Source organism: Eurosta solidaginis, chromosome 3, assembly GCF_040869045.1.
Source record: "Eurosta solidaginis isolate ZX-2024a chromosome 3, ASM4086904v1, whole genome shotgun sequence".
Classification (NCBI taxonomy): Eukaryota; Metazoa; Arthropoda; class Insecta; order Diptera; family Tephritidae; genus Eurosta; species Eurosta solidaginis.
In genome coordinates, this window is record NC_090321.1 from 13,756,839 (window position 1) to 13,901,017 (window position 144,179).

The 144,179-nt window shown below is 36.9% G+C and overlaps 6 protein-coding genes across 25 annotated transcripts; 3 read left to right on the forward strand and 3 right to left on the reverse strand.

Moving 5' to 3' along the window:
• Nucleotides 1-30,245: 30,245 nt before the first annotated feature.
• Jhbp10 (Juvenile hormone binding protein 10) lies at nt 30,246-39,806 on the reverse strand. Its single transcript, XM_067777341.1, has 4 exons — nt 39,543-39,806; nt 31,741-31,978; nt 30,776-30,909; nt 30,246-30,692 (listed from the first exon to the last, which is right to left on the reverse strand). The coding sequence occupies exons 1-4, from the start codon at nt 39,601-39,603 to the stop codon at nt 30,388-30,390; spliced, it is 738 nt and encodes a 245-aa protein (XP_067633442.1). The 5' UTR covers nt 39,604-39,806; the 3' UTR covers nt 30,246-30,387.
• Nucleotides 39,807-43,202: 3,396 nt separating this feature from the next.
• Nucleotides 43,203-50,937, reverse strand: FANCI (Fanconi anemia complementation group I). Of its 2 annotated transcripts, none has more exons than XM_067770910.1 (15): nt 50,705-50,937; nt 50,357-50,649; nt 50,124-50,291; nt 49,828-50,063; nt 49,657-49,766; nt 49,146-49,599; nt 48,990-49,078; nt 48,803-48,915; nt 48,473-48,738; nt 47,914-48,410; nt 47,679-47,854; nt 47,282-47,616; nt 46,834-47,222; nt 46,379-46,767; nt 43,203-46,314 (listed from the first exon to the last, which is right to left on the reverse strand). In XM_067770910.1, exons 1-15 carry the CDS (start codon nt 50,861-50,863, stop codon nt 45,336-45,338), a joined length of 4,653 nt encoding a protein of 1,550 aa, XP_067627011.1. In that variant the 5' UTR covers nt 50,864-50,937; the 3' UTR covers nt 43,203-45,335. The 2 variants fall into 2 exon arrangements, with proteins under 2 accessions (XP_067627011.1, XP_067627010.1); XM_067770909.1 differs by having other exon boundaries at nt 49,146-49,602.
• Nucleotides 50,938-52,409: 1,472 nt separating this feature from the next.
• Prosbeta5 (Proteasome beta5 subunit) lies at nt 52,410-53,463 on the forward strand. The gene is made up of 2 exons (XM_067777342.1): nt 52,410-52,643; nt 52,703-53,463. The coding sequence occupies exons 1-2, from the start codon at nt 52,512-52,514 to the stop codon at nt 53,387-53,389; spliced, it is 819 nt and encodes a 272-aa protein (XP_067633443.1). The 5' UTR covers nt 52,410-52,511; the 3' UTR covers nt 53,390-53,463.
• Nucleotides 53,464-54,947: 1,484 nt separating this feature from the next.
• botv (exostosin like glycosyltransferase 3) lies at nt 54,948-60,328 on the forward strand. Of its 2 annotated transcripts, none has more exons than XM_067770911.1 (5): nt 54,948-55,320; nt 55,399-55,524; nt 55,582-57,204; nt 57,268-58,104; nt 58,177-60,328. In XM_067770911.1, the coding sequence occupies exons 1-5, from the start codon at nt 55,087-55,089 to the stop codon at nt 58,279-58,281; spliced, it is 2,925 nt and encodes a 974-aa protein (XP_067627012.1). In that variant the 5' UTR covers nt 54,948-55,086; the 3' UTR covers nt 58,282-60,328. The 2 variants fall into 2 exon arrangements, with proteins under 2 accessions (XP_067627012.1, XP_067627013.1); XM_067770912.1 differs by having other exon boundaries at nt 55,070-55,201.
• Nucleotides 60,195-65,734, reverse strand: LOC137243318 (ankyrin repeat domain-containing protein 13D). Of its 2 annotated transcripts, none has more exons than XM_067770915.1 (10): nt 65,474-65,733; nt 64,125-64,257; nt 63,865-64,035; nt 63,660-63,803; nt 63,273-63,589; nt 63,115-63,216; nt 62,844-63,032; nt 62,436-62,766; nt 62,178-62,376; nt 60,195-61,524 (listed from the first exon to the last, which is right to left on the reverse strand). In XM_067770915.1, exons 1-10 carry the CDS (start codon nt 65,570-65,572, stop codon nt 61,311-61,313), a joined length of 1,899 nt encoding a protein of 632 aa, XP_067627016.1. In that variant the 5' UTR covers nt 65,573-65,733; the 3' UTR covers nt 60,195-61,310. The 2 variants fall into 2 exon arrangements, with proteins under 2 accessions (XP_067627016.1, XP_067627014.1); XM_067770913.1 differs by lacking the exon at nt 60,195-61,524 and adding an exon at nt 61,534-62,042 and having other exon boundaries at nt 65,474-65,734.
• Nucleotides 65,735-69,664: 3,930 nt separating this feature from the next.
• On the forward strand, nt 69,665-104,829 carry LOC137243319 (lysophosphatidylserine lipase ABHD12). 17 transcript variants are annotated; one of them, XM_067770916.1, is made up of 8 exons: nt 69,665-69,820; nt 71,574-71,674; nt 79,438-79,474; nt 87,131-87,739; nt 102,084-102,202; nt 102,284-102,471; nt 102,528-103,040; nt 104,187-104,829. In XM_067770916.1, the coding sequence occupies exons 4-8, from the start codon at nt 87,564-87,566 to the stop codon at nt 104,511-104,513; spliced, it is 1,323 nt and encodes a 440-aa protein (XP_067627017.1). In that variant the 5' UTR covers nt 69,665-69,820; nt 71,574-71,674; nt 79,438-79,474; nt 87,131-87,563; the 3' UTR covers nt 104,514-104,829. The 17 variants fall into 17 exon arrangements, with proteins under 17 accessions (XP_067627017.1, XP_067627029.1, XP_067627018.1 ...); XM_067770919.1 differs by having other exon boundaries at nt 69,779-69,796; XM_067770928.1 differs by lacking the exon at nt 87,131-87,739.
• The last annotated feature ends 39,350 nt before the right edge of the window (nt 104,830-144,179 follow it).

The window sequence follows — 144,179 nt, forward strand, 5'->3', positions numbered from 1 at the left end:
GACTTGAATATAGAACTTGATTCACTGTTTTGTTTATGAGTTTTTTGTTTTTCTTTTTACTGAAATTCAGAATACTTGCGGCTGCAAAATCTCTAGCGCTTTATGAATTTTTGTTTTTACTTTTTTTATTTTTTGTTTATTATGGGCACATTTTTCACTTTTTATACTCAGCTGAGCAGAGCTCACAGAGTATATTAATTTTGTTCGCATAAAGATACCCCGCAACGGCATAAACTAATGGAGACTTTGATATAGACTTCTCTATATCAAAATGATCTGGGCGAAAAAAGAAATTCATTTAGCCATGTCCGTCCGTCCGTCCGTCCATCCGTAAACACGATAACTTGAATATATTTTAAGGTATCTTGATGAAATTTGATATGTAAATTCCTGGACGCTCACCTCAGATCGTTATTTAAAATGAACGAAATCGGACTACAACCACGCCCACTTTTTCAATATCGAAAATTTCAAAAACCGGAAAAGTGCGATAATTCATTACCAAAGACGGATAAAGCAATGAAACTTGGTAGGTGGGTTGACCTTATGACGCAGAATAGAAAATTAGCAAAATTTTGGGCAATGGGCGTGGCAACGCCCACTTTTAAAAGAAGGTAAGTTAAAAGTTTTGCAAGCTGTAATTTGGCAGTCGTTGAAGATATCGTGATGAAGTAAAAATTAGCAAAATCGGATGACGAACACGCCCACTTTAAAAAAAATGTTTTTTAAGTCAAATTTTTACAAAAAATTTAATATCTTTACAGCATATAAGTAAATCATATCAACATTCAATTACAGTGGTGCAACAAAATACAAAAATAAAAGAAAATTTCAAAAGGGGCGTGGCTCCGCCATTTTTCATTTAAATCCTATAGAATACTTTTAATGCCATAAGTCGAACAAAAATTCACCAATCCTTGTGAAATTTGGTAGGGGCATAGATTCTATGACGATAACTGTTTTCTGTGAAAAAGGACGAAATCAGTTGAAGCTACGCCCAGTTTTTATACACAGTCGACCGTCTGTCCTTCCGCTCGGCCGTTAACACGATAACTTGATCAAAAACCGATATATCTTTACTAAACTCAGTTCACGTACTTATCTGAACTCACTTTATCTTGGAATCAAAATTGGCCGAAATCCGACTATGACACGCCCACATTTTCGATATCGAAAATTACGAAAAATGAAAAAAATGTCATAATTCTATACCAAATATGAAAAAAGAGATGAAACATGGTATTTGGATTAGTTTATTGACGCAAAATATAACTTTAGAAACAACTTTGTAAAATGGGTGTGACACTTACCATATTAAGTAGAAGGAAATGAAAAAGTTCTGCAGGGCGAAATCAAAACCCCTTGGAATCTTGTCAGGAATACTGTTCGTGGTATTACATATATAAATAAATTAGCGGTACCCGACGAATGATGTTCTGGGTAACCGTGGACCACATTTTGTTCGATATCTCGAAAACGCCTTCGCATATACAACTAAGGGCCACTCCCTTTTAAAACCCTCCTTAATACCTTTAATTTTATACCCATTTCGTACACACATTCTAGAGTTATCCCTGGTCCACCTTTATGGCGATATCTCGAAAAGGCGTCCACCTATAGAACTACGCCCCACGCCCTTTTAAAATACTCATTAACACCTTTCATTTGATACCCATATCGTACAAACACATTCTAGACTCACCCCTGGTCCACCTTTATGGCGATATCCCGAAATGGCGTCCACCTATAGAACTATGGCCCACTCCCTTTTAAAATTCTCTTTAATACCTTCAATTTGAAACCCATGTCATACAAACACATTCCAAGGTTACCCTAGGTTCATTTTCCTACTTGGTGATTTTCCCTTATTTTGTCTCCAAAGCTCTCAGCTGAGTATGTAATGTTCGGTTACACCCGAACTTAGCCTTCCTTACTTGTTTTTTGCCGTTAATTTTTTTAAGTTTCTTGAACTGGAAATTTAAAGGCAAAACAGTTAACACTCGAATGATTTTAGTCAAAAGCAAAAGAAATAAACCAAAGTAGTCCTTGACGATAGAAATACAATATTTTCTATTTTTAAAATTAGTAAGAAGTTGAAAAATTTCAATGCATTTTCTTGCAACTTTGTTTAACTACTTTTTTTTAAATTTTGAAAAAAAGCAATTTTGTGAATATTAATTTATCTTCGCTTACTCTTATCATCATGTCGTTGTAACTTATAATTATGTTTTTCATCAACAAACTCAATCTAACGCTCAGACGCACAGAGCTTTAATAGAGAGGGCCACGGATTTAAAAAAAAAATTTTTTATCTGCCTCTTTTTTACTGAACTTGCTTATTTGAAATCTGTTTTTTAAACTTGATGTGTCATCATTTTGGTCTTGAGAAGCTCTATATTTCCTGCTAAAATCCTTTTGAGCTCTGAAGTCTTTCCCCCACCGTTTTACCTGATAAACGAGTTGTAATCCCTAGAAGTATGCTTCTCGGTTTCCCAGACTATTAAAAACCGTTTATGTGAAAACGACTTCGGAGCTAGCATGAACATAAGAAATAATTATTAAACTTCTCACGTCCAAAACAATGATGTATCTATTCTAAATACAGGACGTCATATAACAAAAAAACAATATTTGCAGAGCCTCTCAACATAACCTTCAAATTTATGTACGATGTTTTGAGTTTTTTTTTTTTTGTTTTTTGTTTTTTTTTTTATTTATTTATAAGGACCAAACCAGTATAATATACCGTAGAGTTGGCAAATATTTGTGAACCTGTGGTTTTGTCAGAGCGACTCAAAAATGACAGTAAATTGCTGCAACAGCTTCGAGGAATACGCGATGCGCACTGTAACCGCACATTCACAATTACCAACACCAATAATGATATTCGCAGTTCGAGTCACAGCTCTAGTCACTGCGGAAAATAGCTACTATAATATATATCAAAGAACCTGTGATTTGTGCTGTCAGTTAGAAAATTTTCAATCCTCGCTTGCGTCTTAGTGCATCATAGACTGATACTTAGCAGCAGCATAAATTACAGTTTCATTGTTTCATATTGTCCCATAATCACTGTTCTACTGTCACGAGACATGTGATTGGAACTGTGATTGCAATTACATATTTGGTATTGATTCATAGAATCATAATTCACTGCCAACTTTAGGACTTCAAACCTCATAATGTAATTTTCAGCGGAACAGAAGCAAGGACCCACATTTCGAAATCTCGTTTATGTTTAGAGATATCGTTTTGAATGTAGGTCTGATTGAACCCAACAAGGTTACTAATTATGATGTACCACATTCTTTCCAAGGGGATGGCAGCGCATTGCGCTAATCATCAACCCACTTTTATGGTCGGACTCAAACCTTATTGGTACCAGATCAATATCCTCCAAAGGACCACCAACATGGATAAATGTGGAGTGCAAAACCTTTGGGGAGTTTCTTTACCGCTATAAGAAGAAGACGAAGAATAGAAAAAAGGAAGTAGCGAGGTAATTGAAGAAAAAGGTGACGATGGATTTGAAAAAAGAAAGGGAGGGGAAAGGAAAATACAGAGGAAAACTAAAAGGCAACGGGAAAGGAAAAATTTAGTTAGAAAAAAGAGAAGATAAATAGTAACAGGGAATTTAATGGTCAGCAAAAGGGATAGTGAGAAAGTAGAAAAAGAAATGTGAAAGGGGAAGACGAAGATCAAAAAGTGGAGGAAGATAAAAGGAAGGGAAAGAATGTGGGAAATTAGTGCGAAGGATTCCAGCATTCCTGGGCGGAGGGAAAACGGAAGCAGAAATAGACTAGGCTGCGGAAAACGAAAAGCAAAAAGTAAAAGGCGGATAGCAAGAAAAAGGGTAGTGAAAAGTTGATTAAAAAGGAAAAAAATTAAGGAGTAGAAAAGCAAGCGAAAATGGTAGAGGATGAGGTACTGGGAATGTTAGTGGCAGTGGAAGGGAGAGCTGGAGAGCGAATGAGAGTGAGATCGAAAGACCGAGATCAGAAGAATGGTAAAAAGAACAGTAAAGGGGAAGGAAATGTAAAAAAAGGAGGGAAAAAGAGAAGTGTAAAACGAAGAGCGAACTGCCTCTATAGCGAAAAGGAAAAATAGAAGGAGTGGATAAATAGTAAAGTTGTTAAGGAAAGAGCGAAAGGGAGCCCAGTGGAAGCAATAGTGATGACAGGGAGAGGGAATAAGTAGAAAGTTTAAAGGAAAATTGAGAGTAAGAGCGAGTGCAAAGCCGGTGTGTTCGAGAGAAAAGTTCTGCAAACGATTAACGGATCTCTAATCGTTGGCGACGGCGAGTACCGAAGTAGATCCAACGGTGAATGAAAGATGATGCTCCGGCCAAGAAGCTATTCCTAACGGAACCCAGCTATGGAAGCAGAAGAAGGATGACGGCCCCTATTCTGCTAGGGGTACTAGGTGGAAGATGACTTCAATTCCCTTGCTGTTACCAATTGCCAAATTGGTGTTACCTCCATGGCCCAGCTAAGAAGCGACGAGTGTGACTTGTTCGACAGCCAAGGGCCAATTATGTAAGTAAAACTGTAAAAAAGGTGAAAGGCAGATCGATACAGATTGTTAGATTGGAATGGCTTAGCTCACTATCGAACTTCCCTTATATTATATAAAGCCACTTTAATTTTTACTCGCGTTATAATTTGGAATATCGATAGCTGAGGGGAATATCAAACTATCTGGGCTGCCAACCCTGAGATATAGTGTTTTTGAGAAAAACAATTCTTCAAACAAATTCCGAAAGGGGAATTTTTCTGAGCTAGAGCGAGCTCGGCCTATTTAGGGTGATTTTCTTCATCACCTTTTTGTAGCGATAAATACTGTAACGAATTTAGGGAAATCCTGGTTATTATACACTTACGCTAACTTTCGAAACGCTGAACTCTCGAATAAATAACTCCAATATTCAATATTGCAAAATGGTCTTTATTTAGACTACTTTGGGAGTAGTACAATTATACTTCAGAATTATAGGTCACTTCACAACTAATAGCGTCTTTAATCCAAACCGATTAGTCATTCCTCAGCTTTCGCTGCTTTTATACTCGCTGTTGCCCCGTCTTCATATATCTCCTAAGGGCTAGACGTTGCACCTCTTAAGACTGTTGTATCTCCTGCTTGGTTATTTAGTTATATATGTGTGTATGTGTGATTAACACCCCTTAGCTGATGACTACATGTGTTTATGTGAGATATCTCTTCACTTCGAGCTGCTGGTTATGTGTGTGCATCATGGCGGAACCATGCAAGGTAGCAGCATGGTGACATTCCTACAAATATAGATAAAAGTTCCATGTACTTTGTTTTTGTATATTCGATGGACTAATGTCAACATCGTACTGCCGCGGAAGTTGATGTCTCAAATCAAATAAAAAAATTCCAAATCAGCTGTCCCGTGCTGCCACCTTGTATATTTTCGTCATGGTGTGCATGTACATAAATTTGACTGCTTAATGTATTTGTTGTTGTGATTATTTACCAACAGCATAGTGATGATAATATTCGCCTATTCGCCACAATACAATCCCCGATAGTTTTGGGGGAGTATTATCGATTATTATAGTCCTTGGACAGGCTGCAGCATGATGTTCTTACCAGGCGTCGATATGTTCTATCTATTATTACGATACATTTGTTTTGATTATGTGTTGTCCGGATTCCGATAGTCGAGATTATGATCTGCGCTCCTAAAAGATTTTATTTTATACGAACGAAAGTTTTTCACTTAAAAACAGCTTTGCTAATTGCTAATTAAATACAGGTAATAATAAGTATTGATAAAATATTGAACAGCGGAAGTACTGGTTATAAAAGCAATGCTGTAAACCCAATGTTACTCTTGGAGCTCTTGGAGCGCGCCTATAAGTATTCCACACAATTAGGATTAAAAACATATATAATTGGTTAGTATGTACCTGAATAGTGAATAAAGGAGGAATAGCAACAAAAAGGCAACACTTAGAGACCAATTGCAAAGCCAACAGCGGGGCATTCATATGAATGTTGGAGATTTCGAGTTCAATACCCTGCTCCCGAGAAACTAGCTGATGAAGAAGTGAAATTCAGAAACATGTCCTAGTAACCATCGCTGTTTTTAAACTTTGTAATTTTACTCTAACATCAAAAAAAAGACCACGCACAGGGGGCATGCGATCAAAAATGTTCCAAAAATCGATAATCGTATCGTAGAATCAAATTGAAGCGCAACGAAAGAGTTAAAATGCGACGCGTGAATAAAATTTACTTCAAAGGAAATGCACCAAATGTAGTTATATCTTTATAGGCAAATATAAATTATTGTTTGAAATATTAAACCCTTTACGATTTTGTTCGGTAATATTTTATGGCAGTGACAGACGTTAGGCTGCACTATAAAAGCATACACACACGTACATATATACACACTTCTTCACTATTTTGCATATAAAAAATGAGGGTGCCTGCATCCACCCAGCCAACGGTTTGACACTCACAAATGAATCAAAGAAAAAAATAATTTGAATAAAAAAAAATGTTAGGCTGAGAATAAAAAGAAAATATGCAGCAAAGGGTGCTTGTGGCGCGTGGATCTCGTGAGACCGACGCACATACCATAATTGCCACTGATACCCGTTGAAAGTAATTTGCATACCGACGTTTTTTTTTTTAATTATATTTTTTTTTTTTTTTTGTAAAGGCACTTTTGTTACTGATTTGAATTTTTAACTCTTCCGCATATTTTAAAACTTTGTTGTTGTTTTTGTTAGCGTCACTATGCAGCTTACGGTACGGCGGTAAAATAAATATTTAATAGAACGCAATATACGAGAGCATATCACAAAGCAACGCGTACTTTCACTTTAGACCTTTTTTTGTAACGCACTTTTTAGTCTTCTTTGTTTTAGAGGCCGCATTTTTTATTTCAGTCGCGTGCGCCCAAAAGCCGTTTAAGGGTTAACCTTCAATTTCAACTGAAAAAAACGACACCCCACAAACCGGGTGCACTTTTTTTCCGTCAGTCGCCAGCTTTCATAAAACCAGCTGCATTTACTCAAATTTTCTCATTTCAATGATATGCAAATATTTGAGCGTACAATGCGCACTCGGTGCTTCAAAAAAAAGTGTCAAGCGGCGCAAGTCGTCAAAAAAATTGGGACAAAAGTTGTTGACGAGTGTTTTACTTTTTCTCGAAAAAGCCAAGACTTTTTTTATAAAAAACTGTCGGGCCATATGCTGGTCTACAAGTTTTTTTGTGCTTAATTTTGGTTTCTCTAATATTTTAATTATTTTGAATTGGTTAAAAAAGGGTTTTGATAAAAAAAAGTGTAAAACGCACTCCGCGGCTTCATTAATTTTCGTCAGCAAGTCAAAAGGTTTTTTTCTACCCTCTAGTGTGTGTTTTTGATAATTCTTTCAACATTTTTTTTTTTCGAACTGGCTTTTTAGTACTATCTTTATATTAGGTGAGTTTTCTGCGCGCAAGAGACTTGGAAACTTGGCATATGGAAACTAGATTCCGATAGGTGACGCACGGATAAAGGCATTTAGGAAGCTCCTGAGAAATTGGGAATCTTACACTCGAGTTTTGCTACCTCACCGAAGAACTAAACAACAGAAATTAAGACACTGGCTCTCAGCTGGTGACATAATGCCAACGTCTATAGGGTCAATTGAACTTATGACCACTTCAAATTGATATAAAGTCAATTATCCAGTTTGAGTGGCTATAAGTTCAATTGACTTTATGATATTTTTAAATTTGACTTAGTGGCAATTTAGTAAATTTCCACTTGACATAGTAATAAATAAAATATGAGTTGACTTTATTACCAATTCAAAAAAAACAGAAAGTTATAATTTCAATATTGTTGATATGGCCATAACTTCGATTGACCTTGCGGCCTTTTGAATTGGTCATAAGGTCAATTGACGCTGTGGCCGTTGACCTTATGTTACCCCCAGCGGGTTAGGGGGTTTAGAATATACACTTTCAAGGTACTCCCAGCGCAATATATAGCTTCTCCAAGCCAATTGTCAACCTTACCTACCCGCGGCGAATCCTTTCTTTAACAGCCGAGACACTGGCGAACCCAAGTACCCCATGGATCTATGGGGTGGGAAGGCGTTATGGCCTAGAAGGTTTCATGTGGTCATACCAAATCGCCCCGAGATGGTGGGACAAGTACCTAAATGGTGCTTCTTACCGGAACGTACCGGATTTGCATCCGGCAAAGGACCTTCAACATCGATAACACTCCCCAGGGCATTCGTGGAGTTTCCCTATCGCTACAACAACAACAACAACCTTATGTTACCCTCCATACAACTCTGTAGGAAGAATATAGTTTATAAAAAAACTTGGCAAGACTTACCTCTGAGGAATTTTGTTCCAAAATTGTTGTTGTTGTGCTACACCTCATCCAATAACTGCGACCACTCACAGATTGTTGTCAATATCCTTTAACGGGAGTCCAAGGAAACTTGCAGTTTCAACAGAGGTGGACCAGAGAGAGTGGGGTGTTAGAAGCGTTGGTTGCACTTTGAAATTTAAAAGATGGTTGTTGTCGTGTGCTGACACGCTGCAAGCAGAACATGCGTTATGTATGTCGGGGTTGATTCTGGATAGGCAAGAGTTTAATCTGTTACAGTATCCAGATCTAAGTTGAGCTAGAGCTTCTCTTCCAATTTGCTTCGTGCTACTTTTTTATATTTCCTACAAATTAGCGGGACGAGAGCTACAAATCGTGTGCCGTGGCCAGCTAGTACACGGCGATGTCCGTCGATCTGCCCGTTCTATGGGCGAGTTCGATCTTATCGCAATGCCAATGACTTTAAAAACTTAAAAACTTTTAGACCAAAGATGTTACCTACCTTGGTCTAAAGCCTTCGTTAGAGAGTGTACTCCTTTCACTCCTCGCATGTAAGTCGAAGGAATCGGTTTCCCTTTATTTAAGACAACATATTCGCAGCTCCTGCCTGGCTGAGTGGAATGCTATTATGTCACGTATCAAATCGCTTGTGAAAGAAGCAGTCTGCAAGCTTTTAGTTTTTCTTGCATGACGTAAAAGTTAACTGGAGATGTGCTTGCTCTCTTATAACCATTCTACACCTTGCCCTCAGCTTTGGATTCTGCTACGAACCGGTGGATGGGGAGTGCCCTTTTGGTACGGCACCAAACACGGGATGGGGGCTGGCTACCGACTGAATCAGTACCATCTTCCCCATAACTTTCTGTGTGGAAGAGACGCTGTCATAGCACGCATCGCTTTTGCTTCGCGAGCTGATGGACTGCTACTTTTTAGGCTATCCGTTTATTGTGGGGTTAAGTGAGGGGGCTCGCTCGTAGCTTATGGCTACCCACGAAATCCGCTCAGCATTGGTTCCGGTCTTAAACTGTAGGGTGATTCGAAAAGGCTCTCACTGTGTTTTTGTAGCGTACTTCCCTTTTAATATAATGAGCAGCTATTGAGGCGAAGGTTTATAGCTAGTGAGTCACACAAACCTAAGCTCTCACGGCTCTAAAATCCCGAGTTGAAATTTTATTCTTTAAGACCTTCAATGCTTATTACGAACAACTGAGACGCCCAAAGGTTATAGTGAGCAAAAGGGTGTCTCGCGACGACAACAACTGGGATATGATAGTGGGCAGCTTATTGAAGATCGGTTTTTGTTTTAACTTTTGCAGTGGGAAGTATCTTGACGGCAACAACTGGGAGTATATATGAAAGTGGACGGTTAGCAGGAAGGATGGGAACGTCGGTGATATCGGCTTAAGCTTTACCTTTTCAGCGGTTACTTCACCAGATGAAGGCGTTGGCGGTAGATGCCATTTTTAGCGGGGTGGTGACCTACACAGAGAGGCTGAAGCTATCGGATCCTTTTCCCAGGGACTGATTCGACTGGTGGTGTGCCAAATATGAAAAACTTTAAAATATTGAAAGCGTTAAATACATTCCTAATTACTTTTATGATGATGCCGAGGTTTATAAAAAATAAGCAGACAGTTTTGCAAATTCGTGTAAGAAAAAGTCAAATTGCTAATCCCTTCTGAGTACCATTCAAGTGCTGACCGGAAAAAAAGATATCATAAATCGAAAATAGTTATTTACATATGTAAAAATGTTTAAAAATGAGACTGCAAACACATACACACACAAATATATATGTAAAAGTATTTAAAAGACTCACTTTCAAAGCAGCGATGGGGTCAATATTATAGGTCAATCTTTGCTTCTACCACCCCAATTTCATGTCGTCCTTTCCATTCAATGCAAATTTTCTCAACGACAGGATAATAATTGCAAACCCAACAACGGCTCGTTGACACCCAACAACAAACAATTGTCATGTGTGTAAGTCCTAAAAAAAGTTATTGTGTATGTGTGTGTGCGGCTGAGATGGGCTCAAGATGTGTGTTGTGTGATTACACTGCTCTACAAAATTAAACTTTTTGCATTACCCTCGATCACCACTATTTTTTTTTTTTTTTTATTTGATATAGTCCCCTAATTATAAAAATGATCGAAATTTAAAATTCTATGGATACGTTTTTTTTTTTTTTTTTTTTTTTTTGTTTTCTAAAATTTGCCTTTTTTGAAAAGGGAGATCCATTGATTTTATCATATCTCTGGAACGGGTTATCCGATTTTATTGGAGAAAACAGCATATAATAGCAAATGAAATTACCTTAAAATTATTTAAATACCATTTTTTTAAATACTTATTGGTTTCAGAGTTATTTGCATCCCATTATAAAAAAATCGATTTTTTTATTAAAAATTTCCATTTTTTTCTTCTTTAATTCGTAGAAAATTGAAAGAGACAAAAACTTACAACTTTTATTAGATGATCGTAAAACTGTGAACATTCTAAATAAGGCAAGCTTTATTTCATGAAAATCCATGGATAAACGATAATGTTATTAACAATTAAGCGAATGAGGGGAAAATACGTATTTTTAATATTTTTGTGTATTTAGCTATTTAAGATACCTTTATTAAAGAAATTCTACAAAATTTAGAACTTGAAATATTTAAAAATAGTTTTTACTTTTTGCTTGTCTACTGTAATTTTCTGAATTTGATTCTCGTATAAGAAACCAATTATAATCCCCCATCATATTTTCGTTCCAGAATCTTTGATAACGCTACTCCATTGACTTAAGTTGTTAGTGAAATCGTTCTCCAAACTCGTCACTGACTTCACCAAGATTTGAAGGGAAAAAATCCAAATGGGAGTGTAAGAAATGCATTTTTAGAGACATGTTTGCACCTGAAATTATATGCAAATGTAATTTAGAGTTTACAATTATGATGAATATACAAAAATCATATCATATTCCTACTTACCGATTTTCGAATAGTTGGTTAGTAAATTAGAAATGATTTCCTTATAATTTGGACCCCGATTGTTTCCTAAACATTTTGAAACAATCAGCCTAAATGAGTTCCAAGCAGCCTTTTCATCGGGTGATAGTAACGTCTCGAATGTTGAGCTCTGTAGTAGTTTTCGTATTTGTGGGCCATCAAAAACACCTTCAGTAATTTTTTAAGCGAATAATTTTGGAAATATTGTTTGATTTTAATCGAATGCTTTTTCATTTTTGTTTAGCGCCTTAACAAAAATCTTGACTAATCCAAGCTTAATGTGTAATGGCGGAAAAATCACATTCTCTTTTTCATTAGAGCAGCATATTTTATATTGTGTGTGCCTACTTCGTGATTGGTTCTTGCTGGCCAGTCCTTCCTTACATAATGTGCGCTTCGATCTCGACTATCCCAAAGGCAAAGAAAACAAGAATGTTTTGTGTAACCACCTTGTAGTCCAGTTAGTAAAGCTACCACTTTCAATTCGCAACATATTTTCCAATCGTGTTTTTCATAATGAATATATTTTAAAAGTTTGGACATGGTTTCATAAGTCTCCTTCATATTTACGGCGTGTGCGAAAGTTCATATGCTATGGGAAATGGCCTGTGCAGGCTGCGATGTTTAGTAGGTAGGTATAACAGTTTCTATGACGGAGTGATAATTTGATTTTTTTGTTTTTATGATTTAAGCATTCTAAGAATATCGCAAGAAATGCCTCAAGTAAAAAGTTGTATTTATTTGATAACAAATATATATGACCATACTTCTTTCTTACGAAAACCCGCGTTGGCAACTTAAATTTTCTATACAGTATGAGACATTTTTTCTTACGATCTGCGTTTTGCCTTAAGAAAAATTGACGGAGAAAAAATTCTTGAGTGTCATTATGGAGTTTTCTCATTTCTGGCAATGCCCGTAGTAAGCTTTAAAAAGACAAAGTTGCGCAAAATTTCATACCTAAATAATTTGTTTGTCAAAAACAATAATAGGCTTGACATGCAAAATTTTCGCTAAATTGGGTATTTTCACTTTATTGTCAATAAAACCAACATTTATTCATGTATTTTCACGAAATAAGGTTTCAATTATTTATAATGTTTACAGTTTTAAGACCGTGAAATAAAAATGGTAAGTTTTTTAAACTTTCGATTTTTTATGAATTTTTGAAAAATAAAAAAATGTTCGATATTGCAAAAAAAAAAAATTTATATTTTTATGTCAATAACTCCACAACTGTCGTTTCAATTATTTATAATGTTTACAGTTTTAAGACCGTGAAATAAAAATGGTAAGTTTTTAAAACTTTCGAATTTTTACGAATTTTTGAAAAATAAAAAAATGTCCGATTTGGCAAAACAAAAAAAATTTTATATTTTTATGTCAATAACTCTACAATCGTCGATCATATAAAAAATTTTCTTATCAAGACTTGAAGAAAATTTTGCGGTGAATTCATTGGTGTTTCTCTCAACGAATTTAGATAAGTAATTTCCAAGATATGATAAAATAAATGGAAAGACCTCTGTGAAAATTCGTGATTTTAGAAAAAGAAAAAAATCGTATCCATAGAATTTTAAATTTTGGGTGTTTTTGTACTTAGGGGGCCATAATACATCGAAATTAAATAGTTAGACTTGAAAGTAATTTCTCGTGTTGACTAGTGTTATATGGAGTTTTGATTGATTTTAAATTTGCTGCATAAAAGTTTTATTCAATTTTTCGCTTCGCACTTTTTTCCATAACAATGCGTAAGATTTGTAGGTATTTGTGTGTTGTGGAATACTTCGAAACCCTGCCACAAAAAAAGTGGAAAAATCTGTTACGCTTTATTCAAAGAAGTTAAGGATTTGTTTGGTATTGTTGTTGATATGTTGGTAAGAGGACAACGGCGCAACACTTTATGGCAGAATGATTTAAATCATTTACACTTATCCATTTTTGTCTTCTCAAATATTCGTAAACATGTCCAGTCCATTGAAGAAAGGTGTCCCACTTATATTTTCTCCCTTGGGATTCGCTTCGATTTTCTTAGCAATAACTTCGGTGTGTTGATTTTTCTTTTTTTTTTGCATAAACGAAATATAATTATAATTTACACGCTTCCTGATTTTTGCATATCTCAGTTTGATTTCTGTTGACAAAATAATCCGTCACAACAATACATAACCGTTACTTAGGGTCAAGTGGGATTTGAGTTATTTTGAATTTGGTTTAACATTTTTTTTTACCTCAAAGGTATATTTTATTTTTTTTTCTAATCCAATCTAGGAGTTTATCAATTGAAACCGTTTATTTTAGTCGTTTCCTATTGTGAAACTAGATAACAATCTGTAGATTTAAATGTGTGAGAAATAATATGAAAAAAAAATTGGTTTGCCAAGGAAAATCGACTGGCTAGAGAGTCATTCCAAGAAAAACTAGCACGAGTAAAAAATTTGAATATGTATATCTGGAAACCAGTTTTTCCTTGATAAGGCTGTTGAGAATGCACGTAGTTCCGTTGTTGTTGCTGCTCTTGCGATAAGGACACTCCCCGAAGGTCTTGGGGAGTATTAACGATGTTGATGGTCATTTGCCGGTTGTAGATCCCGGACGTTCCGGTAACAAGCAACATTAATGAACTAGCCCGACCTTCTCGGGAACGATTTGATATAACCACATGAAACCTTCTAGGCCATACCGCCGTTCCACCCCCTAGATCCATGAGGAACTTTGTTTCGCCAGAGCCTCGGCTATTAAAGTAACAGGATTCCCCACGGGTAGATGAGTTTCGTAATTGGGTTTGAGATGCTATATATTGTGCTGGCAACCACGTGCGCTACACAAGCTCTTGAATCAATTCGGTATTTTAGTCGCCTCTCACGACAGCTGGTTAAACTGGCCGATCAATAAGACCTCATGTAGACTGAATGTTCACAAAGTGTTGCCTGAATTTGTTTGACGACTAAACGTTAGGTGCCGGGGCTTATGTTATAGAATAACTCCGTCCTCTTGGCAAATACTAGAAGTTTTCTAGGACCTAGCTCAATTGCTATCTCGAGAACTGGCAACTGCAGGACACGAACACAGAACGTGCTCAACTGTTTCTTCCTGCAGCTCACACTTCTTAGACTTGCTGTAACTGACGAGGCACACCTTAGAAGCATGCGACGACAGAAGGTAGTGTTCAGTTTGTATGCCCATCGTGAGCCTTAAGTATTCTCACTTCAAAGATATGTAAAAGCCACTTTGTGAGTCTAATATCGTAGGATTTGCACTTGATCTTAGAAATTTTGCAGCCCGGGGTTTCTGTTCACGCCTTTCCTGCTTGAAGAATTATATGCAAAACCTGTCTCCTTTTGATTTCTCCAAAACGAATTGTTAGGTTTAGCGTCGATTCAGCGGGTGCTGCACCCTTCTTTGTCAATTTCCATTTACCTACCTTCTATCCCTTTATGACCGAGAACCCAATATAGATGTATCTTCCAGCCTGAGCGAAGTTTTTCCAATGCTTCATTGCATTCCAGCACAATTCTTGGATGAAGTACTCTGTGAGATTATTGCCTTAATGGTCGCCTGACTATCAATATATATATATATATATATATATATATATATATATATATATATATATGTATATATTAACCTGGCTCGATTTGTATGGACGAAAGTTAACCGATATCGCGCCATGGATTTGTCGATAGGATTTGGGCTCAGGAAAAAAAGTTCCATCGCCATGGTTTTTACAAGAGTTTTTTGGAAAAAAAAATATTTTTTGGGTATTGGGGAGTGTTTTGATCGAAAAATTTACCCTTTCTCCATTTTTTTTCGCAGGCTCGAAAATTATTTTTTTGGGTATGCGTAGTGGAACTTTTTTTTCCTGAGCCCAAATCCTATCGAAAAATCGATGGCGCGATATCGGTTAACTTTCTTTTATACAAATCGACTCACCCTAATATATATATTGACGCAACTGCAGCTAAAGCATACTTCCTTCAGACACAGTAAACAGCAGACCCGACCCTTTCCATTTATTTGGAGCCATCGGTATACACGCGTTTTGTAAGTTCTGCCATTTCTGCACCCTGGCGCCTACCCTCCGGCGCAATTGTGACCCTCCCCCCCCCCCCCCCCCCCCAGTATTCCAGGCTCAAGCACGGAACAAAAAAGTTGTCCGATATAACCCCGATGAAACAGTCTGGATTGATTTTGGAGACTTACCGATTTGTTATCGACGTGTTATTGGTGTTCTGTTGATTTCTTAACGGGTTATGACCGAAGATTATCGCCGTACATATACATATACATAAGTTACCACATCGAACTACGCCGACACAGGAAGAACGTGTTATCGATTTGTTATAGAAATACTAACGGTTTATTGTAGTAACCGTTATCGAGGAGTTATCGGTTTGTTATCGAACTGTATTGAATTTTTATCCAAAAGTTATCGAAAATTATAAAGCTTTTATCGAAAATATATCGATTTGTTATCGAAAATTTTCGACTGCTTCTCGAACCTTGCGGATTCCTTTTCGGAGTGCTGCCGGTTTCGTATCGACGAGTAAAAGACTTGTATTCGAATTTTTAACGACTAGTTATCGGTTTGTTATCGAACTGTATTGAATTGTTTTCCAAAAGTTATCGAAAGTTATAGAGCTTTTATCGAAAACATATCGATTTGTTATCGAAAAAATTTCGAATGCTTATCGAACCTTACTGATTTCTTTTCGTAGTGTTGCCGGTTTCTTATCGGCGAGCAAAAGACGTGTATTCGTATTGTTAACGACTAGTTATCGGGGTGCTATTGAAGTGTTAGTGACGTACGTCTGTAGGTTTAAACATCGAACTTCACGAGTGCCTTTATTTTCAAACTAGTTCGAATCCAGTCAGAAACTTCTTTTTGGAAACTAGGGTTTTTTCTGAACTATTTTTTTATCGTCAAATATGTCAAAAGTAGGATATTAAATTTGTGCTGAGAAGCTTAAAAAACTAGAAAATTCAAAGCTTAAATATTCTAAAATCTTTTGTAACTTCAAATCTTAATGGTGTTGTTGTTGTAGCGATAAGGACACTCCCCGAAGACCTTGGGGAGTGTTATCGATGCTGATGGTCCTTTGCCGGATGCAGATCCGATACGTTCCGGCAACAAGCACCATAAGGTGCTAGCCTAACCATTTAGGGAACTATTTGGCGTGACCCCAGGAAACCTTCTAGGTCATAACGCCCTCCCATCCCCTAGATCCATAAGGAACTTGGGGTCGCCAGAGCCTCGGCTGTTAAAGAAACAGGATTCGCCACGGGTAGGTGAGGTTGACAATTGGGTTGGAGAAGCTATTTATTGCGCTAACAACCCCTTGAAAGGGTTACGCTACACAACCCCTAGAATGAATTTGGTATTTTAGTCGCCTCTTATGACAGGCATACCTGCCGCGGGTATATTCCAAGCCCCCTTACCCGCTGATGTTCAAATCTTAATGTCCTTCTACTTGATTGTGTTTTATATTTATTACATTTACGAATGCATACGAATACTCACATACATAATACAACTAGTTTACAAACATAAATAGAAATTAAAAACCTCAACAAATTTCGTCCTGCTACCACCCGTATATACCTCTTAAGTTCGCGCATACCAAATAGTCCATTTTACAATGTTAATGTCCATATTAAACTTGAATAATTAATACTACGCTACAAAGCATCCCCTCAATGCTAGCTCTTGAAGCTTTGGCGTCCACTTAAAACAGCTGCGAGCCACTTCACTACGCATGCTGCGCTCCAGTTACCTGCCTGGCGTAGTAACATTGACCGAAACACCCTTTGAAAAGTAAAACGCGTAAGGCACGATTGTCTTGTCTTCTGTTCCTTGTAAGCAACCCACACCAACAGGGCGCACTTTGACCTCCAAACAAATTCCGTGGCAGTTTCCTGCGCCAATTCTCCAGCTTCCAGCTCAGTTTATATTTGAAATTTCAATGGTCGCTACTGCAAAGCTCCTTCTCCGTTAATGCGTACCGAAACTTACGCACGTTTTGCTATTTTTTTTTTTATATTTTATTCAAAAGAGTAAGCCACTTCACGCTGCCATTGACTGCCTACTACTTATTGTAGCTAAGCGAAATTATTTTAATGGCCACTTCGCGTTTTCCCCCCTTTCACCTCGTCTACATAAATTATGTTTTATGCTCTACTTTTACTTTTTTACATGCTTCATTGTTTCATGCACACACACATACTTACAAAAATATTAACGTCCTTTTTAATTCTTTTGCCTCGCCCCTTTCTAGTACAAAAAGACAAAACCCCAACGAACTAAGAATTCACAATTTTTTAATGACCGCCCTTTCCACAGTCTTGGTTAGCTGATCTGAGAAAATTGTATTCAAACAAAGCGTGGATCTCTTAAATACTGGTGATTCCAGCACAATTTTTAATTTTCATTTAAATTTCTGATACCAGCTGCAAACGCCTTTTCTGTCTTAAGGTGGCCCTTCAAAATACTTTTCTTTAGTTTTACGGATAAGGCAGACATCGATTATGATTTATTTCTCTATAGAGCAGAGCATAAAGTGACTAGACAGTCCAGTCCTCGTCGTTCTACATACAGCTAACGGAGCTACGGCTTTCCAAGATTTTATGGCGCAACGTACTCGAATTACCGTGGATAGCTGATAGTAAGACCCGATGATCCGTACAACGTTTGGAGTCAACAGCTGCCCATAAAGACTCCTGGTAAGTAGCGCTTGCTTGGTCGACTCGAAGACCAACTGTCCAGTAGCAGGGAGCAACTGGCCAAAGAAACTCCTTTAGCAGCAGCCTACTCTGTTCTTAATATCAGCGTGACCGTTGCCAGGAATATACTTTTGCCCTAGCACACAGTTGCTTTTTTTCAAAAAGTATTTCAATGTGACTCTGAGTGAAGTCAAGCAATACCTGACAGTCATCGACCTTACTGTGACAGAGCTTGGTCTTTTGATAGCCGCACAACTATATCAGTAGATATGAAATTCCCTAACAGTTGACACGGTATATAATATTCCATCCACCATTTCCTTTATAGCGGCGACCTTCGCCTGAAAAACGATGCAATGGTCGGGCAACCCAAATTTACGGTTAACGCCGAGCTCTTAACAGAAAAATTTACCACCAACGCTCGCGCCTAGCCTGGATATTTCCGTAAATTAGTTCAACAGAAACGCGTCCAATATTTGTTATCCACACTAGCCCCTATTAAAGGTTTACCATTGCTGAATCATACAACCAGACCAGGAACCGACGCTCAGTAGTCTGTCCTGCCATTGATGTAGCCGAAGTCGGTCAGAATGCTGGAGTGATTTACACGTTTACAATCTACCTCTCGAAACCTTATTGCCGACCGTGCTTCAGCCATTTGAGCAGGAATATCAATCAGGCAAAGTTTTAGCATTAGCTTGAATGTTATACGAATGACAACCTCCGCTCCCCCTCCTATTTCTACCAGCCAGTCGCTATAATCCTCTTGAACGTGTAAGAAGTTTGTGATCTTGAAAGCTAATCTGCTTGATTCGGGCTCTGAGATCATGACATCGCCGTAAAACGTTCTCAATGCATTAGGAAATTTCCCCGAGCAAATATTGCCAAGCCATCAGCATCGCTCATCAATTGCCAACTCTCACCTTCTAGGCTCTGAAGCAGATTGTTAATAACCACGACCCAAAGCTGGGAAGGATGAACCCCCTTAACTTTTCTGAGCCGTCGCTTCCCCTTTCCACTTTGTCACTCAGCAGTCCGCTGTAAAATATTACCTGGTCCGATTTGACTCTTATAGCATTTCATGGCCATTGGTAGGGCTTCGTTAAAATGCTCTTTCGATATCAAGAAAGATTCCCAACACAAAAAGGCTTTATTCTCGAGTAACCCCTATATCAGTTGGACAACTGATTGATTAACCATATTCCAACACTTGGCCACACAGCCTAACCAAAGACAGCTGGCTTGAATGGAATGGCAGGAATACCCCTTCAGTTTTCAGAAGTTGAGTAGAAAGAATTCCATCCATCATCCGGAAACTTAAAGGGCTTAAAAGAGATGAAGGCATCTGCAAAATGGTTTTTCGCATAGGGATGGTGTTATCCCTAAGCTAGCAGTGAAGCAACTTCCTGCGCAACCTGAACATCCGGAAAATAAGTGCGTATAAACCTAAAACACTCCTCCCCGCTCATTTTTCAGCTCACAAATCTTTTAGATGGCCCAATGGAGCATAACCCCTCGAACGGTACAAGGACTAAGACTCGTACGAGTTACAAAAATGTTAAACCTTTCGGTCAAAATTAAAAAAAAAAACGTGATTCTTCTTGGCTCATAGAGTTAAAGTAGAAATATCTAAATAAAAGTCTCAAGCTGGAGCGGCACACTTAGGCCTTTATAGGCCCATTGTGAAACCACACGGATTTGTTCCTACTCTCCTAATCAAACCACTTCGTTGAGTTTATGAAGCTAACTAAGCGTCGGGTATTGACCTCAGCTATATCAGTCAGATCTACGAGAAACATCTTGCCAATAAAACGTTGCCTTCTTCTACCGAGCGCTGGACATTCACAGAGTAGATACCTAACAGTTTCAGGCTCTTCTTCGTTGCCTCAGCTTCTACAATAATCATTAAATGGAGCGCCAGCCCTTTCCGCATGCGGTCTGCGATACGATACCAATACTCAATTCAACTTGGAGCCAGGACAGATATTAATGGACGGATTACAAGAGAGATTAAAGAATGGCGGCCTACGGCTACCTACCGAGTTTCCGGTGTAATCGTAATAATTACTGATACTTTTTCAAAAGTTGAAATTTCGTAAGGGTCTGTCTGTCCCTAAAGCATTTGCTTGCGTGTTAGTGTGCTTTTGGATGGCTCAATGAAATGAGAAAGAGGAAGAAGGGCGTTTTGAAAAATTGCCTCCATTTTTTTAATGTCCACTCCACCCTCACACTCTATTAGGAATTATTTTTAATTTTTTATTTAAGAAGTTTAACATTACCACGGCTACCACTCATTTACACGCACACTAACACAAAAGCAAACACGTGCACCCATACACACACACATACGGAAGTGTATAGTAGGTACTTAGTATTAATTCTAAAAAATAAAAGAATTTTAAAAGAATAAACAAATTTTTCATTGAATTTCAGCCTTTGTAGTATTTTCCCTATCTCCTCCTCAAAAGGGAAAATTTTTAGAAACTTGTTGGCTATTGCGGAGCTTTTGGTAACGTTACTTGTCATTGCTCCTAATTTTTGTAGTTGTTGTTGAATGTTTTTATATGATGTTTTTAAAGGAAAATTAGTTATTACAGAACATTGGGAGTTTGGCAGGCGATTCATGTTACGTTTCTGCGTTTTAGAAATTCTTGGTGAAAAATCTGGTTTGGAAGGACAGATTCTAAGCAAAAATGCTTGAACAACAACTATTGACACTTCTGCCGCCGATGCTGAGCTTGGCTCGACTTCATGTTTTGGTAAAGCAGCCAACTTAAGATCCAGCGAGTGTAGGTTTTACGTGAGTACCTGCTGATGTCGGCCTAACCTCACGGATGCACCATAGTACACGAGTCAAAGCAGGTTAGGGGGTCAGAATATTCCCGCGGTAGGTATGCCTGTCGTAAGAGGCGACTAAAATACCAGATTCAAGGGGCTATGTAGCGCAACCCTTCAGGTTGCCAGCGCAATATATAGCTTCTCCAAACCCAATTGTCAACCTCGCCTATCGCGGCGAATCCTGTTTCACTAACAGACGAGGCTCTGGCGACCCCAAGCTCCTCATGTAACTTGGCGGTGGGGAGAGAGGGGATGGCCTGAAGGTTTAATGTGGCCACATAAATCGTTCCCGAGATGGCCGGGCTAGCAACTTAATGGTGCTGTGGTACCGGAGCGTACCGGATCTGTATCCGGCAAAGGACAATTACATCGATAACACTCCCCAAAGCCTTCGGGGAGCAACCTTATCGCTACAACAACAACAACAACAGTCAAAGCAGGTTTGACCAGCCCCCAAACGCTCGCCCACCTTGGTCCCAATCGATAATGTGAGTGAAAACACCATTCGCATTCGGATATCAACGACAGCCACCACGATGCTGCACGGGGCCTACCGCAAATGAGCAGAAACGGAGCATGCTCCGCAGGCTATCTGCTCCCAGAGGTACCACTTTAAATTTTTAATATGACGTTCGCAGCCGAAGCTTTTACCGGTTGAGTATCCACCTACTCCACACGGTGCCTGGAAAAAATAAAAACAAAAATAATAAAAAGAAAAACGAGATGGAGTAGGAGCCCCACCTCATATACACAGACACACAACCAATCACTCTAACCACCACTGCATACTCATTCAATAAACTAACAGACTTACATCTAAACCATTATCACAAATTACAACCTCATAATTATTTAAATCTCTAATGTCCGAGTACTCCGGACATCCACACAAAATATGCACCCACCTTTCACACAAAGCCCCACACACACAACCCTCCGTTTCGCTCAGGCCTCTCTTATGAAAAAATTCATTAAGAGAACCATGACCTGTTAGCATAAAACCCAGACTCAGATTAAATCTGAAATCTGGATTTTGTGCTACAAACGAAACATACCGAATGTACTCGAACGTTACCCTTCCATTACAACTGCAAGACCAACGTTCTTGCCATTTAGATATCTTGCCACATAGAACATCACGGTCAGTACACCATTAACGCAACCAAAACGGTATGCTTAACTGCCTTCTCAATCTGAAGCATGTTGCTCTCCGCATAACCTCCAAGTCAAGAGGAGGTGCCCCCATCAAAACCTGAATTTAAGATCCAGCAAGATGTGACTTTCGCTAATTCCAAATGTTAACTGAAAACTAAGCGACTTACCGGTGCCTCTTTGATCTCAGTAGCCATTTATTCCGTCCACTAGTAAATCGCCGATTTGCGATATTTATTTATTAGGGTTGGAACAGCTTTATCATAGACCTCTTTGGCACCGAACTGGGTAGATTTAGCATTCTTTGAAGCGTGAGCTTGTTTTGAGTATTTTCAGGCTGCTGCTATGAGAGCTCCAGTGCTTATTTTCATTTTGGGTGCTACCGCTTGTGTCCGCGCTAGGCGCTTCTCCGGGGCCTGTTTTAAATGAGATATAAGTATTTATGGTCGCTGTATTAGGCATCCAACTCTACTGCTCGTCTAAAAGTATGGGCCTCTGCACTTTTATTGACATTTCCGGGACTTTCGATAACACAGCACATCAAGCTATCGAACATGCTATGATTGGCAAGGATATCAGCCCACTAATTATTCGCTGTGTACAATTTATGCCAGAGAAAAGAAAAATCAATCTGGAGCTGGGAGCGAAAACTGAGTCAATTGTGACCGCTGGGGGATTCTCTCAAGAGGGTGTACTCTCTCCTCTGTTGTAGACCCAAGTCATAGATCACCTCATTCAGTTACTGAAAACGAAAGGATTTGACACACAAGGGTATGCAGATGACTTAGTAATTGAGAGCCAAAATTTGCTCCCTTCAATTCTACCCTATTTTACATTTCCCATTGCTTAGATGATAGCCATAAATTTCATAAACTGTCAGCTTTGTTCACAATGAGTACTAAAGATGATGAGTGGACTGAGTGAGAATTTATGAAGGGATCAAGGAGTAAAAGTCAAATGAAGTGCGGCCACTTCAAAAATCGATGTAGTGGTAGACTTTAAAAAATAGATCTCTAAAAAGCGAGATAGCATTTCTAAATAACATTTTGTTCCAATCAAGTAGCTTGATTTTCATTGTAACCGGCAAGTACCTAGCTCGGGTGCCAACTTGTGTTTACTGTGTGATTTTCTATGTAAAAATATTAACCTGAAAAAACTTTCGGGTGACTGATCGACTTATGGCGGCTGCCGCGGTATGATGGTAGCGTGCTCAGCGTACCACATCAAATATCCTGGGTTCGCGACCCAGGCAAAGAGACGTCAAAATTTTAGAAGCAAGTTTTTTCAATTAGAAGAAAATTTTTCTAAGCGAGGTCGCCTTTCGGCAGTGTTTGGTCAGCGCTCCGAGTGTATTTCTGACATGAAAAGCTCTCAGTGAAAACTCATCTGCCTTGCAGATGCCGTTCGGGGTCGGCATAAAACGTGTGGGTTCCATCCAGTCAATTTGTAGGAAAAATTAAAAAGGACACGACGAAAATTGAAAGAGAAGCTGGGCCTAAAATCTCTTCGGAAGTTATGGCGCCATAAATTTTTTTTTGGACTGATCCATTTCACCCGTGGTCGAAACATGGTCATATCCAGTATAAGGTTCATGCACGATCCAAGAGCCTAACATCTACTCGGACCATTATCAAGCAACAAAAAACAGACGGAAAACTAGACGTCGATAGGCTGCAATCGCAACAGACCTGCGCAACTCGACTGTCACACCTGCAGTTGAAGCATATCTCTAAAGCACTTCGTACTGCCACAGAGGAAAAAATTGGTTACAGGCGACCACGGAAAAATAACTGGTACGATGAAGAATGCCACTTTGCAACCGCAATAAAAGACGCTGCCTACAGGACTACGTTAAAAATGAGCGCAACAAGAACAGTGTGTGAACGCTACCACGAGTTGAAAAGGGAAGCGAGACACCTTTTCAGGAAGAAAAAAGCAGAGGCAAAAAGTCGTGAGTGTGAGGAGCTTGGGCTGCTAGCCAACAGGAATAACACCTGCAAATTTTACCAAACAATTTGGTGAAAGGCGGAAGGTTCTAAGTCCGGGTTGGCGACGGCGAGTACCACAAAAAAGATTTAATTATGAGCTGTACTAGCTTAAAGCAGACATCATTATAGTCCAGCGAATTAAAACGCAGCGGCTATGAGATTGAAAGATGACGCTCCGGCTAAGAAAGTATATTTATCGGAACCCGTCTATTGAAGCAGAGGAGTGAGTGGCTCCACTCCGCTGAAAGGACCAGGTGGAATATGATTTAAATTCCATTGGTGTGACCTATTAACGCCAGATAGCAGAGTGCAGAAGCGCCTTGCTTGACGGCCTTAGCCGCTTAAACTATTAAGCGACAATTAAGTAAGTAAGTAAGACTAAAAAATTGTCTCTGCTGAAAGTTTCTGTTGTTATTGTTGTTGTAGCGATAAGGACACTCCCCGAAGGCCTTGGGTAGTGCTATCGATGTTGACGGTCCTTTGCCAGATGCAGATCTGGTACGTCCCACTTACAACCACCATTGAGGCACCAGCCCGACCATCTCGGGAACGATTTAGTATGACCACATGAAACCTTCAAGGCCATAACCGCCCTCCCCACTCCCCAGTTCCATGAGAAACTTGGGGTCGCCTGAGCTCCGGCTGTTAAAGTAACAGGATTCGCCAACATGTTGCCAAATAGAGGTAGATGGAATTGAAAATAAATGTGTTAGATCTACCACAATAGTAATAAAGTGGCCACACTGGACGCAACGCTTAAGTATTTCTATGGAGTGTTGCTGGCAGAAGAGAGAGTGAAATGTCTTATTTCTTCGGGTGGTGATCACACCTAACAACTCATTTTTGTAAGCAACAAAAGCAGTAACAAAAGAAACAAGGGCCATAATGCGTTGTTTCCGTGCATGAAAAATGCTCTTGAGTAACAACGAAAACACGCAAGATGATAAAGAATAGCTTGAGTTACTGAAACTGCTCTGCTTACAATCATTTTTAATTCTTGCATTCATTTACGCTTTGAAGAAATTGAAATTAAGAAAAAAAAACACTATTTTCTTCACTCGCATAACCCCGCCCATTCTTCTTCTTAAAATTTCTACTTATTTTTATTTTTGAAATTTTTTAATACCTCAACCAACAAAAACATTCAACAACGTTTTTTTTTTCAACTTTTTTCAGAGTTTTACAAAGCGCATGTGTATACCTCCTTGCCGCCCCTTCACTTCATTGCCACGTTGTGACACTTTTTGTAGGCAAATTAATAAATGAAATTAAAAGCGTTTCACATTTTTTCGCCATCTTAATATTACACCAGTTGTTTTTATTTTATGTACAGTTACTTTGACGTAAATACATAAGACGATACTTTCACTTTTAAGCGAATTAATGGACACCTTCAAATGAATGTATGAATGTATGTGTGAGTATTTATAATGAAAGTCCTTTTGCCATCACTTAAAATTTCAATTCAGTGTTTTTTCTTTTTTGTTGCAACGTTGCTGGGGTTTCCTTTTTGAACTTTTTTGCACCTTCTCTTCATATATACAGATTTTGTTGCCAGTAGCACCCATTAATTTTGCGCCTACACAATACTATACATATGCACACACATACAAACATGCATAGATACCCCATCACAACAATTTGTTTGGACTTTTATGTTTCTGAGACCACAACAGGCGGTGGAGGAGCTTTGTATCCGCTTTCCTATAAACCATACATACATATATGTATGTGAGGTTGAATGTGCATGTAATATGAGGTGTATAAATATGTATGAATGGAGACTACCAAGTTTTTCTTTTGCCTCTATTTATGGCATACTTTTAAGTAGGATTAATTTTGTTTTTAATTTTTTCACCTTCTTTAGTAATTTTCTTAACGAAGCAGACAAGCACACGAGCAGATATAGCATCCCAGCATTAGATAGTTTATGTATGTTAGACAATAAGGGGATGGGTACGCGCAGCTCGGTGTCGGTCTTGGTTCGAGAGTGGAGATCTCCGAGAGAGCGACAGCCTACCAACATTTTCCTTATATCGGGTCCATCTTGTGAAAAGCTCGTTAGTGCATGTGTATATAGTTAAATCGAATGAGGGCTTATCTCCCACAAAACTTCTTTACATTGTTCCCATCAGCAATGTTCCCTCAGTTTACTTGAGGGTTTCCACTTTGGTAAATTTCTACAAAAACTTCTTGCTTTTGCATTCGATTGCGTAAAGTGTAATTTTTTCATTATAGTGGTTATATTCTCCTTGGAACCGCACCCACCGTGTGGGAGAAGTTCACTCTCGGCAAGGTATGCCTGTCGTAAGACGAGTCCGAGTCTCGTACTCGCTGGGCTTCGAATCCATCACATAAAAACTATAACTAAGAAAAAAGAGGATACCGAACGTCGGATGAGATCCCTTTTACTGATAACTACCACGTTTTAATAACTACAATATGAGGGCATGTACCTAAAATATCTGAACGAATTCTTGAAGGGGGTAGATGCCGGGCAGAGTGATATCCTCGTGAGGCAACGGGGAACGAGACAAGTTGGGACGACACACGCAAGGTCATACGTCGTTTGCCGCAGTGACCATTAGGGGAAGAGCGCAATTCGGTGCCACGGTGTTGATTTTGTGGGAGGAAAGCGACTTCGCCGCCGTTCACGGCTCTGCAGGAGCTTCTCGCAGCTATTTGCATCAATGCGAGGTTCACGGCTCTGCAGCAACTTCTAGTCGCTATTTGCATTAATGCGAGGTTTTCCAACACTAAGTTTATTTACGCGTGCGTACTAAGAACTGATGCGGACAACGCCGATAAGAGCTCCTTGGACTTGCGCACTAAGTACTCATCACTATGCGCGGTGCTAGAAGATATACCATTAATGGCCCTAGGACATGAAAATCATATTTAGCGATTTTAATACCAGGGTAAGCAAGGAAGGGGTCTTCGGTCATATAATCGATATATGTAACTGCTCCCAACTGGTTGAGGTTGATTGATTACACTGCAGCTCGAAAATTGTTGTCTGCAATACTAAGTTTCAGCATGAAAAGATAGTACATCAGACTACTTGGCTCTCTCCTGATCGAAAAACATGAAACCAAACGATCACATCGTGATCGATGGCCTACATGTTCGCACTCTACGAGGTCTAAATACTTCAATGGACATTACCTTTTGGCAGCCAAGGTAAGCATACGCCTCTGTACAGCAAAAAAAAAAAATGCACGCAATGACCCAAGAAATGTTTTCTGTCGGGAAGCTGCTCACGAAATAGACAGCTGGTAACTATTGCCTTCGACATACACCATATGTAGTTTTCGATCGAGCTCGCAAAAATAACTGCTACCACGCGGAAAGCCGTGCTGCCTCAGAAAAAGTACGCTACGGGCGCGGGAGCGCATGGTAAATGCGAAGAGTTTTAGATGCGGCCTGACTGAAATAATGCCCACAATTCTACCAGAAGATCGATAAACGTTTTCTAGACCGTCACTGATTTCTGCAGAAATCAAAATAGCGACTTAGTATATAACGTACTAAGCGTTCTTCAGATATGGAACACTTTTCCTCCTGGCTAGTTAGCCAGAGAGATGACGACCTGATACCCTAATTCCTGACATCCTGAATATATAACCACACAACAGTCACGAAGTGAGGATGGCAATATCACGGCTAAGAAATAAAATATCCACCAGAAACTGCAGACTATTCTTCGGAGGCACAGATATGATAAAAAACATTAATAACTCCTGTACAAAATGTGAGCGGCCGAGCGCATGCCTGCAGATTGGAATTTATGGGTGCTCTTTCTGCTCAATCCACAAAAAAGGTGGTCGCACAAATCGCTTCAGTTACAGGCGTAGCAGCGCGTTTAATATGGCGTAAATAATCTAGCGTCAGCGAACTGATTGGGCCTTATCAATGTGACTTGAGACCTAGGAAACCTACTTTAGATCAGGCTAACACGGTACTGTAAACCCTTAAGAAGCCAAGAGAACCGACACGTACCATCTATTTGTCGACTTAGAAACAGCTTTTGATAGCTGAAAGTTTTTGACTGCATTCTGCAATGTCGGAATTTGTGTTCTGTGCAAATTTTTAACCAACACAGCAGCTGAATAAGTATTTGGAAACACCTCCCCAAGCCTTTCAAAACCAAAACGAGGTAGAGGCAAATAATTTCAGCAACATAATTTTTTAAAAGTCTTCTACCAGCAAAGCTTTTAGATATTCCCTCCCCCTTTCAGCGGTAATTAATCAAACAAGCATAAGATAAAATATGTTTTAAAGCGAATTTATATGTAAAAAAGTATATATTCATGAGTATATCTGTCCCGTACCCCCATCCCATAATCAAGTTTGATTAAATGCAAAGAAGAGCTGCCTTTAGCTTTTGTAGCTTTCTTTAATCTTCTCACGCATCGTACTGGACCTTAAAAAAAAGTGATCCAACACTCGCAAAAGCCGCCAAACTCAAAGTTTTTAATGTAAATAAACAAAACAAGGGTAAAACAAAAACAAAACTAAAAAATGCACGTAAATCCTTGATAAGTAAAAATGTGTGACAGAATGACATCAACTGTGGCCCCAGCCTTTTTCTATTTGGTCAAAATAGGCTTTATCAACCTGCGCGAAATTCATACGCAGTCTTCCTCGTTACTAATGGTCCTTTTCCTTAATTTTTCATTGTGTACATACTAGTTACATACAAACATAAACTTTAAAAGCAAGAACAGGTATTTACTAGGCTCATTCAGTTTCCTTTTTTTGTTCTTGTGGTTAATATTCAAAGTGAGCTGCCGTGTACCAAGCAACTGGCTTTGTCAGAGATTAAAAAGTTTCTGCTTAAATGGAGTTAGAGACGTTAAGAAAAATTGATGTCATTACAAGTCCATATACATTAGGGTGGGTCAAATTTATTGTTGAAAAGGCCCATCCACTTTCTGAATCTATGGGTCATACTGAGCAATAATGTCCATGGGACCATAGGTGTGAAATGAATTTCGAGCCTCCTTAATTTTGTTAGAAATTTGTATATCCCAATCCGAATCCGAATTTTATTTATTTTCATGTATTTTATTTGTGAGAGCCGCTATTCGGATTGGGTTTGCATGGTTTGCACCGCCTCACAAGCAACTCCCTTATATACTTTGAAGTTGTGAAAGGGGTAGGATCTGCGGTATACTGTACTGATCCGGAAATAAACAAATCCTACAAGCTTGCAGATCACTGTAGCGTTTTTCAAGCGGAAGTATTAGCCGTTACCAAAGCAGTAAAAACACTGAAAGAGAGTAGCTGAAACTGCATATGTGTTAACTTTTATATTGAAAGCCAAGCAGTAATTAAGGAATAATCTCGCATACCACAGCATCTAAAAATGTGTAAGCAATCCATGGAAAGAATCGGGACGGGGAAAAGCATACATCTAAATTGGTTCTCAGGGCATATGGGAAGAGATGGGAATGAAAAAGCGGAAGAGCTAGCTTAACAGGGCGCATACCTTGAAGTTTGCTCTGTAGACGTCCCAATTAGATTGGGCGAGATTAAGAGAAGGTGAGAGGTGCTCATGATCGACCAAGCGGGAGAGGTGTTGGTCCAAGCGCCGTACTGTGAAATGTCGAAGATACTTACACTTTAGACTAACAAAGTTGCTTCTATCATTAAAAAGAGAGTACTGTAGACTCATGACGGGTATTTTGACTGGACACTGTCTTCATCAAAAACCAGAACCTACTTTATAAAATAACTTCGTGCTCTTAGCAAATACTAGAAGTTCTTCAGGACCTTTGTCACTTGCTGCTTCTAGATCACTCTCAGCCTGGTCTGCTCGATCATTTCCTGCTGCAACCCGCGCTTCATACAGCTGCTATCACTAACGAGACCTTATTTAAGAGCATGTGACGCGATAAGGCGCATACAGTTAGAATACTCATCATAAGCCTGCAGTCCTGTCTTTTTAGTGATGAGAGTAACTTTGTTAGTCTAAGGTAGTAAAACACTTCCCTGCTTTTCCGGCCATGGGAAACTCTCGGCTTCACATGGCGAGCCCAGCGCACAACACTGGTACCGAATTTGAATTTCAGTCACAGGGCGGGTATATTCTAAACTCTCAACTAACTGGAGAGTACGTATGTGACGAATCTAGCCCTGGTTTGCATTCAAAATTTCATTAAATTTGTGAGTTCAAAGATGCTTTTAATTCTTCGGGTCTTACCTTTCTTTAATTTCGTGTTAAAAGCACGAAAACCATTAAAACTCAAATATACTAGACTAGACGAAATATGTATACTTAAGATTACTAATGAATTATATTGACCCCGCATACATCGCCATCATCAATCCGTTGGAAACATTTCATCAAATGTTGTTGTTTCTAAAATTTCATTTGCTATCATCAAAAATTTCTGTGATAATTCGCGCTCCAATCCGGGAATTATTTCCTTCAAATAGAGTTCTTGATTTTCATTTATAATTCGATTGCCAACTTCGCCAAGTACTTTATCGCCATTAAATAAATTATTTAGACGTAATTTGAATTGACGTGCATTAATACGAATGGGCATTTTGGTGAATTTCACATATTCAACACCGTCTCTGAGATATCTCGTGCCACGCATCTTCACATTAGCTTTCGCATTCTCTGCAAGTGAAAGTAAATACAGTCAGACAAATTGGTAAAAATAAAAGAAAAATTGCTAACTGGGCGCTCATCTGTTGACTTACCGAAATTGCCCTCCATAGTGCCCTTGCCCTGAATGTCCAACAACAATATGTTAAGACGCATCATATATTTGCCGGTGAACTCGATTTTTGGCAAAGTCAGCGAAACGTCATATGAAATGTCACTGGCATTGGCACTGAAAATAAGACGGCGCACATTAATAGTTGAAACACTTCAGTTTAGTTAAAAAAATTATTACTAAATGCCGTTGCAACTACTATCTACACACTGAACGAAATGGTGCTAGTAAAATCAACAAATCGGTTCTGTTGTTCTTGACTTAACGGAGATTCGGTGAAATTTATCGAATTATGGTTAATTCGACCGAGTTCTTTGTCAAGCGAACAACTTAGTTTAGTCATTTCAACAGAAGAGAAATTGTCGCTCTTAAGTTAACAAAATTCTGTAAAATTGACAGATTCCTAATCAATCTAACTGATTTTTTTGTTAACACAACTGATCTCACTGGTCATTTCAACAGCGATCAACAGTCAATACATGAGCAAATTTCAAAGAGAATTTTACGCTCACTGCGCTCTCTACTTTGTACTTATGTATGCTGTGTACTATATGTATGCACATATTTACATATGTATATGGCGGACGCCGTGGTGTGATGGTAGCGTGCTCCGCCTACCACACCGAAGACCCTGGGTTCACACCCCGGGCAAAGCAACATACAAATTTTAGAAATAAGGTTTTTCAATTAGAAGAAAATTTTCCTAAGCGGGGTCTATTTCTGCCATGAAAAGATCTCAGTGTAAACTCATCTGCCTTGCAAATGCCGCAACATAGGTACTTTCGTACAAAGCTGTCGCAACAACATTTTTTTGTTCATTTGACTACCAAAAAGGGTCAATTACGAATCAACGTTTGTGCGCAGTTGATTCAACATCTTGTTGCGATGGATAAAAATTGACAGAAATTTGGGTTGAATTTACCAGTATTTTTCTTTCAGTGCACTTACCTCAGTTTATCGATGCGAAAGTTGCTACCTCCGTAGGCCATTATCTCGGAGAATACAGCTTGAAACTGTCTACTATTGCCAATTTCAATGTTATCCAAATAGAGTGGCTCCAAGGCGGGCGTTTGGTAGCCTTCGCCCAGGTCTCCAGTAGCTAGTTTTGGCTTTAATTTGTACACGGCATCAATGATGCATTTCTCAAGTTGTGGATCATTGCGACGACATGGTGTAATTGTGGAAGCTACGAAAAAAGAGGATAAATATTAGTTACATTACATTGACTTGCTTGAGAAGACCTGCGACTCCGGCCTGCTCGTTCTTAACGCACTCTGTGTTTCAATGTGTGGGTAAAAATATTTTCTATGTGAGAAGAGTAAAAGCTTACTGGTACAGAATTTCTGGTCGAAACTCCGCTATCTTAGTATATGTAAGTTCAATACACTCTCAGCTGAAATCGTTTTTATACTCAACAAGTAAAGAAGGCTAAGTTCGGGTGTAACCGAACATTACATACTCAGCTGAGAGCTTAGCGCGTTGGTTTCGTAGATGGTTCATAAGTGGTTTTTAATTCCATATCACATAGGTTTGGGAAATATCGACCTAATTGTAGACCAATGGTGACGTTTTTTGGAACAATTTTCCTTCATCCTTTGTCAAATAAGGGAAAATCACCATGTCGGAAAATGAACATAGGGTAACCCTGGAATGTGTTTGTATGACATGGATATCAAATGAAAAGTATTAAAAAAAAGAGTATTTTAAAAGGGAGTGGGTCTTAGTTCTATGGGTGGACGCCTTTTCGAGATATCGCCATAAAGGTGGACCAGTGGCGACTCTAGAATTTGTTTGTACGATATGGGTATCAAATGAAAGGTGTTAATGAGTATTTTAAAAGGGCGCGGGCTTTAGTTCCATTGGATGTACGCCTTTTCGATATATCGCCATAAAAGTGGACCAGGGGTGACTCTAGAATGTGTTTGTACAATATGGGTATCAAACGAAAGGTGTTAATGAGTATTTTAAAAGGGAGTGGGCCTTAGTTCTATGGGTGGACGCCTTTTCGAGATATCGCCATAAAGGTGGACCAGTGGCGACTCTAGAATTTGTTTGTACGATATGGGTATCAAATTAAAGGTATTAATGAGGGTTTTAAAAGGGAGTGGCTCTTGTTGTATATGTGGAAGCCGTTTTCGAGATATCGGCCAAAATGTGGACCAGGGTGACCCAGAATATCATCTGTAGGGTATCACTAATTTATTTATATATGTAATACAACGAACAGTATTCCTGCCATGATTCCAAGGGCTTTTGATTTCGCTCTGCAGAACTTTTTCATTTTCTTCTACTTAATATGGTAGGTGTCACACCCATTTTACAAAGTTGTTTCTAAAGTTATATTTTGCGTCAAAAAACAAATCCAATCACCATGTTTCATCCCTTTTTTCGTATTTGGTATAGAATAATGGCATTTTTTTATTTTTTGATTTTTTCGATATCGAAAAAGTGGGCGTAGTCATAGTCGGACTTCGCACATTTTCAATACCAAGATAAAGTGGGTGCAGATAATTACGTCAACTAAGTTTAGTAAAGATATATCGATTTTTCCTCAAGTCATCGTGTTAACGGCCGAGCGGAAGGACAGACGGTCGATTGTTTATAAAAACTGGGCGTTGCTTCAACCGATTTCGCCCATTTTTACAGAAAACAGTTATCGTTATAGAAGCGATACGCTTACCAAATTTCACAAGGATTGGTAAATTTTTGTTCGACTTATGGCATTAAAAGTATTCTAGATAAATTAAATGAAAAGGGCGGAGCCACGCCTATTTTGAAATTTTCTTTTATTTTTGTATTTTGTTGCACCATATTATTACTGGAGTCGAATGTTGACATAATTTACTTTTATTCTGTAAAGATATTAAATTTTTTGTTAAAATTTTACTTTCATTTTTATTTTTAAGTGGGCGTGTTCGTCATCCGATTTTGCTAATTGTTGTTTAGAACACATATAGTAACAGGAGTAACATTTCTACCAAATTGCATAATGATATCTTCAAATTACAGCTTGCAAAACTTTTAAATTACCTTCTTTTAAAAGTGGGCGGTGCCACGCCCATTGTCCAAAAATTTACTAATTTTCTATTCTGCGTCATAAGGTCAACCCACCTACCAAGTTTTATCGCTTTATCCGTCTTTGGTAATGAATTATCGCACTTTTTCGGTTTTTCGAAACTGTTCGATATCGAAAAAGTGGGCGTGGTTATAGTCCGATTTCGTTCATTTTAATGAGATGAGTGCCTAGAAACTTACATACCAAATTTCATTAACAATTGTTTTTGTTTTTATCGGCCTATTGATAAATGATTCAAGGTTCGATTCGAGCTAAAGGCCAGAACAATAATTTTTTTCTAATGATAATTATCGTTATTTTTTAATTTTTCTAAATTTGAAAAATTGTATTTTGTTTTTGGAATATTAAGTAGAAAATTTTTCAGACAACCTGCCATAGCTGCCCAGATAGAACCATTTCGAAGGGTGCTAAGCCTTCATCATCAGTACGCTTTAGGCACGATGCGCTAACCATTTAGCTATACAGCGGTGGTTTGTTTGACTGGCAAATTTGCTACTTCTATTCCTTTTACCAACTATATTAAATAACAATAATTATCATTAGAAAAAAATTATTGTTCTGGCCTTGAGCTCGAACCGAACCTTGAATCAAATTTCATTAAGATACCTCAAAATTTACTCAAATTATCGTGTTTACGGACGGACGGACGGACAGACAGACGGACGGCTAAATGAATTTCTTTTTTCGCCCAGATCATTTTGATATATAGAAGTCTATATCTATCTCGATTAGTTTATGCCGTTACGAGGTACCGTTATGCGAACAAAATTAATATACTCTGGGAGCTCTGCTCAGCTGAGTATAAACAAAAAACGAGATCTCTAAGCCATGTTCGCTCATCCGTCTGTCTTTTAACACATAACTTTGAAGTAAGTTTATGAAATATGTGGTTTCCTTGGCATTCATCGCAAATTTAAAATTAGCCAAAGTTTGGAAAATTTTGTGAAAAGTGGCGGGGCACCACCCACTATTGAGAAAATCTCTTTCACCAATATAATTGGCGATAAATCAATGTGCCTTAGAAAAATTTATGAATTCCATTAATAACCATCATCATAATCATTAATTGGCGCTTAGCCTCGTAGGCGACTCGGTCGAAGCCTAACAAGCCATAACAGCCATTCCTGTTTCCCCGATAACTTACGCCAACTGGGAGGCACCAACGGAGATCATGCCCTCCTGCAACTGCCTCTTCTTACTCAGTGAAGAACTTCTCTTACTCCGTTGCGGTACCATAGAAATATTTTGTGAGCGAGAGCGTGTTCATCTACTCGCATAGTATGACCTAGCAAGCGTTGCCTCTGGGCTTTTGTTCATTGCACTTTGTTCATATCTCAGTAGAACTCATACAGCCTATCTTTATTCCTCCTTCGGCACTAGCCGTCGGCATCATGGACCGAAACATAAATCGTTCAGAGAACTATTCTCTCAGTTTATTAAAAGGCCATTCCATTGTCTCCCGACACCATCTATGAATCCTAGCCATGCATCAGTATAAGTATATATAATGAGCGGCTTTTATATATCGTGAGTTTTGTTCGTCGGTAGAAGACTTTAATTTTCAATTTCCTACACAATCAAAAGTCCAATTGTTGGAAGTAGCTATTGATTTCTAGGTGGACATTGTTTTAGCTGTTAATGCTGGCTCACAGATAAACGAATTCCTGCGTAGTTTCAAGTTTTCATTCGTCAACAGTGACGTAGCTGCCACGGCGCGAATGTACCCGACAGTGAGTACTTCGTCTTGTCCTCGTTTACCGCGAAGAGTACTACGTCCAGTAAGGGCAATGAACGGAAACCTTGATAGGAAAAAATGTTTCAAGTTCAAGGTTCAAAATACACCACTGTGCAGCTCCTAAAGTTATGCTACTCACATCACGGCTACTTTTTGCAAATCAAGTTCCGCCTAACCAAGAATGGAGTTTGTTTTGGTTACAAAGTGTAGAACACTTAAGTAGTTTTTTATTAGTTTTAAGGTGTGGATTCTATGTATGTAACTTCTTATTTAAATAAGCATAAAGATGTATGTACGTTTGTAAATTTGTTATTACCTATCAGTATTTGCCACTAAATATTTAATTTTAATTTATTTTTTGGACTTGCCAATTATTGTTTGTCGATGACATTCTCTATTTGGCCATCATTAAATATATGTACGAATGTACTGTATGTAAATATGTGCTGACTATTCTATGGTAGCTCATTAATATTCTGTAGACCCCATTCGATTTTTACGAATTGCGATTTTAAATTTGTTTATGAAAAAACCGCAAGTGATTTTGAAATTGTCCGAAGTAAAAACTATAAATAACAAGTAAGGAAGTCTAAGCTCGGATTGCATACAAAAATAAATGCCTATCGCGATTCGTTTTAGCGAAGATTTAGGCATAGCTTCTGTTAGAATTCACTCGGTGTTCCTCTTTAATTTTCCCTACAAATTGGCGGGACTTTACCTACATATTTTATTTCGACTCCGGTAAATGCAAGGCAGATGAATTTTCACTGAGAAGCTCTTCATGGATGAAAAACAGAAGAACTTTTGATGTATATTGGAACGATTTTCCGTCATCCCTTGTCAAATTTGGTTTCGAGACAAACCGGTTTCGGCGTTGTATGCCATCATCAAGAACTTTTATCTAATTGGTTTTTCTAAATATTTGAATTTGCTTTGCCTGGGACTTGAATCCAGAACCTTCGTTGTGGTTAGGCAGAGCACGCGGCGGCCAGCAATGCTTGGGTGGAACCGAACATGATATACCCTGCTGCGGGGTCGCTATAGAAAAATTTTTAGACAATTACGCAAAGCGACAGTTTCGCCGTACAGGTCTTAGTCTGAGTTATATGTATTTGAAGTAATCAATCAAATGCAGCGACTGCCTCAGAACAACCTACGACTGAACCAATTAAGAACTCGTTATAAAGGTCTGCAAATGGAGGTAATTGCCATTTCGGAGGACAGCACAATGTTAAGCGTATTAGGTGAAAGCACTTCAAGGGGACAAAATTGGGACTAGTACCGTTTTTTAATGCGATAGTTTTGCACCAGTTCACTGCGGGGTCTCGCATATTAAGTAGAAATTGAACCACAGCGGGTTGGGGGGCTAGAATATACCCGCGGTAGGTATGCCTGTCGTAAGAGGAAACTAAAATACCAAACACATTCAGGGCGTGGTGTAGCGCAATCCTTTCAAGGAGTTGCCAGCGCAATATCTAGCTTCTCCTTCACCCAATTGTCCACCTCACCTATCCGTGGCAAATCCTGTTTCATCAACAGCCGAGGCTCGGGCGACCCCGAACTCCTCATTAATCTAGGGGGTGGGACGGCGGGATGGCCTAGAAGGTCACATGTGGTCATAGCAAATCGTTCCCGAGATGGTCGGGCTTGGTACCGGAACGTACCGAATCTGAATCCGGCAAAGGACAATCAACATCGATAACACTCCCCAAGGCCTTCGGGGAGTGTCCTTATCGCTACAACAACAAGAACAAGTAGAAATTGAGCTTATTTACGCTATCACTATGGATGGGGATACTACAAATTTTATTGAAGTTAGATCCCATCAGAAGATTTGCCTATATTTTCGGCAGACCGCCGGCTATCCAATACCGGCTTACCGTGCAATAGGTAGTGTTTGGGCAGCGTTTTCTAGCTCGTCTATCTGTACAGGAGCAGGTGGTCAGCGGAACTACAAATTTCAAAAGAGCGCAAAGCGAGTTGCCAAGCAAAACGAACTCGGTAGACGTCCCTTTTCTCCGTCACCCCTTCTTCGTCAAGTAGCGAGTTTCAGCAAGACAACTTTTTGTGTCTAAACGCAGTCGTAACCTATTATATTGATTTAAGCGTTCTGTAAGGAAGATTCAATGGTTTCGCAAATATTTGACTTCATTGAAAAATTTGATATCGAAATGTAGACGTGGTTATCATCCAATTTCAGCAAATATATTCTGTTTTAGTAGTACGCATACAAGATTTCAATAAAATATCTCTGCAGCCTTAGTAGAAATCGCCCCTCACTATAGCAGGCAACTTGTCGTTGATATGAGAGCTTAGCGCCCAACTATGAGGCTGTGCGACATTCCAGTGACCAAACGTTGCCAAACTCCTAATACAGGGTGTTATGCGGACCGTGTCTATTGAAAGATTTGCAGCTAAGAAGTAGTCTCGGTGTATTTGAACAGAACCTTCCCCCTACTGGGAAGTCTCAAGAAGTAACGATGGCCTTACCACAGCAAGGGACGCTGCTCTGATGGACGATTTTTCATCCACATTTTTAACATTAGACCACTGAGCCCAGATTATTCGGAATGTGGTCGTACGACCAATACGAACTCTAAAAGCTTCAAAATAAAGGACTCATTCCAAGGAAAAGGTGATGATGCCGAAGGCTGGAGAAGGAATAATTAGATCCTAAAGGCTTCCAGATCACTGCAGTGTCTTTCAGGCGGAAACGGTAGCGGTGAAGAGAGCAGCAGAAACTCTGTCGCACGCGTGCCTAAGCTGCAATCGCGACAATATATATAAGCTCATGATGGGCACCAACTTGACACTGTCTTCTGGAGTCACATGAATATTAATTAGGCCTCGTCAGCAACAGCAGATTCAGGAAGTGTGGGCTGCATGAAGTAACGGTTGAGCATGTGTTGTGTTTGTGTCCTGCGTCTGCGAGGTCAAAGCTACGCTACTAAAGGCGGCAGAGTTGCCAGATCTCGAAGCAGCTATGAAGCTAGGTCCTGCAAAGATTCTAGTAATTGCCAAGAGAACGGTACCTACTTGGGAGTTTTACGTCTGGTCGTCAAACAAAGTTTTCTAACACTATGGGTAGATGCAGTCCATGTGAGGTCTTTATTGATCCACCAGTTCAATCTAACCTAATTGTTCGAACCAACTGCGCCCATTTTCACATGAAACAGTTATCGTCATGAATACTTATAAACTATGTAGTACCAAATTGTATTGGGATTAATCGATCTTTGTACGATTTATGTCATTAAAAGTATTATAGATAGATTCACTAAAAAAAATCATCATTGTATATTATTTCTAATTGCTGTTTTTTATGTACGGGCCCCTTTTTCGCTCTTATTTGGAAACCAAATCTATAAACAAAGTTTTGGTTGTAAAGATGGAAATTCGCGCTATTAGCGAGCTTTGGGCAATTTTGGTCATAGAGCTTTTGTTTAGCTATATTTTATTAAAATAATTGTTAAAAATAAACGATTGTGAGCACACAAAGAAATCTATTTGTACTATGGCACTATTGTGAATATTTGCACTGCATTACCGGCAGTTGCTACTATACGCTAGATGGCAGCGCATCTGTATGTTTTAATTGATTTATAGAACAGCTGATTTCTGTTGATATTTGATAAGAGACTTTTATATTGGTTGCGCAAGATGCGCACGGGTCCGGCTCGTTGTTTTAATTCACGTACTTTGCTCTACAGTAAAATATGCATAATTTTGTCATTAAAACTTCTTGTTAAGGTTAGACTTAAAAAAAATTCAAAAAAAAGGTCAGTCCAAGATTTTATCACTTTATCGGTCTTTGTTAATAAACTATCACATTTTTTTAATATTTCGTAATCTCCGATAGGAAGAAGGCTGTTCCTGTTCGTATGGAAAATTTCGTTCAAGTACAACTGGGTATACAAATACTTATAGTGGTACACTCACGTAATTTTCCGAAGCACGTTTGGCCGCTTAACACCAGAAGTAAAAAACAATATTTAAACATTTTGATTTTTTTTTTCTCTTCGAATTTCCCACAGCTCAGCTTCCGCTTCGAGTAAATTTTCAATAATGCACTAATTGCGTACACACCCCCAATAAAAATTTCACTTCACTTTACACAACATTCACTACAGCCGAGTGCTTCTGCTCTTCTAGACTACGTTTCTTCGAATTTGGTTTCACTCTGATGATCGTTCAGCAATAACTAAGAATCGGCTCTAAATGTAAGTCAGTTTTTATTCAAATTTAGCTTCAAAAAGTGATGACACTTGTAGGCACTTAAGTATGCATAGCTGTTGCGTTAAGAGCCACCACCACCAACAACAACAACAAAAGCTATGTAAGAAGTCTCAAAACTGCGCTCCAACCCAGACCCCGAAATTTCTTAAAACTTATTATTATTTAACAGTAAATTTTTGATCGTCGCATTATTTCCCAACAAACACTGAAAACAAAAATCTCAAATGTTTGAGAAGAACATTGATTCTCAGTTTGATATTCAACATTATTTATCATTTGAAATAAAATATTTTCTCGACTTTTTCTCAAACGTCGATATTCGACTTGAGAATAATTTGAGACATACTTGAAAATATTTTTCTCTCAAATGTTTGAGAAAACATTAGTTCTCAGTTTGATATTCAGCATGATTATTCATTTGAAGCTAAATATTCTCTCAACTTTTTCTCAAACGTTGTTCTTCAACTTGAGAATGGTTTGATATATACTTGCATTTCGTTCCATTCTGGTTGAAAACCATCGATATCATGGAATGTCTAAATTTTAAAGTACATAATAGGTGTTAATGAAACCCAAAAATAAAATAAAACAGTACAACATGCTTATTTTACATCAATACTATCGACACTGTCGTCGATAGTGCCGTTGATAATTCGTCGATCTCTAATTGGGATACTTTAGCTAGAATTGTAAGCAAACGATTTTATTGAGTGAAGTTGGACATAAAGTGAAAAAATAAGGAAGTATTTATACATTTTATAAAAATTAGTGATATTGTATTACATTATGCATAAATCTAAACGAATTAAAAGTGAAGTGAGGCAAATAATAAATTTGCTTACCGAAAGTGGTACAACAGTGGATTCCATTTCGTTCCACTTTATTCTCGTTTGAGAAAAAGTTAAGAATCCAAAATTTCTCAATTTGAAAATAAAGAAAAATTCCATATTAAAAATGTGCCTTTTAGCTTAGAATGCTATCAACGGTTATTTGAAATGCATTAGAAAACTAACGTTTGAAATGTGAGAAATGAGAATTGACAAAAATGTTTATTGGGTTGTTTGCTTACATTTGTCTGTGTGTGTGCATACTCGGTGTAGCATATACATATATGCAATGGTAACACTTAAGTTTAGTAAATTTTGAAAGCTCAGCAGCTTAAATGTAAAGCTTATATTCGATTTTTCACCAACAATGTGTTGCACTCACATTCTGATAATGAATTCAGCAGATCTGTGGCGCTTAAAGTCGTATTGATTCATGAATTAAATATTTTCAAACAATCTTCTTAGCAATATAGGTAATTCAATATTTAGTTTCTTACAAATGATTGCTTTCCAAAAGGTAATACCAAAAGATTTCTGAGCCTACCAATTAAGGATTTGATGTGAAAATGTGCACTTTTCAAATTATAAACGTGAGTTGTATACAATATTAAAAACCAATTCCATAGTTATTACCTGCCACCAACTGTTGAGGTAAGAGTAGTACTTATGTGAATAAAGGCAATAAAAATGTAACACGTAATCATCAAAAAATCCGTGAAAAGCCACACAAAACTTTGTAAATTGCTATCATTCAAAACCTTGACTGCGAACTCATTACAGAGAGATACCTAGAAGAACACGGCCGAAGGTGGTCTTCAAATTGTGTGTTAACTTTGTTGCTGATCAACATGCATTTATTTCTAACCAAATAATCTTCTTGCAACAAGTACAAAAAAACTCTAAGGAGATTTAATATTTAGGCAAGTTCATCAAATTTACACAAATTACTTTAGCCAAAACGCATAAAACAAAGTGCAAGTGGTGAAAGTCAGAACAGTAGGCAGTCATTCATCTAATTAAGTTTTTGAACAACCATAAAATTTGAACATTTTCTCTGTACGTATGTATGTGCTAAAAGTCCAAGGCATAAATGAAACATGAAAACATAGAATGTATATACATATGTATATTAACCTGGGTCGATTTGTATGGAGGAAAGCTAACCGATATCGCGCCATCGATTTTTCGATAGGATTTGGGTTCAGGAAAAAAAGTTCAACTACGCATACCAAAAAAAATAATTTTCGTGTCTACGAAAAAAAATGACGAAAGGGTCAATTTTTCGACCAAAGCACTCCCCAAAACCAAAAAAAAAAAATTTTTTCAAGAAACTGTTATCGCCAACGCTTTTACAACAAAACCCAAAAAAAATTCTTTTTTTCAAAAAACTGTTATCGCCAACATTTTTACAACAAAACCCAAAAAAAATTTTTTTTTTTTTCAAAAAACTGTTATCGCCAACGGTTTTACAACAAAACCTAAAAATATTTTTTTTTTTTTCAAAAAACTGTTATCGCCAACGTTTTTACAACAAAACCCAAAAATATTTTTTTTTTTAAAAAAACTGTTATCGCCAACGTTTTTACAACAAAACCCAAAAAAATTTTTTTTTATTTTTTCAAAAAACTGTTATCGCCAACCTTTTTACAACAAAACCCAAAAAAAAATTATTTTTTTTTTTTTTTCAAAAAACTGTTATCGCCAACATTTTTACAACAAAACCCAAAAAAAAAATATCTTTTTCAAAAAAATGATATCGCCAACGCTTTTACAACAAAACCCAAAAATATTTTTTTTTTTTTCAAAAAACTGTTATCGCCAACGTTTTTACAACAAAACCCAAAAAATATTTTTTTTTTTTTCAAAAAACTTATCGCCAACGTTTTTACAACAAAGCCCAAAAATATTTTTTTTCAAAAAACTGTTATCGCCAACGTTTTTACAACAAAACTCAAAAAATATTTTTTTTTTCAAAAAACTGTTATTGCCAACGTTTTTACCACAAAACCCAAAAAATATACATATATATATTTATTTTTTTTTCAAAAAACTGTTATCGCCAACGTTTTTACATCAAAACCCAAAAAATATTTTATTTTTTTTTTTTCAAAAAACTGTTATCGCCAACGTTTTTACAACAAAACTCAAAAAAAATATATATATATTTTTTTTTTTTTTGCAAAGAACTGTTATCGCCAACGTTTTTACAACAGTTTTTTGAAAAAAAAAAAATATTTTTTGGGTTTTGGGAGTGTTTTGGTCGAAAAATTTATCCTTTCGCCTTTTTTTTCGCAGGCTCGAATATCATTTTTTTGGGTATGCATAGTGGAACTTTTTTTCCTGAGCCCAAATCCTATCGAAAAATCGATGGCGCGATATCGGTTAAAAAAGCGATCCACCCTAATGTATATAAAGCAGATACTGCGTAGAGCTTAAGGGGGATGATTTGCGTTAAGGTCAGCTTATCAAATCAAATTTTATTACATGTTGCGATTTGGCTCAATCTGAAATTTAAAGATGTACACCTTGTCATGTATAGAGTTTAAAATAAATTTCAGTTTTATTACAGCAGCAATAACATTAACGGTTATAGTATGTACATAAGTAAATATATCTTTTACATGCTTATATTATAAAGCATATACATCCCTTGGAAAAAAAATAGTTTAAAAGAAGTTGACACTAATAAAAACAAAGAAAGAAAACATACAGACATCTATTTAGTATACTAGATTTAGATACGAGGGTTGCTATTTATATTTTGAGCCTTGCCAACAATAATTGTTTGCCGGCGTCATCTGACGTTTTCAATTGAAAGTTTGACGTTTTTAAGCATAACCTTCTTCAGAAAATTTTGACATTTGAGCACAAATTGTGTTGTTAACAGTAACTTAAAAATTGTATCTCAGCGAAAAAGTGGAATTAACTCGTGAAAATTTTCGCGCGATGATTTTTTTCGACTTTCGAAGTGGATTATCAAGACGGGAGTTCTTTGAACAACTTACTTCCACTTTTGGTGATGAAGCGCCATCCTTTGCCACTGGTATAACGAATTCCATCGTGGCGGCCGTTCGCTCAGGGACGAAAGTCGTGAAGGTCGCCTAAATCAGTTGTTGTACACAAAACATTGACGCTGTGCGCGAACTTATATTGCAAGATTGTCATACGACTTATCGTGAGATTGTGGCATCCCTGGGCATTAGTATGACGAGCATCAATAAGATATGGCATGAACATTTAGCTGTGAAAGAAATTTGTTCGCGTTGGATCCCAAAGAAAGAAATGCTCAAGAAATACAATCGCGGTGCATCAAAAGATGTATATAACATCTACACTGGTGACGAATCTTGGATATATGCGTATGATGCCGAAACAAAACAGCAATCCTCTGTATGGGTCTTCCAAGATGAGCCAAATTCTACAAAAGTGATTCGTGCGCGAAGCACTTCGAAGCAAATGATCGCCTGTTTCTTCGGAATTACTGAACATGGCTACCGTGTTGTTGTAGTGCTTAGTGAAATACGGAAGAAGCGGCAACGAAGGATCATTCTTCATCATGACAATTCCAGCTTTCACACATCGGCTGAAACAAGCGTCTATTTGACTGGCCAAAACGTCGAATGAATAAGTCACCCTCCGTACAGCCCTGATTTGGCGCCAAATGACTTCTTTTTTATTTCCGCAAATCAAGAATAAATAGCGCGGCTAACGTTTTTCGGCGCCTGAAGAAGCCTTGATGCATTCAAAACCCATGTTTTGGAGATACCTCAATCGGAGTGGAAAAAGTGCCACGAAAATTGGTTTGAACGCATGCAAAAGTGTATTCATTACCATGGAGAATACTTCGAAAAACAATAAAGCCATTTTCGATAATAAATTACTGTCTTTTCATTATTAGGCTCAAAATATAAATAGCAACCCTCGTAATAACTTAGATCTATACATTTATAAGATTTGACAATCAATGGCATCAATTTTTAAAGCCTGAACTTTTCTATACCTTATTTTTTTTTTTTTTTGGAAGGGGGGATCGAATCTTCCAATTACAGTACTAGAAATAAATCTCAAATCGCCAAGTTAAAAAAAGTATAAGGGTATTATTATACTTGCAACATTTAGACATATCAAAGCTGATGTTGAATATTTGTAATATGCACTTGTTAATATTGTAAAGTAAAAAATATAAATACTATTGTTAAGCAGTAAAATAAAATGACTGCTTTTTTATTCACTTTTTCATAGCATAGCTTGACTTACACTGCTTTTATGCTTTGAAATCATTCTTACAGTAGAATTTTATTATAATGCTATTTCAGTGTTAAAATATAACATTTCTATGTTTAACCAATTTTCAGAGAATAAAAGCAGTATTATTTATTTTATGCTGTTTCTTGCCTGCCAAAAATGATTTAGTGCTTTTTTGGTTGGGGAAAATCAGGATATTCGAAATATAAAACAAATTTACATCTTGTTTTATCTTTAAATTTTTAAATTGGCATAAAAAAATTCCTAAAAGGCAGTAACTGTTTTTTTGCTATGGACGGCAGTATAGTATTTTGAAATGCCAGCTGATTATTTCTTCAAAATAAGCGATACCATTTGCATGACGATGATATGTTTGTGTGAATTCGAAATGTTTGTATAACATGAGCGCAAATCATGAAATGATTTATTTTTTATTTGACGAACGCCCGCGTCGTTTTTTACTTGGTGCCATGCCTGTGGCTTTGGCCTCATCATTATCATCTATTTCTTTAAGTGTACGCTTTTTGGCTTTCTTATTAATTTTTGCTAAATTTTTAAATAATTGTGATGCCGATTCCTGATTGCTTTCATGTTCTAAGAATTCAACGTTTTCGGGTGTTGGAGACGAGCGCCCTTCGCTATCGACCTCATCATCATTTAGCTGCTGATGCCTTAACTTTTTACTTGCACGACGGCTGGTTGTAGCAATTGTTGGTGAATCTCTGTTTTCAGCATGATCGCCGTCATCATCATTATCACAACTGCGTAGTTTGCGTTTCGTACTTTTCTGTGTATTTTTTGCCTTTTTCGAACTTTTTTTTGTCACCGATTTAGTACTTGCCTCGGATTTTGTTTCTTCGCCTTCGTTTTCATCATCATACTCTTCAATATTTGTCTCGTCACTGTCAGCTTCTTGCTGCTCATCCTCATCATGACTTCGAACGTTACGTTTGCGTATCTTATTTTTTTTACCACTTGGCTCAGCAGCCGTTTCTTCTTCCATGCGTTCGAGTAGTTCATTTTCAGTTGTTTCTTGCTGTACACTTCCTATGCTGGGGTCTACCGAAATTTCACTACTATGCGAAAATGTGCGCTCTACAGCCGCTTTCAATGCTTGTGTACGAAAACGGAAATCATGTACTGTACCGTGATGTAGAAAATTTGCTATGCGACTACTACTTTTCTTAGATAAAACAATTACAAACCGATTGAAAGTTTCCAAATGTAATATCACTTTTGGTATTAATTTGGTTTCACGCAAAATTTTTGCACGTTCAGCTTCAGGGTTTGAACGCTTACCATTTGGCTGATCTTTATCTATGACATTAGCTTCAATGTAAGAAACAAGCGCATAAATGTTTGTGGGAAGTGATTTACCAATGGCGCGCAATAGAAATTCGAATCTAAAATAATAAAATAAACTGTCACATTATCTAAATAAAAACACTAATTGATAAATCTACTGACTTCGTGGATTGTATGCAAATTTGTGATGATCCTGCACAGCTCAAAAAATGTTTTGTGAGATTCTTAAGACAAACATAGTGTTGTATCAGTAGCTTTAGCAACTGGTCCATGCTTGCGCCCAGCGGAATGCAAATATTCGTTAGATTTATCAAAGCATTTGATACATGAACCAACTGTGAACATATAGAACGCTCCATAGAACGTAACTGACTTAGGCAAACATCGCGTTCATCTTCGGTAACGATGCGATATTTAAAATTCAAGTTGTTTGCTTTTATAATAAAGTAATCGATGTATTCAATTTGTTTCCGTAGAGCTTGGCATAAATGACTAAAGTAAGATTCCGCACTCTCCACAGTTACAGACCTTAGAGTAAAGGGCGTCGGGATCTATTTAGTTTGTAAAGCAAATAATACATTAAATCAAAACTCATAGACATGGTTAATTGGTCCTACCTCTTTTTCGTACATCTCATCATTTACGGCTCCCCAGATGTCACACAACAGCAATGCTATTGTGTTGAAAAATGCGCCGGAGTGCGTTTTCTGACGTTGTGTGAACAGCAGTTTATGCACAATGCTTAAATGTTTAGATTTTATCTCGTAGCATTTGCAGAATTGTAATAACCAGGAATAAGATTCGGTGGTCAGACGATCTTCATATGAGAGATTGTCGTAAAGCACCTCAAGACAGTGCATTAATGCACCGATAGTTCGTTGGCGCTCAGCGTTTTCAAAATCTTGTGAGTCAGAAGGTTCGCGCGGCTGTTCCTCTACCATAAATTCGTCAATTATGTCATGCAAGATTTCCGTAGATTGTTTACAACGATTAATTGTATGAAAGTCTAAGAAAAATAACAAAATAGTTACAAACATTATTTGTGTACTTAAAAACTAAACACACCGAATCCTTTAAGAAAAACATCTACGAATTTCTTTTTGTACAGAGAATTAGCAGTTTGAAGACATTGTTGAAAGCATTCAGCAGCCAAAGCGGCTGTCTTTTCATCAAAATTAGTCCACATTTCTGGCAAACGTCGTATACAGCGTTCATAAATCACCTTTGTTATATTAGTCAAATATCTCAAGGTACGTCGACTGTGCGATAATTGTTTATATTCCGGCTCATTGCGGAGAGCTTCTATCTTTTGTGCGACTATTTCCAACACAAAGCGCACAAGCTCGACGTTTGAGCGTAACGGCACGGTATTTTGACTAGCAGCAAACGGTACAATATCTCTATAATTAGAAATTTAGACAATTGCAGCGTCTAATTAACAGATTGGTGATTTACAACTTACTCATGTAGAAGGCGTAAGAGTTTTTCCAGAACCGACAAATCCCAAATATTTTCAAGGCAGTTGATATTGAATTTCTTAACAACACCATTAACTGTTATATTTTTTAACGTCGATGCACTATCTTTATCGATCTTACTCTTTTTTTGCAATTGCTTTTTTGAAAAGCTAACATATGACTATTAAAATATGGTTGATAGTAATAATTTTTGTTTTTTAAATGTTACAGATACCTTACCTTGTATGTCTCGCTGACTTTGCAGTGTGCTTTAAACAAAGGTAGTATATGCTTAACGGTATCATTACTCTGTTGTGACATAAGTAGAGAGTATGATATTAAACCTTCCAAAAAATTCATTTGTTGTTCCAGTAATGCACTTTTTAATGGCGCCCAGTTGTCGTTCTTTTCTTCAAACTGCAACTCTTTAGTTATCACTTTGTTTATAGCTAAGCGCAACAGTCGATGCATTTCTCGTACATCGTATTCCCCTTCAAATTGTTGGAATATGGCCAAACAATGACTAACAAATTGTATTAAAAGTCCCAGATTATCTTGTATTTGTAATTCATAGGCATTTTCTGTCACAGAGCAAACTGTTTTGTCAAACAATACGCAAAACTGTTCCGCTTCAGCAATTGTTGTTGAAGCTTGGAAGAAAGAGCGAAAATGCCAATCAACAAATTGCAGCACATGCGGCACCAGTTTTGGATTCAGCTCCACGGCACGTTGTAAGTCTAACACAAAATAACATTTAATATAATACAATGGAATTTATATACACAATTGTTTTAATTACTTTCATAAAGCACGCGTTTCATTGTTAAATTATTATTGAAGCAGCTCCGTAGCAGTCCAATTATTTCTAAAGTAAGCATATCAAAATGACGATATGGATTTTGACGATTGCCCAAAGTTGCCTGAGACATCAATGAAAAGCCGGAGATACTATGTTGTGTACAGAAGCTGGAAGAATTTAGTTGGGAACGCTGGGAGTTGCTGTTATTCAACTGTTTAAGTATCATACAAAAGCCATACACAGCCATTGAACGAATGCGTTGTTCGCTACAAATTACAAATTAATGTTGGTCTCAATAAGATATATAAAGCAGTGTAAAAATTTTACTACCTTGAGGTAATCGCTTTCCGCAAGACTTCAATAAAAGCATCACGCACAGTTGCCGAGAGCTTAAGGATTGGTAAAATGAAAGACATCATGCGCATGGATTGTTCGCCTGGTAACTGTGATTTAAAATGAAACTCATATTACAAGTAAGGGGAGAATAAAAAGTCGAAAAAAACTCAAGATCACTTACCCATAAAAAGAATTCCATTACATATTTGATTGTTTTCACACACTCCGAAACTGTGAATGTATCAGCGACACTCAGCATCATTAAACACTCTATATTGGGTTAAAAAAAAATTTAACTAAAACAATATCTTAAAACTCTGAAGCCAAATAAAAATACCGCCAAATTGGTACTGGTCTTGTTCCACAACCATCCATTCCGCTAACTTTTTCACAATTCCTCTTCCGAACACGAAACGTTTGCGTATAAATTTTGTAAGAAAATTCATAGCTAAGTTATTTAATGGTGCATTATTTTTTGCTTTAAGCAAAGTAAATACCAAGCTAACAAGACCTGGTGTTATAACATCTTGTCCCTGCTTATTTTGATCAATAAGTACGGTAAAGACATAATCCAATTGTACTTGTTTGCGTTGTAAAGTGTCTCGACACCAAACTGAATAATCTGCCATCAATCGTTCATGCTCATTATTGTGTATAACGCTGCGCAAAAAGTGTAGAAGTACAGACGTAGTTAAACGCTCTGACTCGGGCTCGCGATTAGCAGAAGTCATAGATATAATAGCGCTAAGCATGAAAGGAGTCAATATTATGTCTGGCATGGAATTAAAATTCTGCTAAATAAACGGAGTTAATAACAATGCAATATCGCCAACTATAGTTGAACTTACTCTCAGTACAACGCACATTTGTGTTTCGCTTATCTTATACTGTGTGCAATAATTCAAATGATGTAAAATCGTTTCCTCAGCCTCTCGCAATTCTTTATCCGAATATGCATCTAATAAGAATACAAACAACAAATAAATAATTATTCTAAAATTTTAATTGGTAGAACAAACCAATGCTATCAAAGTCAGTCGAATTGCTCTGCATATCGGCAAACAATTTTTTATAGTAAAAACGATGAAAATATTTTTCCAAAGCTAGAACAAGTATCATAATATCCGAACATGTTGAGCACATAGAAAATAACTGATAAGCCAAAGCGGGCAACTCCGTGGGTGATAAAGTCTGCAATATTCCACCAAATTTATTGAGTACAACCGTTAATTCGGCGCTTTTTAAACAAATTTCTCTGCAATTAAATATATTATGACTGATGCACTCAATGATCAACAAAATCGAAGTTGTTTACTTAAACATATCGGCTATAGGTGTAACGATCTCTATTGGCCAACGCATTGTTGTTAAACTGCGTACAATGCTAGCACGAAACTCACTTCCTTTCATTGCCACTCCATTCACGAGTATTTGTTGTTGCTGCGCCAAGACATTTAATACATCTGGTAAAAGGTCCTTCCAACTACAAATCAAAAAGATTATACTCTGGTAGGGAAACCATCCAAGGCAAGAAGATTATCGCCATACCATATATATTTACGATCGCCCATGCGTATACCCTCAATGCATGTTTCTAATATTTCGATTAGTTGCTCCGCAGGGAATGTTGAAAGATGTTGACATAATCGGATTATTAAGTCGTATGTTTGCTTATAACTTAATTCCACTCTTTGTAAGCCCTCCAACAAACATTTAACGCAAGCATAACGTTTCTCAATACTATCCCGACTGCTATAACCAAAGCTGAGTCCCTCAAGTAGGTAGCTCCAAAATGACACACAGTCATTCCGCCCGAACTTAGTCTTCAAAGTAGCCACTAACTATAGTATAATGAAATAAGGATTGGTTTGCAAATTTTGTTCATAATCTACTTACTGTGGTTGTGCTAGTTTTCTCAATTAGTTTCTGCAACTCCGGCAAATTCTTCTTCTCGCCCAATTCGTTTATCAAGCCTTCAACAGATTTGCCTTTAGGCCGATGGGCATCTGCACGCAATACACTAGACAATTCAAGGTTTTTGTCAACAGCGAACATTTTACAAGACAAATAAACAAATTAATACACAACAAACAAATTAAAAGTCGCGCGCCAACAAATGAAATATCACAACTGACAATGAATTTATTGTGAATGGTTTTTAGTTCGCAATAAAATAAGACTGCAGGCCGGAAATCAGCTGATTGGCACCTTTGGTAATTCCGCCCATGAAAGAATGTGTTCTATATCTGTATGAAGGACCAATTAAACTTCCTTCAGGTCCAATTAATGGTGACTTATAACCATAAAACCATAACCAGAGAAGACAGCTGGTCGAACCTACCTTATGGAAATCAATGTAATCGATTAATAGTGCCATACCATAACACTAACGCCATAACCATACCATAGCCAACCATTTGGTTTTTGGTTTCTCGCCATATCCATAACCTAAAAATATTTGAGTTGTTGAATTTAAGAACTTTTTGTTGATTTTATTTATTGTTTTGGATACGTTTTGACTAAGAGGCTTATTTTTTTTTTTTTTTTTTTTGTGGAATATGTTTGTAATTTTTTGCGTTTTCTTCATTTTATGAAATTTTCAAATTTTCACGATTTTTGGGTTAAGGCACCATTAATCGATCACATTGGAGATGGTTACGGATGTGGGTAAGATTACGACTATGGCGTTAGGGTTAAACCCGGAGTCATTGGTGCCGTATGTCGTATCGCTGTATCCGTATCCCTAACATAATCAGCTGTTTATCGTTACGACGGTTAACCAAAACCCAATTGGTTGGCTATGATACGGTTACGACCTTAGCGGCACCAATAATCGATTGCATTGATTCTCATAAGATTGGTCGAATCAGATATTATAAGGTTACCGATACGGTTACCGATAAAGCACCAATGTCTGCAGCTTAGGGAATTTTAATTGTCACCATTAATCGATTAAATTTACTGCCCTTAAAGGTGGTTCGATCAGCTGTTTTACCTGGTTATGGTTTTGTGGTTATAAAGGGCGAATTAATGGTGACTTATAACCATAAAGCCATAACCAGATAAAACATCGCTGTATCCTTATCCCTAACGTAATCAGCTGTTTATCGTTACGACGGTAAACCAAAACCCAATTGGTTGGCTACGATACGGTTACGACCTTAGCGGCACCAATAATCGATTGTATTGATTCTCATAAGGTTGGTCGAATCAGCTGTTATAAGGTTACCGATACGGTTACCGATAAAGCACCATTGTCTCCAGCTTTAAGCTGGAGTCATTGGTGACGTTTGTCGTATCGCTGTAGTCGTATCCCTAACGTAATCAGCTGTTTAACGTTACGACGGTAAACCAAAACCCAATTGGTTGGCTACGATACGGTTACGACCTTAGCGGCACCAATAATCGATTGCATTGATTCTCATAAGGTTGGTCGAATCAGTTGTTAAAAGTTTACCGATACGGTTACCGATAAAGCACCAATGTCTCCAGCTTAAGGCGTTATAAGTACATTCCTAAGGTCCGATTGCTAAAGGAAATAATTACTACTATCTGGCTTCACTAATAACATTTATTGTGACCTTAGCATGAAGAAGCAAGAAGAAAAACTTTTTTCTGTCATTTTTATTGCAAATTGAAATTGTGCTTGTCATCTGCTACTTTGTTTAATAAAACGAAACTAATTTTCCAACGTCCAACAGAAATGGCTTTAGCTGAAATCGCTGGCATTGCAAATGCCCCATTTATGAACACAAATAAGAACTCAATGGGCTTATTAGAGCAAAGCTACAATCTTACAAATCCGTATTGTCTACTAGCGCCACCAACTGATGGGGTAAGTACTTTGTGTATTGCATTTCTAATATGCCTGATTTGATAATGAATTTCTTTTAGCCGGTCGATATAAAAGGTATGCATGCTGCAGCTGACAAAACTGGCATTAAAATTGATTACGATCACGGCACTACAACATTAGGCTTCAAATTTAAGAATGGTGTCATATTGGCAGTCGATTCTCGTGCAACCGGTGGTCAGTTCATTGGTTCACAAGAAATGAAGAAAATTGTGGAAATCAATAAATATTTACTGGGTACTTTAGCTGGTGGTGCTGCCGATTGTGTATATTGGGATCGTGTACTTGCTAAGGAATGCCGCTTACATGAGTTGCGTAATAAAAAACACATTTCTGTAGCAGCTGCAAGCAAAATTATGGCAAACATTGCGCACGAATATAAAGGCATGGGTTTAAGTATGGGCATGATGTTGGCTGGATATGATGACAAAGGCGCCGGTCTCTATTATGTCGATTCAGAAGGCTCACGTTCTCCTGGAAACGTCTTTTCAGTTGGAAGTGGTTCGATATTTGCATATGGTGTACTAGATTCTGGCTACAAATATGATCTAGAAGATCAAGAAGCTTATGATTTGGGACGCCGCGCAATCTATCATGCTACTTTCCGGGATGCATATTCAGGTGGTATTATACGTGTTTATCATCTTAAGAAGGATGGATGGGTTAAAATTTCTGAAGATGATTGCAAAGAGCTTCATTATAAATATGAAGAAGAAAAAATGCAATAAATAAGTTTGCTTATAAAAATTACAACTTAATTAACAACATACTGAAATAAATAATTTTTTATGTTTAAAATTAATTTTTACATGCCAATTAGACTTCCGGAAATTCCAAGAATCAAAAAGACAAGTTTAAATCATGTTAAAGGTGACATTTAAATGAAACGTTTTAGCAAGAGCTTCGCCTTTGACAGATAAACGTATGGTATCAAAATACATACCATCAAGCTATGCAGCAAGTCTGCACCAAAAACATACATTGAACTCTATGTTGTCAAGGAGAAGTACAGCTAATTTATGTAAATCCGCCAAAAGAAGGTTGCGTTCCCTTTGCAACACCAAGATTACATATATCTTTGACTTAAAGTTTAAGTTAAGTTATTTTATTATCGATTAGGTGTTAACAGACGAGGCTCTGGCGACCCCAAGCTCCTCATGGAACTTGGGGGTGGGGAGGGAGGGATGGCTTGAAGGTTTAATGTGGCCATATAAATCGTTCCCGAGATGGTCGGGCCAGCACCTTAATGGTTCTTTGGTACCGGAGCGTTTGGGATCTGTATCCGACAAAGGACCATCACATCGATAACACTCCCCAAAGCCTTCGGGGAGTAACCTAATCGCTACAACAACAACAACCACATGTGACCTTCTTGGCCATACCGCTCTCCCACCCCCTACATCCATGAGGAGGTTGGGGTCGCCAGATGCTCGGCTGTTAATGAAACAGGATTCGTCGCGGATAGGTGAGGTTGACAATTGGGTTTGGAGAAGCCATATATTGCGCTGGCATCCTGAAAGGTTGCGCTACACAAACCCTTGAATCTGGTCTTTTAGTCGCCTGTTACGCGACAGACATACCTACCGCGGGTATATTCTGACCCCCTAACCTGCTGGGGGAGTTATTTGGCTCTCTGACAGTTCTATGACATGTGTTTGTTATGAATACGACTTTTCCTCTATATTATAGTGAAGTTGGAAAAAAAATTAAGAAGTATTTTCCTTAAAATTTAGGAATAATTATTTCTTTTGGCAATTGCTTCAACTCGCCGTTCAGAGAAAAGATTTTCTATCACTCAACTGACGGTAACATGTTTGCAACGTATCAAAAAATTAGTGTTTGCTAAACCCAAAGATAATCTTGCCATATCCAAACTCCGGATTTTCGGAGTAGGCATCATTCTGAATACAGACAACAAAAAGAAGAAGAGCATTTGCATTTGACAATTTAGCACAAACCATGATAGGCTCATCTCATCAGCTGATTTTTTTTATTTTTGTTGTACTGGCGTAGGGACTGGCATAATGTGAAGTTTAAGCTATGTCTGCCGTGGAATTTTTTTTTAAGTAAATGCATCTAGCTTGGCGCGTAATTTTTCAACAACACACAAGAATTGCAAAGTATTATGATTTCTTTCCATTCTATTCGCCCAACACCAAAATAAACTTTGACAATCTGAACACTGATATGTTCTTGCTATAAATATGAGCCAACCATATAGTTGGACGATGGCACAGCACCAAACACACCTTACCATATGGGATTTCACCATACCATATGTTAATTATCATCTGGGCATTTTAGTTTATTAATTTTTGTATTTTTTACAAGAAATTTAGAGAATCCGCAGCGATGTGTATTGTTAGGTGAAAACAAAATAAAGGATTCGAATATAGTTACGAATTCAAAAACCCAAAGCGAAAGAATGTCCAACAACGATTTGGAATTGAACTATACACTGCTCGTTGACAATCAGCACAGTGCTGGACGTACTTGCCCAGGTGGTAGTGCTTGTAGTGGACTAGGTGGTGGCGGAAGTGGTAATAGTAATACGATGACCTTCACTTGGTTTCGATTTCAGCGCATATACAAACTGATGTTGTTAATACTAGCAATGCTTGTGCTCTGGCCTCTATTTGCCCATCGCAGTTTGCTGAATGTGACTATTTACTTATTGGGATACTGCTTCCTAAAAAATTATATATGTACATGTCCTTAATATTGAAATCCTTTACAGCCTGTAAACGAAGTGCCATCTACTGATGTACATCGCAGCCGACCCCTATTGGATGCTTACGAAGATTTTAGTTCCATGCGTGCCAGTGACTTGAAAATGCGCATTGAGGAAATGTTACGTATTAAAGTATGTGTATTTTTTAAATTATTTGCGTATATGATTAAATTTTTAATTTTCTTAAAGAGCACAGTTTCGGTGGAACTGCGGGAGCTAGAGTCACGCCGGCAGAAACTCCAAATGGATATTGGCAGATACAATCAAAAAATTGAAGATTTGAAGCAAGATTTATTACGTGAACAAACCGAACTGGAACGTTTGAAAATATCTGTAGAACAAGCGCAAGTAGCTCAACGTGAAGCCGTCCAGCGTAACACACCCGATTTAGCTTTACCACGTACTTTATACCCAAACGTTTTGCCACGTAATATGCCAGCTATAACAGCGGCCGCAGCAATGCCATGTGAAATGCACAACTGTTTTGATCACTCACGTTGTAGTCTTACTTCTGGCTTCCCAGTATATTTGTATGATCCGGATGCGTATAATGTTTTACGTAATGGTTATGACATAGACGGATTCCTAAAGACTACTATAAAACAAACACTGGGCTATAATACCCACATCGTACGAGATCCCAAGTTAGCGTGTATATTTCTGGTGTTGGTTGGTGAAGCTATGTTAGAAAATGACCTGTTAAAAAATAATCGGTATGCAGCCGAAGAGGAAGAACACAAGGCCGCGGTGCAAATTTCCACAGCTGATTTACCAATTGATATGGAGAAACTTTATAGTTTACCATATTGGGGTGGTGATGGTCGTAATCATATACTGTTAAATTTGGCACGTAGAGATTTACATTCCAGGCGCACAAATGCTTTTCTCCATCAAAATACCATGCGTGCTATTGTGGTACAGTCAGCATTCGAACGTCAACAATTTCGCACTAATTATGATTTGGTTGTGCCACCCATACTTGGTCCGCCTGGCGGTGATGTTTGGCAAGAATGTGCTTTGATGGTACCAGCACGTCGTACCTACCTATTAACCTTTCAAGGCGAGTTACGTCCTCTGGAAAAAACCGTTAAGCCTCACCCATTAGATGATTTCATATTGGACCATTTGGATGAAATGTCCAAAGGGGCTACTCAAGATCAATTTTTATTGCAATTTCAATGTATTCCGGCTACTGAACAATCGGATGAGGATGCATTTATGGATTGGGCGCTTTGTGGTACTGATTCTTCGCGCAAAACGATACTAAAAGAGTCTACATTTGTACTCATACTTCCGCCATTAGACAAACGTATAACTTCAACACTAATGCTAGCACGGCTCTACGAAGCTCTTAGATCTGGGGCCATACCAGTCATACTCGGGGCAGACGAAGTACGCCTACCTTATGCTGAAACCATAGATTGGCGGCGACTAGCTGTTTTGCTGCCTAAGGCGCGTATTACTGAGCTACATTTCCTTTTGCGGGCAGTGCAAGATGCCGATCTCTTGCAAATGCGACGCCAAGGTCGACTTATTTGGGAGCGCTATCTTAGCTCCGTTCAAGCAACTGTTGACACGGTAATAGCCAGCTTACGTGATCGTCTTGGCATACCGCCACGCCCCGTGCCGCCTGTGGTTGCGCAGAGCGTTTTCAATAATACATTTATACCACTAAAATCTGATCCGCCTGTGGGACTAGATACCGAGCAGGAAGAATCTTTGGGACCAATTGAACCACCTTACCCTAGCCCTGCATACAGACGCAACTACACTATTTTGCGTATGCAATCAGGTGAAGCATGGAATGATTGGGTAAGGGGTTTAACAATAACTAAAACTTAGTTGGATATCTCAATATATTTTTTTATTATTTAGGCTGATCCTTTTTACATGTATCCACAATTACCTTTTGATCCTGTGCTGCCGGCAGAAGCGAAATTTCTTGGTTCACACATGGGTTTTCGACCCATAGGAAAGGGCAGTGGCGGAGCAGGTAAAGAGTTCAGCGAAGCACTTGGTGGTAACTATCCACGCGAACAATTTACCATTGTTATACTAACCTATGAGCGTGAACAAGTACTTATGGATTCACTTGGACGTCTTTATGGATTGCCATATCTACACAAAGTTGTTGTTGTGTGGAATTCCCCCAAGCCACCACTTGATGACTTGCGTTGGCCTGATATTGGTGTACCGGTAGCAGTGGTTCGTGCGCCGCGAAATTCTTTAAATAATCGTTTTTTGCCCTTCGATGTCATCGAAACCGAGGCCGTGCTCTCCGTAGACGATGATGCACATTTACGCCACGATGAAATATTATTTGGTTTTAGAGTTTGGCGTGAACATCGCGACCGTGTTGTTGGATTTCCCGGTCGCTTTCTTGCTTGGGACTTAAACTCGAATCGTAACTGGAATTACAATTCAAATTACAGTTGCGAGTTGAGCATGGTGCTGACTGGCGCCGCATTCATACATAAATATTACATGTATTTATACACATACCATTTGCCGCAAGCAATACGTGACAAAGTCGATGAGTATATGAATTGTGAAGATATTGCTATGAATTTCTTGATATCGCATATAACGCGTAAGCCACCTGTAAAAGTAACATCACGTTGGACATTCCGTTGTCCAGGCTGTCCAGTGTCGCTAAGCGAAGATGATACGCATTTTCAGGAGCGCCATAAATGCATAAACTTCTTTGTGCAGGTAATATATTCGTCAATGATGTTATGATATATGTAAAATCAAATTAAATTATTTCTTTATCTTTTTGTTAAGGTTTTTGGCTACACACCATTATTAAATACACAATATCGCGCTGATTCGATACTTTTTAAAACGCGTATACCGCACGATAAGCAAAAGTGCTTTAAATATATATAAAAAATAATTATTAGATATAAGTTATAATACAATTAGACGCTATTTTATTAGCACTTAATTTTAGTTAACTTTTAACTTTTTTATCAAGAGTTATTTATATGTATTTATGTGCATAGCGTTCTTATGTATATGTGGCCCGGCCTATGAAAAGGTGGCTTATGACTCAAAAAAGAAATTGCGAGAAACAGCTGTTAAAGATGAACAATGCATTTCTTCAGTTTCTTAGTAGTTTTTCTTTTGCATTATGAAAAGTCATGCCCAAAAGGCAACCAAAAAAGGCAAAAGAGCAAAAAATGAGATAAGTTCGTATGTGTATATAAAGAGCGATGCTTTTTTCAATGCAAAGCACAAACCAGTTTCTGACCGAAAAAAATCGTGTGAGTGCTCAGATTTAAAAGCAATGCTGAACGAGTAGGACGTGTGTCGCTTGTGAATAATGTCTGTCGAAGAAGAATTTAGCAAGGCTTTTCAAACATATTTCTGTGAAAGGGAAGAGAATGATGATGATTCCTTCGATGATGTTGGTATCAATTACGAGGACGAAGTACAAGCATTGCTTCAAGCTGAAGTGGATGAAAATATCATCTCCAGAACACTTCTAAGCAAGTTAGGACATTCTAGTTTTCACCACGTGAAAGAGCGTCGCAAAAACTATCGAAACCAGAAAAAAAGTGGAAACATTTTTTTTTTAGTCATAAGCCACCTTTTCATAGGTCACATATATGCACTGACTGTTATAAAACAAATTGTAAATTAAATGCTACATGATTATACATATCTTTTAGTGATTATATACTTCTATATTTAAGATATACTTACATACTTTTTATTTGCAAATACCTGTTCTAAATTATTGTGTCATAATATTATTAGTTTAGTACCTAAGGAAAAGGTAGTACTTTATTTATATATGTACTTCATTTCGACGGGCTATATAAAAACTACCATTTTCAAAATTTTTTGCGTTGAATTCCTTTGTAGAAAATGTTTAAAATGTTAGTTTTCGTATGGCATGCCGATTTTTATTATCATGAATTTGTATATCCTTACCTTAATTCACAAAAGCTCTAACCCACAAATTTAAAATTAGAATGCCGCCGGTATGTTAGTCCTTATTCGTATACACATCCAGTACGTACTTTTGTACTTGAGCCTTTGTGAATTGACGGAACGTAACCTTTTATCTGCTTGAAATTAGCATAGTATTTTACCAAAGCAACTTACTATTAAGCCTGTGACTATTTACAACTAAAGTCGAAATGTAAATTTATAATAAGTCTGACTAATTGCACGAACAAAAATAATCTTTAAAGCACTTAGAAGTAATACAAAAACACTCTTAAAATTTCGATGTACGATTTTCGAAATTCATGCATAAGCCCTTACTCCATTAAATAGAAAACGCTTCAAATATTGTGTGAACGTATTTTATTAAATATTTCATTTGCCACATTTTCATATTTTCTAAATATTTTTTTTTTTTATTTCGCATTCGTTTTAAACGTGTTTGCTTTAATTTTATTAATTTCATTAAATTTATCATTTTCTGTTTGGTTTACAATTGTGACTGATTTTGTGAAGGATTTTTTTAGCTTAAACTTAGGCTATACTGCTTACACATCACGCTTCACAATTCTGTGCATTTTTAAATTTTCATATATAATATAATTTCACTACGATAATCATAGAATCGTACATAATTTGCTTATTTGACAATTTTACTCATATAATATAATGTTTATTATAAAGTCTAATTTAGATTCATTGCCATAAGCGACTAGGTTTGCATATGTATGCGTGTGTGTATATGTTTTGTGTACGTTGAATACAATGGAATATCTTAATTAGTTAATGATCATTATTAATTATATATTTATTAGGTTTGTACACTGTATAAGTTATAAATAAAAATATTTGTTTAATCAAATTTAAGCACAAAGTAAAAAAAATAAACACTTGTAATTGAGAAAACTATAACTGCAATTTTCACACAAATGCAAATAAAGAATGAAACTTGAAATCACTTTTGATTTTCTCAAACAAAGAAGGTGCATTTATTATTGAATTAAAACCAATTTTAAAACTGTTTTTATTGTTTATTGTTTATTTATTTTTTTTTTTTTTGTTTTGTTTAATAAAACATCTAAACATGTTTCTACTATTTGAAATATGCGTATTACGTATGCTTATTTTGCTCTTTTTACTCTTTTTAAATGCATTTTTTGATTGTTGTATGTTTTTTATATGAAAACCACATTTGCAATATTTGTTGACATTGTTACAAAAATATACATATGAATGCATATTCATATTTACATACGTACATTTTTATGTTACATTAGTATTTATAGTGTTGAGGAATCTCAAATAAAAAATATGTTCAAACAAAAGTTAGCCAGCCACTAAAATTGAAGATGTGTTTAACACTACTTCAGAAAATTTAGTTCGAAGGCATGCAAAACGCAAAATATATATATTTTCATGAAAGTCTTTTTATAACTTTACTTTGTAAAGCTTAATAAGAGCTTTGCTAAACTCTATAGCTGCTTATAAATATTTTAAACTACAATTTAGTTATTTTTTTTATAAATACTGGCAAAAATATATCATTATGCTGCCTTTCTTAGAATATTCGTCTACGCATGTATGTAGTAATGATGATTGATAGTTGATTGCATTCGAAAATATTTCGAAATAAGTTTGCATTGGGTGATGTATGAATACATATGGTTGTATGTACGTATGTATACGCATTCAGTAATAATTAACGTGGCTATCGGAAAACCCATCATAGTTAAAATTTTTATGAAGTGCGAACGTAGCATATACTTTGAATATGTTAATTGTTGTTGTAGCAGTGCTTCGCCCCATCCAAAAGGTGCGACCGATCACAAATTGTCATCAATATCCTATAAAGGGAGTCCAAGGAAACTTGCTGTTTCAACAACAAATATGTTAATTCGTAGCAAAACGCAACAAGAATCACGGAAATTTGGCCTATGATGGCTGCTAAATACTACTTGACCGACTTAATTTTCCTGCAAACTTAATTTTAATGCCTGTTCAATCATTTCTTGTTCGCGTTGTAATTCCAACTCATATTGTTGTTGATCCTGTCGACTAAGTCGCAATGCCATTGCCAGTTCTGGATCCATGTAACGGAAACCGCCATCGTCATCATCATTCTCGTTTGCCGGAGATCCAGTGGCACGTACTGCGCCGCACAACGACTCTTGCAATATTCTGTTGTTAAAAAGAAATAAAAGCGAAGGGGATATACAAGCAAATAGCGTTAACTACAACACTCGCTTACACTAAGCAAATATGAAATTTTTAAATGAAAAAAAAATTAAAAGCAGAAAATCAGCAAACTACTTTGCAAAAAGTTGCAGTTTTTTTCGAAATTCGAAAGTATTTTCAGGTCATGATTTATTTGGATTATTGTTTAAAAAGAGTGAAAGTGACTAGAATATTGGAAAGTAGATTTAAAATGTTTTCTCAACTATTTAAATATTTTTTTCATATAAGTAATATCGTTTTTGAACTGATTTGCCGGCGCTGATGTCGAGCGACCACGTTGTGTTCCTGGCGACATTGGCGTTGGCGATGGCGATTGACAATCGCGCGTTTGATCGCTATTTAATGTACTATTGATAGGCACTTGTAAATGATTTGTATTATTCTTGGTGAAGTTAGCATTATTAGTCATACGACGATTGGGAGATGAACGATTACTATATGATCTTGGGGGCACATTTAGTCTTAACATTAGCAATACAAGCAGAAAGAGCATAAGCAAAGGATTTGGAAACAAAAACGGTAAGAAAATAATAAGCAGACCATATTAAAATACATGAGCTTTTATAAAAATATATGAAATCATGCGTCAAATTTACCTCTGCAACTGCTCATCTTCCTCTGGTATACCATCAGAACCTTGTCCACGCAACGCCTCCCATATATCTACTTTGTCTGTATCTTCAACAATATTAGGAACAGCGCTGCCTCCAGCTGTTGTGTCTACAAGACTTTGCTCAATGGCATATTGCAACATATCATCTTCGTCCAAAGGTATTTGTCGACGCGGATCTGCATCTAAAAGTGCTACAAGTTAAAAACTATTGCAAACGAATAAATCAATTCATTATACAAACCTCTATTCACATAGTGGGTAGGTATATCGAAACAGCGATCATCCACAATACAAGTTATGCGATCATCTTCATTTATTGTGGTTACATGTTCAACGGGCGTGGTCATGCCAAAAACATTTCCGAACGTAATACATGCATTTAGGACGTGGAAGAGTGGGATTTCAACTTTCACTGGAAAACCAGAAGGCAGCTGCATAGTAATAAAGTCTTTCAATTTTGACACATGTGGACTAGCCATTGTTGACATTAAATCTAATATAGGAAGAACTTGTTCCTGCAGTCGCATAGGATAATCTTCGGATAACCATAGGTTAGCTTTAAAGCGTTGAATCTATATACAGTAAAAAAGTAGATGTAGTAGATGTAATACACAAAATCATGCTGCTATTAATGTTTTACAAGTTTTACCTTTGTGGTGACTTTTTTTGGTCGGCCAATATCACGCCCATTTAAATCGAAATCGGCAGAAAAATACTCTTCTGGCGTAATAACGTGTTTTGGTGTAGTAGTGCCCGAACTGCCGCTGGCATTCTCCTCAGCCGTACTATTTTCAGGACTTTGCTCCAACAAAGGAGTCCCAGTGGATGGAGAAGGTGTCTAAAAAGAGATAAATTAATATATTTTTAAACGTGTTTTTTATCATGCGCATATATGCATGAGTCTATATATAGTATTGTACCCGATCTTTGGCATTCATAATACCCTCATTAGGGCGGGTCGTGGGAAATTCTTCATCGGCGATACCCAAAAAACTGTGTAGCGGTGTGCGCGCGCATTTACTCTATAAATAAATATTGAAGAGGTATTTTTGATGCATAGCAAAATGAAAATGTATACCTTTATCTGTTCTTCATTTAAATGATCCATGCGTGTGCGCGTTATAAATTCAACATTACTGGCGCCATAAACTTTGCAATTGTATCCGTTTATTATTTCTGACTTTTCGCTACGCCAACCCCATATTCCCGATTTGTTGCGCTCAAAACTAATTTTTTCCATTTCAATATTATTAGTAATGACAGGTGCATTGAGGCGGGAACGTACAGCGCCAATTGGTGGTGGTATTGCTACAATATCACCTATTTCACTATTCATTTGCTCTTCCATAACTTCATGGGTATCGTGATCGATTTCAATCATGGTGGCCGAATCCTCTACAAAACAAAAGAAATCAAAGGTTAAATTTACAATATATTTGCTAATTATATAAAAAAAAAAACATACTTGCGCCTTTGAAAATGTATGAGCGGTTCCCTCGTTGCCAGGTATTGTTATCAAATCCAAGTAGGGTCGTATCGATACGCACATTGGCACCACGTTTATAAACTTTGTATGTGTCGCTGGGACAAAGACGTGACATAAGAGGTACTGTAATATGGAATAAAACAAGAGCTTAAATTATTTTTACTCAAAATATAAGCTGCCATACCCCAGGAAGTAAACTCCCATTTCATTTCAATGTAAAAGTCAGGCGCATCCAATAGGTGTTGCAATAACTTTGGTACATGAGTTACCCGCTGCATGTGACGCTGTAAGTCACGCACCTCAATGATGGCAGTCAGTATTTCTTCATCGCCAGAGCAAACAGCTTCTTGCACAACTGTAAATTATGGAAGATAACATAGGCATGTATGCGCATACATATCAAACGGGTAGATATATATATATATATATATATATGCGTCTTACTTGACCATCCTTCGTGTTCATATGTGGCATTACATTTCGCTGCTAAAAGGCACTTGACACATTGTAAGTGTGATAATTTGACGGCCAACATCAACGGCGTCCGGCCACGTGCATCGATTTTCTCTTTATCCACCTATTTTAAACATTTTTTTAAGATAAAATTTGTGTTTTAAACTAAGTAAGAGATTTTGTTTTTCAGATGTAACCCCATCAATACTGTTGTTGTTGTAGCGATAAGGTTGCTTCCCGAAGGTTTTGGGGAGTGTTATCGATGTGATGGTCCTTTGCCGGATACAGATCCGGTACCACAGCACCATTAAGGTGCTAGCCCGACCATCTCGGGAACGATTTATGTGGCCACATTAAGCCTTCAGGCCATCACCTCCCTCCCCCCTCGCCGCGGATAGGTGAGGTTGACAATTGGGTTTGGAGAAGCTATATATTGCGCTGGCAACCTGAAGGGTTGCGCTACACACCCCTTGAATCTGGTATTTTAGTCGCCTCTTACGACAGGTATACATACCGCGGGTATATTCTGACCCTCTTACCCGCTCAATACTCATACACGCCTTTTATTTTAGGGGGTTGTTAATATAACCACAAACCTTAAATGGATGCCAATGACTTGTTGCCAGAGTACAAGGCAATATGTCATCTTTGATAATGGTGCACATGCAAAATCGACATACTAAAGGAACGCATGTCATTTACCATTGGATGCCGCAGTATTTACAATAATCATAGCTTGGTGCCTTTCATTTTACGAAAGTGAAAAGAAGTACCTGGGGTCACGTTCCTATATGCCGGTAAATTCTATAGATAAATACATGTACATATAAGCATCCGTATGTCACGCATACAAAACTTTGTACATACATATAAAATAAACATTTCATAGAACTTCTCCCAAAAGCTCCCACTAAATGGGGCTTATCAATGTCTACACATAATACACAAATTATTAAATAGAAAAAAAAATTTACTGCCACTTGATTAACGTGTGAGTCATCTGTCCACAATATAGGTATCTACGTCTGTTTCTAATATGAACCCAAAGACAGTTGAAACTTTTATAACTTCGCCGAACCTACAACACCCAATCTTCTCTCATATTTGACATAAAAACAAAACATTAGCAAGATGACATTCATAGCTTGAGCTTAATTGAATTAGCATGTTTTTGTGATACGACACTTTAACTATGAGCACATCTATTCTACCTAATCCGTATGGCGCAAGTCCTTAAGCATGAGCCAGGAAGTCATCGTACATTATGTATCATCATGCCACAGATCGCTATTTCCTTATTTTGAGGCAAATTCATCATTCATCACCAATTACTTCCTTACCGTCTCCGATTGTAATAATTGTTTCAGCTCATCGACACTGTTGCTCCACACCAGCCAATGCAATGGAAATTCATTTTTTATTTCCTCCAATGTTTTCATGGCTTCAAGTGGAATTCGTGCACTTACGGCTCCTGTTTGATCCAATGTTGATTTGTGGTAAATTATTCAACGAGCAGTAAAATTTTACACTAATTTGCTATTTTTCAATGGATGAACTGCATTCTTCAATGCGCTGGCCGTCTGTCAAATGATTCAAGCCATAGACAACAAGAGTGATAATGGGTGCTTTTTGTAATCACAACCGTTGCTAAAAATTTTTCCGTCAGGTGATTGATAAAAATTTAAGGGCTAATTAAACTTCCTTAACCCTTACGCCATAGTCATAACCATACCCACGTCCAAAACCATTTACAATGTGATCGATTAATGGTGTCTTAACCTAAAAAACGTGAAAATTTCATAAAAATGAACAAAGCGCAAAAACTTACAAACATATTCCACAAAAAACAAGTCTCTTGGTCATAACGTATCCAAAACAATGAATAAAATCTACAAAGAGTTATTGGCGCATAGTCATAGTCAAAATAAAATATACTTTAAATTTACTAAAATTGAAAAATGTGTGTTTTGAGTTTGTTTAGAAAAATAAAAAATGCTTAAATACAAAGGTTTAAAAATAATCGAAATTGTATTTTATTTTTGTTACATTTTTTACTAAATTATTGTTTTTTTATCTAAATTTTTTCTTATATTTTTCTTTCTATATTAAGCGCAGCGCTAGCGGTGAAAAATTTATATTTGTGTCTATTTAGTAAAGTAAAAAATGCTGAAAAAAATAATCGCACTTTTTTTTACTTTTTTTTTTGATAAATTTTTTATTTTGATAATACTTAAAATTTATTTTTAATTTTATTTTTTCAATTTTTAATTATCTTTTTTTATTAAATATTAAAAAAAAAATTATCAAATTCTGAGCTAGTGAGCACAAGATTTACTTGTCCCATTTACGCTGCAATGTTCATTGTGAACTCCTACAATTGAATAACCTTTTCGCATGTCCGTATCCTCAGAGAATAGCAAAATCATTCTCAGATGGTTTGCTACTCCTCGTTGCCTTGAATTTTCCTTTTTCTGTTTCTTTTGATAAATGTTTTACTTTGATAATATTTAAAATTAATTTTTAATTTTTTTTTCAATTCTTAATTTTTTTTTCAATTTTTAATTTTTTTTTTTATTAAATATTTAAAAAAAAATTATCAAATTCTGAGCTAGTCCGCGCACGATTTACTTGTCCCATTTGCGCTGTAATGTTCATTGTAAACTCCTACAAGTGAATAAATAAATAGCAAAATCATGCTAAGATGGTTTGCTACTCCTCGTTGCCTTGAATTTTCCTTTTTCTGTTTCTCTTAGTGATTGGTTCTCTTTGAAATAAGTCGATTGAAAACCAATCTCAGGTGTTTACTATTGTGAACGTGTTGACTCAATTCGTTTTGTTGTGTTGGGTTGGTAATTGATGTATATTTGAACGGTTTTCCATCATCCGTCACAGAAAATCGAATTCGCATTTGTCATATCTTTAGTCATCACAATTTTTTAAATCTTTTATATATATATATATTTTTTTATAATTTCTTAATACATTTTTTTTTATTTTTTTTTTTATTTATTTAATTTTATTTTAACTAAAATTTTTTTCAAACTTCTAGTCATCACAATTTTTTAAATTTTTTTATTTTTTTTTTATAGTTTTTTAATCAAAAAAAAATTTTATTTTATTTATTTATTTTTATTTTAATTTAAAAAAACATTTTTTTTTCAAATTTTTTTCACACAATGTTTCCAACTGCCCGAATCCAAATAAAATCTGAAAACAGGAAATTACTATAAAACTAAATACCTCCATTACCTCTACATTTTGTAAACACTAACAAATATTACAAAAGCCGCAAAAATTTAGTGGCGCAAATTGCTTGAAAGAAATGAATTTATATTTGAAAACAATTTAATGAACACAAAATTTTGTAAAGTTTAGATGTAACTAAATGAATGCACAGTCAAAATTTACGAGCTCCCCAAAATTTAAGCAATAGTAACAAAAAAATATACAAATATTATTTTGTTCTCGATAAAGAAAAGATTTTTTCCTAACATATGAAATACCTCAAGTTAAAGAAAAACTAGAAAAAAAATTTGTAAATAAAAAAGAAGTAAATTAAGGTCATTTTCATAAAGCTATATAAAATAAGCGAAATATGGCAGGAGTATAAAGCATAAAAAAAAAAATTTTTGTAAATAGAAAAAAATTTAAATATATAAAAAAATTGCTTAAGAGCTGAAACGCAGGAAGATGTAAACAAAATCAAATCGCCGAACGAACATTGTAGAAAAAAAGTTTTGCTGTCAAACCTAAGGCTGATGATAGCAGAGTGCTCGCTTTAAGCTATGCTAGGCGAGAAGCGATTTTGTTTTTCATATATTTTACAAACGTTTCTGGCACTCTGACAACTTTTAGTATTTTACATAAGAAGTAATTTGCGGAGCTTTCTATCTTTATATTATTGTAAGGCTTCTCGCTTCCACTCTGTCGCTTTTTTGACAGATATCTCATAGAAAATTATGTCAAAATGCTGCACTTAAATTTAAAACCTATTTTATTTTGATTATGAATATACGCCATTAAATTCACCAACTCAAATATTTTTAGGTTATGGATATGGCGAGAAACCAAAAACCAATTGGTTGGCTATGGTATGATTATGGTGTTAGCGTTATGGTATGCACCCTTAATCGATTACGTTGATTTCCATAAGGTAGGTTCGATCAGCTGTTTTAGTTTGTTAAGATTTTATGGTTCTAAGTCACCATTAATTGGCCCGTTAGGGTATTCTAGTTATCTAGAAAATGTAGAAAGTAGTAAAACTTGTTTTATTGCCACTTTGGTTATTTCAAATATTTTTTTGTTGATCTGTTGCTATTTATTTCATTCTAAAGCTTGAAAAAAACTGAAAAAGGTAGAAGCTGCCTTACTCTTAGTTTTGTTTTGAAATCGAAGCATTAATTCTATTATCTCTCACGAAATACGTAAAACTTGGTTGTCAAAGTTGCAGCCGTACGTAAAGTTCATTGCGACAGAAAATGAAATGCGTAAACAAATATAATTTTGGGAGACTGAAGAAAGGTGAGTACGAACGTCACAATTTTACCTTGCATTGTTATTTGCATATATTGACGTACAACCTTAGCCGGTTCGACATATGACATTCAAAATACCTATCGTTCGTGATGCAAAGCATAATAATAAAAAAAAAAATTTAATATAATTAACAACAAAGTTTAATATTAAAAGCTTTATAGGTTCATGCATATTATACGAGGCGACATGTAATGACAAAATATCGATGTAAATATTTAACCATACTAAACCGTAAGCCATGTGCCGTAAAAACTATTCATTATAAAATCCGATTGAGCTAAAAATCACAATTGATTAGTGTAAAAGTCTAAAACAACGGTTTTTTGCTAATACGCGTCCAAAAATATTGGGGTAGGGAGGTGTCAAACGACACGTACGTCCGAAGGCGACAGCAGTAATTCGAAGGCGGAAAAGAAAAAATGTATCTCTGTCTGGAGTTATTTGCAATTGAAAAAAATTGTGCAGAAAAGGTTTTGCGCGGATAATGTTTTGGTCTCCAAACTGGTGTTGGACTCCCGGGGTAATTTTTTACTTGCGCTGCCGTAGGCCTCCGATGCAGAAAGGTGTTCAGCGCAAGAATACCATGGATCCCAGCCCCGGTTTCGGAGTGGCACGGGGTTCTGGTTTTCGGGAATATCTTTTGATAAGCACAAAATCTTTGACTTCCCTCTTCGGATTCGCGATCCTTGATCCAATGCGCTCCTTTTGATGCCCATCTCGATATTTTTTGACGTGTATTAAGAGTGTCATTCTTTAGTATAGAATTACCCAAAAAATGTATATACTTTCGCCTGTTTTTTGTGTTTAACATTATATATTATATTTTGATTTCGCTAAAAAATTTCGGATTTTGCTAAACCAAAAGGGCAGAATAGTTACCAAACGTAGTCCTAAATGCGGCGCACCCTAACATATACGAATCTTTCGTTTACGGCGCCACCAATTTTCATTTTCAATGCAACCCTTGCTCTTGACAGCTGACTGACAAATAAACAAAAAAAATTACAGATATTTTTGGGATCAATTTTCTACGCCGACATAAGTGTTTTTGCATAATTCTACAAGAAAAAAACCCGCAAAAATTCAGAGTTATAAACTAAATTGTGGCAAAAAAATTGGGAGAAAATGTAAATATAAAAATATATTAAAATGTAAGTATCTAAAATAAGTGCGAGCATAGATGAATTATGTATAAATAAAAAATCAATAGCCCATTTGGTTAGCTTGTATGATTTCATGATCCGAAATAATTTGTTTACCTTATACAATTCTATATTTTAGCTAATAAGTGTGCAACTCAAGCATTTTTCATACATAACATTTGCTTATATGTACACATATTTGTATGTGAAATTTGTAAAGGTTATGAATGGCCACATCTCGAGTGTGCATTCAAAGCTGTTCGTTCGCACTGTTATGGTTTATGTATATGTATGTGGTCGCATAAATATACATTTTTTTGTTCAGTATAGGTTTTGGTATATTCTTAATTCATTGGATTCTATCACAGCAGTTTTCAATAAAAGCTCTTAAGCAAGTTATAAAAGCATATTGCCCTCAGCGGGTTAGAGGATCAGAATATACCCGCGGTAGGTATGCCTGTCGTAAGAGGCGACTAAAATACTAGACTCAAGGGGCTGTGTAGCGCAACCCTTCAGGTTGTCAGAGCAATATGTAGCTTCTCCAAACCCAATTGTCAACCTCACCTATCCGCGGCGAATCCTGTTTCACTAACAGACGAGGCTCTGGCGACCCAAGCTCCTCATGGAACTTGGTGGTGGGGAAGGGGGGTGGGATGGCCTGAAGGTTTAATGTAGCCACATAAATCGTTCCCGAGATGGTCAGGCTAGCACCTTAATGTGCTGTGGTACCGGAGCGTACCGTATCTGTATCCGGCAAAGGACCATCACATCGATAACACTCCCCAAAGCCTTGTTGTTGTTGTTGTTGTAGCGATAAGGTTGCTCCCCGAAGGCTTTGGGGAGTGTTATCGATGTGATGGTCCTTTGCCGGATACAGATCCGGTACGCTCCGGTACCATAGCACCATTAAGGTGCTAGCCCGACCATCTCGGGAACGATTTATGTGGCCACATTAAACTTTCAGGTCATTCCCTCCCTCCCCACCCCCAAGTTCCATGAGGAGCTTGGGGTCGCCAGAGCCTCGTCTGTTAGTGAAACAGGATACGCCGCGGATAGGTGAGGTTGACAATTGGGTGTGGAGAAGCTATATATTGCGCTGGCAACCTGAAGGGTTGCGCTACACAGCCCCATGATTCTGGTATTTTAGTCGCCTCTTACGACAGGCATGCCTACCGCGGGTATATTCTGATCCCTGACCCGCTGGGGCCCCAAAGCCTTCGGGGAGCAACCTTATCGCTACAACAACAACAACAGCCGATGGTACACCTTTATCTATCTGTAATATCATACAAGCCGCTTTGAGCAAAAATTGAGATTAATATTTGAATCGCCCTCGGAGGTTAACTTAATAATAAGTAAGTAACAGGAATCAATTTAAAAGAGATTCGATATGTTGAAAACTATATAGCAGAAACGAAGATTACGTGATATAAATGTGGTTGTTGACCTTTAAATATAACAGCCAATGAATGATTCGACTACGATTTGGATTTCTACAAACCTAAGTTTTGCCGCTGTCCCTCTTCATCCGAAAATTTTGACTATAAATTATTCCTCCGGACTTTTTTAATTTGTATTTGTTCGTGTCTCCATTGGTTTTCTTGTGGTTTTTGTTAATTTTATTGCTTTATTACTACCATTGTTTTCTTTTTTTTGTATACAATTATATTAAGTTTTTTTTATTAAGTTTTTTATCTGTGTTCTTATTTCTTTTCGTTAATACATATATTTTTAACATTTATTTTAATGAACTTTCTTTTAGATAAATTGTTATAAAATAAAAAAGTATTGTATATAAAAATCAGTTCGGGTTCCGTGTGCCGCTGGGGAAGCTGCAAGAATATTACTGATTTCTTTGAATAGGTAAGAAAACTAATTTAACATTTTTTTAGTTATATTTTTTGTTTCATTTCCATAATTGTCTGTCGGCTAGTTATTTTGAATTAGAATGGACATTTTTGAAAATACTCTTGAACGTTTTCTTGAAAGGTGTTTCACTTTGAGTTTATACTTTCGTTAGACAAAAATGAATTGGATTAAACTGAATTGTAAACCTAAAAAGTTTTCTAAATTAAAATTTTAAAATTTTCATGGATGTTTTTAAAACCCGAATATAATTTTTTTTTCGAACCCGTTTTGGTATTTGATAAGGGCGATACTACAGTCACAAAAAATAGTGGAAATCTATACTTTGAACTAAAACAACAAAGCAAAAAATACTAACAGATGGTTTCAAATCGCTTCTTGAATTAAGGCTGTTTTGCACTTTAATACTACCTGATTCGAAATTTCGATAGATATAAGCAAGTAGAAGGGATCTGCATTCTGAGCTGATGCTTGTCGCTTACGATGCAAGGCTTCAGATCTGGCCGGAAAGGAGATATATATTTTTTTTATTTTGTATTTTTTTATTTAGGAAAGTTTATGTTGTAAACCTAAAGACTATTGATATTTCCAAAAATATATAATAATCTCAACCTTTAAAATCGCACATTTACTTCTAATTTGGATGATTCAAGCAAAATTTCATTTGTCGTTACAAATGTACTTCAATATATACAAACATACGCTGATAAAAAGAAAGTATTTTTTTTTAAATCTGGTAGGCGCGACTGCCAACAACAACTACGAACTCGATAAGATAATCACAAAGTGCAAAATCCATTATGAGATTTATTTAAAAAAAAAAAAAAAACATTTTTTCAATTATTCAGTTCTGCTCGGATAGTTTTATTTCTGTCTGCTTGGAATTGTGAATACACACACGACATTAATAAAAAGAGCCTATTTATTATCCGAACTAATAGCGCTCTCGAATTTCACAGCAAATTGGCTGGCTAGCTGGGGCGTTTAGTAAATCATAATCAGTAAAGGTCTTTTGTGCTGCACAAGCACGTTCGTCGCGGATTCTAAGTCAGATTCAAATGTCGAAGAAAAAATAAGGCTCGACTTTTAAGTGTAAACAATAATTACATTGTTATTAGAAAATTAATAAATAATATATGTGCAATAAAAAACGACTTAAATTTAGTGTCATATATGAAAAATTTATAAATAGTGTTTATATTAATCCATTTATATTTTGTAACTGCCTGCCAGTGACCGCAACTACCTTGCGAAAGGACGTGGGTGGTGGTTGAACTTAAGCATACTAGATTAATATTCGGCAATGGATTATGCACTATAGCAATACAACCCAAACCTTTCGAGCAGTGTTTTAATCTTCAAGAAACAACAATATTTAAAATAACTAGGGATCAAACAAATATTTAGTTTCTGGAAACTGCAGCCACTATTGAAAAATATGTTAATATTTAAATTCATGCAATTTATATGTATATTTGCAAGCGTAAGCTGAGATATTGTCTGTGGGTTTGCTCGGGCAGCTTATGTATGTTGTGGTGTTGTGAAAAGGCTTGTAATTTTTTAAACGGTTTTAGTTAAGTTGACTTGACAGGCTGCACGGCTACACGGCCGTTGTGAACGAATTTTGTAATTGAAATTTAAGTAACTTCTCGATAAGCTACATGCTTGAAACTTGGAATATAGTTCAGAATCCGATGACAATGCAATAATAAGAAAAAAATCGCCGCTAGGCGGTGCAAGGATCGAAATATTCACTAAAATCGTATTTGTGGTCCGAAAAAAAAGTATTGTAATATTACAAATATTACAAATACTATATACAAATTACAAATATTACATACAGTCCGGTGGAAGTGACTCCAAAATATTTTGGAGTTGGAGTCGAGTAAAGCCATTGGAAAGATTATGTATTGAGGACGTAGATTGTATCAACTTGACGCGTCCAACGCTTTTATTTAATTGTCTGATCAACACCCTAGATTGATGAGGAGTGTAATGACTAGTACCTAGGACCTACCTAATTATTTTCTAGCCTTTAGTATTATTATTACTTCATGTAAGTATTGTTTTCAATAAAACCGTTTAACTTAACATTTTTTTTTTAAATTATTTTATTGTTGATTAATGTTATGATAAGGAAAGTGGTTCCCTCTAAATTACTCACTTAAATATTCAATTCTCTTTTGATTACGCATAGATATGTGTATTTACTTATAGGAATAAAAATATATGTACATTTGTTCTTATGGGCTTATAGAATTACATACATACATATGTACTTACGCATTTGATTATACGTTGGGTTAATTGGGTTCAAAAAGCTATGCTTAGGGCAAGTCCAACTAATTTTTATTGAAAGATGTCGTGCAGTTTATTATCTCTCAATATTTTAGAATGATTTATGAAGTGATTTATAAATAAATCTATCAGTATTAAAAATGATAGGTGAGAATGTGAGAATACATTAAATACAAATACACGTTACCTACGTTTCCACGACAAGCGGATCTATGTACCAGAATGGCATGGATCTTACCCAGTAAGGGTTATTAGTTTGGTATAACCCTGTTAACCGTAGATCGAGCTTTAAAAAAAGATCATAATTCTGGCTATGTATCATGTATGATACACATTGAAATTTATGTTGTTGTTGTAGCAATGCTTCGCCCCAACTAACAGGCGCGACCGATCACAAATTGTCATCAATATCCTCTAACGGGAAGGAAATTTCCCGTTTCAACAGGGGTGGACCATAAGGAAAGGGGTGTTAGAGGCATTTAATTGAAATTTATAGAGAAAAAATATATTATTATTAACTTTTATTGAAAATATTTTTTTTAATTTTGACAATTCTAAATATTACTAATAAATTGTACGCAAATATTTTCGATATGTTTATCATTACAACATGGTTTTTTACATAAGAAGCAGAATGAAGATGTCCATTTATTTTTATTTCCTCCAGAATAATAGCAACTTTGATACCTTGCAGGGTCTGTTTTTTGTGTATCAATTTTCGTTTCTTGGATGCACCAGCATCTCTATCATCATTGTTGGGGATGTTTTTCGATTGAATTTTCGAAAGTAACGTGGGAGATAGTTCGTTTCTGGGGCCTCTATTTCGTTTTTCTATGTACGGCATTGCCAATCGCATTGTTAGTTCATGCAAAAAGCATTTACGCTTTGTATGTTTTTGAGTAAGCATCCAATTCGAATATATTTGCATTCAAAGCAGATATATCGATTATATTAGAAAATACAGCCATAGTCCATCGATTATTTCTGCGTGTGCAGCTGTAGCAGCTCAGCATTTTGTCAACTGTATATAAGTTATAATAAGAGATTATTTTAGGCAACTTTTTGGAGTCATTTGCAACATTAGGTGTGTTATGCATTGTGCTCATAACAATGATACACTTACTTTTGTGACTAATGTACGAAACGAGTCTGTTATCAGGCGTAAATGCAAACGTTGATTCATAACGCTCGATATTTTTACAGAGCAAAAGTTTTGGAGGAATAGACTTTTTATTTCTACGCATGGTTCCAACCATCGTCATGGCCTTTTGTAACAATTTTTGTCCAAGGGAGTGTGACAAAAAAGTTGTCCATGGTTACGTTATGCCCTTTTAGTCCTTGAACTAAGTCAAGCACTGCTCGTTCTCCTTAATTTTTTTCGACTATACCTCTCAAATTTTTGCCCAAATATGGCTGTATTTTCCATACGTAACACGTTCGGGAATCTATAAGTAGCAAAAACTTCGAACCATATCTCTCCGGTTTCGATGGTATGTGTTGGCGAAATTTACATCGACCATGAAATCCTAACAATTGCTCATCTACAGTCACATTTGCGTTTGGATTGTAGAATATGGGAAGCCTCTCAGACTGCTTTTCCCAAAGGTTTCCAATTGGTGAAAAATTGTCATCGCTTCTTTGATTGCGTCGGGTAAGCACATCGTCCAAACGTAAAATTTTGTGAACATATAAAAATGTTTGTTCGGACATGATTGATCGAAACACTGGGCGGCCAATATTTTCGTCAAATAAATCGTGTAAAGTTTCGTTTCTGGATCTGAAATCATAGGGTAGTGATATTTACTTCAAACATTTTTTCACTACCATACTTACTTGTACACACCGGCCAATAATAATAATATGTGACCCGGTCTATGAAAAGGTGGCTTATGACTCAAAAAAGAAATTGCGAGAAACAGCTGTTAAAGATAAACAATGCATTTTTTCAGTTTCTTAGCAGTAGTAATTTTTTTGAGTCATAAGCCACCTTTTCATAGACCGAGTCACATATAGCTAAGTATGCATGAAATAGTTCCTCATCAATTTCGATATGGTTGGTGCCATGAAAATATTTTCCATAGTGGTTCGAACTGTCAACTATTATTTTCGATAACATTTCGATGTTCACTCTGCTAACAGACTTCATTTCATATGTCAAAATAAAAAGTAACTACCAACCTTGATGTAACCTAATGACGTTTTCACCACCAAATCTACGAGTGACGTAGGGCTTACTGCGCCAATTAATTCAATCTTTTGAAATATATAATGGATCGCCATCACAGTCATTAGGGGGACTCATGAAAGCATATAAACTTATAGGGTGTAAAATTATATCCATTTACAAACACTGTTATATGAACGCACCTAGTAATATTCTTGATAAACTTGATTGTTTATCAGCTGTATTATTGCCAAACAAAATTTTTTTGATAGTTATATAAATTAAAAAATGCCAAGATTAAGTGAAAAATCAAAACTAAAACGTCTTTACTTGCTGATGTTGGAAATTTCTGATGAAAATGCCTGTTGTAATGTCTGCAAGGTTGCATTCCTTTGAGTTTACCGCGTTTACACAATAGGGGGACTCATGTAACCGTATAAATGCCTTATAAAGTGTGTAAACGTATAAATTTATCTAGTTTACGCACGAGCTGTCAAATTTTGTATGAAAAATCATTTACACAATTGGTATAAATTTACGAGCACATTTCATTGTGTAAACGCGGTAAACTCAAGGAATGCAACCTTGCAGACATTACAGACGGCATTTTCATCAAAAATATCCAACATCAGCAAGTAAAGGCGTTTTAGTTTTGATTTTTCACTTAATCTTGGTATTTTTTAATTTGTATAACAATCAAAAAATTTTTTTTGGAAATAATACAGCTGAAAAACAATCAAGTTTATCAAGAGTATTACTAGGTGCGTTCATATAACCGCGTGTGTAAATGGATATAATTTTACACCTTATAAGTTTATATGCTATCATGAGTCCCCCTAATGAAATGTGCGCGTAAATTTATACAAATTGTGTAAATGATTTTTCATACAAAATTTGACAGCTCGTTTACGCACTAGATAAATTTATACGTTTACACACTTTATAAGGCATTTATAAGACTACATGAGTCCCCCTATTGTCACCCGAGTCTGATAAAGCGCTTTCAGAAGAACGTCTTTCTATTTCTGCACCAGAGCCAGAAGCATCATCTTCTTCACTTTCATCTAGTACTCCACTTACTAGTTCTTCAAGAGTTAAAAACTTTGCATTGCCCCTATTACCGTTTACAACTCAACTCTGGTTGAATTGAAATTTCGCAATTTGGTATTACAGATTACAACTCAACATGTCAAAAAAATTACTAGCAATTTGCAGTTGTTTTGAAAAAATGCTAAGTTTTAGAAGACGGTTCGCCACCTAATTTTTAACAAACATTTTCAAAGTTGGTATCAAAAGACACGTTTCAACCTCCGATTTAAGAAATTTAATTTTAAATTTTTGTCATATCATTACGGTTCAAATTTTCATATGGTTGTATTTTGCCAGATTTTTTGTACACACTAATGCAGAAAGGCGTTGGACCCACCCAGGGTTATTTTTACAATTCGCGGCCAAATGCCGCCAACACAGAAAGACCTTCTGTGAAAAAAACTGTGGATGGGGCCTCATATTTCGGACCTTCTCGGGCCATTTTGTGGGTTTTTGTAAATATTTTGCGACAGAAATAAAATTTTTAATTTCCGCTTTTGAATCCTAAAAACGGAGATCGAAACGCGTCTCTTGATGCCACCTTTGATAAGAGTTAGATGGTGCGAGGGCTCATAAAACGTTACAAAAAACAAAAAAATTAAGCCGGTAGTTAAACCCTTTTTAATCAAACAATAATCAACAATTTTGTGCACATTTATAGAAAAAACAACGTTTAAACGAAGGATAACATTGAATAACTTTTTGACTTTATGGAGCGACATTCCGAAGTTGGACGAGGCTGGCCGCAGTTCGGATGCAGCCAAAATAGGTGAAATTATGCGAACGTGAGTCCCATTGCTACTAATCACTACTCCTGGGCATCCTATTTTAGAGTAAAATACAAGTTTTGCTGTTTGGGTTTTAATCCACTTCGCACAAATATGCTCCTCAGTAATATCTAAAACCAACTCAACACCAAAATCATTTCCACAGCATTTTTGATAGCTGCCATCAGCGCATAATTTTAAAATAGGGGTACAGCCTTCCCTCGAAAGCGTTTGCGGAAATGGTCCTTAATTTTGTTTAGTAATGAGCAAAATGCTTCATTTCAAACCTGCAAAATAACTTCATTTGAAGCTCATCATTTGTCACTTAAACATTTTCTTACTTGGCGCTAAGTAGTTCCAAGGGATTGGAATGATCACGCGAATGTTTTCCGTATTCGCGACATGTCAATCACCAACATCGCTATTATAAAATAGATTTCATATCATATAATATCTTGTAATAACAAAATCAAATTTAAGCATTTGAAATTTTCGCCACAAATTGATCAGCTGTCAAATTATCACTTTCTTATACCAAACAGGAGTTGAGTTGTCTGAAAGTTGAGTTATTTTAATTACAACCCAACTAAGTTGAGTTGTATACCGTAATAGGGGCATATTTTTTATTGATATTCACTAAATATTTTTCAAAAATTGCGAAAACACAACAATAACCGAAACACAACGAAATTTTCACAAAACGCGTTCCGAACGATAAGAACATATGAAATTATCGCATGTATCAAAAATGATACATAGCTTGAATTATGAAGTTTTTGATTTTCTCATGGCCCACTTGTTAAATTTTTTCCAAACATGTTTGAAAATAACAGCAGTAGCAAGATAAAAAAATTAACGAAGAATGGGGTAGATAAACTTTATTTAACGAAAGTTATGAATGGACCTAAGCTCGATTAACGGTTAAGGTTCTTTAGCTCTGCGAAAATCGCTTAATTTCGCAACTATATATGTATATGTATGTATATTCGATATAGCGGTGACCTAAAGCAATAAATGTAATAAGGTTAGGTGACAACTCCAGGGCCCAACTCTTTTTAGCAACACCTTTAATTTGATACGCATATTGGCATAGGTAACTCGTTAAATTTAAAAAAATTCAAATAAGTGACAAACTTTATAAACATCCTAGGAAGTAGATCTTAGAATGTACGTTAGAGCTTGAAAAGACGTCGTCAATGGCAATACCCAATTAAACAGTCTTAAAATTCAAATCGGTTGATAATATCAACTGTAAAGAAATTGCTATTTTAGGGCAGAACGATTTTTGTCGAATAGCGTACCAATTAGCTCGAGCAACTTTAAAAAACATAAATTCCTTCTAACTTTACTAAAAAAATTAGTATTACAGTTTGAAAAATGAAGTTTTCACCAGAAATATCCTTCGACTAATACTTTCTCTTTGTGCTTTTATCTATTTTTAGTTATGTTCTTAACACGTAAACGGAAGTTCTTTAAAAGGTGATTTTCCATATTTGCTATGCACCCTCAATGGTTAAGCAGTTAATATATTATACAGTTGCGTACTATGTATGTAGTATTAATAATTGGTGTATGGCATAGTAATTATATAATTTTAATACTTTTAACGTTAATATCAACGTATTTCTTTTGATAAGTTGTAATTTATAATATGCTTATTTTACAACAACGCAATTTTTGTATCTCAAGTTTTGAACTAAAACTTTTTGATTTTTTTTGTTTTAACTTGCATTTGGCATTCAAAAACAGCGAATAAGAAATGCTGCACCGCAGGTATATTTATTATAGCGTCACAGAGTTTGTTTATTTATTTGTTTCATAGATGTTGCTATAACGGCTTCTTGTTTAACACAGTAATTTATTTATTGCAATGCGAGTTGTTTAGATTTGCGCTTCAATTAAACTGATCCCGAGGCTGATAATTTGATCCAGTTATAAGCTTAAGTAAATTGAGTAATTTGTTCAATCCTTGGAATACGTATGCATTTTTTCGAAATAAATTTACATATCGACGGCTAAGTAGAAGATCCACCTATCTGGACTGCCGACTCATAAAGGCCCAATCACAGAATCTATTTGAAGAATTCTCTAAACCGGATTTTTGTTTTTTCAAAAACGACCGCCTAATAAACATTTAGGAGATCCACCTATCTCGTCTGCCGACTCATAAAGGCCCAATCACAGAATCTATTTGAAGAATGCTGTAAACCGGATTTTTTTTTTAAAACGGCCTCCTAATAAACATTTAGGATTGTATCACATTAGAGCTGAAGTTGAAAACTAACATACTTTTCATTTCTCTGACCGCAAACAATGCTGTTCATCAAGTTGAGTAGAAGCTAAGTTTGAACTCATACCATGGAGAACGATTCGAGAATATTTTAGGAACTATAAATACATATGTATCTCCGGGGCTGGAAAATATTTGTTGGGCTATCTTAGAATTTTTTTCGCCTTTACATAAATTCAACGCATTTCATATAAGATAGACTGCCTTTTACACAAATTATGCGATAGGACGTTCTAGTTAAATACAGTAAATTTACGATATTTTAAAAGAATGCTTGAGCTTATCGACAGCTTAATGCATAGAAGGATCGGCTTTTTTAGTAGTTCGTTAAGCTAAGCTTTAACAATGTTAACTTAAACTCAAGTCAAATTTAAACTCCAGTTAAACTGCAGAGCAGTTTTTACTCACAGTTTAAAGCCAGGGTTTTCAGTAGTTGGTTAAACTAAGTTTGCCTAAAATCTAGTCAAATTCCGAGCTGTTTACAGTTTAAGGCCGCATTTGGGGTAGGCTTTTTTGTACGGCAACATTGTTTTTTTTATTATCTAGATAATTTGTAGATACGGCAACAGCTGGATTTTGTTTACCCAATAAACATGGACAAAATATTTCCCCAGCCTTGAGAAATATATATCTAGTCCCGCTGATATCCAACATCATTCTCTAATTATTCTTAAACCAGCTAGTTATCAAGTTGATAGCAACTTCATTCTCCAATCACTACCCAAACTTTGAGAAAATTTGTAAAATGTATAGTTCTCGAGTTGATCTACTACAGAGCAGATTTTAAGTCACAGTTTAAGGCCCGGGTTTGGTTAAGCTAACCTTAAACCAAGTTTGACTAAACTCTAGTCAAATTCAAACTCCACTTAAACTACAGAGCAGTTTTTAAGTCACAGTTTAAGGCCGCCTTTGGGGTAGGCTTTTTTGTAGGCTTTTTTGTAGGCAACATTGTTTTTTTTAATATCTAGATAATTTTTAGATACGGCAACAGCTGGATTTTCCAAATTATTCTCCAAACTTTGAGAGATTTTGAGAAATTTACAGATCTCAAATGAATATCCAACACATTTCTCCAGTTTATAACCTACATTGCATATCGAGTCGAGGTGGGTTGAAAAAAATCTTCTACGAGGTGGTACCACGAAAGCCAAAAGCTGTTCACTGTGAGAAATAAACACCTGGTTGATAGCAGTGAAGAAGCGCTATTAATTAAAAAAAAAAGTTATGCATGTTTTGTTTTATTTTCGTGAAAACCTTGTGGTACTTGAATCTTACATTTTAGCCCTGTGAGAGAACCGCACATAAGTACAAGTTTCGAAATATCCTTTTTTCAACTAATAGCATTCTTTGCTTTATAAAAAATCCCCTTTTTTGCTGAGAACGCTATGATTTTCAAGTGGAGCCACTGTTTCGAAACAACTTTTTAGATGTTAGAAGTATGCCTTGTTATCAACATGACCACTAGTGGTACACAAGCCCAAATGCTTGTTGGGTATATTCTAGGCCATTGCGAATGGAAGCAAATCACTGACAGGTTAACTAGAGTTTAACCCTGCCAGATCGGCCCCGTAAGGTCCGCTTAAATTCCAGTTAAAATAGACTGAAAAACTGCAGCATAAGTTAAAGCGTACTTTAACTGACAAACAGATTTGAAGTCGTACTGAAAAACCGGGCCTAAGGCCGACGTTGTGGTAGGCTCTTTTGTACGCCATATTATTTCTCGATGTACAGATAATTTGTAGATACGGCAAAAACTGGCTGTTGTTTATATATTCGACGCCATTGCCGAGAAAAAAAACGCTATGATCGAAAAAGTAAAAAGGATAAATAATATAGTTTGCATATAATTAAATTGATTCGTTTATCTCATCGTCCCCACGATGACTTTCATCAGAGAAATTATGCATTTTTTTATATAAATGGAAAAACAGAGAAACGTTTGAATGTGTTCAAAATAAACAAGAACGCAAACAGCGAATAGGTTAACTAACTTATGCCGGGTTTTTCAGTGCGAGTTTAAACTCCAGTTAAAGTTGACTAGAGTTTAAGGGTTAATTAATGGTGACTTATAACCATAAAACCATAACTAGATAAAACAGCTGATCGAACCTACCTTATGGAAATCAATGGAATCGATTAATGGTGCCATACCATAACGCTAACGCCATAACCATACCATAGCCAACCAATTGGTTTTTGGTTTTTCGCCATATCCATAACCTAAAAATATTTGAGTGTAAATTTATTAACTTTTTGTATATTTTATTTATTTTTTGGATACGTTTTGACTAAGAGACTTATTTTTTGTGGAATACGTTTGTAATTTTTTGCGTTTTATTAATTTTAATGAAATTTTCACGACTTATAGGTTAAGGCATCATTAATCGATCACATTGGAGATAGATATGGATATGGTTACGACTATGGCGTTAGGGTTAGGGAGGTTTGATTTGGCCTTTAACCGTGCCACTTCGGCCGCTTAAGCTGAGATTAGCAGCAAAATTTTATGTTATCGAACAAAGTGGCAAGGTTAAACTCTAGTCAACTTTAACTAGAGTTTAAACTCGCACTGAAAAACCAGGCATTAAGCTCAGTGATGAGTGAAAAACTACATAATAAGTTTAAGGCCCGTCACATAAGCAGTTTTTCATATAGATGCGTTTAATTCAGTCGTATGCATTATGAGTAGATTGCACGTATTTCTATGGAGAACGACAGAGCGAGCGAAATTAGCGCCATCTGACATGAAAAAGTAGCCATCTTCTAAAGCATAAGAAGAAAAATTTTACATTTTATTTGGCTAAGGGTTCATTCCCACTTGTTGGTACTTTTTTTACATTTTTCACAGCTAAAAAGTGCCATTTAAGAAATGAATATGACACGAAATATGTTAGCAAGTATTTTTCTTGTATAGTGAGAATGTTTATAAAAGTGCTTCGCCAAAATTGTGTATGTGAATGAAATAAACTTCAATTGCCAAGTCTGAAGTTCCTTTATATTTACAAACGCAACATCTTGGTTGATTGTGGCGATGTTAGTGGAATGCATAAGATTACGTAGAACGAATCTATTTGAAAAACTACATTTTGGCTCGGCCATTAAGCGTAGTTAAATAGACAAACTGAGTTGAACTTGTACTGAGAAACCGGGCCCTTAGTTAGAAATGAACTCAATCGGGGCATCCACAAAGTGTCTCATCTTTTTTATACGTTAATTTTTGTACGTAAGCTCATTTCATTTTTAAAATACATGGTTTTTATAATACTTTTTGTTATGAAACTTTGAGTTTAAAAGCTTTTTTGGAAATCGTAATTGTTCGTTAGCTTAAAAGATAGCACGACTATTACATTAAATTGCACACAATATCTTGTTCAGTAGTTACAGGTAAAAACAAGTAAGGAAGGTTAAGTTCGGGTGTAACCGAACATTACATACTCAGTTGAGAGCTATGGTGACAAGATAAGGGAAAATAACCATGTAGGAAAATGAACCGAGGGAAACCCTGGAACGTGTTTATATGACATGTGTATCAAATGAAAGGCATTAAAGAGTATTTTATGAGGGAGTGGGCCATAGTTCTATAGGTGGACGCCATTTAGGTATATCGCCATAAAGGTGGATCAGGGTTGACTCTACAATTTGTTTGTACGATATGGGTATCAAATGAAAGGTGTTAATGAGTATTTTAAAAGGGAGTAATCCTTAGTTCCATAGGTGGACGCCGTTTCGAGATATCTCCATAAAGGTGGACCAGGGGTGACCCTAGAATTTGTTTGTACAATATGGGTATCAAAAGAAAGGTATTAATGAGTATTTTAAAAGGGAGTAATCCTTAGTTCTATAGGTGGAAGCCGTTTCGAGATATCGCCATAAAGGTGGACCAGGGGTGACCCTAGAATTTGTTTCTACGATATGGGGTATCAAATTAAAGGTATTAATGAGGGTTTTAAAAGGGAGTGGTGGTAGTTGTATAGGTGGTCGCCTTTTCGAGATATCGCCATAAAGGTGGACCAGGGGTGACTCTAGAATGCGTTTGTACAATATGGGTATAAAACGAAAGGTGTTCATGAGTATTTTAAAAGGGAGTGGGCCTTAGTTCTATAGGTGGACGCCGTTTCGAAATATCGCCATAAAGGTGGACCAGGGGCGACTCTAGAATGTGTTTGTACAATATGGGTATCAAACGAAAGGTGTTAATGAGTATTTTAAAAGGGAGTGGGCCTTAGTTCTATAGGTGGACGCCGTTTCGAAATATCGCCATAAAAGTGGACCAGGGGTGACTCTAGAATGTGTTTGTACGATATGGGTATCAAATTAAAGGTATTAATGACGGTTTTAAAAGGGAGTGGTGGTAGTTGTATAGGTGGTCGCCTTTTCGAGATATCGCCATAAAGATGGACCAGGGGTGACTCTAGAACCTGTTTGTACGATATTAGTATCAAATTAAAGGTATTAATGAGAGTTTTAAAAGGGAGTGGTGGTAGTTGTATATGTGAAGGCGTTTTCCAGATATCGACCAAAATGTGGACCAGGGTGACCCAGAACATCATCAGTTGGATACCGCTAATTTATTTATATATGTAATACCTGCTAAGATTTCAAGGGTTTTTTATTTCGCCCTGCAGAACTTTTTCATTTTCTTCTACTTAATATGGTAGGTGTCACAACCATTTTACAGAGTTTTTTCTAAAGTTATATTTCGCGTCAATAAAACAATCCAATTACCATGTTTCAGCCCTTTTTTCGTATTTGGTATAGAATTATGGCATTTTTTTCATTTTTCGTAATTTTCGATATCGAAAAAGTGGGCGTGGTCATAGTCGGATTTCGTTCATTTTTTATACCAAGATAAAGTGAGCTCAGATGAGTACGTGAACTAAGTTCAGTAAAGATATGTCGATTTTTGGTCAAGTTATCGTGTTAACGGCCATGCGGAAGGACAGACGGACGACTGTGTATAAAAACTGGGCGTGGCTTCAACCGATTTCGCCCATTTTCACAGAGAACAGTTAGCGTCATAAAATCTATGCCCCTACCAAATTTCAAAAGGATTGGTAAATTTTTGTTCGACTTATGGCATTAAAAGTATCCTAGACAAATTAAATGAAAAAGGGCGGAGCCACGCCCATTTTGAAATTTTCTTTTATTTTTGTATTTTGTTGCACCATATCATTACTGGAGTTGAATGTTGACATAATTTACTTATATACTGTAAAGATATTAAATTTTTTGTTAAAATTTTACTTAAAAAAATTTTTTTTTAAAGTGGGCGTGGTCCTTCTCCGATTTTGCTAATTTTTAATAGGCGTACATATAGTAATAGGAGTAACGTTCCTGCCAAATTTCATCATGATATCTTCAAAGACTGCCAAATTACAGCTTGCAAAAGTTTTAAATTACCTTCTTTTAAAAGTGGGTGGTGCCACGCCCATTGTCCAAAATTTTACTAATTCACTATTCTGCGTCATAAGTTCAACTCACCTACCAAGTTTCATCGCTTTATCTGTCTTTGGTAATGAATTATTGCACTTTTTCGGTTTTTCGAAATTTTCGATATCGAAAAAGTGGGCGTGGTTATAGTCCGATATCGTTCATTTTAAATAGCGATCTGAGATGAGTGCTCAGGACCTACATACCAAATTTCATCAAGATACCTCAAAATTTACTCAAGTTATCGTGTTAACGGACGGACGGACGGACATGGCTCAATCAAATTTTTCTTCGATCCTGATGATTTTGATATATGGAAGTCTATATCTATCTCGATTCCTTTATACCTGTACAACCAACCGTTATCCAATCAAACTTAATATACTCTGTGAGCTCTGCTCAACTGAGTATAAAAAAAGGACGTGTGGTACTCGGGGACTGCCGCGGTAAATAAAAAAAAAAAAAAATAAATGCAAGGCGCGATAACCTCCGAAGAGATCTAAGGCCGAGCTTCTCTTCCAATTTGCGTCGTGCTCCTCTTGATTTTTCCCTACAAATTGGCCGGACGGGACCTACATGTTTTATGCCGAATCCGAACGGCATCTGCAAGGCAGATGAGTTTTCGCTGAGAGCTTTTCATGGCAGAAATACACTCGGTGCGCTTGCCAGACACTGCCGAGGGGCGACCCCGCCTAGAAAAATTGTCTTCTAATTGAAAAACCTTATTTCTAAAATTTTGATGTTGCTTTGCCCGGAAGTTGAACCCAGGGCATACGGTGTGATAGGCGGAGCACGCTACCATCACACCACGGTGGCCGCGGTAAAGCTATTGCATATTATCAATAACTTTAACATTCACTTTAACTTTAACTTTCACTTTCACTTTCACTTTAACTTTCACTTTAACTTTATTTTTAACTTTAACATTCACTTTAACTTTAACTTTCAATTTAACTTTAACATTCACTTTAACTTTAACTTTAACATTCACTTTAACTTTAACCTTAACTTTAACTTTAACTTTATGATAGAGATCCAATTTTATGTATTTGGCGTGTTGCTAATACCGAACCTTTTTCGAACATTTTTGACAAATACCCGTTACGGTTTTTTTTGATTTAGTCGCCAAGCCCGCGATAAAATCTGTGCAATAGCTTAAAAACAAATTCTTCACTTTACATAGTTCTGTTCTTAAAGCTTTTTTAGTTCACGCAAAATCGTTATAAGATAAACCCTGCCAGTGGAATATCCTTATTTAAAACTTTCATACTTTTTTGTTCGATTTTATTGTTTGTGGTAACTTAAAATAGTCGACATTCTTATTGACTTTTTTGTTAATTTAATATTTTTATAGTGAATGCTAATAAAAAATATCTATATTTTCTTCTTTCTTACATGTTTAATTCATCTGCTAGTAAAAATTGCTGACAGGCGCAGTAAAGTTGTCTGCATTTACAAAGATAAATTGCACAAATGCCTCAAACCAAAAATTAAAAAAGACAAATTGAGTTAAAATAAAAATAAATATACGCAACTAAAAACTAATCAAAAAACAAACAAACAAAAATAATCCCCACTCCTCAACCAAATAATCAATCGCTGGTGTGCCGTGCATATAACAAATTTATAACATTTGCTTTTTTCTAAAACGCTCACATACTGCGTAGTTGTAGTTGTAGACGTACATGCTGCCACTCCCATAGTGTCCAATCCAGTATATTTGTTTTATTTTGTGCGGCATAAAAGTTAACTGCTAGATTTGTGCCATTTGTTCTGCAAGTCTTTTGTGTTCCCTTCAAGCCAAATGTTGGTTGCCTTGCGTATAGTTCATACAAACTATAAAATTTAATGTCACTTGGGCAAATTATTCAACCACTGACTGAGATTCGTGCAGTACAACATCCTTGCAATATACAAACATATTCAAATTACTTTGCAATGTACGAAACATATAAATTTTTAAACATAGTATTTCGTACATCAATCATTCCGGGAGCATTCATATTAATTTGGCTGACTGGGATGTAAGTACGCTAATTCTACATTATATACATACAAACATATATTAAGTTTTATTATATACATACAAAATTTACTAACATGTTCATTTAAATATGTACATATGCACTACTGCAACAAAATATTTTTGTGTTTTTTTTGTTTCGTGTTCTCGTCTAATGTTTTCAAACTAAAACAATTGGGGTATTCATGTAGGCCTGGTTCAATAGAAGTAAAGGGCCAATTAATGGTGACTTATCCATAACCAGATAAAACAGCTGATCGAACCAACCTTATGGAAATCAATGTAATCGATTAACACTATGTACAAACACACACCAAATTGGCAATTTATACCATTTGGGCAATTTATTACGCAATTTATTATATAATAAATTGTAATAATAAATTACCAATTAAAAAAAAAAAAAATTGTGTAATAAATTGTTTCAAACTGCAAATGCAACCTTGTAAAGTGTGTTTATTGAGTAGATTTAAACGTCAGTTACGCATGGCTCAACTATATGGTGGGCTCATCTTGTGAGGACCCTAAAGCCGAGGACTTTGTATCCTCACAACATACACATATCTATATATTTTTGCAAATAACATACATTTGGAAATAACTTGGAATTTATACTTGAATTTTTATCACTTATATATTTTTTTGCATGAAGCACCAGAAATATACATATGTATACCTTTATGAATTATGCCCTAAATACATATATTCTGTTGTACATTGAATTTACAATTATTAAATTGAAGAATAAATTACACTTGCGCACTTTTGCACGCAAGCCAAATATTTACATTTTTCGCAAACATAAACTTTGAATATAGGATCACCCTAACATGCATTAAATATTTGGAAAGTAGATACGCACAAAACATAAAAATGCAGCGGTCGATCAACCCTTTGCACACTCAAAATCCAATGTACCCAGTTACAAATACAACATACATAATAACCTAAGTGAACGGAGATCAGCAGCAAGTCGTCAAAATAAGCGCCGCTACTAATTGAAATTTCGTTATACATATTTACGCACTAGCATACAACACACCAACGCACGCCATACAACAGAAGGCAGAAGCATTGGGCAAAGCAAAAACACAGTATTAGAATCAGGTGACCACAAACAAATATACAAACACACAATATATAAACCAAAGCCTGGAAAGCACGGTATGAGCAAGTACAAAGGCATTGTATTCAATAAGGAGCATTATGGTGCATGGAAATTCATGGGAAGGAAATATTTACCGGAATAACAGTTGTTTTATATTGTTAATACTATTAGTTGAAAGTTGTTATTATAAAATAACCGTTTGCCTGCGTGCAAAAATTAGTATATAAGGGCGGCGAATTCGCATTGAAATTCAGAGATTAGGAGACAGGCATACGAGTCGGTAGGCTTTATCACTACCGACCAAGAGTACACCTGAAGGCTTTTTCACTTCATTTGTACTTAGAGTATACTCGTCTGGAGGCTTTATCACTCCATTCGACCGCAGAGGTTGGCCGAGGGCTTTATCACCTCCGTCACCTCTTATAGAGCAAGGAAATCAGCCTAGGAGTAGAAAGTAGAATTTTATCAAATAAATGATTTTTTATAACGTTTTATATCGAACAAAACAGAGTTATTCTTTCAGAAGGACCGTTAGGACTTTCTACTTCCAGGAACCCTGGACGGACTGAGATCAACCCCGGCAAGTCAAGGAAAAGTCCGTCACATTTTGGCGCCCGAGCAGGTTAAACAAATCAAATTTTAAGATATACTTTCAGAGCATCAGAAACGAAGAGGGAAACAAGATCCACACACTTCTGGGTTAATACGACGAGGATATAAAGCATAACAATGGTAAAGGTATCGTGGGTATACTATCTCACTCGAGAGGATCTGGTAGCCTACAGCACGGAATTTGGGCTAGAGGATGGCGGAACGGTTGACGAGCTAAGAAAACGATTGGCGGCATTCATGCAAGAGGAGAAGGATAACGAGAATTTACGGGATCGATTCACAGAGTTGGCAATTCGGCATGCGCGGCTAACAAATCCACAAGCGTCAAAGACAAGCAACGAACTAAATTCACCAAGAAATGATAAACAGGCAAATAGTGCACCCAATCAATTGGAGGACGGACAACCGCCGGTACATTTTATTCAGCAGCCTGGTATGTACGCAACGACAAATTATATTCAACAGCCTGGCACATATGCAACGACCATGGACAGAGTAAGGAAGTGGGGATTAAAGTACGACGGAGGCAAAGATCCCCTAGGATTCATCGAAAGAGTGGAGGAGCTAGCAGATGGGTATGAAATCAACCGCAACACAATTCCAAAAGCGCTGCCGGAGTTATTGAAGGACAAAGCATTGGTATGGTACAGGAATAACAACCGGCATTGGCAGGAGTGGGACGCCTTCAAGAAGGACTTCCTGAAGTTCTTCCTAAGCTCCCGATACTTAGAGCAATTGGAAGATGAAATTCGTATGCGCGTACAACGACAAGGTGAGCTATTTAAAGATTATGTCTTGGCACTACAAGGAATCATGCGTCACGCGGGCTACACCGAGGAGCAGAAATTAACCCGCATCTACAGAAATTCGCGCAGAGAGTACCAACTATACATAAAGCGAAGAGAGGTCAACAATCTTGAGGAGCTGGTAAGTTTAGCTCAAGACTATGAAAATATTATTCCTGACAGGGAACCAATGCGACCAACCACAAGGCCATTCATACCACGGCGGCAAGAAGGTCAGTACCAGTGTCTCCAGGCAGAACAAAGACAGGTAGAGCGAGCAGAGATCCAACAACAGCAGAGGTCAGAGCCACAACAAGAATATGTGGATACAAGAACGGCCTGCAGACGATGCGGAAGAGGTGGTCACTTCTCATACGGGTGCCGAGGCATAAGAAGAGAATTTTGCTGGATTTGTGGTAAGATAGGCGTGCTCACTCGTGATTGTTGTAGGAAGCCACAGGGAAACGACCAGAGACCACATTGGAACCGAGGGATGGGGTCTTCGGAAGTGCAACCTCGGAGAAGTTAAGCATGTTCAAATACACAAACGGCCGCATATTGGTAACAGCGTATGTGAACGGAGAAGAAGCAGTAGCAGCGATTGACACGGGAGCGACGAGGAGCTTTATAAGTGATGCAATGGCGAGAAGATTAAAAACTGGCAAATTCAAGGAAGTAAAGACACGAGTAAGAATGGGCGATGGCAGAGCAATAATAGTCAAAGAAGCGGTAGATGCGGAATTAAGAATGGGTGATAAAGTACAGAGGAACGAGATGCTAATCCTACCGGGACTGGGTGATGAGGTGGTAATTGGCACGGACTATCTGGCGAAGGTAAACTTTGAGATGAGATGTGGTGGTCAAGAAATAACGTTGAGAGTAGACGAACGGAAGCAAGAGGTAGTGACATGTACAACTATGGTCGAAACGAATAGCGAAGATTTCAGGGAACACGACCCAATGGCGGCGATAGCAACTAGCAAGACAGAAGATGCGGTGAGTAAATTTCTGAACCAAGAATTACAGGTGTTCGCAAACATGTCAGGAGTATCCAACGTGGCCACACACAAAATAGTTATGAGAGACGACCGTCCAATTAAGCAAAGGTACTATCCGAAGAATCCGAAAATGCAAGAAATTATCAACAAGGAAGTCGACGAGCTGATCGAAAAAGGTTGCATCGAACCATCGAATAGCCCGCACAGCGCACCCATAGTTTTGGCAAAGAAGAAGAATGGCAAATGGAGACTCTGCGTAGACTACCGTCAACTAAACGCAAGATCAGTACCAGACGCATACCCTTTACCTCGTATACAACATATCTTGGACAAATTAAGAAGCGCGAGATTTATCAGTAGCTTGGACTTGAAAAATGGATATTGGCAAATCCCTATGGAAGCAAGCAGCAAGCAATACACCGCATTCACAGTACCTGGGCGTGGACTATACCAATGGAGGGTGATGCCATTTGGCTTGCACTCAGCCCCAGCAACTTTTCAAAGAGCACTTGATCGTGTCATAGGACCAGAACTGGAGCCATACGCGTTTGCATACCTCGACGATATTATCATTACAAGCAAAACATTGGAAGAGCACATTGCACATTTAACAGAAGTATTTCGAAGGCTGCATAGAGCGAACCTGAGGATAAACCCGGAAAAATGTGAGTTTTTTAAGGAAAAGTTAAAATATCTAGGTCATGTCGTTAGCGAGGAAGGCATCCATACCGACCCAGACAAGATAGCAGCCATCAAAGAACTGCAACCACCGAAGAATATACGAGAGTTACGACGTTTTCTAGGAGTCGTGTCATGGTATAGAAGATTCGTGCCGGATTTTTCACAAGTATCACACCCGTTAACATCTATGCTTAAGAAAGGTAGTAAGTGGAGGTGGTCTGAAGAGCAACAATCAGCATTCGAAGCACTCAAGGCAGCACTGACGCAGGCACCGGTACTCGCTTGTCCAGATTTTTCCAGGAAGTTTAGTTTACAGACGGATGCAAGTGATTTTGGTCTTGGTGCAGTACTTACGCAAGGGTCAGGCGACGAAGAACGAGTAATAGCATACGCAAGCCGCAGGTTAAACAAGGCAGAGATGAACTACTCACCGACAGAAAAGGAGTGTTTGGCAATAGTCTGGGCAATACGAAAGATGAGGCCATACGTAGAAGGATACACGTTTACAGTAATAACAGATCACCTAGCGTTGAAATGGTTGAATGCGATAGAGAGTCCGACTGGTCGGATTGCGAGATGGGCGCTGGAACTACAGCAATACTCATTTGACGTGCAGTACCGAAAAGGAAAGTTGAACGTTGTGGCAGATGCATTATCAAGACAACCTATGGACGAGCAGTTGGGTACGTTGACGATGGATGACGGAAAAGCCGAGTGTAAGTGGCTTAAAGCAAAGATGGAAGATGTAAGAAAGGCCCCGGAGAGATTCCCAGAGTACGTTATCGAGGAAGGAAAGTTGTACAGACGCATAGGAAGTCAGGTGGATGGCGAAGATGCAGTGCCATGGAAGCTGTGTGTCCCGACTTCACAGCGACGCAGAGTGCTAGAGGAGATTCACGACACACCGAGCGCAGGGCATATGGGCATCCGAAAATCGATAGCAAGAGCAACAACACGTTACTATTGGCCAGGAATGTTCAGGGATGTAAGAAAGTACGTACAGCAGTGTCACACATGTCAAATTTACAAACCGAGTCAACAGCCAGCCGCAGGTAAGATGCTAACGAAGATTGCAGAGGAGCCTTGGGCAACAGTCTGTGCAGACTTTGTTGGTCCAATGCCACGATCGAAGCATGGAAACACAATGGCACTAGTATTCTTAGACAAATTTTCAAAATGGGTAGAAGTAATACCAATCAGAAAGGCAACGACAGAATGTTTAATAAGAGGATTTCGAGAGAGGATTTTGGCACGGTTCGGCGTCCCAAAAGTATTTATTACGGACAACGGAGCACAGTTTATCAGCAGACGTTTTAAGAGATTTTTAGAGGAACTTGGCGTGAAACACCAATTAACGGCACCGTACACACCGCAGGAGAACCCGACAGAGAGGGCAAACAGGAACATCAAGAGGATGATAGCACAATTTACGGGAAAAGAGCAGAAGACATGGGATGAGTTGTTACCAGAGATAACGCTGGCATTGAATACAAGTGTATGTGAATCGACAGGTTACAGTCCAGCATACATAGTACAAGGGAGGGAACCGAGAATCCCCAACAGCCTTTACGATGAGCAGACATTTGGTACAGGTGAGAAATTAGCGAACCCAGGAGAGAAGTCAACGAGGATGAAAGAAATATTCGAGATGGTACGACGGAAGCAAGAGAGAGCATCCATGGAGCAAGCGAAATATTACAATTTAAGAAGAAGGCAATGGCGACCGGCGATAGGCGACCTAGTGCTGGTAAAGGAACATCAGCTGTCAAAAGCGGCAGATAACTTTGCAGCCAAACTAGCGCCAAGGTACAGTGGACCTCACCGGATAATGAACTTTGTGTCACCAGTGATCGTAGAACTAGACAAAGTCTTCAGAGGAAGGAGGAGGACAGCCCACCTAAGTGAGCTGAAAGCATACCACGCAGCCGATGCCGCCGACAACAACGAATCCAGGAAGCAAAGTCATAAAGAGAGATACAAAAAGGGCGCTAGTGAAGATCAAACCGCGTCAACAACGTCCAATCGAACAGCAAACAACAAGCCCGAGGTACAACAACAGAAAAATAACAGCGAGGTAGCCATTTGCGGTACGCTCACACGAGTCAGCGAAGAGACCGAGAGACAACACGGAGAGAACCAAGGTACAAGTCAACAGCTGATAGCATACAGAGACGGTCAAGTACAAAACATTGCGGAGAATCAGGTACGAATATTTCCAGAAAATAAATTACAGATCGCCAGAGAACCGGCGCATGGAACAAGATTACACCTGGGAAGGCAGTTCGCTATGGTGGCCTTAAACGAACACACACCCCGAGACAACTGCGGAATTACAGACTATTTTGTAAGATTCTACTTCAATCCGAATGAAATCGGTAGTAACGGACACGCCCAACCTAGACAGTGTCAAATTATACACGAAGAAATTTCATATCAAGAATTACCCGGAAGTCGAATCAGCCACTAAAAGCTCGGTAAACTCTAACCACAATTACATAAATATACCATAAATATACTCTTTAGCTATGCGCATGATATACCACGTTTTTTTTTAAATCCACCATACATGGCGGGAACACCCTAAAGAAAATCCACCAGTTTTTCATTTATTTTATAGACTGGCATCACACATACCGCCGACGGGAAGGGCAGCGAAACGCCAACAACCAACGACGACAGCGAAATATTAAGCCGTAAGGCCAGCGGGGTCAACGGCAGCTTCAACGACAAAAACCGCGACATATTGAGCCTGATGGCCAGCTACTGCAGCGACGACGAACAGCATGGGCAAACACCACTTCCGCGTACGGATCACGCGCACCGACCTGGTGACGGTGAGTCTGATTGCGGAAGGTGAGGGGGGAGTGTGAGGACCCTAAAGCCGAGGACTTTGTATCCTCACAACATACACATATCTATATATTTTTGCAAATAACATACATTTGGAAATAACTTGGAATTTATACTTGAATTTTTATCACTTATATATTTTTTTGCATGAAGCACCAGAAATATACATATGTATACCTTTATGAATTATGCCCTAAATACATATATTCTGTTGTACATTGAATTTACAATTATTAAATTGAAGAATAAATTACACTTGCGCACTTTTGCACGCAAGCCAAATATTTACATTTTTCGCAAACATAAACTTTGAATATAGGATCACCCTAACATGCATTAAATATTTGGAAAGTAGATACGCACAAAACATAAAAATGCAGCGGTCGATCAACCCTTTGCACACTCAAAATCCAATGTACCCAGTTACAAATACAACATACATAATAACCTAAGTGAACGGAGATCAGCAGCAAGTCGTCAAAATAAGCGCCGCTACTAATTGAAATTTCGTTATACATATTTACGCACTAGCATACAACACACCAACGCACGCCATACAACAGAAGGCAGAAGCATTGGGCAAAGCAAAAACACAGTATTAGAATCAGGTGACCACAAACAAATATACAAACACACAATATATAAACCAAAGCCTGGAAAGCACGGTATGAGCAAGTACAAAGGCATTGTATTCAATAAGGAGCATTATGGTGCATGGAAATTCATGGGAAGGAAATATTTACCGGAATAACAGTTGTTTTATATTGTTAATACTATTAGTTGAAAGTTGTTATTATAAAATAACCGTTTGCCTGCGTGCAAAAATTAGTATATAAGGGCGGCGAATTCGCATTGAAATTCAGAGATTAGGAGACAGGCATACGAGTCGGTAGGCTTTATCACTACCGACCAAGAGTACACCTGAAGGCTTTTTCACTTCATTTGTACTTAGAGTATACTCGTCTGGAGGCTTTATCACTCCATTCGACCGCAGAGGTTGGCCGAGGGCTTTATCACCTCCGTCACCTCTTATAGAGCAAGGAAATCAGCCTAGGAGTAGAAAGTAGAATTTTATCAAATAAATGATTTTTTATAACGTTTTGTATCGAACAAAACAGAGTTATTCTTTCAGAAGGACCGTTAGGACTTTCTACTTCCAGGAACCCTGGACGGACTGAGATCAACCCCGGCAAGTCAAGGAAAAGTCCGTCACAATCTCATCAGCTGATTTGATTTTTTTCATTTCACTGGTGTAGGGATTGTCAAAATAAGATGGCAAACCCAAAATTAAACCAAAACATTGAACACATTTTCTTACAACATACAAAAATTTCAAAGTTTTATGTTTTCATTTCATTCCATTCGCCTACTACCAACACGCGCATTTTGACAGTTTGAACAAAGGTATGCTGTTGCTGTAGATATGAGCCAACCAGTTATCAAATTATTATTGTGTAAGCTAAATTGAGTTGTATGAACGCCACTCAATTTATATCGAAATTGCCTCATTTGTTTTTCTGTTTGAACATAGTATAATGGTGACATACCATAACGCTAAAGCCATAACCGTATCATAGCCAACCAATTGGTTTTTCGCCATATCCATAACCTAAAAATATTTGAGTTGTAGAATTTATTAACTTGTTGTACATTTTATTTATTGTTTTGGATACGTTTTGACTAAGATACTTATTTTTTGTGGTATATGTTTGTAATTGTTTGCGTTTTCTTCATTTTTATGAAATTTTGACGACTCTTAGGTTAAGGCACCAATAACTGATGCCAATTTGATATGGATAAGTAAAAGTATCGTTATGACTATGGCGCTAGGGTTAAGGAAATTTAATTGGCCCTTAAAATAAGCAACCAGGCTGACGTGAATACCGCAATTATCAGAACTTAATCGTTAATTCAATTCACAAAGTCCTCAACCAACAGATTGTTTGAAAATGTGTATTCCACATATTTTGCTATGAATAAATCATCATCATTAATTGTTTCGTAACAAGTCACGTCAGCTATCTCTGTTTTGCGATAACCTACACAACATTGAGAACAACAATAGAGGTCAATTCTTCCTCCACCTGCCTCTACCAACTCAGTGGAGGTCTCCTGCTTCCTCTGCTTCCAAAATGTGGTGGTGACTGAAATACTTTCTTGGCCGTAGCGTTTTCGAAGAAATTCCTTGGGCCTTTATTCGCTGCCATATCTTCATATTTGCATTAAGCTCATACAGCTCATCATTATATCTCCTTCGATATTCTCCGTCGGCATCACGGACAGGACCATAAATCTTCCGGAGAACTTTGGTCTCGAACGACCCAAGATCCTTATCTTCTTCGCTCGACACCGTTCATGATTCCGCGGTATATATATCAGGAGAGGTATGATGAGCGACTTGCCTACTTAGTCTAAAGTAGCATTTGTTGGCAGCCATTATTTTCTGTTTGATTTCTAAGCTGAAATTTTTTTTCGCTGTTAATCCTGGTTCGCAGATAGATGAAATCCTTTAGAGTCTCAGATTTATATCCGCCAGCAGTGACGAAGTCTGCGAAGCCTAGTGCGTTCATATAACCATGGCATTATGGTTACATTGGCAAAACGAAAGAATAGAAACAATTTACTTTACAATGTCGATGAGAGAGTGTCGTACCTTAAAAGTTTTACGTTTTGTGCCTAATGAAGCATCTTATTTTGCCTGGTGAATGCACAGAACGCATCAATGTTTGTTTGTGGCCGAAATTACCCAAATGTGAACACAGCATTAGTTAGGAGTCATTTGCGAGTTTGAATGAGTTGACCTGAAGTGTTGATACGTGATGTAAATATATGTGACCCGGTCTATGAAAAGGTGGCTTATGACTCAAAAAAGAAATTGCGAGAAACAGCTGTTTTTTTTTGAGTCATAAGCCCTTTCATGGACCGGGTCACATATAAATTTTCAAAATTTGTGAAGCGAAGAAAATAACGCTCTCGACTTTGTGGGAACCTTCTTTGTTAAGCTTTTCCTTAAAAATTTGGCTTGTTACTATTTATTGTACTTGAATATAAACTAACACATTTTTATTTTCGTCTGTTTTTGATTGTTTGCATTGTGGCACGCTAGCATGCAGGAAATGAGTAATGTAGAATACCTAACATTATCTTTGTATGTATCTGTCTGAGCTAACAAACATCAATTAGATGCATAATAAACTCCAGCTTTATTAAACGGTTATTTAATCTACATATATATGTTCAAAGAATAAACCGTTAATAAATAAGCTATGGTAGATACATGCATATGTGTATCTAGGTCGTCCAATATTTTCCAAAAAGGTGTGTTTTGGCTATCAACCGTAACAATCATATCGTAACTTGGATCAGCTAGGCTGCTAGATACTTTTCAACTCAAATATTGATTATAGTGGGCAGTGCCACGCCGGGTTTAGAAAAGAGGAGAAACGGCGAAAGCGGCGGCAGAAAGTCGTAAAGCGGAAGGGAGGGGGTGGCACGGAAGGCGGAAGCAAGACAATAAGAAAGTAAAAAAGTTAAAGGGGGAAGTAGCAAAAGAAAAACGGAAATATATATTATGCGTTGAAGATACAGGGAAAGGGAGAAATGATGTTTGAAAGAAAAGAAAAATACGTAAGGGATACCGAAAGAGTGCGGTGGAGAACGGGCTACATTTTTCCCTGGACGGCCTATTCCAGAAAATCGTGAATCGGGCATGCCCCTGTTAGCTTATTTCGTTGCCTGACATAAACACAATTCCGCGGTAAATAATATTCAGATAGCCTAGCATGCAGCCAATCCAATTTTTTATCATCGCTACTGCTGTGAAGCTGACCATCAAGTTACTGCAAAGCAAGGGATCTGTCATTGATATTTCAGTCATGATAGGCAGCAAATATCTGCTAACAATTATTTCTCTGAAGTGCTAACGCGCATATTATGGATCTTACTTCCTTTAAAATTTTGTAGACAAAACTAACGTTCGTGTAGGACAAAGTCCGTTGCTTCTGTTATGGAGTTTTCTTTTCTGAAAAAATTTCGCCCTGTTGGTTTTTCTCAGCTCTCTCGTGAGTCCGTGTGTTCCTTTTACAAAATATTTTCCAATAAATAAGAAAAGGGGTCTCATTACCCAAGAATAGAGTCATTGTGCATAGCTCCAGGTGACCAAGTTCAAAAGTTAGAGTTTAAGAATGCAACATGAGGGTAACATTCTTTCGAGAAAAGAAAACACCATCCAAAAACCATTTAAATTTAAAACAAAATTAAACATACACCTAAACTATCCTTAACTTGTTTTGTGCAATGCTTTTTGAAGGAAAATCCCCGAATTTGCGTTCGCAGCAAAAAAAGCCTTTGAAAGTAATGGACGACCTATTATATCACACATCTAGATCAATAGGGAGCTAACTCAAAAATCTTAAATTTCGCAGTTATGAGTACCTCCAAGCTCTCCAATTTAACACCCACCGAACTGTAGACTGTGCTGCCCCCGTCATGATATAAAAGTCGTGCTTGGCGACTTTAACGCCAGGGTGGGCAAAGAAGGTGTTTTTGGCCCTACAGTCGGAAAGTTCAGCCTACACAATGAAACTTCTCCTAACGGACTGAGGCTGATTGACTTTGCCGGTGCTCGAAACATGGTCATATCAAGCACGAGGTTCATGCATAAAAAGATACATCAAGCTACATGGCTGTCTCCTGATCGAAATACTCGCAATCAGATCGATCACGTTGTGATAGACGGACGGCATGCCTCCAGTGTTTTAGATGTGCGCACGATCCGAGGACCTATCATCGATTCGGACCATTATCTCGTTGCAGCCAAAATACGCACCCGCCTCAACGCGGCTAAAAACAAGGAACAAAAAACACAAGGAAAGCTAGACGTCGAAAAGCTTCAATCACAACAGACTGCCAATGATTTCGCAACTCGACTCTCACACCTGCTCTCTGAGGGCACAACTCATCCTGAAGGAATACAGGAGCAGTGGGAGCATATCTCCAAAGCACTTCGTACTGCCGCCGAGGAAAAAATTGGTTACCGGCGGCCACGAAAAAACAACTGGTATGATGAAGAATGCCGCGTTGCAACCGAAAGAAAAGACGCTGCCTACAGGGCTACGTTAAAAGCGAGCGCGACAAGAGGAGTGTGTGAACGCTATCGTGAGTTGAAAAGGGAAGCGAGACGCCTTTTCAGGAAGAAAAAAGCAGAAGCAGAAAGGCGTGAGTGCGAGGAGCTTGAGCTGCTAGCCACCAGGAATAACGCCCGAAAATTCTACCAAAAAATACGGCGACAGACGGAAGGTTTTAAGACCGGGGCAAACTCCTGTAGGAATGAAAACGGCGACCTTGTACCTGATGTCCAGAGAGTGCTTAGATCATGGAGGGAACACTTCTCTGCTCTCCTAAATGGAGGCAGCAATTCACCGCGCAGAGATGAAGAACCCGATCCCGCAATCGATGATGATGGAATATATGTCCCCCCGCCCGATTATGACGAAGTTAGAATAGCAATAACCAGATTGAAAAACAACAAGGCCGTGGGCGCTGATGGATTGCCTGCGGAGCTATTCAAGTTCGGCGGCGAGGAGTTGGCAAGGCGCATGCAGCAGCTTCTTAGCAAAATATGGGCGGACGAAAGCATGCCCGACGGTTGGAATCTAAGTGTTCTTTGCCCAGTCCACAAGAAGGGGGATACTGCAAAATGCACCAACTATCGTGGAATCAGCCTTCTTAATATCGCATATAAGGTCCTTTCAAGTGTATTGTGCGAAAGATTGAAGCCCACCGTGAACCGGCTGATTGGACCTTATCAGTGCGGCTTCAGACCTGGTAAATCTACCATCGACCAGATTTTCACAATGCGCCAAATCTTGGAAAAAACCCGTGAAAAGAGAATCGACACACATCACCTCTTCGTCGACTTTAAAGCCGCCTTCGACAGCACGAAAAGGAGCTGCCTATATGCCGCTATGTCTGAATTTGGTTTCCCCGCAAAACTTATACGGCTGTGCAAAATGACGTTGAGCAACACCATCAGCTCAGTCAGAATTGGGAAGGACCTCTCCGAGCCGTTCGAAACTAAACGAGGTTTCAGACAGGGTGACCCCCTATCGTGCGATTTCTTTAATTTGATGCTGGAGAAAATTATACTAGCTGCAGAACTTAACCGCACTGGAACAATATACTATAAAAGCGTGCAATTACTGGCATATGCTGATGACATTGATATCATCGGCCTAAACACCCGCGCTGTTAGTTCTGCTTACTCCAAGCTGGAAAAAGAAGCGGTAAAGATGGGTTTGATGGTGAATGAGAGCAAAACGAAGTACCTGCTCTCATCGAGCAAAGAGTCAGCGCATATGCGCCTTGGCAACCACGCTACTGTTGGCAGCCATAATTTCGAAATAGTAAAAGACTTCGTTTATTTGGGAACCAGCATCAACACTAGCAACAACATCAGCACTGAAATCAAGCGAAGAATCAATCTTGCCAATAAATGCTACTTTGGACTAGGTAGGCAATTGAAAAGTAAAGTCCTCTCTCGGCGAACGAAAATCATACTCTACAAGTCACTTATCGTACCCGTCCTGCTATATGGGGCAGAAGCATGGACCATGACAACAGCAGATGAAGCGGCTTTGGGAGTGTTCGAGAGAAAAGTTCTTCGAAAGATTTATGGACCTCTACGCGTTGGCGATGGCGAGTACCGAAGAAGATTTAATGATGAGCTGTACGAGCTATACGCAGACATCAACATAGTCCAGCGAATTAAAACGCAGCGGCTGCGCTGGCTAGGCCATGTTATGCGAATGAAAGATGATGCTCCGGCCAAGAAAGTGTTCCTACCGGAACCCGCCTATGGAAGCAGAGGTAGAGGGCGGCCCCCACTCCGTTGGAAGGACCAGGTGGAAAACGATTTAAACTCCCTTGGTGTGACCAATTGGCGCCGGTTGGCGGAGCGAAGGAGCGACTGGCGCGCCTTGTTGTACGGCCATAACCGTTTAGACGGTTAAGCGCCAATTAAGTAAGTAAGTAAGTAAGAAATGTAGACTTGATTAACTAATAACTCCACATATCAGCGATAAAAGCCTTTGTAAAAATAAAAATCGCTTGGAGAAGGCATATGGAGGAGGCAGTCAGTTTCTCGCGTTTTCTGAAAATTATGATTGTTTTTTAGTTGATCGCTGTTTTGATCTAGGTGTGCGATATATGTACTCAGCTCAAGTAAATTTGTATATAGCACTTTATGTATTAATGCAAAATTAGTAAATATCTTTTTCAAAAATCTCATTGTTTTCCATCTCTCTTTCACAGAATATCACTTGCCGCAGTACAATTATGTTTTCTAGTATTTTTCATAATATTTGTTATATTCCCAATAATATTTCGTTATTCTTTAACGCTACAAAGAGGCATATTATTTCTTACATTTAGTAAGTATTAAAATAAAAAAATAAAACTTTTTGCTATAAGAAGTATTCAGCAATTGTAAATTATTTATTTCTCATATTTAGTAACATACCCAAAAGATCTCGATCTATCAAATCCGTCAAGTGTCGGACTTTTTGGCGCCAGAAGCCTACATTTGAGCGTGCTTGATCCGGATGCTGAAGATCGTCACGATGGCGTGCGTATCGGCGTTTGGCACGTATTACCATTACAATTGACAAAGCGTTTTGCCAAAGAACTGAAAATAGATACGGTAAGTTGCTGAACTTGAATATCTGCAACAATAATTTTTATAATAATTAATTATAGCAAACGCATGAGGAATTACAGAACATTACGTTAGAAAAAGATGAAAAAATCGATCAGCTTACACCCGTTTTGCAGTCCGAATTCCCCGAAGTGACCGCTGAAAACGAGCAACTGTTTTATGAGCGTATGCTTAAACTGCCCGGCACAATAATACTTTATCTTCATGGTAATACAGCATCGCGTGGTTCGGGACATCGTGTTGAAATGTACAATGTTTTGCGTAAACTTGGCTATCATATAATATCATTGGATTATCGTGGTTATGGCGATTCTGATCCTGTTCCACCCACCGAAGATGGTGTCGTACGTGACGCACTCACTGTCTATGAATATATTGGAAATATAACAACGAATCCAATTTTTATTTGGGGACATTCACTTGGTACTGGTGTCGCATGTCATTTATGTGCACAATTAAATTTGAAGTTTAATATGAACCTACCACGTGGTGTGATATTAGAGGCGCCTTTCACAAACATACGCGACGAAATAAGAATGCATCCCTTTGCGCGGGTAAGCAGGTTATTTATTTCTTTTTTTATACTCAGCGTGCTTTGCACACAGAGTATATTAACTTTGATTGGATAACGGTTGGTTGTACAGGTATAAAGGAATCGAGATAGATATAGACTTCCATATATCAAAATTATCAGTATCGAAAAAAAATTTGATTGAGCCATGCCCGTCCGTCCGTCCGTCCGTTAGCACGATAACTTGAGTAAATATTGAGATATCTTCACCAAATTTGGTATACTAGCTTATCTGGACCCAAAATAGATTGGTATTGAAAATGAGCGAAATCGATTGATGACCACGCCCACTTTTTATATATATAAAATTTTGGAAAACACAAAAAACCTGATAATTTAGTAAATAATACACCTAGAATGTTGAAATTTGACGTGTGAACTGATATTGAGACTTGATAAAATTTTGGAAAACTTTTTTAAAATGGGCGTGGCACCGCCCACTTGTGATAAAATGAATTTTACAACTATTATTAATCATAAATCAAAAATCGTTAAACCTATCGTAACAAAATTCGGCAGAGAGTTAAGGACCACGCCCACTTTATATAAAAGATTTTTAAAAGGGTTGTGGGCGAATAAAATAAACTATATCTTTGCAAAAAAGAGGATTATATCAATGGTATTTTATTTCCCAAGTATAACAGTAAATAGGAAAAACTTCAAATTTTAAAAAATGGTCGTAGCCCCGCCTCTTTTATGACTAAGCAATATTTTATGTTTCGGGAGCCATAACTCGAAGAAAAATTAACGGATCGTAATAAAATTGGGTGCACAAATTTTCCCTATAGCAGGAAATATTTCCAGAAAAAATGGACGAGATCGGTTGAAGACCACGCCCACTTTTATATAAAAGATTTTTAAAAGGGTCTTAGACGAAAATAATAAGCTATAACTTAGCAAAAAATAGTTTTGAATCAATGATATTTCACTTACCAAGTTTTCTTGTAAGAGGAAATGGGGAGACATTTTTTTTAAACGGGCAGTGCCACGTGTTATGTAGAAAAATAATTTATCTGAAATGAAATGTACAATTGAAGCTCACGCTGAGTATATAATGTTCGGTTACACCCGAACTTAGACACCTTTACTTGTTTCTTATTTATTTCTTTAAAATAAATTTTTTCTGTAGCCCTTTAAAGACCTGCCTTGGTTTGATATGACAATTTCACGCCCCATGTACACGAATTCGTTGCGTTTCGAATCGGATCAGCATATCGCTGAATTTCGCCAACCAATAATGATACTACATGCTGAGGATGATTATGTTGTGCCATTCGAGCTGGGATACAAGCTTTATCGTAGAGCTTTGGATACTCGTGGTAAAACATGGGGTCCAGTTGAATTTCATCGTTTTAGTGGCGATGCGGCTTACGGTCATAAATATCTTTGTCGTGCACCGGAATTGCCTAGTTTGGTTAAACAATTTATTGACACTTACCGTAACGAAAAGTACTAAAATTTGAACGCAAACTATTTTCAAATAAAAAGGACACCGATACTAATTTTTAAAGATCTAATGTTAGCAATTTTTATGCTTGCAACTAATAACAACCCACAGTCGAGAATCTAGTATGTCTGAAAGAAACGCTTTTAAACAAGAAATGCTTATTTTTACGTATTAAAAAGGACTTGAAAATAAAATGATACGACATATGTACCACAAAATTACTTTGTAATAAGATCAATAACTATTAAGATTATTTATAAAATACTTTTACTGAGTATAAATATAGAGAATAATGATGACTTTCATCAAACACATAACAACAGCACCAATGGATTTTATTCAATTATGCTTCAACAAATAATTCACATAATAAAGCTTCTCGTATCCTTCCTTTTGTAACGCAGGGCGTTTTTCAAAAGTATTCTTAAGAAACTGCAATTGAGATAGGGTGATATGCCACTCAGCATTCGGTATACCACACCTTAAACCAAGAACAGTCAAATTTGAAAAATTTTTCAAATACTTTTTTTTTCAAAGCTGTAAATCCCACATGACTGTAAACCTCGTAACCCTGTTTGAAATTTGCTGAGCCTACTAGGTGTACGCAATTTAATGAATTGTCCTAAATTTTAAGAATTTCTTGAGTACTAAGAAAAAGTGGCTGCCGTGGTGTGGCGGTAGCGTGCTCCGCCTACCACACCGAAGATCCTCGGTTCACGGCCCGGACAAAGCTACATCAAAAATTTTAGAAACAAGTTTTTTCAATTAGAAGATAATTTTTCTAAGCGGGGTCACCTCTCGGCAGTGTTTGCAAGCACTCCGAGTGTATTTCTGCCATGAAAAGCTCTCAGTGAAAACTCATCTGCTTTGCAGATGCCGTTCGGAGTCGGCATAAAACAAGTAGGTCCCATCCCGCCAATTTGTAGGAAAAAATAATAGCACGACGCAAATTGGAAGAGACGCTCGGCCTTAAATCTCTTCGGAGGTTATCGCGCCTTACATTTATTTATTTATTTAAGAAAAAGCAAACTATGGGGTTGGTAACATTGTTTTTAAACGGTTTTAATTAGCTTGACTTGACAGGCCGGGCGGCTGGGTGGCCGGCACGAATTTTGTCATTGAATTTACGTAACTTCCCGGTAAGCTACAAGCTTGAAACTTGGAATATAGTTCAGAACCCGATGACATTGCAATAATAAAAAAAACTCTGATAGGAGGCGCATGGCTCAAAATATTTCAAAAAATCGTATTTGTGGTCCGATTTGGCTCATTTGGAACAAATATTACATACAGTCCGATAGAAGTGAAATCAAAATATTTTGGAGTTGGAGGAGGGACAAGCATACGTGGCGCAGAGTCGAGTAAAGTCTTTGGAAGGATTATGTATTGAGGACGTAGATTGTCAGGAAAGAGTCCTTGTAATAATGAGTCACTAAATGGACTAAATAGAATAAGAAATAATAAAGACTAAAAACTTGAAAATAAAATAATAAAAAAAAATTTTTAGTTGAACGGTTTTATTGAAAACATTACTTACATGAAGTAATAATAATACTAAAAGCTAGAAAATAATTAGGTAGGTGCTGGGTACTAGTCATCATACTCCTCATCAATCTAGGGCGTTGATCAGACAATTAAATAAAAGCGTTGGACATGTGTAGGACCGCTACGCCGCGAGCCGCCCTTACTATTCACCTGTCTCTAACTCTTCCGGTGGGGCGTCCACCTTATGAGCTATATAGCAGGATACTAAGGGAAAGTGATTCTCTTTCTTCTGCTCGACGGCTGCAGCACTGCCACAACAACAATAACAGTTGCTTCATAGCACCCGAGGTCGATAACTAAATACTGTAAATCGTTAATTAAATGATTTCCACTGAGAACGTATACTCGGCTATATTTGAAAGCACCTTTCCCTATACCCAGCCGCCTTTGAAAGTAACGATTGAAGGATAATTGTGGCTCAACCCCTTCAAGGTTTCCCAGCGCAATAAATGGGTTCTACAAACCAATTGTCCCCCAGCGGGTTAGGGGATCAGAATATACCCGTGGTAGGTATGCCTGTCGTAAGAAGCGGTTAAAATACCAGCTTCAAGGGGCTGTGTAGCGCAACCCTTCAGGTTGCCAGCGCAATATATAGCTTCTCCAAAGCCAATTGTCAACCTCACCTATCCGCGGCGAATCCTGTTTCACTAACAGACTCTGGCGACCACAAGCTCCTCATGGAACTCGTGGGTGGGGAGGGAGGGATTGGCCTGAAGGTTTAATGTGGTCAAATAAATCGTTACCGAAATGGTCTGGCTAGCACTTAAATGGTGCTGTGGTACCGGATCTGTATCCGGCAAAGGACCATCACATCGATAACACTCCCCAAAGCCTTCGGGGAGCAACCTTATCGCTACAACAACAACAACAACAACAACCCAATTGTCAACCTCACCTAAACGACGCGAAACTTGTCACAAATATACACATATTTAACAGGCCAGGCGAGGGATTCAAGTGCTTCCTCAACCAAATTGCCACCCTAATCTACACGAGGCGAATACAGGTACAAATATGAACACGAAACCGGAGGTGGGGAATTGGATGACCTATAAGTTTCAATGTGGTCCTATCGAATCGTTCTGAGATGGTCGGATTAGTACCTAAATTTATTAATTTGGTCATATCAAATCATTTAAGGGTAACGTTTTACAAGACGGTACACCACCTAATTTTTATCCAAAAATTATCAAAGGTGGTATCAAAACTCGACCTCCGTTTTAAGAATCCGAAAGCGGAAATCAAAAATTTTATTTCTATCGAAAGTTATTCAAAAAAAACCGTAAAATGACCCCGAGAGGGTCCGAAATATGGGGACCGATCTATAGTTTGTTTGCATAAAACACCTTTCTGCGTTGGCGGCCTTCGGCCGCGCTTATAAAAAATTACCCTGGGTGGGTCCGACACCGGTTTGGGGATCAAAACTAAATGCGCGCAGAACACCTTTTGGTATTAGTGTGTGTGTGTGTACAACAAATCTGACGAAAAACCACAACCACATGAAAATTAGAACCGATTTTTTGCTTATATCTTTTGACAGAAACAAAAATTTCAATTTTCGCGGAGGTCGAGACGCGTGTTTCGATACCACCTTTGAAAAATTTGATAAAAATTAGGTGGTGCACCGTCTTGTAAAAGGTTACCCATTCAAGATATGGGCTGGGGCTAGAACCTTAAAGGTGGTAGTTTACGGACAGTACGGGAACAATTTCTGGCAAAGGTTCACCCGCATCGATAAAAAAGCAGCCAAGCGATGTTGTACACAGAGCTTGATAACATGGAGACAAACCGTCGCTTACTACTTGAAACGGAAGACAGGGCGAGAGCTGCAGTCATAGTAGGAATAAGCCCTCTTACCAACGACTAGGTGTATGCCCGAACGAGTAATAACATACGTCATATATGGATGTGGAAGCGCTTAGTAATTAAAATGAGTACTCGAACATTATCAATATTTCCTTTCTCTGAAATGGACAATACTTCAAAAAATGAAATCTTGTTTAGCGATAAAGTTTTGGAGTTAGCGAATTTTGGAATGCGGATGTTGAAAGTCAAAATTTTCCATTTTATTTGACGCATACAATTTTTTCCCCAAATGCAACACTGTACTCCGACAAATACTATTTTGTGAAACTCTGTGGGGTTGCTATGGTTCACTTTTATTGCAACCCTACAAACAGCATTTGCTATTTGATCGTTGACAGCGGTGGAGCGGTTTGTAATTGTATGCGACGGAAAATTTTTTCTGCGATTAAGATTTATAAACGTTTTTTAAATTAAAAAATCAAAAATAGGCGACAAAATTATTGAGTGCTTGTGGAGCTTAAGTGATGTAGTTTGTTTGTTACAATAGCAAGGAAGTTTTGTGAAAAATTAAGTGAAAACAGGCGGTGCTAAATAGCAACAGACACAAACACACCACTCACGTTACAATACAAACCCATGGTACACACGAATCGCTTGCTGATACAAACAAAGCCAAGAACCAATAGAAGGAAGAATAAATCTGCTACAAGAGTGAGACCTAGGCTCGAGAATTTCATTGAATGAAAAGAAAAAAAATATTTACAGAAAATTGTTTCTTTTATTAGTGAAGTTAGAATTTACAGGATGAAAAACGAATTAGCTATACATTTCTAGTATCTACATAAATACATGCATACATATCTGTGTCGCAAATTTCCTCGCAGCGCACAAGGGAACGAAGGAAATGGAAACGGTTGCTTTGGTAATGAAGGAAGAGAGCGCGCGAATACACTGGTTGCGGCGAAGAGAATATTGTGATATGTCGCCCTTTTCCAGTTTGTTGCATGCACCAATTCCCTTCGCGCTACTGGTGGTGTACAAATGTCCAGCAATGTAGCAATGATTCTGTCAACAGTCCGTCCGGCTTGGTTTAGTACCGCACGCTCTATCGTATATCTGCAATATGTGTGCATATAATCCAAGTGTTGTGGGTTAAATGTGCAAATTTGGTAAAAATTTATTAGGGGAAGGATAGGGTGTGTATTTTAAGTAATGCGGCACGAATGACTGCTCTTACAATTCGGGTTGGGTTTTCATTCTGATTTTTTCATGTTTTTCTTCACGATTACAGTAGTGCAAAGCAGCAGCAGTGGCAAAGTCTCAGACGACAGTGGGTGCGCATAGTCAACGGGAGAAGGGCCTTTAAATAAAGAAAACTGCAGAGAATAAAATGAAGTTGAAACAGAAAAAAAATAAGAATAATTGCATATGAAGTGAATGTTTTGTATATCCTCCTTGAAGGATGGAACTGTGCGGTGCTGAAAAATAAATATAAAACATATATTTAACCGGCGAAAAAAATATACTTAGTGAAATCCTTTACAAAATTATAGGTAGCACGAATTGGAAAAAAATCTAAGCAATTCCAAGTGAAGTTTTTGGTGTGAAAAGTTATTGTACGAAAACTGCAGCAGTAGGGGTCGAATACAGCCCCGCCACGAGTTGGTACTGAAAGGCAGAATACTTTTTAAAAAAGAAAAAAAAAAAAAATATATGTATGAAAATGTATTGACTAGACATTTCAGCTGCCAAATTGCGAGATACACCCTAACAGTACACCAGAAACCTAAAAACTAGATAGAGGATTTGCTGTAAGAATATACGGCAGTAAATTATGTGGTAAGTACTAGTTCCCTTTATAGCTACATGCAGATAGAAATGTAAAATATATTTGCAAATTTTAAACAACTTCCAATTAGCAGTACCCTCAAAAAGATGCCCACACACACCTGCATAGTTAAAAATATATATACCCATTATGTCTACTTTAGTTAGGGAGTTAAGTAACTCCAATTTCAAATCCTTTTTGCTTGTAAAGTTTTGGCCCGAAAGGGAAGAAGCTATCGTCATACTACATATTTACATATTCGGAGCAACTGTCATAGCGCGCATGTATCCTGTTTCCAATGCTCGCAATCGCATCTCCTTTATTCAGTTAACTTCGCTTCATTCAGTATATGGCTCTTCCTTACACGCCCTTTTTCTCGGGCGTGAAATTCTCTGTTTTGTTATTTTTTATGGTACCCTCATAGTTTAGTTGTTATTATTAGGGACCAAAATACGTTTTTTTTTTAAACTTAATTTTATTTTTTCTGTTTAAAAAAAATACAAAATATGAAATTTCCTTGTTTTTATTGACGTTCCTATTCTTTAATAAGCCTTAAGCGCTATTTATATAGTCCAACTAGGCTTTGTCCTGGGATGTAGAGAATGTTTCCCTTCTGTTTGCTCTCCCGTTTTGCTTTCCAACTGCATCTCTATTCTTGTCTATTATTTTCCGTTTTGGTGGGCTCATTCTATTTCCTGTTTTGTACTGCATACCTTCATATTCATGTGTATTTTTTTTATTATTATTTTTCTACTTTTTTTGGATATGAAGCCACTGAGGTAAGTATTTGTGCCTTTATGTTATATTTGTTAAATAAAAGTGGGTGGGGTTCTCTATTGTAATTAAGGATATTTTTAAATATTTACAAAGTACAAAAACTGTACAATTGCGGAAAATGGTGTGGAATTAAGTACAGAATTAAAAAAAAAAAACATAAAAACAAATTGTTTAAATCGATATCTTGTCAAACAATCTTTTCAAAACAGGTTTCACGTTAGCCGGGACAAAAAACCGGAACGAGCTCACTCCATATCGGCCACATACCAGGCTAATCCTGTTTTTGTTTTTTTTTTTTAATTCATACATACTTTTTTTTCTGGTTTTTTTTTTTATGTCCTAATTCTTATTTATGTGTTATTTATAATTTTTTTGTTACCGAGTCTTTGAGAGGCAGTGGCCTCTTAAGCGCTGAGGTCTAAAACAGCTCAGCTACAGAGAAACTAATCAGCTGAGAAATATAGATTCACAAAATACAATAGACTAAAAGTATAAATATAATTTTTTAATTATTAAGAGAAGATAGAACCGTCTTTTTTATGGCAAAGAGCGAGTCCGAAACATCAATTATTCTCGAGTGAGAGTTATAATCTTCACACAAACATAGACAAGGTTCGTGTAGTTGGAAATTGCTTCTGCATTGTTTAAGAATTATAGGTTTATAATGCCTTGAAACTCGGCATGAAACATTCAAGTTTACTTCGTTGAAAATAAATGGGCTTGAAATCGATCCATTTAAAAGTCTAGCCATAAATAGTACACCTAGCATTTCTCTACGACTTGCAAGGGTAGGAAGATTTATTAGTTTTAATCGATTAGTGTAAGGAGGAAGATTATACGGAGAGTCCAATTGAAGATTTCTAAAGGCGAAAAGTAAAAACTGTTTTTGAATTGATTCTAGTCTATCCACATGAACTTGATAACGCGGATTCCAAATTATCGATCCATATTCTAATATCGGCCTCACCAATGATGTAAAAAGGGTTTTTGTAACGTAAGGATCACTAAACTCCTTTTCACAAATGCTAAAACTCCTCTCGCTTTATTGACTGTGGCATTAATATGAGGGTTGAAACTAAGTTTGCAATTCATTGTAACTCCCAAGTCGACAAAAACATCAACGCTTTCCAGAGTTTGGCCATTAATTGTGTAGGAAGCTGGCTGTATGTTCCCACGTGAAAAACACATGGATTTGCATTTTTCTATGTTGAGAGGCATAAAATTCGCATTGCACCAAGTAACTAAAAATCTGGCTGGAGTACAGAACGTTCTTCAACTGACGCGTATGACTTAAAAAGTTTTACGTCGTCGGCATACATTAAAATTTTAGAATATTTTATAGTTGTGGAAACATCGTTTATAAAGATCAAAAACAGAATAGGACCGAGATGGCTGCCCTGAGGCACACCGGAGGGAACATCGATGACATTCGAATAAATGTTTTTAAAAATGACTCTTTGAGTTCTACCGCAAAGATAGGAGGAGATCCAGCGAGTTAGGCCAGGTTGAAAACCAAGCAATTCGTGTTTATAAACAAGTAATGAGTGGCGTACTTTGTCGAATGCTTTGCTGAAATCAGTGTATATAACGTCGGTATGATGATTGTTTCTAAACCCATTAAAGACGTGAGTTGTAAATTCAAGAAAATTGGTTGTGGTTGATTTGGCTCTACAAAAGCCATGCTGAGAACTATCAATCAATGTAGAAATCGAAAATGTAAGGTGATTAGTAACTATTGCTTCGAAAAGCTTAGGGATAGCGGAGAGCTTTGCTATTCCACGATAGTTTTCAATAGACGACTTGCTTCCTTTTTTATGGAGTGGAATAAGAAAAGATTCCTTCCAAGGCGTCGGGAAAATGCCATTTTTTAAAGAGAGGTTAAACAGATCAGTAAGGGGCTGGTAAATGTATTCCGCACATTCTTTAAGAAAACATGTTGGGATCAAATCGGGACCGTATAAGAAGGATTCTTTTAGGGTCTTTAGATGTAGTAGAACATCTTCAGGCAGCAAATGTGGGACATATATTGAGTTACTAGAATGGAGCTCATACGGATAATTTGTAGGTGATGAATCAACCACAGCAGAGTAATTAGAGTGAAAGAATTGAGCGAAGAAGTTTGCAATATCTTGATCGTCGCTGGATATGCTATTTCTAAACTTCATGGCAGAAGGAAACCCGTTAGTTCTGCTTTTAGAATTTACGAAATCATAAAAAGACTTCGGGTGGCAAATAATGTTTCTTTTAATTTTACATATGTAAGCTTTATAACAATTTTTATTAAGTTCAAAATACTTATGACGGAAAATAGCGTACTGTGCATAATGAGAATGTATAATTTGAATAAACGTGATTTCTTATTTTGTAAAGCTTTCAAATCTTTAGTAAACCAGGCTTGCACTGGTTCAATGTACGAGCATGTGCGTTTGGGCACATGTTTTTCAAATAAAGTATAAATGGTTTTATTAAAATGTAAAACGTTTTCCTCTACATCCTCTTTATATCGAGGCCACGTTATCTCAGAAAGCTCTTTATTTAAATTGTTGAAATTAGTTTTGGAAAAATCAAAGCACTTAATAGAGACACGTGTTTTGTTAGTGCAGCCGACTTCGTTGCTTATGATTTCGTAAGTTATCTCAAGAGAAGGATGGTAAACGTCTTCTGGCAAAACAATTTAGATATGTCGTAACCTTTTAACAGAAAATCATTCGTATACAAGCCGCATTTCTAGCTTGCCATTACAGCATTAACGTTGTATGGAAAAGTGCAATGTGGATTGTCCGTGTATGTCCCATTTGCTGAGTCGTGTTTCAAAGCTACGCCATATTATCTAGGCACTCCGACAGCTTTGGGGCATCCATTGTCAGATCTGCGGAAACACATTCCACCTATCGTCAATACCTTTATCATTGTCCTTGTAAATCTTTTAGCAGATCTGCAACCCTGCATGCTATAATGTCCGTCGTGAGAGAGGAAAGAAAGGCGTACTTGCATTGAACACCCATCACCGTCCGCAATGGCAGCACCTTAGACAAGGTTGTTGTAGTTGTTGTTGTAGGTAAAAAGACACTCCGAAGGTATTGGTGATCATTACCGGTGTTGATGGTCCTTTGCCGGATATAGATCCCGTACTTTCCGGCAACAAACATCATTAAAGTACAAGTGCGATCATCTCAGCAAATATTTAACATGGTCGCATTAAACCTTCTAAGCCATAACGTGCCCGTCCCCTAGTTCCATGAGGAACTGTCTAAGTATAACTGTTCGGGCAGGCAATCCCAATATTGAAATGGCGACTTCAAGACACCTTGTGACCTGTGGCACTCCAACTTGCTAGCCGAAGGTCAGGAGCTTGCAGAACGAATGGACAGTATGACCTCCAGCATGGTAAATGGTGACGCCAATTCGATCAGCCGATTTCTTCTTTCCTGAACGCTGTACTTTCATAATCTTAAAAAAGGAGACTGATTGGGGTGGAAGAATTTAAATGACCGTTCTATCGCTGCTCTACCTCAGTCCAACTGATAGCCGGCAAGGGAACCGTGAGTTGCGCTGAGTCATAAATCTCATTATAAAGAAGTGAAAAGTAAAACAGAAAGTTACTACTGAATTGTAATGAAGCGGCACATTTCAGCATGAAACTACTACAAGAACAACAACAACAACAGGCAACTAGATGATGCAGTGTCACCTCCCAGGCGAAAACGGAGCATAATGCTGCTATTCATCCTCATTCGACCCAGCCGTTTAGACTGGAGCAGAAGCTTTATCCACACAGGAAAAATACACTCCGACGGTTACGCCCGATGAACCACATTTTCAGAGCCAAATAGCCCATTCTTGCAGAAGAAAAAAGCTAGACTTCTCAGGGCGCCGCATAGTTATTACTCTAAGTCAAATTCGATCTGGATGTTGTAGAAGGTTAAACTCACATTTATTCAGTGTTACACCCGCTACACCCATAACCATCTTTTCGAGATGAAACTCATGTCTTGGAATCTCGTTAGAGAACTTTAAAGATTTGTATGTGTTCGAACCCATTGGAATAGTTGAAGCACTGCTAATACAATGAAAAAAAAAAGTACTTGACGCGGTTTAACTTCGAGGAGATTTAGGCAGAGCTTCTCTTCCAATTTGTGTCGTGCTTATTTTAATTTGCCCTACAAGTTGGCGGGACGGGACCTATATGTTTTATGTCGACTTCGTCATTAATTTTCACGGAGAAGCTTTTCAGCTCAGAAATATACTCGGAGTGTTTGTCAAATCACTTTCGAGGGGCTAACCTCGTTTGTTTTCTAACTGAAAAATCTTGATTCTAATTTTGATGTTACTTTGCCAGATGGTTGAACCTCTGTGTGGTAGGCGGAACACGCTTTCACCACACCAGGGCGGCCGCCATTTAATACAACAACAGAAGAAAAAATTATATTTACTTAAGATAGCAATTATTTTCCCAAACTAATTTTCAGTGCAGAATTTAAACCAGACGAAAGGAAGATAAATAAGAACGAGGAGCTTAAGAAGTAATTTCCGCACGCATTATGAGGAAATACGGCACCTGAGAACACAGCCGTATGAAGAAAAAGAAACACAAACAGGTCCTCAGTTATGTACACAAAAATGCGTCGTACCTGCATGCCAGGAGTTGCCCGGCGAACCCCGTTTTTAAAGTTAAATACCCTGAACTCTCAGATGAGGAAAGCACTTTCGCTAGGAAAACGCGCCTTACTTTAGTCCAACTTCGATCTGGATACTGTAACAGGTTAAACTCTTACCTATCGAGAATCAACGCCGACTTATGTATATAATGTATGTCCTGCTTGCAATGTGTCCCTACATGACACCAACCATCTCCTTAGTTGCAATGTAGAACCAACGCCTCTAGCAACCCTCTCACGCTGGTCTACCCGTGTTGAAACTGCGAGTTTCCTTGGATCCCGTTAGAGTATATTGATGACAATTTTTGAGTGGTCCCACCTATTGGATAGGGGAAAGCACTGCTACGAAAACAACAACAGTGCGAAACGTATACCGGAACATTAATTTCTGCTATTTAGCATTTTATATGCAAATACGTGATTAATTCACAGTTAAGAAAAAATATATACACATGTACATATATTTTAATGCATTTTCTCCAACAACAACAACGATATATATTTTATGATGACAAATAAAGCAGGCATTCTTAACCAACGAAACGATATCATTTCGTTACGATAATCAACGTTAATAAACGAAACGAAGTCATTTCGTTTCGTTTATTAACGTTAAGATCGTCAAATTAACGAAATGATTTCGTTTCGTTTTCTGCCATATCAAAACGAAATCAAATCGTTTATGTTGATTATTAATTTCAAACTATGCTGGCAAAGCTGATTGATGGCGGAGTCATTAAAGGTGAAAGCATTATCCAAGCTGATTGCAACTTTTCTCATGAATTTTGACAGTACGAACATTTCTCAGAGTATTTGTGACATTACCACCAACGAATTACACAAACAAATTACATAGAGTTTGTGTGTGTATGTGCGCTCGTTGTTGCCACCTTACGGCTTCACCATGGCTATAGCATTGCCAGCACAATTCAAACATAAAGTATCATTCAAACATAAAAATCATACAAACAGACAAAATTGGTTAATTCGTTGTAGTTCTATAAATAGAACGAAAACAGCAACAAAAACCAAAGTTTCTTTGAAAACCGCCGTACCAAGCATAGCTTTAACACATAATTGCATACGAAGTATGCAATGTGTAAAAGATTAAAATATGCATAAAGAAGGCAATTGGGAAAGACTTCACAACAGGCATGACGTAGCTGAATGCGTTTACAACCATTTCAACTATCGTAGGGGTGCGAGTTCGACTCCCACTCCCGGGAGAAAAGGCTTTGAAGAGATTTACAAGGTATAATCGAAACAGCTGTCGCCTTGTCCGTCCTGATGTCACGTTGTTTAAATTTTTCCCAAATTATTAAATAAATTATAAAATTAAAAAATTGCTTCAAATAAATGTTTTCATACATTTAAAAAAAAAGCAATATGGGCAATCCCCGATTATTAAAAATCATACAAACAGACAAAATTGGTTAATTCGTTGTAGTTCTATAAATAGAACGAAAACAGCAACAAAAACCAAAGTTTCTTTGAAAACCGCCGTACCAAGCATAGCTTTAACACATAATTGCATACGAAGTATGCAATGTGTAAAAGATTAAAATATGCATAAAGAAGGCAATTGGGAAAGACTTCACAACAGGCATGACGTAGCTGAATGCGTTTACAACCATTTCAACTATCGTAGGGGTGCGAGTTCGACTCCCACTCCCGGGAGAAAAGGCTTTGAAGAGATTTACAAGGTATAATCGAAACAGCTGTCGCCTTGTCCGTCCTGATGTCACGTTGTTTAAATTTTTCCCAAATTATTAAATAAATTATAAAGTATCACGTTTTCGTTAACGTTTTTAACGTTAACGAAAGCTTTTCGTTTCGGTTAAAAACGAGATACAATTTATCTTGATAATTTCTTTATCGATAATATTTCGAAGTGTTTCAACGGAAACGGTGGAAATTTTTTGATAAACGATTAGCTTAACGTTAAGGTGCATCCCTGAAATAAAGTGTCGAAGTTGTCACTCTCAATGTGCCCTTCAAAATTCTGCAATTGAGTACAAAACTTAATGCGACTCATTTATTGGCATGACTGTCGATACGCGCGACACTCGGATTGTGCAATAAAAAATATTACTCGTAAATAAACCAGTTTTCTACTCACGTAACCGTAATAAAAAGTAGAAAAAGTTAGCTATTCCACAACACACACACACACATATATAAACAAATATAATAAAAACAAAACAAATTCAATATAAACTAAAACTGCAACTAATTTTTGAGTGGCAACAAAGTCTACGAGTTCACACGACGTTCACTGTTGCCTGCTACTAAATAATCATGGATTTAATGGTGGTTGCGATGTAATCGAAATCTGGTTTAATGTATAAGACCCGCTGAGCTTTGGGGATGTGATGACTCATTTGATTTCTAATTACAGCGCACACCTGAAAGTAAGCTTCAACTAATTTAAAGTGGTGGAAGGGGCAGGGGAAGAAAAAGAGCTCAATATACAATTCACATCAAAGATATTCCCTGCTGGGCCGGTGATACCCGACTGTTGCAATTTTTACAAGCATCCATTTCCAATGAGATCAGAGTTTGTGCATAAGTCAAAATATCTTAAATGAACATAACATTAGGATGCTTCACCAAAAAAATGAAGATTTTCCACAGGAATTTAAAAAAATAAAAAAAACAGCGTAGTTTTCATGTTTCGTTATATTTGGATTAGATAAAGTAAAAAAGGGGTAAATAGGGACAAGTACTTGCTGTCATCCAAGAGAGAATCGGCGCATTTGGCAGCCACGTCTTTGTTGACGGATATGAATTCGAGACTGTGAAGGGATTCGTCTATCTGGGAACCAGCATTAACAAGCGAAAACAGTGTCCTTATTTTGGATTTTTTATGTACGGATACATGATGGGGAATGCAAAACCAGCTAGGCTTTAAGCTGCCGAATGATTGGCCAGAGATGGATTGCACGAAGCCTCGAAGTTGCGGTCTCGGACCGACGGTTGCTGCGTTGATGGTACACAACGTCATTTCAGCGTTATTCGGAATAGGATTGGAAACACGTTCTTTCCAAACTTCTACTAAACATTGCGCATCACTGTGAGATACCAATCATAACAAAATAAAATAAGGCCAAAGAAAAGTTGGAACAGGGAGACTGGAAACACGTCCTTTTTAACCTCCCATTACATGTTGAGAAAATATATGCTCAAAACTTTGCTGCCTTATGCTGGGAGCACTAGAGGATTGGAAACGCGTCCTTTCCAACCTGCCTATAATGAGTGAGTCCCAGACTCGTCCGTTTGTCATGCTAGTAAATATGCTGATCGGAATCACATGGCATTCCGACAGCATATTCAATAGAACTAAGTGATTCTAATAATGAATTGTATTTAGTAGTTTAAGTTTTAGGCCTAAATAGCCGTAATAATAAATAAATTAAATTAATAATTAAATTATTAAATAAATTATAAATTAAATTAAATTAGAATTCAATCCGAGGCTAACACTTACCAACAAGTGCTACTTTGAAATGGGTAGTCAAAGCCCTCTCTCGACGAAAAAAATCACGCTTTACGTACGTATGGCTCGGAATCGTAGAAGGTGTTGCAGGAAGATGATATTGCTCTCGGAGTGTTCGAGAGAAAAGTTTTCCGGAAGATTTATGGTCCAGTCCATGACGACGACGGCGAGTATTGAAGGAGTTATAATGACGAGCTGTATGAGCTTTACACAGACATGAAGATAGTACATCGGATAAAAGCTCAAAGCCTTCGCTGGCTAGTTCATGTTATGCAAATGGCGCTCCGCCCAAGAAAGTGTTTCAATCGGCACCCGAGTTTGGCAGCAGAGAAAGGGGGAGACCTCCAGTGAGAAGGTGAATTACCTTCCAACTTACGTCAGTTATCGCGAAACTGAGAAAGCTGGTGCGACGTGCTACGAAACGGCCAAAATCGCTTAGATGGTTAAGCGCCAATTAATGATAATGATGTTTCGCTAAGCAAATAATTGAAGAAAATTAAGGATTTTTTTTAATTTTCGCTGCTATTTTCATGTTTACTGCAAGAATTTGAGTGTTTGAAAATTTATATATTTTTTTGGTTCCGCAGAAGAGCAAACTTCTTTTGAAGTACCCAAATGTGCAGCGGTGAGCGTAAAGTTAACAGCAGATAATGTTAAAAAAAATGCCAGCAGTTATTTTCTACTTTTATGTTCTTTAATGAATTGCTTTAACAAAAAATGTGTAAATCAAATTTCGAAAAAGTTTTCGAAGAAATTCGAAAATGCGAAAATTTTTAAAAATTCTTAAAACTAAACTCTTACATTAGTATAATGTAAAGAGTTTTAAACTTATAAACACATTTTATAAAAAAATTCTAATTTTTAAAAACTACTTTTGCCCATAAAAATGTGAAATGAAGTATTAAATTCAGGGCTGCTCAAAATTTTTATATTGAAGTGAAATCACAATACACAAAGATACACTGAGACTTTATTTTATTTGAATGTTTATTTATTTTAAATGTTTAAAGAATTTTGATGGTCCCCTTAATGAATAAAGTTTGAATTAAAATTTTTCTCAGTGATACAATATTTTTGAAAAAAATTTTGTTGTCAATTTGTTAGTGTAAATTTGAGTACCATACCAAAGTGTCTTGGCTGCATATTGAAGTGCTTTTTCTTTGCATTTCCATATGAATTTCAGGCACTTTCATATGAATCGAATTTATATATATGCGGGCATATGGGCGTGCTTTGAAAATATCTTTTATATTCAAAGTGTGAATTTGTATCTGTGCCTATTCTTCAGGGCAAAACAAAAACAATACTGCTATAAGTGTATAGGGGTTGAGCAGCTCTGATTAAATTGGTTCGGCTAATATGCAAATCTTATACATTTTCGAAATATTATGCACGAAGTCTTTAAATGTTTGAGTTCCCAGGTATCCCTATAGCAATATCATGTCGAATCATGCATCCTTTTTATTTTTCGAACTTTTTCCACATATAAAAGTAAAATCTGTATTTTTATTTTTTGAGTCCGACAGAACTAGACAAACTAAAAACATTTTTTTAGTTCGGATAAGCCGTTTCTTTGTTATCAAGGCGGACTTTTATTTTGGCCTTAAAAAATAAGTCTGGATTTAACTTTTATTTCCGGACTTTTATTTTTAAAAGTCCGAGTTTAACTAGCTCTATCGGACTCAAAAAATAAAAATCCGAAAATAATTTTTATCTTGATCCACATATATTAAAAGTGCCAAATTAATAGTTTTGCAAGGAATCTTATATATAAATAGACAAGATGAAAAAATGTGGAACCGTTTTCTGCTAAACTATAGTTCTAAGGTATACAAATTATATATGTATTGAGAGGAAATTTTGAGCTGCACTGTTATCCATAAATAAAAAAATTTAGAAAAATCATTTTAATATAAAAAATTTAACATAAAAGTCATACCACTACACATGCACTTATTCATACTATAGACACGCTGTGTGCGTGTACTTGCTTTTTGTGTACTATGCTGAATCGTGAGCATGGCCGAGGAGTTGCTTTGTACACAATAAAAATTAAACAAAAATACATAGCTGATCATGCATCAAGTATACTTCTTTTCTTTCCTTTGCTTTCCTTTCCTTTCCATTCTATTCTCTTATTTCCTTTCCTTTCCTTTCCTTTCCTTTCCTTTCCTTTCATTTCCTTTCATTTCCTTTCATTTCCTTTCCTTTCGTTTCCTTTCCTTTACTTTACTTTCCTTTCCTTTCATTTCCTTTCCATTCATTTCCTTACCTTTTCTTTATATTCCTTTCCTTTCCTTTCTTTTAATTTTCTTTTTATTTCCTTTCTTTTACTTTCATTTCTCTTCCATTCATATTCCTTCCTTTTCTTTCCTTCCTTTCTTTTCCTTTCCTTTCCTTTCCTTTCCTTTCCATTCCTTTCCTTTCCATTCCTCTACTTTTCTTTTCTCTCATTTCTTTTATTTTCATTTCCCTTCCATTGATTTTCCTTCCTTTCCTTTCCTTTCTTTTCCTTTCCTTACCTTTCCTTTTCCTACCTTTTGTTTACGAGATGCAGATTGATTAAATCATACCCTTCCTGCCAGAGCAATATAAAATTTTCCTATTTTGAGCTTATTCATTATATTACCCATCGAATGTTCCTATTATTATATTAAAATGACAAATTATATTTCTTTTATTTTCATTTCCCTTCCATTGATTTTCCTTCCTGTCCTTTCCTTTCCTGTGGTAGAATTTCAACCACTGGGCGAGCTCCAGTTATATTAAAAAAGGAATAACAGTTTCCGCCCTGCTTTAAATTCAAAACATGTCATAACTCCGATGTAAAAAGAGGACGAACATTTTTTTCGTACAAATGATAGAGCAGCCTAAAGTACAAACATGCATGCCCAACACAGAAATCAACTGAAGATTTGACTCGTTTTTCGCTTAACCCAAGAAACCAGTTCAGAAACATTGGAAATTGGATAAGTAAAGAAAATTTCGCAAAGAGCATTGACAACAAAACCGAATCTGCAACCGAAGTCAAAACCCAAAATCTCTCAGCAAGTCAGTGCCAATCGGTAAAACAGCTGCTTGAAGTTGAGCCGTTTAAATAAACGGGTCGGAATATAGCTGAAACCGCGCCAGGGCATGCAAATTATTACACAAATAGCAAATGTTCCTTCATTCTTTTATTTTTCTCTTCGTTTTGTGCTGGTGCAGTTTGGCACATTTGCATTTTCTTCGCATTAACATTTGCATTGTTGTTTGTTTGAGAGGAGTACCTACTTGTGGCATTGTTGTTGTTGTTGTTAGCGTTGTTGCTCCAGTTACATAAGCAGTAAAGGATGATGACATAAATAAACGGAAATATGTTGCAATTTTGCATTTTCAACTGCAGAAATATTCACTTTTAGTACATTTTATGTTAGCGCAATTTGAATTGGAAAACTATGGCATGGAATTATTTTCTAAAAATTAAAATAAATTCAAAAAAAAATGTATGTCAGTTTACTAAAATATGCTGTGCATTGTTTACTATATAGTTTGGCAGCTTAAGTAGAGGTTATGTTGCGAATAGAGTGGAAGGCAGTGGACTAGGCAGTCGAATGTCATATAATGAAGGAATGGTGTTCGGAGATTTTTCGAAGTTAAAAAAAAAATGAATAAAAGCTTTAATATAAATAAAACCATTGTTTTAATAACAACAAAAACGCCATATATATTCTGTATACATAAATTTGTAAGGATTATCTCACTTTAAAATTTTAATTAAATAATCTAAAGTTTTGTTTTGAAACTGAGTCGAGAACTGTGCGTGTGAATGTGCGAATTTTCACCGATCAGCTGTTAGTTGCGCTACTTGGTAAAATTTACAATGATGCTGTGCTTTAATATTTAATCTATATTAGACACTAAACGTGTGTTTCAATATAAACAACCTCATAAAGGTACTCGATTTTAGGTTCCAATGAATTACCCGATTAGTCATTTGAGCAGTGGCGTATAGAAAAAACACTTAGCAACAGATTTATACGCAGACATGTTTCGTTTGTTTATTGATATTATATCAACCTTCATATCTACATAGCTGTTGACAAAAATTGTCTGACTTAAAAATTTTTTCCAAATTCTTTTGAAAGGGGGTCTTGCGCCATTATTTGTAAATAAACATTAAAGATTAGATAAAAATAAAATCGATAGTTGTGATAACAATACAAATTTGATAAGAGTCAAACAGATAATATCGCATATTTGCTAACATACACATACAGCAGCGAAAAGAAAAATAGCAGTGTAATTTTTTTTTTAATTTCGTCAATTAAATTCTTTTTTTTTTTTGATTTTCGATATTTTAAGAAAAAACTTCAAACTTTGTAACGGAAACCATGCAAAAAAATCTCGAAAACGTTTTCGAAAAAATTCGATATAACCTACAAAAATTTCGAACTTTTTATTTGGAGTTCTCTGAATATTTTTGATTTGGTCTCTCGAAATTCGCAATAATTTTTTACAACGTTTTTTTTACAAAATGAGTTTTAGATTTTGTTCCATATAAGAAAAAAATTACAAAAAATTTTTCAATGGAGGAAAATCTAAAAAACAAATGGGAAAAATCAATTTGAATTTTGAGAGACCTATGTAAAACTTGTACTCTGTTAGATTTAATTTGATTGGGTTAAAAAACTGCATACTCAAAAAAAAAAAAAATCAGAGAACTATAAATAAAATTTCGAATTTTTGTTCGAAAAAGTTTTTGAGATTAGTTTGCATAGTCTCAGTTACAAAATTCATCGAGGTTTTTACCCAAATACCGAAGAAGAATTTAATTGACAAAATTTGATAAAATAATTGCCGCTGCTATTTTTCTGTTCGCCGCTGCATAGGTGGATAATACATGGTTAAAAATTTTAGCCTAAATTCAGATTTCATTGTTAGAAAATAATTCCTTCGGGTATTGCTTGATTAAATGAGGTTCTTAAGCTAGCCCAACCTTTCAAGCCCAATCGAAAAACGAAAGCGTAGCACAACCCCGGCCAATTAAAAAAAAACAAGTGTAATAAATTTAATGTCTACGTATTAAATTAGCATTAAATAATGTGTAATTTAGTACGCTCTTCTTTTTTGATTTGGCTGGAAAGGTTGGGCTAGCTTAAGATACCTCATTTCATCACACAATAGACCAATGGATTATTTTATGGCAGAAATACACCCGGAGCGCTTGCCAAACACTGCCGGGGGGCGACTCCGCTTAGAAAAATTTTCTTCTAATTGAAAAACCGTATGTCTAAAATTTTGATGTTGCTTTGCCCGGGGTGCGAACCCAGGGCATATGGTGTGATAGGCGGAGCACGCTACCATCACACCACGGTGGCCGTGACCGACAGACATCCAGTGGCTCCTCTCCTTAGGTCCGAAATACTCTTTACCTATAGCTAGCACTGAGTTCCCGCTGTTCAAATTGATAGCAGATGGAGAGGATTGCATTCAAACTATTCAAGATACTATTTGATAATTTTTGATAACTATTTTTCAAATAGTATATATTTTGTTTAGGCAGGCACTTCGAGTGTATTTATGCCAAGAAAAGCTCTCAGTAAAAACTTATCTGTCTTGCAGATGAAATCGGTTGAAGCATGTTCTTTCTCTATGACAGTGGAGAGAGTTTAAAATAAATTCTGAGATAGGCCGTTCAAAAAAAAAAAAAATAATTGGATAGAACATTCTTTAAATAAACTCAAAAGTTTGCTGAGGAGGACCGCCGTTACATTTGGCGCCCGAGCGGGAAAAAACATATGATAACACATCACATGAATGAAACAAAATGCAAGATAATATTTTTTGGGTTAGTTTTAAAATAAGTCTTAATACTTATTTTTCGGTCAAATTTAAAAATAAAGCGAGTAAAATCAGAAAAGTGCAGTATAAAATTTAATAGTTTAAAAATTTAGACGAAGAATTTTAAGAAATGGTTTAAATAGATGCTCGGTTTCAAATTTAGACCTTGTTTAGTCAGTGTAAAATATTCCCGCTGCTATTAACTTTTTAGATACACAAGATTTAAAGTTTTTCAAAGTTTCACCTGTTATAATTTTTTTTTGCCAGCTCACTTTGAGTTACTCCAACTGTTCGATATTTTATTTATTCGAGTGCCACATCATATATCTTTAGAGCACTGCAGATTTCCCATAACCTTTCTACAACTTTTTGCTAAGGTTGCTAAGGAAATTTAAGCGAAAACTGAAAATGCTACTTCATTTGGGGTTTTGTCTATCAAAAATCAGTTTGTATTCAAATCCTAGCTGCGCCTGTTCTTAAAAGATGTGTTTTTCCTTTCGTACTTTCATTGCTGCTACCACCATTTCCAGTTCTGTATTAGAAGCAGTCAGATGAATGCTTAAATAGTTAAATGGATTTTTACCAACTTCGTTCAATTCTGGAATCGTCATTTTTCGCCGTCATATTCTAGCAACCCAGAGTTCGTTGAGGAATAGTATGCTTGCTCCATGCAATCATTTTTCACTATGGAAGTTTTTAGTATTGACGATTCTTTTTTACAGGCTTTTTACAGAGGTGTTGGTATCATTTTCAAGCTGTTCACTCATCTGCAATCATTTTTAGCAAACAGAAATTACATACATAATTAATATGTGAATTGTGATTAGAGCTTCTTTATTGTTATTTGTGACTGTTACCGCCTTAGCTTTCGGAGATGCATACATTCATGCTAATGACTACAAGGAACTTTTGTAAAATGACCAAATCAGTGACTCATGTACCAAAAATGCAAAGCATATTTCCAAAGCGGCATTAAAGTGCAATCCAAAAAACATATTCATTAAGGAATTTTATGCTTTTCTGGGCAAGGGCAAACATGTTTTAAGGAAAGTAAGCTCTGAATTTGGTTTGAACATTATTAAAATAAGATTTTGACATGCTTCTTGCTTTGTAAAATTTCTTCTGACTTGGTTAACAAAAATTTGAAGCTTGTGCATGTGTCTCCACATGCTTATGTGCGAAAACAAAAAAATGCAGCGAACAAAAAAATAGCAGTTCCATTTTTTTCCAACTTTCGTCAATTACATCCTTCGCTTTTTACTTTCGACATTTTAAGAAAAAGCTTCTATGAATTTTGTGCCTGAAACTATGCAAACCAATCTCAAAAACGTTTTGGAAAAAATTTGAAAATTCAAGAAAATTTAAAGCAAATTTCGACCCTTTAGTTTGGAGTTCCTTGAATTTTTTAGTATGCGGTTTTGTAGTTTAATCAATTTAAGTCTAACAAAGTACAAGTATAGGCTTCTCAAAGTTCGTATTGATTTTTGAAAACTTTTTCTAAAGGGTCCTTTATATTTTCTGCCATGCCAAGGACGCATTGTTTTATTTTTTATATGGAAGCAAATCCAAAGCATCTTTCGAAAAAAATGGACATAAATCAAACCGAAATTTGAGAGACCTATAACTTGGACATTGTTGCTCTAAAATTGATTAACAATTTTTGTTGTTATATCGACCTACTGACTTGTGAGATCGCGCGTTCGAATCGAGCTCTAGGCCTAACAATAATAATTTTATCTTGCACTGAAAGAAAAAGACTGGTAAAATCAACCGAAATACGGGTAAATTCAACCGAAATTTCTGTCAATTTTTATCCATCGCAACAAGATGTTGAATCAACTGCGCACAAATCGTTGATTCGTAATTGAGCGTTTTAGTATCCAAATGAACAAAAAAAAGTTGTTGCGACAGCTTTGTATGAATGTACCTATTTTGCCATATAAATAAATCAATGTAAGGCGCGATAACCTCCGAAGAGATTTTAGGCTGAACTTCTCTTCCAATTTGCGTCGTGCTCCTTTTTAATTTTTCTTACAAATTGGCGGGACGCGACCTTCTTGTTTTATGCCGACTCCGAACAGCATCTGTGAGGCAGATGGGTTTTTCACTGAGAACTTTTCATGGCAGAAATACACTCGGAGTGCTTGCCAAACACTGCCGACAAGCGACCCCGCTTAGACAAATTTTCTTCTAATTGAAAAACCTTATTTCTAAAATTTTGCTGTTGCTTTTCCTGGGGTGTGAACCCAGGGTCTTCGGTGTGGTAGGCGGCCCGCCATGTAAATACGTAAATATGTGTATACATAAATACGCAAACATGCTACATATACATACATATGAATATAGAAATGAAAATAGTAGTCACAAAACTGATTCTAAATTCGTTCAGTTGCAGCTCAGCTCATTCTCAATTTCTTCTCTCGCATGTAGTTGCCACACTTGATTGTTTCGAACAAAACTTGTAGTATAAATGTTTGACGTAACATTTTAAAAATAGAACTTGTAAATTATATAAAAGTAAAGAATCAAATCGCAGGAAGGTAATTCACCACTGGAGTAACTTTACAAGTTTAATTTTCGTAACACTTTAAACACAACTCACACTTTTATTTTGTCGGAAACATCAACATTAAAAAAGGATGTCTTTTTATTATCTTATTAGATTCGTTCGCGTGAGTGAAAATTCATAAAAATTTGAACAAAATGTTACTAATTTTGGAAAAATCCTGTTCGTTCAAGCAAAACTTTTGCAACAAGAGGGCGAAATTTTGGATTTCGCTTGAACGAGAAGTTGCAAAAATGTACGCGATAAATAGGTGTCCCGGTATCTCATAATTTTTTGTACAGTAAATTCAAAAAAGGGTTTTTTTTCGTTTTGTATTGATAACTGAAAAAACTAGTTTTTTGTTGTTTTCCCATTTTGTGTGATTTTTCGATTTGATGGTTTTCTTATTTTGGTGTTTTTTTTTAACAAGTGGCACCATCGTCATAAGTACAAAGTAGAAAACGCAGAGAGCGTAAAATTCTCTTTATTCATGAAATGACAGTTGATCGCCATTGAAATGGCCTGTAAGATCAGTTGTGTTAACAGAAAAATCATTTACGATTGATTAGGAATGTGTCAATTTTACAGAATTTTGTTAACTTAGGAGCGACAATTTCTCTTCTGTTGAAATGACTAGACTAATTTGTTCGCTTGACAAAGAACTTGGTCGAATTAACCATAATTCGATCAATTTCACCGAATCTCCGTTAAGTCAAGAACAAAAGAACCGAATTATTGATTTTACTAGCACCATTTCTTTCAGTATGTTATTGATATGATACATTTTTTCTAAAAAAAAAAAAAAAAAAAAAAAAAAAATGTTTAAATTAGAATAGAAGAAAGAAACATTTTTTTTAGACAACTAACAACAAAAAAAATTTCTTTTCTTTCTTCTATTCAAATTTAAAAAAAAATTTCTCATTTAAGAAAAAATGTATCATCACAATAACAAGGTAACATTATTATTGTTTGCCCTTTAGCTCGATTCGAACCCACGATCTCAAAATTAATTAGGCTACAAAACTGCATACTCAAAAAAAAATTAAGATAAAAATTTCGAAATTTTCGGAAAATTTTCTCGAATTTTCGCATGTTTTCGAAAACATTTTTAAGATTGGTTTGCATAGTTTTATTTGCACAATTAATATACGTTTTTTTCTTAAAATATCGAATTAAAAAAAAAAAAAATTGCCACTCCTTTTTTTCTATTCGCTGCTGTATGCGGGTCTTGTAAGTTTTATTTGTTGTGCTGATAATTTTATTTATTTGATATTTTAATTTTTCGCGTCTGATCGCTGTTCTTATTTTGCGTTGCTGCTGTCACAATGGCCGTCCCACTTTGATTAAAAAGAAAATTTATGGCTTTTGCGATTTACGCGTGCGCATCATTGCCTACAACACCCCTCCCAGTTTTTATAACCCATATAAACAATTAAATTTATTCTCAGCTTTATGCCCTTTGCTCTACTTCAAGGTGGCGCATACAAACAAACTTAAGTCGATGTTGACGCGTAAATTGAGAACATGTGTGTGTATGTGTGTAGTATGTGTCTGTCGATCAATTTACTCATTTGAATTTTCATCGGCGTTTTTCAATTTAATTTCTTTCATATTTCATGCATACTATTTTGTCTCCTCATAGATCAATTTTTTGCTTCTTTTTTCCGTGAGAGTTTTATGTGCATATGTGTTTTTTTTTGTTTATTTCATGTTTTCATTCTGTTTAAATTTTATTTTAAATTTTCATTTGTTACATGTTGTGGTTTTTGTGTTTACATCGAATACATACTTACATATGTATGTGTGCCCCTTTTATTGACAGCCAGCCGCCCACACATTTATTGAGTTTATAAATGAGTTGATATTCATTAGATTGCGTCAAAAGCTTTTTCAAATTGGTTGAGACTTTCCAAACCAGTGATGCTCCTCCGTTAGCGCAGGGATCCACTTGAGCTACAACAATATCACTGTAGATATCGCGGGACCTACATATGTTTGACACAGAGTTTTTGTTACGTCAAAACAACACAAAAAGTTTTGACAGCAAGTCTTGATTTTTGAGTCAGTTAAAGTACAGCAGCGAACAGAAAAATAGCAGTGAACATTTTTGTAAAACTTCGCCGACCAAAATCTTTTTATTTTCGTTATTTTTTAACTGAAACTATCAAAGCAATCTCAAAAACGTTTTCGAAAAGATTCGAAAATTCGAGAAAATTTAACGACAACTTCTTACATTTTATTGACATTTCTCTGAATATTTTTAAGTGTACAGCTTTTTAGCTCAATATATTTTATTTTAACAAAGTAAAAGTTATGGGTCTTTCCAAATTCGCATTGATTTTGGAAATTTTTTTTTAGATTTTCCTCCCTAGGTTCAAAATGTGAATATGTTTTATATGCAAGAAAATCTGAAACGCCATTCGAAATTTTGTTCTTTTTTTTAAATCAATGCGAATTTTAATTTTTTTTAAAAACTCCAAATAAAAAGTTGGAAAATTTTTTTGAAAAATTTTCTCTAATTTTTCAATTTTGTCGAAAACTTTTTGAGATTGGTTTGCACGGTTTCATTTACAAAATTTATATGCAAGAAAATCTGAAACTCCAAATAAAAAGTTCGAAAATTTGTCTGAAAAATTTTCTCTAATTTTCGAATTTTGTCGAAAACGTTTTTTAGATTTGTTTGCACAGTTTTATTTACAAAAGTTATAAAAGCTTTTTCTTAAAATATCGAAAAAAAAAATAATTTAACTGATAAATAACTGATAAAATTTTATAAAAATTAGCCACTGCTATTTTCCGTGCGCTGATGTATATTTTTGTATTTTTGCTTTTTTGCATAAAATCGTTTTGACTCGCTGAGCATTTCTTTTGCTCTTCAGTGTAGAGTAGAGTACTTTCTATTAATGTTACTAAGTAATCTGTGGCTCCGTTAGTTGAATATAATGTGAGCACCCCTGCTCTAAACCCTAAAACCACACGCATGCCACATTTAGCCATAGCCAATGCTGCTGCATAGTTAATTATATAGACAGTTTGGTCGCATACCAACATAAATTGCTTTTGTAATTGGGGCTGTTGTCTTATATTATTGCACTCGGATTCTATTTCAATTGAACTAAAATTTTGTAAACATAAGCTGATATTGATGTTTGTTGATCATTTTTAAAATACGCGGCGTGCCATCTGTGGTTGACGTTAGCAGACACGTGGTGCATGGCGTCTTTAAAGCTGTCTTGTAATGAGACGAAAAAGAACGGATAAATTAGTGAAATGTTTTAAGTACTTTGAAAGACTTCAATGAAAAGATCTTCAGAGAGGCTATTTATGATTTCTTATAACATTGGACTGCATAAAAATTATCTCGAATTCGAGTTCCCGAAAGCAACTATAATACTGTAACACAGCAACTGTAACGTACACTGGGGGGAACTTTCATTGAAACTGAGCTCTAGCACAGTGTCGAAAGAATGTCAAAAATACATCGATGTATCGAAAATATCGATGTTGTGCTTCGATCATCATCATCATTGATTGGCACTTAAGCATCTAAGCGATTTTGGCCGTTTCGTAACAAGGCACGCCAGCTTTCTCTGTTTCGAGGTAACTGTCGCAAGTTGAAAGCACCAAGGGAGGTAATCCATCGGCCTCCCCCAACTCACTAGAGGTCTCCCTCTTCCTCTGCTGCCAAACTGTGGTGCCGATTGAAACACTTTCTTGTCCAGGCCGTCTTCGTCCATTCGCATAACATGACTTAGCCAGCGAAATTTTTGGGCTTATATTCGCTGCACTATATTCATGTCATCATTATACCTCCTTCAATACTCGACGTTGTCGTCACGGACATCACCATAAATCTGCTGGAGAACTTTTCTCTCGAACGAGCAATCTCATCTTCCCACGACACCGTTCGCTATTCCGAGTCATACATCAGCATAGGTATGATTAGTGCCTCGTAGAGCGTGGTTTTGGTTTGTCGAAAGAGGACTTTACTTTTTAAGTGATTACTCAGTCCGAGTAGCACTGGTTGGCAAGAGTTACTCCCCGTTTGACTTCTAAGCTGACATTGCTTTCGCGGTTAATCCTGGCTCCCAGTTATCTAGAATTTGTGTCCGTCAACAGTGACGTCGTTGCCAAAGCACGCATGCGGCGATTCTTTCTTTGATGACAGCAAGTACCTCGTCTTGTCCCCATTTACCGCAAGACTCACTTTTTTTGCTCCGATACATCGAAAAATATTTACTCTAGGTATATGCAGCGATCGGGCGCTTCGAGATATTCATACCAGGGCATCAAATGTCGGGTTGAAAGTCAACGCGGATAAGACGGATATGGTGTTGTTTACAAAGAGGTACAAGGTCCCAAATTGGATCAGGCCTAAGTTAGGAGGGGTGACCCTACAGGAGAAACCTTGCACAAAGTATCTAGGAATCATCCTAGACAGTAAGCTGTCATGGAAGCTTAACGTGGAGGAGAGGGTGAAGAAGGCTTCAACGGCACTTTATGCATGTAAAAGAATGCTGGGGTGTACGTGGGGCTTATCGCCCTCTCTTTCTCATTGGGTTTTTACAGCGACTATAAGCCCTATCCTCCTATACTATGGAGTTCTTGTTTTGTGGAAAGCCACACAAAAATCAACCTACCTCAAAAAATTAGGGGGGGTATGCAGATTATCAATGCTTAGCATTACGGGAGCTCTGAAAACAACCCCGAAAGCTGCACTGTATGCCATTCTGCACATTCCACCTGTAGACCTGGTAGCAAAGAACATAGCGTTGACAACTGCAACCAGGCTCGGTGCCTCGGGGCAGTTTGAGCGCCGACCATACGGCCATATTAGTATAACGTCATCAATCACAAGACGAACAGACTACCTGATTCCCTATTTGCGCTTCGAGGGCGATCTTAAGGCCACAATAGAGATGGACGGTTGGCGCAAGGGTGCTCAAATGGCGGACGAGGCGATACATGTGTACACAAATGGTTCCAAAGTAGTGGAAGGAGTAGGATCTGCGGTATACTGTGCTGATCCAGAAATAAACAGATCCTACAGGCTGCCGGATTGCTGTAGCGTTCAAGCGGAAATAGCAGCCGTAACCAAAGCAGTAGAAACCCTGGAAGAAAATAGCCCAAGCTGCAATCGTGTTAACTTTTATATTGACAGTCAAGCAGCAATTAGGGCAATAATCTCGCATACCACAGCATCTAAATGCGTGTTAGAGTGTAAGCAGTCCCTGGAGAGAATCGGGACAGCATACATCTACATATATTGGGTCCCAAGGCATATGGGAATAGATGGGAATGAAAAAGCGGATGAATTAGCTAAAAAGGGCGCATACCTTAAAGCTTGATCGGTAGACGTCCCAATTAGACTGGGCGAAATTAAGCGAAGGCGAGAGGTGCACATGATCGACCAAGAAGGAAAGGCGTGGGTTCAAACGCGGTGCTGTAAAGTGTCGAAGATTATGTGCAGATCTTACAACCTTAGACTAACAAAGTTGCTTCTATCATTAAAAAGAGAGAACTGTAGACTCATGACGGGTATTCTGACTGGACACTGCCTTTTGGCGTAACATGCCTTTAAATTAGGTTTGGTCAGTGATAGCAGATGTAGGAAGTACGGGCTGGAGGAGGAAACGATCGAGCACGTTCTGTGCTCTTGCCCTGCGCTTGCCAGGCTAAAGGCTCCATTACTGATACTTAGCATAGACTTGACTTGACTTGGTGTAAACTTGGCAACTTAGCCACGATTATACTCCACTTAGCGCATACAATCTGGCATCATAATCAGGTTTGAAATTTTCTTTTAAATAAATGTCAATTTGTATGACAAAATGTCAAAATGACATGGAAAGAAACAAATGGCATCTCAAAATGTAAACGTCACTTAGATCTTACATAGAAAATCAAAATTCAACAGACTTCTAAGTCAAGTTAAGTTTTGAGTAATCAGTAACATGCAATGTTCATTTAACAGAACTGTAAGTGACAGTTCGCAAGCCAAGTCAAGTCTATGCTAAGTATCAGTAATGGAGCCTTAAGACTCCAGCTATTAGGAGTGATACAGCTGTCAGATCTAGAAGCAGCAAGTGGCTTAAATCCTAGGAAGCTTCTAGTATTTGCCAAGAGGACGGAGTTTTTTCCTGGTTTTTGATAGGGTTTTTCAGTTTGGTCGTTAAAACAAACTTCTGGTAACACTACAGACTTATTCAGTCTATGTGATGTCCTCATGGACCCGCCAGTTCAACCTAACTTAACCTATATGGAGCGTTAAATCAAGGATTTTCTTAAACGCAATAAAGAAATGTGGGCTGTGTATCAATTTTCGTTCTTAAAATAGGGTTGCCAAATATGCACCTAAGATTTTATCACAGCGAATGAAAGATCACAGTAAATCGCAGTGACAGCTTCGAAGAGATCGTCGTGACTGAAAATTGGCTAAAGTATCAGTATTAACTTTTTGTTTTTAATTTTTTATTATTACTGATTTGGTTAATTTGTACAATTTGACAAGCTCCATGATACCAATTCCTTTTAGTTGACTCAGCGCTGCTTAACCCGATCACTAATTGAACTCATGTATTGGCTTTCTTGTTTGTTATTTGCCTTAATCATTTGAGTCTCATATGTAGTTTAAATATATACCTGCACAAAAACATGTCATGCCCACAGATAAGCGCTGTTATGCGACGACGCCTTCTTTGGCTTGTACCTGCGGTTTCTCAGTCATCAGCGCACGCGCCTGCGCACGCGGGTGCGTGAAACGTGTTTTGTTTAATTAAACTCATCACTTTGTGGGATTAGCTTTCAAACCACTTCCCTCCTTTGGCTGTACAATTATCTGCCTCTTGCTCTGCCATTTCCATTTCCCATACAACTAATTTCATTCATAAATATTTAAATCGATAAACGGTTGTTTGCACTTTAATTTGTTTGGGATTTGATCGTTCTGACTGTAGTTATCGGTCAGTGAATCGTTGCCGGTGCGCTTTCGAATACGATTAGATATTAGCACTGAAAATGTCTCTTATCCACTTTCTGTCATATTGGCTGTCGTATTCGCTTTATGTCATAATTAGACGCTATTTATTTAATCGTATTTTCTGCGCATGCGTGGAATTGCAAATCTGTAAATAACGTTTCTGCATGACGCATACCTATTAAGGAATCAATGTACCTTCCATTGAAGTAAAATAATTTGTAACTTTGTATATGCGGTTTTGATTCGATTCAGTTTATTGGTAAGACACAAATACAGGAAAGGAGCTTTTGAAGCGCACTTTCGAAGATAACAAACTGTCACATATTTCATATGATTCAGCATATATTCCTTCAATATGAAGCAAACAAATGCATACAAATTATTTAACTGCGAAAAAGTTCAACATAATTGGAAAGAAGCAAAGATAAGCAAAACCGAATTAAAAACGAACTAAATAAACAAAAAAAAAAAAAAACAAACAAAACACAAAATTGATGAAACGACTATCCGGCGAAGCAAGATGAAAAAAGCACAAAAGAAAATAAAACATTTAAAATAGCCATAAGCTAACTTCCAAAACTTCTACAGCTGTATTGTGTAGGTAAGTAGCTCGTTTTAATCACTTTGTAGCGAATAAGTGTAGAATCTGCAAAAATGGGTAATGCAACCGTAAGGTAATATAAGACAAGCAGGCAGAGCCAGGCCCTTCTAGCGAGCGAGATGAAATACAAAACTTTCGAAAGAGACAAGCATGAAGTGGATTATTCGTCGAACAGTTGGCGTTTATACTTATGTTGCTGACCAACACAAGCTCTGTCACGGCCAACAGGCTCATCATATGGTCAGTGGGCATATGCACAGTTGCGAACACGAAAATAGCAGTGGCGATTTTTTTAAAGCAAATTTCATCAGTTATAAGTTTATTTTTTATTTTCGATAGTTTAGGAAAACAATATAATGAATTGTGTAACTGAAACTATGCAAACTAATCTCAAACAGGTTTTCGAAAAATTTCGAAAATGCGAGAAAGTTTTACGAAAGGTTCGAACTTCTTCTTTGGAGTTATAAGAATTTTTCTAAGCATGCCGTTTCGTAGCTCAATTAATTTTAGTCTACAAGATATAAATTATAGGTCTGCCAACATTTTTACTGATTTTTGACAATTTTTTTTTTTTCTAAGGGTGTTTCAGATTTTCTTTCATTCAAAGTGTGAACAACTTTTTTATATGGAAAAAAATCTGACACACGTTCGAAAAAAAAATGTCAAATATCAATACCAATTTCAAGAGACTTTTTATAACTTGTACTTTGATAGACTAGAATTGAGTGGGCAAAAAAAATGCATACTTAAAAAATTCATAGATATCCCAATAAAATGTTCGGAACTTTCAAAAAAATTTCTCGAATTTTAAAATTTTTCGAAAAGCGTTTTTGAGATTTTGTAAATTGAAACTATGCAAACTGTTACAAAATTCATAGAAGTTCTTTCTTAATGCATCGAAATAAAAAAAAAGAGAATTCAATTGACGAGATTTGAAAAAAAATTTCAATATTTTCGTGCTCGCGTCTGTTTATAGTTGAAACTAAAAAAAACCAAAGCTTCATACGCAGCATATGTATACAGTAACAATGAAGTATGTGTTTAAAGTTATATGTAGCATATTGTGAGGAAAGAGCCATCAGAAAATATAGGAAAAAAGTTTAGATTTAGAATCGTTGCTAATGTTTTGGAGAGTGGCGATTGCGTTTGGCCTGGTCGGATGTAAATTGTTTAAAGAACAAGTCTACATATATATACGCGAGTTATCACAAATGGACATAGCTAAAAGAGACATGCTATATTGTCTTTACACGCATACACTTGAGATTAAAAAAATAGCAGCAAAAATATTTAACAATCTACAGCTATTATTTCTTTTTATTTATTTTAAAGTTTAAAGAACAAGTCTACATATATGTATACGCGAGTTATCACAAATGGACATAGCTAAAAGAGACATGCTATATTGTCTTTACACGCATACACTTGAGATTAAAAAAATAGCAGCAAAAATATTTAACAATCTACAGCTATTACTTCTTTTTATTTATTTTTATAATTAACTAAAAAAATGAATTGCAACATGTAAATCAATTTTTCAAACGTTTTTTTGGAAAAGCTAAAATCTTTCTAAAGTTTTTAAAAATATTGTAACGAACTGTGATGAAATTCCGCTTATTCCAAACCTTCTGCTAACATACAAATCGCTAAACTGTTGAATAAATCACTCCAATATTCAGTATTGCAATATCGTCTTTATTTAGTCTACTTGGGAGTAGTACAATTATACTTCAATATCACGTACTTCACAACAGCGTGTGTAAATGAAACTGATTAGTAATTTTTCAGCTTGCACTGCTTTTATACTCTCTGTTGCCTTGTCCGCATATTTCTCCAAAGGTCTAGACGTTTCACCTTCTAGAATCTTCTGCTTGGTTACCAGCTATATACATGTATATTTGTAGTTTATGCGTTTCTCATAGTCATACGCGTGTGTATGTGTGACTACTTCGGCTGATGACCACAAGTGTGTGCGTGAAATATCTCTTCGTTGCCTTCTATATATGTGTGTAAATGATGATTGATGTGTTCATGTACACATGTGTGGCTCGCTTTAATGTTTTTGTTGTTGCGTTTACTAACAGCCTAATGATGCTAAAATTCGCCACAATATTCATGAAAATGTCTACATTTTTATTACGATTTTTAGGATATTTTTTATGAGTCTGTCGTTTTGTAGTCTAACTGTTTTTAGATTCACAAAGCATAAGTAGGCAGTTCTTTAAATGCTGCAATGATTCTTGACATTTTTTCCGAAGTCTGTTTTAAATTTTCTTCCATAAGAAAATTGTTAACATTCTTCGACGAAAAGATCTCAAAACTCATTCTAAATTTTGCATAATTCAAACTTATATGTTGTTAAACTTAAACGGTTTCTTCTCTGCGGAAAGTTTGAAGTTTTTTTATTAACCAAAATAAAAAAGCAGAAAATAACTGAACAAGTTTCCATATAATTTTTGCTACTATTTTTTTCACACGCAGTTGTACTTATTTTAGGATAAATGATACAACAGCAATTACCTGTGAATACACAAACTCAGTAAATTTTCATTTTGTGCAAAAGCAATAAAATGCACACTTAAATATTTTCCTTCTTCTTCGTCTCATCTCTTTGTTTGTACAGTCCGTTCTATGGTTTTCTTTGTCACGGACTGAATAATTTTTCCAACGGACACACCTCAGTGCACAGCACAGTAAAATAAGACAAGAAATTAAATACTTAAATACATAGTCAAAGCTAATAAAACTTAATCAAATTAAAGTAATTATCATTAGACGAAAATGTTGCTAATTACAGCGAAGTGGGTGTGAGGTTTAAATATATTTGTACATATGTATATATATTCGGTAAATTAAAAAGCGAGTAGAAGATTTTACATTAGAGAATACTGTAACGAATTTTTGGGGAATTCTGTTTATTTTGCACCTTCTGCTATCGTTCGAATCGCTGAAATGTCGAATAAATAACTAAAATATTCAGTATAGCAATATCTCCTTTATTTAAAACTTCACTGTAGTAGTACATCACAATTACAAGACACGCGTACTTCACTAATAGCGTGTTATAACCAAACTGATTCATTCTCGCTTGCACCGCGCTGCTGTTAAACTCTCAGTTAGACTCGTTCAGCTATTTCTCCTAAGGTATAGACTTTTCACGAACAAGCCTTATGGAACAGTTGTATCTCATACTTGGTTATTTAGCTATATATGTACATGTATATCTGTAGTTTATCAGACCAATTCTAAATATTCTCGCGGAATTTTGTTCTCGCGGATTTTTTTATTCCCGCTGAACAATTCCTCCAATTCTGTTCTCCTAGGGAGAGGGGAATAAGAATTTCGAATTTTCGAAGTCAGCTGTTTTGTCAATTAAAATTTCGTTGCCAATTTCTTTTGTTTAAAAAATTGAAAAGTTTAATTATTGTTGCAAATTTGTTGGAAATTAAGAAATGAAATATAAACAATGCACAGTATTTATTGCATTTCATGTGGTATTCACTGAAATGAGTAATGAATTGGTGCCACAGCAACATCAACAGCGGAACATAAGAAGAAGACGGCCGCATAACACAAATCTGCCGGAGTTGCCTGCTTTCATTCAGCAAAGCAATTTTCTGGCGGCCAAGTTAAGTTGAATTCGTCATTCGTCATATGCCAAAATCTATTTAAGCCTTATTAAAAAATCCGTGCGCAATTTCTGGATGGCTGCATCAAATACGTACACCAAGAGCTCTACCGTTGCTTATGATATACTTTTCGACTTAAAATAAAGAATATTGTGGTTGTAGTTGTTGTTGTATTAACAGTGAGAATATTGTGGTAGAATGTAAATAAATATTTTAGCACAAATTTGTACAAATAAGTGTTCTTTCTTAAAAGAACCAATTTCCTTTAACTATTTTGATACATTCCCTTTAATTTAACAAGTGAAAAAACTCCTATGAAATGGCAGAGAAATCTCCCTCTCCCTCACATTCATAATACCTACTTTTCTCCCATAACCGGTTTCCGCTTTTTCGAACATTGTTCAGAATAGGAGGAAAGGGAGAAGTGAAAAAACTCACAAAGAATTTTTATTTAGAATACGAGGAATGGGAGAAGGGAAAAAACTCGCAGGGAATTTTGGTTTAGAATTGGGCTGTATGTTTTTCTTCTAGCTATATGCGTGTATATATGTGAGTAACAACTTCTGCTTTAGCTGCTGCCTACATGTATGTATGTGAAATATTCTGTTTGCTGTTAGCTTAGCGGTTTTCATGTATGTGTGGCAGCTTGCTTTGATGTTTACATATACATATGTGTGGCTGCTAACTTTGCTATTGTTGTGCATTTATTTACTAGCAGCATAGTGATGTATAGAACTGCTAATATTCGCCAAAATACTATTTTTTTTTAAACTAGCAGACCTGGAAGAGGTGGTGCATCTGCTTTAGTTTACCGCCATAAATTTGAAAGAATTTTCAGAAGTTTTTATAGCTCATTCCGCTCCCTCCTTTTGTCTTCTCTCCGTTTACCTTTACATCTCGCTCCTTTCTTCCTCTTCCGTTTTGTCTCTCTATAAGCTTATTCCCAAAACCATTTCTCTCTCTGTCTCTCGCTTGCTCCCTCACCACAATAATTTTTCCTCGCCCTTTCGCATTATTTATAAAATTTTTTAATAGATCTCTGGTCGACTTCCCCGATAGATCGCTCTTGATCCATTTCCTGGAAAATATGTTTAACTACAAGTCAGTTTCGCAGAAAAAGCGAATAGTTCGCAACATTTATGATTTTAAAGAGTATTTGATTATGTCAGAGTGACAAAAAAATTTAAGCAAGTCACATACTTCGTATAAATCGCCGTGACAGCATCTGTATCACATTCACAATGTCATACCAATAATCATAGTAACATACTCTGTCACAGATGTAGTCACAAGAAAAATAAGCTCCCACAGTATGAAGCAATGAAACTGTGCTTTGTGTTGCGCCTAAATAGTAGTAGACGGCAGTAATCGCAGCACAAGAACTGTTTTTTAACGATATCATATTGCTTTGCTGTCACCATTCAATGAGCGCGATTTGGTTTATAGTTGATTTTACTATCACATAATATTACAGCGAACAATTTCCAGAAATCGCCGTGACAGTATGTGTTCGTTTACAATTACTTACCAATATTCGCAATCACACATTCTGTCGCAGCTCCTGTCCCAAGAAAAATAAGCTGCGACAGTATAACGCAATGAACCTATGATTTTTCCTGCGACTAAGTAACAGTTGATGGCACAGTCGCAGCTCAAGAGTTGTGCTTAAGTGTATTTTCATGCTAAACCCGAAAATTGGTGGACAAACGAGATTATATTGATCTTCTAGCAAAATTCAATCACAATCACACAAATCACGTTCATCTGATACTTATACAACTTATTCTTCACCCTTAAACGTCGTTGTTCATAATATGTAATCCAAAGCTTTCTTAACTTAATAATACTGTCATTTTAAGGATACTAATGCAAGCTGTTCAAATTACTTTCAACATTAGAATGACAGTGAAAACTGTTGATAATACAGGGATGTCTGTAAGGTTTCTGGCCGTAAGAACAAAATATGATGCATTTGCATAATATTGACAACTGTCACTGTTGGAATGGCCAATGAAATCAGTTCGAATGTCTCAACCTAAGATATTTCCGAAGAACTCGAGTTCTACTTAGTCTACACCTTGAACTACATTTTGTAAACAAACAAACAAAATCTATAGCTACAAATACAAAATATAGCTGAACTTATCACAATTTTTAGTTTCACAATCGCCCTTGTTTGTTCCCATTTCAATAATTTTTGTTACTAACAAAATTTCCGTTTGATTACGCATTCTTGCTGGCTTATCAGCATTTACCTAATTTTTATTCGGTGTCGAACATTCGTTTGTTTTTATGATTAAAAAAAGATTTTTTGTTTACTTTTTAGTTGGTGATAAAAAAAATTTAGGACTTGGTCAACATTTTATTCGATGATCCGTCATGCAAAAGAAAAATTTGGATTTGGATACTTTTGTTAAAGCAATTTTATTTATTCGAAAAAGATATTTTAAAATGTGTTTTACTTGAGTTGGATTTGCTTCAGATCGGAGTAGAGCATACGAGATCTCAAATTTGTTTGGTATGAAATTTCTCGCTAGTATCGGCTTCTCACGCGATTCTCGAATCTTGAAATACTCGTACTGCTCGCGAGATTCTCTGTACAATTTAATCGCTGCATTGGCTATTATATAGAGGTAAAGATTTCTGTTCAAGCGCGGCCAAATATAGCGACTAAACTGAGTGTCGAGAAGCTCGCTAGCCGCACGAGTATTTCAAGATTCGAAACTCGCGAGAAGCCGACGTCGCTCTGCGTACAAAACTCGCGATGCTGCGACTTAATTGAATATCGAGCAGATTGTGAGGTTTGCGAGTATTTCGAGACTCACGAGAAGCCGAGTTCTCGAGTCTCGAAATTCTCGAGAACTCGAGAAGAAATTGAAAGCTCTATCTCTGAGCTAACATTTATGTTCCGAGCGTGTTTGTTGCTTATTCTGTAACGATTTCGTTTATTATAATTTATCAAGACTGTTCGAAAATTTGTATATGGAAGTGCAAATACAACACATATACAAAATTATATACACATTGAACCTTTTTCAAATTCAAAAAAGAAAAAATAATTTTAAATGTTTAAAGAAAGGAAAAGGGGACCATCAACCCTTAATGAATAGATTTTGAATTAAATTTTTTGCCAGTGCTACAATATTTTTGAAAAATTTTTTGGTGTCAATTTGTTGTGTAAATTCGAATACCATACCGAAGTGCTTGACTTCATATGGAAGTGCTTTTTCTTTGCACTTTCATATGAAATTCAGGCACTTTCATATGTGAGGGCATATGGGAGTGCTATGAAATTTTTTTTATATTTAAAGTGTGTATTTGTATATGTGCATATTCATACAAAAGTACTATACGTGTACAGGGATTGAGCAGCTCTGATTGTTGGATGGGAGGAAATCGATTCAAAGGTGGACTTGCTGTTTGCTTGCAGCCTTATTTCTTTGAACTGGACTTTTATTTTGTATTCATTTGTTTTTGCTTAACTTAGGCCAACATTTTGTAATACCATTTGCAATGAGTTTACTGCATTTGGACAGTGGGTCGAATGGTGATCACTTCCAAACTCTTTTTGTTTCTATATCCTATTTGTCTGCACCTTTTTTTAATTTCTTAAGTTTCTAAAGCTAGCTCATGGAAATACAGGAATAGGCAAAGATGCAGCATGATTGTAAATGACAGCCAGGAAAACAAAAAAAAAATTATGTTAGTAAATATGTTGGGAAAAACACGTACAATGTAAATGAACTAATTTGTGAGTAGCCCGAAGCCATTCACGGCACCAGCAGCTACAGAGGCAAGAGTTTAATGATGTTTGCATGTGGGAAGAATAAATAATGGAAACCGAATCGCAATTCAGGTGTGACGAATGGCGCTTTTGTGTGTATTTTTCTGTTAAATGATTGAGTGGCTTAAATTACTCAATACCGTGCGGCACGGTTGGCTGACTTCTACTTTTATTGGCAAATGCGAAGCCATGATCTAGACATTCTTATGAAGCGGGTTTATAGATAATGTAGAATTGTTCTATAAAGCTATTACAAATGAGGTTTAATGATCATTTCTACCATATGGCTGCCGGAGCTTTTACTTGGTAAAAATATTCAAATTACTTATTTAATTGGCGCTTAACCGTATAAGTCGTTTTTCACGTGGTCTTTCCAGCGGAGTGGTAGCCTCACTTTTCCTCTGCTTCCGTAGGTGGGTTCCGATAAGAATACTTTCTTGCCGCTGTGTTTTAATTCGCTGGACTATATTGAAGTCTACGTAAAGGTCGTACAGCTCATCAAATAAATCTTCTTCGGTACTCGTCATCGCCAACGCGTAGAGGTCCATAAATCTTTCGAAGCACTTTTTCTCGAACACCCCCCAGAGCCGCTTCATCTGATACTGGCCAATTCTTTCACACCAAATAGCAGGACGGGTACGATAAGTGACTTCTAGAGCATGATTTTCGTTTGCCGAAAGAGGACTTTTCTTTTCAATTGCCTACCTAGTCCAAAATAGCATTAATTGGCAAGAGTGATTCTTCGCTGAAATTGTTGTTTGTGTTAATGCTGGCCCCCAAATTCACGAAGTCTTTTACTATAGGCAGCTACTTTTCCTGCTGCCGAAGGCGGCTTTAAAATCGACGAGGAGCTGATGTGTGCAAATTCTTTTTTTTTTGCTATTTTTTGCAAGATTTGGCGCATAGTGAAAATCTGGCTGATGATAGGTTTCCCAAGTCTGAAGCCGCACTGATAAGGTCCAATCAGCCGATTCAAGGTGGGCTTTCGTACAATACACTTGACATGCCCTTATATGCGATACTAACAAGGCTGATTCCGTGACAGTTGGTGTATTTGGCTGGATCCCCCCTCTTGTGAACTGGGCAAAGAATACTTAGATTTCAATCGTCAGACATGCACTCGCCCGAACATATTTTTCAAAGGAGCTGATGCATGCGCCTTACCAACTAATCGCAGTCGTGTTTGAATAGCTCCGGAAGCGATCCATCTGCGCCCGTGGCCTTGTTGTTTTTGAATCTGGTTATTGCTGATCTGACTTCTTTATAATCGGGTGGGGGGACATTAATTTCATCAACATCGATTGCAGGATCGGGTCTGTCTTCGCTGTCTCCATTAAGGAGGGCAGAGAAGTGTTCCCTTCATAATCTAGGTACTCTCTGGATATCGGTTACAAGGTCGCCGTATTCGTAGCATTCGTTACAGGACTTTGCTTCGCTCTTAAAATCTTTCATTTGTTGCCGAATTTTTTGCGAAAATTTGCAGGCGTTATTCCTGGCGGCCACCGTGGTGTGCTCCGCCTACCACACCGTATGCCCTGGGTTCAAACCCCGGGCAAAGCAACATCAAAATTTTAGAAAGAAGGTTTTTCAATTAGAAGAAAAGTTTTCTAAGCGGGGTCGCCCCTCGGCAGTGTCTGGCAAGCGATCCGAGTGTATTTCTGCCATGAAAAGCTCTCACTGAAAACTCATCTGCCTTGCAGATGCCGTTCGGAGTCGGCATAAAACATGTAGGTCCCGTCCGGCCAATTTGTAGGGAAAATCAATAGGAGCACGACACAAATTGGAAGAGAAGTTCGGCCTTAGATCTCTTCGGAGGTTATCGCGCCTTACATTTATTTTTTTATTTATGGTTCCTGGTGGCTAGCAGCTCAAGCTCACTGTAGTCGCCGGCAACCAATTTTTTCCTCGGCGGCGGTACGAAGTGCTTTACAGATATGCTCCTACTGCTCTTGTATTTCGTCGCGTTCTCTTGTGCTCCCAAAGAGCGGGAGTGCAAGTCGAGTTGCGAAATCATTGTCAGTCTGTTGCGATTGCAGCCTTTCGACTTCTGGTGCCCAGTTGATGTTAGGTCCTCGAATCGTGCGCATATCTAAAACACTGTATATATGCCGTCCATCTATCACAACCAGGTCGATCTGACTGCGTTTATTCGATCGAGGGACAGCCATGTAGTTTGATAAATATTTTTATGTATGTACCTCGTG

Coding starts and splice junctions, on each gene's coding strand:
- Jhbp10 (XM_067777341.1), bottom strand. CDS start 39,603: ATGTTTAAATATTGTTTTTTACTTCTGGTGTTAAGCGGCCAAACGTGC. Junction 30,910..31,740: donor TTTCGCATCGATAAACTGAG/GTAAGTGCACTG, acceptor TCTTATTTTCAG/TGCCAATGCCAGTGACATTT. Junction 30,693..30,775: donor CACTATGGAGGGCAATTTCG/GTAAGTCAACAG, acceptor TTTCACTTGCAG/AGAATGCGAAAGCTAATGTG.
- LOC137243319 (XM_067770916.1), top strand. CDS start 87,564: ATGTCACTTGGGCAAATTATTCAACCACTGACTGAGATTCGTGCAGTA. Junction 87,740..102,083: donor TTAATTTGGCTGACTGGGAT/GTAAGTACGCTA, acceptor TCTCTTTCACAG/AATATCACTTGCCGCAGTAC. Junction 102,203..102,283: donor CATATTATTTCTTACATTTA/GTAAGTATTAAA, acceptor TCTCATATTTAG/TAACATACCCAAAAGATCTC.
- botv (XM_067770911.1), top strand. CDS start 55,087: ATGTCCAACAACGATTTGGAATTGAACTATACACTGCTCGTTGACAAT. Junction 55,525..55,581: donor AGGAAATGTTACGTATTAAA/GTATGTGTATTT, acceptor ATTTTCTTAAAG/AGCACAGTTTCGGTGGAACT. Junction 57,205..57,267: donor GTGAAGCATGGAATGATTGG/GTAAGGGGTTTA, acceptor TTTATTATTTAG/GCTGATCCTTTTTACATGTA.
- FANCI (XM_067770909.1), bottom strand. CDS start 50,863: ATGTTCGCTGTTGACAAAAACCTTGAATTGTCTAGTGTATTGCGTGCA. Junction 47,855..47,913: donor AAGTCAGCGAGACATACAAG/GTAAGGTATCTG, acceptor ATATTTTAATAG/TCATATGTTAGCTTTTCAAA. Junction 47,223..47,281: donor TGTTTTTCTTAAAGGATTCG/GTGTGTTTAGTT, acceptor TATTTTTCTTAG/ACTTTCATACAATTAATCGT.
- Prosbeta5 (XM_067777342.1), top strand. CDS start 52,512: ATGGCTTTAGCTGAAATCGCTGGCATTGCAAATGCCCCATTTATGAAC. Junction 52,644..52,702: donor TAGCGCCACCAACTGATGGG/GTAAGTACTTTG, acceptor AATTTCTTTTAG/CCGGTCGATATAAAAGGTAT.
- LOC137243318 (XM_067770913.1), bottom strand. CDS start 65,572: ATGAAAACATTGGAGGAAATAAAAAATGAATTTCCATTGCATTGGCTG. Junction 63,033..63,114: donor TTATGAATGCCAAAGATCGG/GTACAATACTAT, acceptor ATCTCTTTTTAG/ACACCTTCTCCATCCACTGG. Junction 62,377..62,435: donor TACCCACTATGTGAATAGAG/GTTTGTATAATG, acceptor TAGCACTTTTAG/ATGCAGATCCGCGTCGACAA.